This window comes from Phocoena phocoena, chromosome 15 (assembly GCF_963924675.1).
Source record: "Phocoena phocoena chromosome 15, mPhoPho1.1, whole genome shotgun sequence".
In the NCBI taxonomy this organism is placed as follows: Eukaryota; Metazoa; Chordata; class Mammalia; order Artiodactyla; family Phocoenidae; genus Phocoena; species Phocoena phocoena.
Genome location: NC_089233.1, coordinates 59,027,687 through 59,171,865, shown reverse-complemented (window position 1 = coordinate 59,171,865; position 144,179 = coordinate 59,027,687). Strand labels below are relative to the sequence as shown.

Genomic DNA, 144,179 nt, shown 5'->3' with positions numbered 1-144,179 from the left:
GAGTCTCAGCTCCCAGCCCCGCCCGCCCTGGAAGGTGAGCAGACAAGCATCTCGGGCTGGTGAGTGCCGGGCAGCAGCAATCCTCTCTGCGGGAATCTCTCCACTTTGCCCTCCGCACCCCTGTTGCTGTGCTCTCCTACGCGGCTCCGAAGCTTCCCCCTCTGCCACCTGCAGTCTCTGCCCGCGAAGGGGCTTCCTAGTGTGTGGAAACCTTTCCCCCTTCACAGCTCCCTCCCACTGGTGCAGGCCCCGTCCCTATTCTTTTGTCTCTGTTTATTCTTTTTTCTTTTACCCTAGCCAGGTATGTGGGGAGTTTCTTGCCTTTTGGGAGGTCTGAGGTCTTCTGCCAGCGTTCAGTAGGTGTTCTGTAGGAGTTGTTCCATGTGTAGATGTATTTCTGATGTATCTGTGGGGAGGAAGGTGATCTCTGCGTCTTACTCTTCCACCGTCTTCCTCCTCCCCCCTGTGATCTATCTGTCTTTTAGATTATAGCCATCCTACAATGGTAGGTGTGATGGTATCTCATTATGGTTTTGATTGGCATTTCCCTGATGTCTAAACCTGTACTGTGTCTTGAATCTGATATTTAAATGCCCTCTTTTGCCTCTCCTTGGAGCTACTCTGGCTGGATAAATGATGGGATTTCATACTTACTCCCCCCCACCCCCGCCGATCCCAGAAACCCACAGAACTGCACAATGTGCTGTATGGCCATTGTTATTCCAGCAGAAAGGGTGGGACTTTATTAGGCCCTCAGGAGGAAAAAAGCATCTAGAATGCATGTGGCTCATAAAAGAAAAAAAGTGGTTATTTAGGTATCTCAATCAACCATAAAATCTTTGTTACAGGTAATACAAAACTCAGAGCTAAATCAGGAAAGAAACTTTTTTCTAGTAGCTCTTATTAATTATTAACTCTTAGTGTCTCAACTGAAGAAAAATTTAATGTGTCCTATCTGCTGTGAAAATGCTACCTGTAGCCTGGAAAGTGCTCTATAAACACCTGCTAATTGACTAAGAGAGTCGTGAGGAGGAAGCACCAAGAGTGGATTTGAGATAAAGATTGCTGAACCGGGGGTCAGAGGGTTCACGGGACTCAGATGTCAGAGAATAATCCGTAAGGGAAAAGAAGAGAGAAGACAAATAGGGAGTTAATAAAAGATGAGGGAGAAATGGAAAAAAAGTCAATACTTTTGTCTGCATGGGGACCTCTAAAACCTGAGTTTAAGGAGACTTGGAGAAAGTCTTTGCTGTGGCAAGTGATATAATAACAGCCACCTTTTATTCCAGGTTTGCTATATGAAGGGCGCACAGCTAAACCTGTCACATGGATTATTATATTTGCTCCTGTTTTACAGGTGAGAAAAACGAGGCCTAACGAGATTATGGAACCTGTCCAAAGTCCTCTGGTGGCATTTGAAACCAAGCCCTTTTAGATCTTAACTCAGAACTCTGGTTGTTTCTGCAAGGTAATGGACCACAAAAGGAATAGTGTAGTCTGGGGGGAAATAGAATTTGGGTGAAACTAAGAAGAAAATAGAGATTTCTTAGTAAACTGCCAAAAGGAAAACCCAGATTAGGCAAGGCTATCCCCAGGTGACTATATCAAAGAATGAAGACTTAAGGATTCTCTAAAAAAAACAAAAGACTACATCTTACAAAGACTCAGATGGTTTTCACGGTTGTATAGGAAAATCAGGTACCTACCTCCACATACAGGTATGGAATTGTGTGAGCAGCACTCTGTACCCTTTGCAACCCCATAAACTCTCCCATCTGTAGTTGAATAGGTTGTTACTTTCAATACTGTTGATATTCTGTTTTCCTGGGAGGAGTGAGGGGTATGTCTGGAAAGAATGAAAAGAAAAAGTCTATACTGCCAATGTTAGAGCTCTAGGAAGAAAGGCAGTCCCCTGGATGATGGGGAATTGACAGTGAAGGGCTTGCCAGGCCTCATATTTTTTACCCCAGCTCATATCTTATAAGGTGTGGCAGCAACAAAAATTATGACTTGTAGCACAAAAAGGCCATCAACCCTCCCCAACCCAGCTCTCCACCCCCAGCTCCCCACCCCCATTTCTCAGAGAACCCTGGCTTAGTACTTGGGGACTTGGCAGTTTGCAGAGCAGAGCCAGTGTGAGGAACCAGTGTTTGGTCTGACAGCTCCTCCCTAAGACACACCTTTATGACTGAGACCCCTGGAGCCAGGGCCTGGCTGGGAGAACGTGCAAATTCCTGAACTTGGGGACAATGAAGATCAGAGGTCCGGGGTGCATCACCCTTCACTCATCACATGTTAATTGGGGCTACTTTGGATTCTGGCATGGCATGGAAGATTCACCCTGCACCTCCTTTTACAAGCTTCGTGACCATCAGCCTTTGTTTCCTCCTTTGGGAATTGTCTCAGGAGAATCCCAGACCATTCCAGTGTGGAGCAATCACAGAGTCACAGGCTGCTGGAGTGAATAGGCACCCAGAAAGCACGCGGTCGGCCCACATATGTTGCTAAGGCTCCTGGCGACAAGCAGCTGGGCCTGGGTGTTACCTGCCTGGTGCTCCGGATGCAGTCATGGGACAGGTGGGGCTGGAGGAGCACACCTGACCTGCACCCCACATTTTTCTGAGAAGCTCTAGGCTTATTTTAAATAAATATCTGATGTTCTATCTTCCTTTGGAACTGAGGCAGAGAGAGATGGGAGGATGGCCAGGAGCATAGGGAGGCCATGCAGGTTTAGATGCTGACTATACTTCCCAGCCCACATCCACCTGAGGGGAGACATGTCAGGGGTCCCCGCGACCACCCCTCGGTTTGGTAATTTGCTCGGAGGACTCACGCGACTCAGCATATAGTTGTACTTGTGGCTGAGGTTTGTTTCAGGGAAAGGATACAAAGTAGAATCAGCAAAGAGAAAAGCTGCATGGGGTGAAGGCCAGAGGAAACAAGGCCTAAGCTCTCAAGAGTCCTCTCCCACTGGAGTCACGCAGGATGTGCTTAATTCCTCAGCAGCACACAGTAACAACACATGTCAAATACTGTCAACAGGGGAAACTCATTAGAGAACTAGTCCCCAAGGTTGTTACCAGGGGCTGGTCACATAGACACCCTCTGCCTAACATTTACCAAAATTCCAGACTTCCAGGAGGAAAATGGTATTCAGCATAAACCATATTGTTTGCACAAACAGTCTAGGCACCTAGCTATGTGATCTTGGGCAGGTTGCTTAACCTCTCTGGGCTTCACTGACCTTATTTGTAGAATACAGGTACTAAAGGTACCTGATAAGATTGTTGTGAGGTTTAAGTGGGTTAATATATGTAAAGTGCTTACAATAGTATTTGGCAATGTGGCGAGCACTATATAAAGGTATTGTTATTAATGTTATTATTATTTTTATTATTCAAGGTCCAGTTTCCGTGATTCTCCCAGGTCTTTCTTCCTAGGTTTGCACATTATTCTGTACTTACTATCTCTTCCCTTTAGGCAGTGCTCTTACAGAGAAAGGGCTACCTTATTTCTCTTTATATCCCCTGTATTTAACACCAAATAGATAATCTGCTGATGTTGAGTAGATGTTCACTGAAGGATGAGACAATAATTGTAGTAATAATTCTGAATTCTTATATCTGTCCTCATTTCCTTGTCCTGTCCATTTGTTTATGCAGCAACCGATGATTTTTTTGTCCTGGGGGGCTTTTCACATGCTCAGTAGGATTTGTAAGTGAAAACTGCACTGTAGAAACCATTCACATTAAACCAGCGTTTCTCCAACCATGGTCATGCTCATAGGTATTCTCCAAAAACAGGTTGCATGGACAAATAAGTTTGAGAAATTCTGGGTTACACAGGATTTATTTGTTGTTGTTTTTTTTTATGTTTTTTTGACAGCGCCACATGGCTTGCAGGATCTTAGTTCCCCTACCAGGGATCAAACCCCGGGCCCCCTGCAGTAGGAGTGCAGATTCCTAACTGCTGAACCACCAGGGAAGTCCCTAGGTTACACAAGATTAACCAAATATCTTTCCTATAGGACTTCTCAGGCCTTTACTAGGGTAATTAATGCCCAGGGAGTTGGGTAGGATGCCAGGTAAAGTTAGCACATTTCTTAACTTTTTTTGACCAGAGGACCTTTTTCTCAGAACGTTATCAACGTCTAGTGGGACTGGTTCTATGGAGTGTAGTTGGTGGAAAACTGCACTAAGCCTCATTCTCTCCTAGAGCCGACTGGCCTAGGGCTTAGGTGTGCAGATTGGTGCCGTTTAATTGCCATCTGTGGTCCCAGGCCTGTAGAGTGTCTGTACCTCTCCTGAAACCTTTATCAAAGAATTACTCTGCAGCTCATTTATCCACTCAGTAAAGATTTATTGAGTTTCTGCTATGTGCACTGACTGTGGAGAAAACAGGATTCTTGCCAATCAAGGAACTGAGGACTCAGAACAGGGCCTGATGAGTTGGATGTAGAGAGAGCAGGGCCCTCTGCTGGCTGCCCTGGGAGCTTGAAGGGTGAAGCTTTTGATTTTCCATCCACACCTCTCAGTGTATAGGTGGGTATATGGGGAGATTGAAGTCAAGGAAGTGATAATTTTTAAAATTTAAAAATTTTCAAAAATTAAAAAAAGTTTTTAGTCCAAACATCTATTTGGAGGCAGACTGGAAGCAGTACTTCTCCACTGTATCACACTGACTCTGAGCCCAAGTGTCTGAATCAGAGAAACATATAGACAAGTCCAACCCGGGAAGAATTTATTCTGTGTTGCTGCCTGGTGGTCTTGAGCCTGTTCAGGACCATCATAGGTTGGATATCTTTCCCACTTCCATTTTCCCATCAGTGACCCCAGATCAGGTTTATTTTTGCATATGTCTGTCTTCTCATTGCTTCCCTCTTTGAGCATCCTTGATGAGGATGCCTGTGGCCTGACACGGACTGCAGTCAGAGAAGGGCACACTTTAGGAGCCAGAGGGCTCTGGCTGTGCTTTGCCAGCCAGGCAAGCACTGGTGGGAAGAAAGTGATGAGAGTAACGCCTTCAGATGGGAGAGAGTTTGTGGTACTGCGGTTCCTGAGGTTCCGTGTACACACTAAGCAAACAGGAATGTAATATGTGTGCTGCAAATTAGAAGGAAACACTCTTGCTCCAGCCTGCTCACCGAGGCACCTGGTGTTTGATGCCACGGAACTAACATCAGCTCCCCAAGGAAGTGCTGCTCCCTTCTCAGCAATCCCTCTCTGCTTTCTGAACGAAGTCCACAGGCTTCCAGGTTCTGTCCCCGGCACCAGACTGCATCTCTCAACTTCTCCTCTGATCTCCCTCTGTACTCGTTCCTGCTTCCTGAGAATGTGCCCCATACATTCCCCATCCTGGAGTGCTTGCTTTTACACCCTCCTTGCCCTCCACCTCTGCTTGTTTGAAATCCCATCACTTTTCCAAGGCCTGTGAAGCAGCCAGTTTGGATTCAGCTGCATATAAGAGAAGTTCTGCTGCAGGGGCTGAACCAATAGGGATCAATGTATCTCATGTAACAGGAAGCCCAGGAGCAGGCAGTCTAGGGCTGGTGTGGCAGCTTCATCCTGAATTCCTTCCAGAACCAGACTCTTTCTATCTTCCCTACTGTCCCTGCCTTAGTGACAGCTGCTGTATTCTAAGCATAACCGAAGTTCCTGGAAGAACGAGGCAGAAGTGGTAGAAGCTGTCCTAGAAGGAACCTGCTTATGTCTCATTGGCCAGAAAGGAGTCTCCTCGCCACCCCAACTGCAAGGGAGTCAGGGATGGTCTCTGGCTTTCTAGCCTCTAAGGGCCAGCTAGAAGGGAGCTGAATGGGTGGTGAATGATTTAACCTGTTTGAATTATTGCCTCTTCCCCGAAGCCTTTATCAAAGCATCTTATACTTCCTTCATTCTTATCTAACAAGGGTAAACCTTTTTAGAGCCCTTATATATTGCCGTGGGTTATGTCCTTGTCTTGCTTTTTCTTCTTCTTCTTTTTATTTTAATAGATCTTTATTGGAGTATAATTACTTCACAATACCGTGTTAGTTTCTGTTGCACAACAAAGCCAATCAGCCATATGCACACACATGCCCCATATCCCCTCCCTCTTGAGCCTCCCTCCCATCCTCCCTATCCCACCCTTGTAGGTCATTGCAAAGCACTGAGAAGATCTCCCTATGCTATTGCCTTTTCTTCTTGATCATAAGCCTCTTAAGGATGATGAATACATCCTTGTTCCCCTCACAGCTTCTTTTGGATCAATTTGTGATTTCTGCTCCTTTCTCATACGTCCTTCCTCCTCAAAGTTTTCTTCCAGCTGTAAGACCTCAAGGACTCTTCTGACTGGGATTGATTAGTGCCCTGGGACACTGCAAGGAGGTAAACCCCATCCAGGCCCAGAGAGAGTCAATGAAAGAGGGAACGGAGACATCCAGGACCTCTCACTGCACAGTGCAAGGGCCAGACTGAGCCCAGAGGGACAGGAAGGTGAGAGCAGAAGGTAAAGAGAGACTGAGCCAGAATGGCATGGATTAAAAGCGGGGGGTAAGACACTAGTTCTGTTGGCAGCAGGCAAGAGAAATCTGGGGAGGTCATGTTTCAGGAAGTGAGAACTCTCTGATCCCCAAATCTTGAAGCCCTTCTGAACCTCACCTTCTGATGACAAGAGGAGGGCTCTCACGAAGACCTCCTTTAGTTTTGGGGCAGGTAGAGGCCCATGTCTGGTATTATACATCAATTGGAACCAGTGCGTCTATCAATTTTATCAATTTATCCTCATGTGGGTTAGGGAAGCAAGACTTATGGGTTGAAGACCCAGGTTTGCCCTTGAGTTTTTCTGAACAAGTTAATTGCCCTCTCTGGGCTTTAGATTCCTAACTATAAAAGATAGGCCTGGCATATATCACTAATTTTTAGATCTCTACCACTGGAACAAAAACAGATTAAAAGCTTGAAAAGATTCCTCAAGCAGCAAGACATCTTCTTGGCAAGAGATACTTAATGATTTGTAGTATCTGGAGCATCTCTGAAGACTCCTGTGGCTGCAGGGAATACCAGTAGGTGATCTTGTAGCTCCGTCCCTGCTCGCTGACCTTGGCCTTTTCTGATTATGGTTACAGCTTTCTTTTCCCCTCATATTTTCTGTCTACTGCAGTTTTTGCATTTTTAAAGAGATAACTAAGGTACCATCATGACGTGATTTCAAGTTGGCATTGTCTCAACTCTGTACATTGCTTGTTTCTGGTCATTCCTCAATTTCTTCATTGGAGTTTTTAATTGCCCTTCCCCACCCTAATAGTTTCCTTTGTCCTTGCCCAGACACTCATTCATGAGATGCGAAGACAAAGTCAGCCATTCCACATTGAGTGAGTCACAGGTAGTCAGTGAGGCTGATGCTGGAAAGAAGCCTCACACCTGGATGAGATGCTTGATTCTACTTGGTGCCTCATCTCAGGGGTGGAAGGTGCTGACTTTAACATTTTATTCATGTGGTCTCTTAGGTGCAGACCTTTTGTGGTTGGTTTCACAAGTGACCTGCTAGACCAGTTTCACTAGGTTCTGCAAGCCAAAAAGGTGATCTTCTTCCTCCTGTTTCAACTTATTAACAGCAAAAAAAAAAAAAAAAAAATAACAATGATACTCAACTAGCATTGATAGGGAGCCTGTTATGTGCCAGGCCTAATCTCATGTCATCCTCCGACAGCCCTTCAGCTGACAACAGATCAATGATTTGTTGATTCAACACCTACTGCGTGCCAGGTTATTCTTGGATCTGGGTGGGACACAGAAATGACTAAAATAAGGATTACATGAGATTTTTATTTTGTTTTATTTTCATTATTTTCCCACAATGAATTTATCATGAGAAAAGATTATCCTCTCCCCCCATCCCAAAGAAAGACAAGAAAAAAAGTCAGAGCAGGCCCCATGAAGGAAATCACAGTCTAGTAGAAGAGACAGAACTGCACGGTGAACCAGCACATGTGGTAGGTCATGGTGAGTTTTATCAAAGTGGTACAAACAGCTGGGACAATTAATTGTGACTCTAGAAGCAGGAGGCCTTTACATGCTCTGTGAATTAGGAGCAATAATCATCCCTGTCCAGTCTGCCTCACAGAGTGGTTGCAAAAGCTCAACAAAATGGACACAAAGTCTCAAATCCTGTACCTCTGTACATCCTAAAAGGATTACTGCCCTGTCTGCTCATGTTTCCAGTGGAGTTGGGGGTGTTGGTCATTCTGTTCCCTCTGGCAGTTGTGCTCTGCAGGGGTCATCTGAGGACTGTCGTCTGGACAATCCTGTGAGCCCTTGAGTTCACATTGTGGGTGGCAGCCCCAGGGGCCACAAGTTCAGTCCTGCTGCTATATTGATTCTTGCCTCGTTTCCTGTCTTTGTCCCTTTTCCCATCTTCTTGTATTGAGCTTTCTTCATCCTTCCTACAAATCTCTTAATCCTTCTTGTCCTTTTTCCATAGTGTGTAGGTATCCCCAAGACCACTCCCAGGTTCTGTGATCTGTTAGGAGGACTCACAGCTGTGATTTATTACAGTGAAAGGACACAAGGTGAGATCAGTGAAGGGAAGAGGTACACGGGGCAGTCTAGAGGGCACCAGGCTCAGGCTTTCTGGAGTGTTAATATATTGATTCCCAGTAAATGTACCTTAATTCCTCCAGCAACAAATTGTGACAACACATGTGATATGTCATCTATCAGGGGCACTCACTTGAGCCTAGGGGCCCGGGGTTTTATCGGGGGTCAGTCACATAGGTAGCCTGTGCCTGGCAGGCACCCAAACTCCAGGCTTCCAGAAGGAAAGCAGATATTCAGCATGAATCACATGGTTTGTACAAATAGCTCAGCACAGCGAGCCATTCATCATCTCAGGACTGGAGAGAGCCCTCCTGAAACCCATGTTGCCCAGTGCTAGCCAAGGGCCGGTCTTTGTGAAGTGCAGTCTCAGGCCTGCTATACTCGCTCTTTTCTGCACTGTCCACCCCCTCCATTCTTGGCCAAGGCATCTTTGCAGCAAAATTATTCTCATTAGGAGCACATGCAGCAGGATGAGACCAGCCTGCAGCACTGACCTCAGTCACGCCCTTTAGAAGTTCGGGACTCTGCCAGTTAAACAAAGCCCAATAACCATAAAGGGCTGTTTTAGCAATCCAGGTGGCTTTCTTGTCAAGTTTTTACTGGTCCAAGGCATCAGATGAGGTTCAGCACAGCTCTGCACGGAATGTGAAAGCTGACCCGAAGGCTTCCAAGGACTGAGGTGTGCTAGAAAGCGCAACACACAAGAAGAGTACCCCAGAGGGTACACGTGGAACCCCTGGAAACCAAGAGCTGATGATCATTGGGGCACCCCATGCAGGACAGCGACTGGGCAGGCAGTACGGGTTCACAGGGCCCCCACTGTGGGTCCCCATCATGGGGCTCCCTCCAAAGGCCTCCAGTTCCATCCAGTTAGTTCAATTCAGTCCTCGGATTCGGAGGGACTGCCCAAGGCTGGCAGTTACGAACGGTGGGCTTGTCTGTGACAGAAGTTCATCCACCCGCAAGTGGACAGCATCTGCAGGCGTTCTCCATGTGAAGTGTGGGGAGCTGGGCTGCCCCTGCTGTCCCATGCTCAGAGCTGTCAGGTGTGATAAAGGCTCAGTGTGAGTTAAAAGCTTCCAGCCGCTTGGAAAGGTGCTCAGGGAGTTTTCCTTCAGGAAGAGGGGCAGCTTCCAGGGACAGTTTTGAAAAACAGGGCACTAGTGCTGCCCTGAGCCTCCCTAGGTGCTGGGATTTGGTTTTTCCTCTGTTGTTTCAAACTCAGTGTGTCCCATTTAGCAATCATAACCTTACATGTTAAAATCATCCCTTACTGTCAGCCAAACCCTTCACCAGAAGGGTTGTATGCAAGAGGATCAAAAGCATTCTTACAGGGACTTCCCTGGTGGCACAGTGGTTGAGAGTCCGCCTGCCAATGCAGAGGTCACGGATTTGTGCCCCGGTCCGGGAAGATCCCACATGCCACGGAGTGCCTGGGCCCGTGAGCCATGGCCGCTGAGCCTACGCGTCTGGAGCCTGTGCTCCACAACGGGAGAGGCCACAGCAGTGAGAGGCCCGCGTACTGAAAAAAAAAAAAAAAAAAAGCATTCTTACAGAAAAACATTTTTATACAACTGAACCAGAAAGATAATCCTGTTCAAGAATTGGTTGGGATGAAATTCAGCATCTTCAACGCCTTTCAGAATGGACTTACATAATTTCCCATCCTTTTCATCCTGATCTTTTATCTTGTGAGCATCGATTTCTAGAGCAGGCTGCGTTTGATTATCAAACTGCCTCCTAAGGTATGGGCCCAGGAGAGAGGGGAGGGGGAGGGCAAGGGAGCTGGGCCATTGATGCATCTGCTGAGCTGAACTGACCTGGGAGCAGCAGGGAGGCATCCCTGAGAGGGGCTTGAGAGCCCCATCTGTCAGGAGGGGACTGAGCGGTTACAGGCCCTGAGGTGTGCCCTCCCCACCTGGCAGCCGCCATCAGAATACCATCAGTCTCTGTATCAGAAGCACAGAGCCTATGAGGAGCTCCTTTACAGAGGGTCCCATCTTGAACCTAAGCCCTTTCCTGTGGACCCTTGTATGCGACCCAGACAGTGCAGCCAGAATCCATGACATTCTCATTGTTTAGGGCCCTTTATCTACATAGGTCCCAGAGTTCCCAGAGCTTGGGTCCAGCTTTTCGTTCAGCCCAGCTCCAGCTGAGGCTACAAAGACCCAGAGCAGAGAGTATCAGATTTCAAGTTAGGCTCAGGCCCTTAGAGTCAGTGAATTCAGGACTCCAAAAAGGCCAATAGCATTTCTTTGGCAGCAGAAAAGTCTGACACTGGTGGACCAAAGGGCTGGGTTCCAAGCCCAGTGATAAGCCAGTCTTTCCTAAGCACTTTATGTCTTATTCTTAGAGTCCAAGTTGATACACTCAGAATTTGCACAGCAGACAAGAAAATCATCAGCCTGTTAGGGTCAGCGTTTACATGATCTGATATGATCACAGGTGGGCATTAGCTACTAAAGACTGCTTTTTAAATCTCCAAAGTGTGTTTTCTACTGGTGAGTGCTTCTCTTTTCATATCAATTGCCTTTTCCCAGTGAAACCAAGGGCAGCCATCAATTAGATCCCTTAAATTATAACTTGCGTAGTAAATAATATCCTGTAACCTGCCTTCATTGATTAAGCTCACCTTAATTGTTCTCTCAAATCATCTCCTCCAAGCTTCATGAAACTTAGACAATATATCACAAGACTCCTTTAACCAACCCCTATAGATAACACCTCTGATGTGTGGGTCGCTATAGAATTGGTTGCTTAAGTTGTTTTCCAGGAACATGGAGCTAGTCTTGTCCAGTTCAAACCAGTAGAGACCAGTTACCTGGGCCTGTGTGAGTGTCCAGTGGATGACCTTTTGACATCAGAGGCCAAAAACTCCACCCTCAGATCATGCTAGCCACCATTTTCTGAACACACATCCGATGAAGGAGCACACAAGCCAGATACGCCTGCACAGCACACCGCTTACTTCACCTTTTCTTGCCTCCAGTCTTCTGTCCCCACACCTCAGACCACCCTGCTTCTTTATCCCATGAATATCCCAGCCCCTCGGATTTGAGACTTGTTCTCCCATGTTGTTGCTTGGCCGCCTGGTGAATAAACCCTTTCTCCACTGCAAACCTTGGCGTCTCAGCATTTGGCTTGCGCTGGGCATTGGGCAAACGGACCCAGTTTTGGCACGCCAGAGGCTCCAATAGGCAAAACTCATAGTGAAAATCATCAGTATGGAGACTTATTCTGCTTAATATCCAAAGAGTTTAAATTCTAATTTACTCATCAGTGGCAAAAAAGCAAGGAAGTTGTGTTTAATACTTTTTTTTTTGCAGTTCCCCTGCTTGGGATGATCCCTCTAGCATTTGTGAAATTACAAGGATAACACTTTTCTTCAATTTTTGCCATACATCCAAATGCCCTAGCCACAAAATAAAAGCCATTTAAAAACTTTGCCCTCCCCTTTTCTTTCATTTTTCAAATTTACTCAAATCCCATGCAGTAAATTCAGCATTTACACGGTTAACATTACAGCTGCCAGGAAATCTTGGCTGGAGTGCCAGGGGGATATGGGCCTGAAGAATTGGCTGCATTGCCTCCTCCTTTATTTTTTCTCTAGTTGGTCTAAAGCTTTACTCCTGGGAACCAATTTGCCCTCCCCCTTAGAGGAAAGAACATTACAAATGTCAACCTCTGTAGCCCACGCGAGCTCCTCTTTTGCAAGAGTTGGGCTCTGGAGGAGAGGACGAAAGCAAAGGCATCTCTCAGGCTGGATTTCCCCTCTCACTCTAGCCAGCAAGTAGCCAGGGCAGCTGCAAGCCTGTTCTTCTGGAGTTGAGTTCTCATTTTCAAAGTCTATGGGTAACTTTTCCCTCTCACAAGAGGCAGCAGCCGAACTGCTGTTTTATGCCAGCCCTATCTCCAGAGCCATCCTGACACCAAGTGTTCAGCATCTCCTGCCCCTTCATCCTTCATTTTCCCAAACAGTCCTTTCACTGTATTTCAGAGTCAGGGTCCTTCTGGGGAAGCCCACTTCTGACTCTGCATTGGGGTCCCCCAGAACACCCACAGGTTCATTGATTCCTTATCAGGACTCACAGGACTCAGCATATAGTTGTACTCACAGCTAAGGTTTATTACAGTGGAAGGACACAAAGCAAAATCAGCAAAGGGAAGAGGTGCATGGGGTGAAGCCCAGAGGAAACCAGGCCCAAGCTCCCAAGAGTCCTCTCCCAGTGGACACATTTAATTCTTCCAACAATGAATTGTGATAGCAGGTATGTAATCTTAACTACCAGGGAAGACTGCCTGACCTCAGGAGCCCAGGGCTTTTAGTAGAGGTAGGTCACATAGGCACCCTCTGCCTAGCATGTGCCAGAATTCCATACTCCCAGAAGGAAAGCAAAACCACATGGTTCCTACCAACAGTTTAGCACAGCAAGCCACTCTTTTCATTTAAGGAATGATAGAAACCTTCCCAAAATCTAGGTTCCCAGACTTATTGTCATACAATAATGTGAATAAAATAATTTTCACAGAGTAAACACATTTGTGTAACCACCACGTAAATCAAGAAAAAAAATTACCAGAATCCCCAAAGCCCCATTCATGTCCTCTTCTGGTCATTAATCCATCTCCCCAAGGGTAACCACTATTGTGACTTCTAACACCATAATTTGTTCTATCTGTCCTTGAACTTCATATGAATGGAATCATGTAGCATGTATGCTTTTGTGTCTCGCTTTTTTTCTTATCATGACACGTGAAATTCTCCCATGATGTTGTGCATAGGTTGCTCATTTTAATTGTTGTGTAGTATTCTTTTTGTGTAAATAAACAACAATTTGTTTATCCATTCTGATGTTGAGGGAAATCTGGGTTGTTTGTAGTCTTTGCTATGAACATTCTAGTGCATATCTTTGGTGAACATACCAATACAATTGTGTTGGATACACATCTGGGAGTGGAATTGCTGAGTCATGGGGTATGAATATGTTCATTTTACTCAATGCCCCCACACATTATTCCAAAGTAGTTCTGTTTTATACACCCATGAGCAAACCCATGAGAGATTTAGTTGTTACACATCCTTGTTAACATTTGCTATTATCTGTCCTTTTCATTTTAGCCATTCTGGTGGGTGAGGTTGGTATTATTACATTGTGGTTTTAATTTGTATTTCCTGATGACTAATGAAATTGAGCACTTTTGTTATGCTTATTTGCCACTTGGCTATCGTCTTTTTTTTTTTTTTTTTTTGCGGTATGCGGGCCTCTCACTGTTGTTGCCTCTCCCGTTGCAGACCACAGGCTCCGGACTTGCAGGCTCAGCAGCCATGGCTCACGGGCCTAGCCGCTCCACTGCATGTAGGATCTTCCCGGACCGGGGCACGAACCCGTGTCCCCTGCATCGGCAGGCGGACTCTCAACCACTGCGCCACCAGGGAAGCCCAGATATCGTCTTTTATGAAGGACTGTTTCAAGTCTTTTTCCCCCCTCTCTGTTGGGTTGTTTCCCTTCCAGTTTTTACCATTTTAAAAGCAGATCAAAAAGGCAGACAAGGGAAACAGGGATGGGGAAAAACTGATTAAAGGTCACTGCTGCATATCAGACACTGTGTAGACTTATGTCATTTACTCTGTGTGACAATCCTGCTAAATCAATATCATATCATTTTACAGATCCATTCACATTTCAAAAGAAATGAAGTGCCTACCATATTGCCCAGCACAATCCTTGGCGCTGGAGATACAATGAAGATCAAAATCAAGATGGTCCCTCCTATGGCACTTGCTGTGGGGGATAGTCAGGTAAAAGGCAGTTACAGTGCATCCTGTGGTTATACTAGAAGAAGCTCAGAGTTCTGTAGGAGCACTTAGATGGGTCCTAACTCAGACCTGGGGAAGGCAGGACTTCCTGAAGCAACTAAAAGGACCTGGGTGACCAGGCACAGGATATGGGGATGGAGGTGGTGGGTCGGGAAGATGAGAAACAAGGACGGAGTGGTAGGTAGACAGCAGACCCTGGGGAGCCTGGTAAGAATTTTGGACTTATCCTGAGATTGGTAGGAAGATTTTCATTGGTGGGATGACAGCACGAGATGTCCCAGTTCTGAAGAAGACTTAGCTATAAGTGAGGTCACCTATGACCATGATCAAGAGCAGCAGGAACAGCAGCCTGAATGGGAAAGTATTGGGGGAAAGAAAGAAATGGAAGAGTTAAAGAAATCAGTGTAGGAATCAGCAGGACTCGGTGATTGATGTGCTGTTAGAGAAATCCAGCATGGCTCTCAGGATTTGTCTTGGGCAGCACTTATGTTACACTGCCACCATCGACTCAGTTGCCCACAAGAGAGAACTGAAGTTCACAGAAGCAACTTGTCCAAAGTCAATCAGCTCATAAAGAGTACAGCTGGGACTCAAACCCATCCCTGTTTGACAACTTCCTAATGCTATTGATTTCAGAATTTTCCTATTCAAGATTGTCTGGAACAGGAGTGCACATGCACAGAGGAAAGGCCATGTGAGGATTCAGCAAGAAGGTGGCCCTCTGCAAGCCAAGGAGAGAGGCCTCAGACAGACGCAAACCACTCTCTGTGATCTAGGACTGTGAGAAAGAACCAAGATGGCAGAGTAGAAGGACGAGCTCCCACTCCCTCTTGCAAGAACACCAGAATCGCAACTAGCTGCTGGACAATATTCGACAGGAAGACACTGGAACTCACCAAAAAAGACATCGCACATCCAAAGACAAAGGAGAAGCCACAATGAGACGGTAGGAGGGGCTCAATCACAATAAAATCAATTCCCATAACTGCTGGGTGGGTGACTCACAAACTGGAGAACACTTGTACCACAGAAGTCTACACACTGGAGTGAAGGTTCTGAGCCCCACATCAGGTTCCCAACCTGGGTGTCCGGAAATGGGAGGAGGAATTCCTAGAGAATCAGACTTTGAAGGCTAGTGGGATTTGACTGCAGGACTTCAACAGGACTGGGGGAAACAGAGACTCCACTCTTAGAGGGCACACACAAAGTAGTGTGCACATCAGGACCCAGGGGAAGAAGCAGTGACCTCAGGGGAGACGGAACCAGACGTACCTGCTAGTGTTGGAGGGTCTCCCGCAGAGGCAGGGGGTGGCTGTGGCTCACTGTGGGAACAAGGACACTGGCAGCAGAAGTTCTGGGAAGTACTCCTTGGCGTGAGCCCTCCCAGAGTCCGCCATTGGCCCCATCAAAGAGCCCAGGTAGGCTCCAATGTTGGGTTGCCTCAGGCCAAACAACCAACAGGGAGGGAACCCAGCCCCACCCAACAGCATTAAAGTGGATTAAAGTTTTACTGAGCTCTACCCAGAAGAGCAACAGTCAGCTCTACCCACCACCATTCCCTCCCATCAGGAAACTTCCACAAGCCCCTTACATAGCCTCATCTACCAGAGGGCAGGCAGCAGAAGAAAGAACTACAGTCCTGAAGCCTGTGGAACAAAAACCACATACACAGAAACATAGACAAGATGAAAAGGCAGAGGGCTATGCACCAGATAAAGGAACAAGATAAAACCCCAGAAAAACATCTAAATGAAACGGAGATAGGCAATCTTCCAGAAAGAGAATTCAGAATAATGATAGTGAAGATGATCCACGTCCTTGGAAAAAGAATAGAAGCAAAGATCGATAAGATGCAAGAAATGTTGAACTAAGATATAGAAGAATTAAAGAACAAGCAAACAGAGATGAACAATACAATAACTGAAATGAAAAATACACTAGAAGGAATCAATAGCAGAATAACTGAGGCAGAAGAACGGATAAGTGACCTGCAAGACAGAATGGTGGAATTCACTGCTGTGGAACAGAATAAAGAAAAAAGAATGAAAAGAAATGAAGACAGCCTAAGAGACCTCTGGGACAACATTAAACACAACAACTTTAGCATTATAGGGGTCCCAGAAGGAGAAGAGAGAGAGAAAGGACCCAAGAAAATATTTGAAGAGATTATAGTCAAAAATTCCCTCACATGGGAAAGGAAATAGCCACCCAAGTCCAGGAAGCACAGAGAGTCCCATACAGGATAAACCCAAGAAGAAATACACCGAGAAACATAATAATCAAATTGGCAAAAATTAGAGACAAAGAAAAATTATTGAAAGCAGCAAGGGAAAAATGACAAATAACATACAAGGGAACTCCCATAAGGTTAACAGCTGATTTCTCAGCAGAAACTCTACAAGCCAGAAGGGAGTGGCATGATATGCTTAAAATGATGAAAGGGAAGAACCTACAACCAAAATTACTCTACCCGCCAAGGATCTCATTCAGATTCGATGGAGAAATCAAACGTTTTACAGGCAAGCAAAAGCTAAGAGAATTCAGCACCACCAAACCAACTCTACAACAAATGCTAAAGGAACTTCTCTAAGTGGGAAACACAAGAGGAGAAAAGGACCTACAAAAGCAAACCCAAAACTTAAGAAAATGGTCATAGGAACATACATATCGATAATTACCCTAAATGTGAATGGATTAAATGCTCCAACCAAAAGACACAGGCTTGCTGAATAGATACAAAAACAAGACGCATATATATGCTGTCTACAAGAGACCCACTTCAGACCTAGGGACACATATAGACTGAAAGTGAGAGAATGGAAAAAGATATTCCATGCAAATGGAAATCAAAAGAAAGCTGGAGTAGCAATACTCATATCAGATAAAATAGACTTTAAAATAAAGAATGAGACAAGGAAGAGACAAGGAAGGACACTACATAATGATCAAGGGATCAATCCAAGAAGAAGATACAACAATTATAAATATATATGCACCCAACATAGGAGCACCGCAGTACATAAGGCAACTGCTAACAGGTGTAAAAGAAGAAATCAACAGTAACACAGTAACAGTGGGAAACTTTAACACCCAACTTACACCAATGGACAGATCATCCAAAATGAAAATAAATAAGGAAACAGAAGCTTTAAATGACACAATAGACCAGATAGATTTAATTGATATTTACGGGACATTCCATCCAAAAACAGCAGATTACACTTTCTTCTCAAGTGTGCATGGAACATTCTCCAGGATAGATCACATCTTGGGTTACAAAGCCACAGAAAATTTAAGAAAATTGAAATCATATCAAGCATCTTTTCTGACCACAACGCTATGAGATTAGAAATGAATTACAGGGAAGAAAACGTAAAAAACACAAACACATGGAGGCTAAACAATACATTACTAAATAACCAATAAATCACTGAAGAAATCAAAAAGGAAATCAAAACATACCTAGAGACAAACTACAGTGAATACACGACGATCCAAAACCTATGGGATGCAGCAAAGACAGTTCTAAGATGGAAGTTTATAGCTATACAAGCCTACCTCAAGAAACAAGAAAAATCTCAAATAAACAATCTAAACTTACACCTAAAGGAACTAGAGAGAGAAGAACAAACAAAACCCAAAGTTAGCAGAAGGAAAGCAATCATAAAGATCAGAGCAGAAATAAATGACATAGAAACAAAGAAAACAATAGCACATATCAATAAAACTGAAAACTGGTTCTTTGAGAAGATAAACAAAATTGATAAACCATTAACCAGACTCATCAAGTAAAAGAGGGAGAGGACTCAAATCAATAAAATTAGAAATGAAAAAGGAAAGTGAGAGAGTGGCATGGACATATATACAATACTAAATGTGAAATAGATAGCTAGTGGGAAGCAGCTGCATAGCACAGGGGGATCAGCTCGGTGCTTTGTGACCACCTAGAGGGGAGGATAGAGCAGGTGGAGGGAGGGAGATACAAGAGGGAAGAGATATGGGGACATAGGTGTATGTATAACTGATTAACATTGTTATAAAGCAGAAACTAACACACCATTGTAAAGCAATTATACTCCAATAAAGATGTTAAAAAAAAAAAAAGGAGAAGTTACCACAGACACCACAGAAATACAAAGCATCCTAAGACTACTACAAGCAATAGAAATACAAAGCATCCTAAGACTACTACAAGCAATTCTATGCCAATAAAATGGACAACCTGGAAGAAATGGACAAATTCTTAGAAAGGTATAACCTTCCAAGACTGAACCAGGAAGAAATAAAAAATATGAACAGACCAATCACAAGTAATGAAATTGAAACTGTGATTTAAAATCTTCCAACAGGGGCTTCCTTGGTAGCACAATGTTGAGAGTCCGCCTGCCAATGCAGGGGACACAGGTTCATGTCCCGGTCCGGGAAGAGCCCACATGCCACGGAGTGCCTAGGCCCGTGAGCCATGGCCACTGAGCTTGTGCGTCCAGAGCCTGTGCTCCGCAATGGGAGAGGCCACAACAGTGAGAGACCCGTGTACTGCAAAAAAAAAAAAAAAAAATCTTCCAACAGGGCTTCCCTGGTGGCGCAGTGCTTGATAGTCTGCCTGCCGATGCAGGGGCCATGGGTTCGTGTCCTGGTCCGGGAAGATCCCACATGTCGTGGAGCACCTGGGCCTGTAAAACATGGCCGCTGAGGCTGCACATCCGGAGCCTGTGCTCCGCAATGGGAGAGGCCACAGTAGTGAGAGACCCGCATACCGCAAAAAAAAAAAAAAATCTTCCAACAAAAAAATGTCCAGGACTAGATGGCTTCATAGGTGAATTCTATCAAACATTTTGAGAAGAGCTAACACCCATCCTTCTCAAACTCTTCCAAAATATTGCAGAGGAAGGAACACTCCCAAACTCATTCTATGAGCCCACTATCACCCTGATACAAAAACCAGACAAAGATACTACAAAAAAGAAAATTACAGACCAATATCACTGATGAATATAGATGCAAAAATCCTCAACAAAATACTAGCAAAGAGAATCCAACAACACATTAAAAGGATCATACACCATTATCAAGTGGGATTTATCCCAGGCATGCAAGGATTCTTTTATATGTGTAAATCTATTACTGTGATAAACTATATTAAAAAATAGAATAATAAAAACCATATGATCATCTCAATAGATGCAGAAAAAGCTTTTGACAAAATTCAGCACCCATTTATGATAAAAACTCTCCAGAAAGTGGGCATAGAGGGAAACTACCTCAACATAATAAAGGCCATATATGACAAACCCACAGCAAACATCATTCTCAATGGTGAAAAACTGAAAGCATTTCCTCTAAGATCAGGAACAAGACAAGGATATCCACTCTCACCACTATTATTCAACACAGTCTTGGAAGTCCTAGCCATGGCAATCAGAGAAGAAAAAAGAAATACAAATTGGAAAAGAAGAAGTAAAACTGTCACCGTTTGCAGATGACTTGATACTATACATGGAGAATCCTAGAGATGCCACCAGGAAACTACTAGAGCTAATCAATGAATTTGGTAAAGTAGCAGGATACAAAATTAATGCACAGAAATCTCTTGCATTCCTGTACACTAATGATGAACTATCTGAAAGAGAAGCTAAGGAAACACTCCCATTTACCATTGCAACAAAAAGAATAAAATACCTAGGGAGGCAAAAGACCTTTATAGAGAAAACTATTAGACACTGATGAAAGAAGTTAAAGATGATACCAACAGATGGAGAGATATACCATGTTCTTGGATTGGAAGAATCAATATTGTGAAAATGACTATACTACCCAAAGCAATCTACAGATTCAATGCAATCCCTATCAAATTACCAATGCCGTTTTTTACAGAACTAGAACAATAAATCTTAAAATTTGTATGGAAACACAAAAGACCCTGAATAGCCAAAGCAACCTTGAGGGAAAAAAACGGAGCTAGAGGAATAAGACTCCCTGACTTCAGACTATACTACAAAGCTACAGTAATCAAGACAATATGGTACTGGCACAAAAACAGAAACATAGATCAATGGAACAAGATAGAAAGTCCAGAGATATACCCACGCACCTATGGTCAACTAATCTGCGACAAAGGAGGCAAGGATATGCAATGGAGAAAAGACAGTCTCTTCAATAAGTGGTGCTGGGAAAACTGGGCAGCTACATGTAAAAGAATAAAATTAGAACACTCCCTAACACTATACACAAAAATAAACTCAAAATGGATTAGAGACCTAAATGTAAGACTGGACACTATAAAACTCTCAGAGGAAAACATAGGAAGAACACTCTTTGACATAAATCACAGCAAGATCTTTTTTGATCCACTTCCTAGAGTAATGGAAATAAAATCAAAAATAAACAAATGGGACCTAATGAAACTTCAAAGCTTTTGCACAGCAAAGGAAACCATAAACAAGATGAATAGACAACCCTCAGAATGGGAGAAAATATTTGCAAACGAGTCAACGGACAAAGGATTAATCTCCAAAATATATAAACAGCTCATGCAGCTCAATATTAAAAAAACCAAACAACCCAATCCAAAAATGGGCAGAAGACCTAAATAGACTTTTCTCCAAAGAAGACATACAGATGGCCAAGAGGCACATGAAAAGCTGCTCAACATCACTAAGTATTAGTGAAATGCAAATCAAAACTACAATGAGGTATCGCCTCACACCAGCTAGAATGGGCATCATCAGAAAATCTACAAACAACAAATGCTGGAGAGGATGTGGTGAAAAGGGAAGCCTCTTGCACTGTTGGTGGAAATGTAAATTGATACAGCCACTATGGAGAACAGTATGGAGGTTCCTTAAAAAACTAAAAATAGGATTACCATGTGATCCAGCAATCCCACTACTGGGCATATACCCAGAGAAAACCATAATTTCAAAAGACACATGCACCCCAATGTTCACTGCAGCACTATTTACAATAGCCATGTCATGGAAGCAACCTAAATGCCCATCGACAGATGAATGGATAAAGAAGATGTGGTACATATATACAATGGAATATTACTCAGCCATAAAAAGGAACGAAATTGGGTCATTTGTAGAGACGTGGATGGATCTAGAGACTGTCATACAGAGTGAAGTAAGTCAGAAAGAGAAAAACAAATATCGTATATTAACACATATATGTGGAACCTAGAAAAAATGGTACAGATAAACTGGTTTGCAGGGCAGAAATTGAGACAGATGTAGAGAACAAACATGGACACTAAGAGGGGAAAGCGACGGGGGGGTGATGAATTGGGTGATTGGGATTGACATGTATACACTGATGTGTATAAAATTGATGACTAATAAGGACCTGCTGTATAAATAAATAGATAAAATAAAAATTTTTTTAAAAAAAACGTTGTCTGGACAACAGCCATGAACAGCTTTGGCCAAAGCACACAGTTCCTTTGAAAGAAATATTAAGAACCTCTCCCACCCAATCCCCTGGTGCAGAGAACTAGTCACTATCCCAAAATTCAGCCTGGGTCATGAAAGTATCAGTAACCTGGGTTGGGAGACCTGAGTTCAAGTTCTGGTCCTGCCACATCCCCTACCTTCTCTGGGCCAAAGTTTCCTAGTCTTAGAATTAATGGGCTGGGCTTGTTGACCTCTAACAGCCATCTCAGTATTGTCTTCTAAAATTCTACATGTCTGGGGAGCAGGCAGTGTGCTTAAACATGTAGGGTTATAGGCTAGAGGCATTCTGGAGACCATTTAGTTTGACTTTCTAAATGATATGTTATCCTCCTCTAATGGGGTCCCAGCTGTGACCCATGTAAGTTGGGGCATGCACAGACCCATGTCACATTGATCAAGCCAGAATTTGTGACTGGAGCTGCAGAGAGGAATCTTTGAACACTCTCTAGGAATCCATGTGTAATGAGGAATGAGAGCTGCTGTTCTAGAAGATGCTGGGAAATCACCAAGGTGTGTGTCACCCACAGGAAGCCAGTGGGAAGGTCGGGGACCTCCACAGAAAAGAAATCAGCCCTGTGAAGTGTCAGGCATTCAAGATCAGGGAGGGAAGTGAATGTATGGCTGAGAGTTAATCCTGACTCAGCTCTAAAATGTGTTTCTGGTGCCACAGAAAAAGAATACATAGGGAAAATGAAGCAAGGGTTCAAGCACTTGAAGACTTAAATATATGACATGACACTGTAAAACTCCTAGAAGAGAATATAGGTAAAACATTCTCTGACATAATTCATACCAATGTCTTCTTAGATGAGTCTCCCAAGGCAACAGAAATAAAAGCAAAACTAAACAAATGAAACCTAATAAAGCTTACAAGATTTTGTACAGCAAAGGAAACCATAAACAAAAGGAAAAGACAACATACGGACTGGGAGAAAATATTTGCAAATGATACAACCAACAAGGGCTTAATTTCCAAAATATACAAACCGCTCATACAACTCAACAACAAAAAACAAACAACCTAATCGAAAAATGAGAAGACCTAAATAGACATTTCTCTGAAGAAGAAAGCATTCAGATGGCCAACACACTCATGAAAAGATGCTCAACATCTCTAATTATTAGAGAAATGCAAATCAACACTAAAATGAGGTACCACCTTATACCGGTCAGAATGGCCATTATTAAAAAATCTACAAATAACAAATGCTGGAGAGGGTGAGGAGAAAAGGGAACCCTCCTACACTGTTGGTGGGAATGTAAATTGGTGCAGCCACAATGGAGAACAATATGGAGGTTCCTCAAAAAACTCAAAATAGAGTTGCCATATGATCCATCAATCCCACTCCTGGGCATATATCCAGACAAAACCATAATTCAAAAAGAGTCATGTACCAAAATGTTCATTGCAGCTCTATTTACAATAGCCAGGACATGGAAACAACTTAAGTGTCCATCAACAGATGAATGGATAAAGAAGATGTGGCACAGGGCTTCCCTGGTGACGCAGTGGTTGTGAGTCCGCCTGCCGATGCAGGGGACGTGGGTTCGTGCCCCGGTCCGGGAGGATCCCACATGCCGCGGAGCAGCTGGGCCCGTGAGCCATGGCCGCTGAGCCTGTGCATCCGGAGCCTGTGCTCTGCAGCGGGAGAGGCCACAACAGTGAAAGGCCCACGTACTGCAGAAAAAAAAGAGAAGATATGGCACATATATACAATGGAATATTACTCAGCCATATAAAGGAACGAAACAGTTATTTGTAGTGAGGTGGATGGACCTAGAGTCTGTCATACAGAATGAAGTAAGTCAGAAAGAGAAAAACAAATACCATATGCTAACACATGTATATGGAATCTAAAAAAAAAAAAAACAGATGGTCAGAGGAGCCTGGGGGCAAGATGGGAATAAAGATGCAGACCTACTAGAGAATGGACTTGAGGATACGGGGAGGGGGAAGGGTAGGCTGGGACAAAGTGAGAGAGTGGCATGGACATATATACACTACCAAATGTAAAATAGATAGCTAGTGGGAAGCAGCCGCATAGCACAGGGAGATCAGCTCAGTGCTTTTTCACCACCTAGAGGGGTGGGATAGGGAGGGTGGGAGGGAGACGCAAGAGGAGGGGATATGGGGACATACGTATATGTATAACTGGCTCACTTTGTTATAAAGCAGAAACTAACACACCATTGTAAAACAATTATACTCTTAATAAAGATGTTTTTAAAAAACCCAAAACCCCCCCAAAATCCCCAAATGACACATGCACCCCTATGTTCATAACAGCACTGTTCACAATAGCCAAGACATGGAAACAACCTAAATGTCCATCAATAGATGAATGGATAAAGATGTGGTACATATATACAATGGAATACTACTCAGCCATAAAAAAGAATGAAATAATGCCATTTGCAGCCACATGGATGCAACTAGAGATTATCATACTAAGTGAAGTCAGAAAGACAAATACCATATGATATCACTTATATGTGGAATCTAAAATGTGACACAAATGAACCTATCTACAAAACAGAAACAGACTCACAGACATAGAGAACAGACTTGTGGTTGCCAAGAGGGAGGGAGGGGGAGGGGTGCATTGGGAGTTTGGGGTTAGCAGATGCAAACTATTATATATGGGATGGATAAGCAACAAGGTCCTGCTGTATAGCACAGGGAACTATATTCAATATCCTGTGATAAACAATAATGGAAAAGAATATAAAAAGAATGTATATATGTATATAACTGAATCACTTTGCTGTACAGTAGAAATTAACACAACATTGTGAATCCACTATACTTCAATAAAGTAAATTTTTTTAAAAAAAGAATTCAAACCTTTCGCCCAGTTGCTCCTCTCCCTCAATCCCTTCAGAGCACCTTCCCAGCATTCTGCTCCCGCAGCATCAGCATGAGTATTGTTGCCTTCATCAGGCTCAGAGGGTGAAGGGACTTGCTACAATCCCACAAGAGAAGAAGACAGAAAATGCCTTGAGTTGTTCGGAGTAAAGCAAGATTATGTCTGGTCAAGAGATGGGGGGAGACTTTGTGAAAGCAGCACCTTAAATTTCATCAGTAAGAATCTGCCAATAAACATGTATGCATACCCACTCTGCCAGGCTCCATACCTCCCCTGAGATGCAAACAGGAAGGATGCAGACTTGGACCATTACCCTCCAGATCAGAGGAGGTGACAGACAAGAAACATTCAATAACAGTGTAGTGTGAGAGGCTCTGGAAGCCCAGAGGAGGGCTATTAAAGCTCAAGCCACGCATTCCAGGAAGGATTCCTGGAGGAGCTGGTGGTTGAGCTGACTTTTGAAGGGCAGGTTTGAATTAGCCAGGTAGAAAGGGGTGTGTGTGAGAGAGAGGGAGGTATTGATGCCATTACAGTGTTTTGTATGGTCCAAAGCTCTTATCCATCCATTATTTTATTCAGTGTTGATATGATACTGGTTGGGAAATTCACAGATGAGAGTTTTTTTGGACCTCCTGACCCCGAGGAACTAGAATGAGAGGCTACCCTCATCATTACAGTAGGAGAATCAGAGGCCCTTACTTGACAAATACTGATTATGGAAGGAATCTTCTCTGGTGCTGGGACTCTATCCATGATCCCCCTCAGTCTCTCTAGTAACATGTGACATGGGTGGAATTTTCTCTACTTTATCAAGGAAGAAACCAAGGCTTAGAGAGCTTTTTCCATTGACACTTGTGTACTTAATGACTAAGCAAGGGCTCAGCATCTTTAAACACTTTCTGGATTAAGTTGAAGACTACATTAACAAATAGTCCTCCTGAAGCAGTGTTTTCATTTACCGCATCTGTCTGCTGTACACAGGAGGAATTATGATGATGCCAATGATGTACCTCACCCACTCCCTGTTTAATCCTGGTTGTTCAGCTACCATAACCCAGCAATATTAATGACAATGAGATTGTTTTAATTTGGCTATGAATAATTAAAATCATGCCATTTTTGTGAGCTTCTCCCATGATTACTTAACTCGTGTCACAGCAGAGCTGATGATGTCTAGGGATTAAGCACAATGTCAGCTTGATCCTTCTAGTTGTACTTCAAACAATGATGCAGAGAGGTGGGTACAGAACTTTGCCAGAGCGCCCTAAGATTTCCAGGAAGTGCTAGTAGATTCCCAAACATACTGTAGCTCCCAGGTATAGGGGTCTATGTGTTCAGGATAATTTATTACCAGTGAATCACAGTAGAATGTGGAGATTGTGAAGGACATGTTGTAGTTCAGAATATTGTTTTGATAATCAGCTTTTTAAAAAATTAGATAGTTTTAAAAGTTCCCTTGTAACTAAAATAGAGGTTGCTCTTCTATGAGGAGAAAAACCATAGTCGCAAATTTTAGATGAATAGGAAAACTACCATTTAATTCTGGAGAGGGGAGGGAGACTTTATTTATTTATTTATTTATTAGAAATTAATGTGTAATTTACGTACAGTGCAATACACCTTTCTTAGTAAACATTTCCCCGAGCTTTGACAAGTGCCTATAGCCACATAACCACCACCACAATGCAGGTATAGAACAGTTCCGTCACCCCTCAGATTTTCTCCTGGCTCTTTATAGCCAAGCCCTCACACCACTCTTAGCCCCGACAACCACTGATCTGTTTTCTCTCCTTATAGTTTTTTTTTGTGTGTGTGTGGTTCTTTTTTTTTTTAAACATCTTTATTGGATTATAATTGCTTTACCATGTTGTGTTAGTTTCTTCTGTTCAACAAAGTGAATCAGCTATATGTATACATTTATCCCTTCCCTCTTGAGCCTCCCTCCCACCCTCACCTTCCCACCCCTCTAGGTCATCACAAAGCACGGAGCTGATCTCCATGTGCTATGTAGCAGCTCCCTATAGTTTTGCCTTTTCTGTTATTCATCATAATGGGATTACAGAGATGTAGCTTTTGAGGGACTTTTCACTGCATACTTTTTCATATCTCGTTAATTTTTTACCATGTGTGTATATTACCTATTCAAAAAATAGATACTATTTTTGGAAGGTAAAAATCATATTTCTAAATAATTCATGTTAAAGAGGAAAGCCAAGGAAAATTATAAAATACTTAGGGCTGAATATATGAAAGTATTAATGAAAGCATTAATTAAATGGGTTTTTATATTATCACACACAATGGAAGTAATCAAAACACATGGATGCAACAAAAGTGATACCTGGAGAAAAATTCATAACCTTAAGTGCGCTCATTAGAAAACAACAAAAAAAATTTTTTTAATATTTATTTTATTTATTTTGGCTGCATCGCATCTATGTGTGGCATATGGGACCTTCACTGTGGCATGCGGAATCTTTTCGTTGTGGTGCGGGGCTTCTCTCTAGCTGTGGTGCTCGGGCTCCAGAGCTCTAGAGCACGTGGTTTTAGTTGCTCCACAGCATGTGGGATCTTAGTTCCCCCACCAGGGATCGAACCTGCATCCCCTGCATTGGAAGGAAGATTTTTAACCACTGGACCACCAGGGAAGTCCCCCCAAAATTTTTTTAAAGAACCTAAACCTATTTTAAGAGCCAGAGGGAAAAAAAAGGTAAACCCAAAGAAACTAGAATATAAATAAGATAATTATTGAGTAATTAATGAGTAAAGACAAAAAAAATGGCAATAATAAAAACACATATGATTTGTATATTGATGCACAAACCAACTGAGGGTGGTGGAATGAACATTGGACTTAACACCTTTGAGCCTCAGTTTCCTCACTTCTCTGATGGAGATAGTAATACCAGCCTCTGCCCAGCAGTTGGTAGGACTTCCGTCAGTAAGGATTCATTTGGCCGTGATAGCACTTCCTTTTCCATGTGCATCGACATAAAAGACCATTGCAGTGATGATTGTCGCGTGCCATTAGGGAAGTTTCTCATCAAGATATTACATCTGTGTTCCCTTACCTGAATTTCTTTCTTCTCTCCTACCTCTTAAATCTTTCCTTTCCTCCTCTGTTATTGACCTATGCTAGCGAGGCACTCAGAAGAGGGACACTGGGGCCTCTGAACCCTCGGTCAGGCCAGTGGGAGCTCACACCCTGGATTCTGGACCCCCTGAGATACAAGCTAAAGCCCTGTATTCGGAGGCCAGGGTTTCCAACCACATCTACCTCCTTCTAGCTGTGTGGTCATAAGCTAACCTCTTAATCGCTTTGAGTTTTGTGTCTGTATCTATCAAACGGGATCATAGTAATGCCCATACTATAGAACTGTTATGAGAATCAAATGAGATGATACATGTGAAAGTATTCTATAAATTGCAAACTGCTATAAAAATGTCAGTTATTATGGCAATTATTGTTATTAAACTTGTTCACCAAGAGTATACCCCCAAAATACTTCCTCCATTCAAATATGACTTCTGTGCCTGTGACAGTTGGATTGGAATGGTAGTTCTTCAGAAGCCAGATTAGATGTCTGGCTTCCTGGGTTGGCTGGCCAGCCACCCAGCAATACTTCAGTGGATTTCCCAGCTTTTCAGGTATGTGGTTAAAGAGACTGCAATGGAAACTTTAGGGAAAGGGTTAAGGTAGAGAAAAGAAGGAGGAATTTTGTTGCTGTTGTCGTGAAGAAAGTTAATTACTCTCACCTTTATTTCCTAGGTTCTCAGATAGCCTGAACAAAGGAGCTTTTACTGAAAGGTTAACAACTCATATATAATTCTTTTTTGTTAATTTTTAAAGCTTTTTTCTTTTTTTACACAACATAGTGATTTGATATTTTTATACATTACAAAATAATCGCCATGATAAATCTAGTAGTTACCATCTCTCACCATGCAAGGTTACTATGATATTATTGACTAGATTCCCTGTGCTGTATGTTACATCCCTGTGGCATATTTATTTTATAGCTGGAAGGTTGTATCTCATAAGTTCTCTCACCTATTTTATTCATCTCCCCCAACCCTCCAATATATAATTCTTTTTCTAAAGCTTCTATAGACTAGATTGCAGTGCTGTTCAATAGAATTGTAATGCAAGCCACAAAGGAAAGCCATACATGGAATTTAAAGTTTTCCAGTAGCCATATTAAAAAAGAAACAAATGTGATTGATTTTAATAATATTTTATTTAACCCAGTGTATCCACACTATTATTGGTTGAACATTATTGGTTGAACAATATAAAAAAATTAGTAGTGAGATATTTTACAGTCTTCTTTCACACTAGTCCTTCAAAATTTGAGATTCATGTATAGCCCATCTATTTGGACCTGCCACATTTCAAGTGCTCAGTAATCACACGTGACTTGTGGCTGTCATATTGGACAGTGAAGACTAGAGCTTAGTTAGGCTTGAGGAAAGTAGCCTCACTTCTGAAGGGTAGAAAATATGGTAGGAATCTAAAAAGTTTCTTGTAGAGCACAGTCAGCAGAGAAAAACGCATAACAGATTTGGGTTCAATCAGTAATTCATTTATCGAGTATTTATTTATCTAGCACTTACTTTGTACCAAGCACTGTGGTCTTGGCTCTGCAGCCGATTCACTCAATGACTGTGGGCAAGTCATTTCTCTTCTCAGGGCCTTAGACTCCCTGTTCCACCTTTGAGAAAATTAAGATACCCATATAGGAAGGAGAGAAATGTTTGTACCAGCTGGAGGAAAATGCATCTGGAACTCATTACCTTACTTGAGCTAATGGTGGAGTTTTGAAAGGCCATCAGTACCAGTCACTTTCATTGCTTGTTTGATGAACCTCTCACAATCCCTTTATTATTAATGTCAAAACTTAATCGACCCCATAGGAATTTACGGGAGGACTTAATCATATAACTCTTATCCATGGAAATGGTGATTTGTCATGTTGATGGTGTCACCCAGGACCCTGAATTCTTCACCAGTGTCTTATGGACCACACTTTTAAGGAGGTTCTAAGGAAGAACTAATAAAAACAAATCATAAACTCCTTTGTGACACGAAGTGCTTTAGAAATGCTAAGTAGAACGTGTCTGGGGGATGTTGCAAGTAGAACGTCTGTCTCAGAACCGTCATCAAGGCTTGGAAATAAAATCACATTCATTAGCTTGTAGGTGGCTATGACTTAGAATGACTGTAGCTTAAATAGAAAAAGGAAATAGAGCTACACTTTGTGGTAACAGGGTGGCATCAGCCAAACAGCTGGACTAGCAGGTGAAATCAGCTTTCAAATTCCGTGTTGGGAGAATGATCCTTGCACGTATTTAGAAGAAGAGAGAATGACTCAGAAAATACAAGTGTTGGAAAATTATTGAGGTAATGATCAGAAAATTAGGTTTTATCACTTGTGGTTGCAGCCCAAACCAGGATTGGTAGTCAGGAAGCATGGAGACAAGCAGGCATCACAAGGGCTACCACAAGTTCAGGTGGTAAGCATGGAAAAATAATACCTGACACATTGGTACCTGGCCTTTTAACTTTACAAAGTGCTTTCACAACATTGTCTCATTGGAGCATCACAACAGCTCTTCCTGGTAAGTTGAGGAGGCAGAGGTCCATGGTGAATGGCAAAGATGTCTCTAAGTGATGGGTTTTTGTTGTGTTTTTATGATTGCTACATCTTCCTAAGCTTCCCCAGAACAGAAAAGTGGCCTTGAATTCTTATACAACTTGGGGCATGTGAGGAGCTTCTTAGAAGACTGTGTGTCTAGAGAGATCCCAGCAGTTAAGCAGACTTTCAGCTAACTGAAGAGAACTGAAGCATAGAAGGCTGTCATCCTCTATTCTCTCATAAATGTGTTGACTTTTCACTTTGGATGGGATGGAAGGAAGGACAATAGCTGTTCTCATCTACTCTATTTCCAGTGGTGTCAGCCACAAAAGATGTAGGATCATTGCTAAGAAACACTTCCCTAGAACTGAACATAATGGACTTCATTAGAAAGGAAAAAATATTCTAGATCCCATCTTATATATAACAACCCCTTCTCTTTCCAACGTACTTTATAATTTATAAAACTTTTTCAGACATATCTCAACTCATACATGTAGCAATTCCACAAGTAGAGAAAGTTATTACTTCTTGCATACAGTGCTCTGTTGAGTTAATGAATAAATGAATCTCCAACTTACAGATGAGAAAGTTGAGGTCCAAAGAGTGGGGGACCCAAGACTGAATCCTTCTGAATTTTCTGAGTTCAAGTATGATCATGTTCCTCTGTGAGTTCTCCCTTGATATCTGGTTTCAGAACCTGCACTATGGCAAATCACTGGGGGAAACCGTCAGACTTTCCATGTTGTAAGGATGTGGGGCTATCTCAGGCCTCTCCAGTCATTCCTAACCATTATTCACTCTCTCTGGAAGAGCAGTAAAAACGTCAAATTGGCATTCTGCTTCCCAAACAGCCCAAGGTAGAGTGAAGATGGCAGTGAACAGAAGCCAAATTTCTAATCATTTCATCAGAAACCAAAACAGAGGAATCAATCCATGAGCCATCAATCACAAGTGTAAAATGATGCGAGCTTGACAAAGAAAGTGGGGAAAATACACACACACACACACACACACACACACATTTAACCCCACCCCCCCAGCCCAAGCAGCACCTGGCACCGAAATCCCAGTTTACGGGACAGACGTCTCAACAAGGAAGACTGTGCTTATTTATTCTCCAGGAATTTCAAAAGTGAAGAGAGAAATCTTAAAAGAAGTTGAGAGCTCCATGTGTTTATTAGTAGGCCTTAAACGAGGAATGATGGTCGGTGGTGAGGGAAAGGATGTGATTTCTATAAATCCAGAGGTTTTTGGAGAAATTATTTCTTTCAGGAAGGATTCAGGCACTACTGGACAACCTCTGCCCCAAAGGGCAAGCATCTTCTTCTCAGGAATTTTCTAGAATTCAAGTCTACACACTGAAAAGGCCCTTAAATTGACCATCTAGTGTAACCCCCTTGACCCCAGCTGGTCTGCCAACTGTCTCCAAAACATTTCTGTCGCGGTCATTGAGCCTCCACTTGTCCTGCAGTGGTGGACAAATCCAGCATCCTTTGAAGTACTATTTCTCTTGATCTGAGTTCTGGAAAGTGTGGCCCTTATGTTGAGCTAAACCTGCCACTCAGGTGCCTCTACGTTAGAGCTCATTCCACACAAAGCGAATCCCTCTTCAACGTGACAGCCCATCAGCTACTGAATACCTTAATCGTGATGCTTCTGTCTCATGCAGCTAAACATCTCTACACCAAGTAACTCCAGTCAGAGGGTAGTCCCTGAAAACATTCCAAGAAGAATTGGGTTTACAGACCCATTATCATCATGGCCATCCTCCTGGCCAAATTTCAGAATTGAGCTGGGCTCCAGAGATAGTCTGAACTGCAGAGGGCACTTCCTCTCGGACGGTTACCCAACACCTACCTTTGACCTCAGAAAAATGCCCACTGAGAGGGGAGGGAGTGCAGGATGGAAGGGTGGTCTCTGAGCTCAGGGAGCTTTAGAGCTTTAGAACTGGTAGGGTCCACGTCCTAGGACTGTTCTGGGTAATCATGGCAACAGGCAACATTGTGTCAATACCTCAGCGCTCTAGCCATCAAGGCCTGGCCCTGGCCTGTGCCTGTGGCTGTGGGCCCAGCACAGGGCAAGGGGCTGAGCTCTTGAGAGGGTCCCTCAGGGCAAGCTGGCTCTCCCTCCTGCAGCTCAGGCTGCAGCCCCATCAGGCCCATTCTTGCCCAGGCAAAGTAGTTGTAATTTAATTTATACTCTGCCAGGAGCACGGCCTGCCCATCCTGGACCTTGAGTCTCTCGAACATGGGTTCTATAACCTCAAGAGAGAAAACATGCCCAGTAAATGGCCAGGGATTAAATGGGTGAGGCCATAGAGCAGGGGAAGTGAGAGGTAGTAGGATGTCAGCTATGCTTTGCCCTTTGACTTGAAGCTCCCTTCCATTGAACATCCACAGAGAAACATCACAAACTCAACCTCCTCCTTCTTGGATATGAGGAAACGGGCTCAGAGAGAGGGGAGGTGACCCCCCCCATCCCCACCCACCCAACAAGAAGGGCACACAGAGCCAGAGAGGGAGAGTCTGAGAAAGGCCCAGTACCTGCCCCCTGGAGTCTGGAGCAGCTAGTCCTGTCTTTCTAAGGACCTACCTTGAAGGCTCCATAGCAGGAGGCACTGGATACAGTGCCCCCTTTTCTCCACCCAGTCCCCACAGATGGTGTGCAGGCTCACAAGCACTGCGTTTTGATTTCCCACCACGATAGCTTCAGTCTCACACTGCACATGAACTGTGGGCGGGGGCCCAGTGCTGGATCCCAGAGATGCGAGACCTCAGCCCCCTGGCCTCACTTTCTGCATGTAGCCTGGCCTGGATTAGTTAGTCACCAAGCTCTCTTTTCCAGCTCTAACTTTCTGTGATGGTTCTGTGGTCAGGCCAGGAATGTTTAGCTTACATTGCAGAGGGATTTCAACCACTGTTAGCAGAGTTAATAAGGAATCTCTATCTCTGCTTCTTTTACTGCCATGAGAGAAGGAAGGGTTTTACGGATGTGACTGGAGGTTCTAAGGCAGCCCCGCTGTTCCCGGTGGGTGTGGGCCAGGAGCAGAGGCTCCAGCTTCCCGTGGGTGGTAGTGGCACCTCCCAGGAGCCCAGTCCCCTGAGCTGTTCAGCCTCCCAGGAAGGCTTCTCCAGGCCCCTGAGACTGGTTCAAGGGCAGTCCACGTGCTGCCACAGAGTAGCCAACACCACCACCACACTGCCGTGTGGCTGCCTCTCCACAGTGTCATGTTGACCCCAGCACCTGGCACCTGCTGGGTATTTGCCTCATTCCTAATGACTGATGAAACGGGCAGAGCCTCTCCATGGAGACAGGAAGGCAGGACAAGAGTGAGGTTGTGGGAGTACTGGGAATTACCCTGCTTCAGCCTGTTGTATTACCTGGGCAAGTCTCCTGCTTCCCTTTTTACAGTTAAAGGAGTCTGATTAGGTGAATATTTTCCAAAATGCTCCAAAAACACAGGTTTCTTTGTATTTTGCATGAAAATAAACAGTAATTTGGATGATGAGGCACACTACAGCTCCCTCTCAGAGGCTCATGTACACGTTAGAATATTAAAGGCTCTGAGATGTCCCAGAGTAAAGACATCAATTTGATTTTATTTAAACCAACTTTCTCCAAAATCTTCTGACCTCCTTCTCCTCCCTGAGGAACTGCTGTTGTGAGGCGCACAGCCTGGGAGATCCTGAACTAGATGATCTCCAAGGCCTCTTGTAATATATCCCATCCAGAGATGAGGTAGCCTGATGTAGGGAAAAGACCAGGGATTTTGGAGTCAGACAGACCTGGGTTTGAATCTCGGCCCTGTCTTTTCATAGCTGTGTGGCCTTAACCAAGTTACTTAACTTTCCAGACTTGGATTTCCTCATCTGTAAGATGAGCATGATAGCACCTACTTGTTAAGGTTGTAGGTTACTGAGAGAATTCAGTAAGATAACAGATATGGAGTATCTAGTACAGTGTGTTTCACATATAGGAGGCCCATAATAAATATCAGTTCCTTTGCCCCATTACTCCTGACACTCTTCTTCAATCTCTCAACCCCACATCCTTCAAACCCAGAGCCAGCCACTGACAGGGCTGAGAATGTAGCAGGAGGTACGCCGAGTCTAAGTCCCCACATGACTCTGGCCATGTTCTCTCAGTTTCATAGAAGGACACACCCCAGCAGAGCCAAGGCGAAGGGACCCAGGGGGAGGTAGCAGAGAATCCTGACCTTCTTCACCAAGCACGTGTGTCCTCTCTGCCTTAGGCAACCAGATGCTGTTGGTGAAAAGAGAAGATTGAAGAATGCTGTCAAACTGTTCCAGAAGAAATGCCTACTGTCATAAATCCACTACCTAAAATACCACGCCCTGCTCAAGTCCCAACTTGAGGGCAAAGCCTTGGCCTGTCTGCCTGGGCAAGAAGCTGAAACAAAAGCAGTGCTGAGTGATGGCAACAAAGTGGGCAGGATTCAGGATGGCTCCTAGGAGCCTTGACACCAGGACAGCCACAGCAGAATCTGCCCTTGGAGCAGAGCCACCGCTTGACAAACAAGTCAAGCACCGGGTTTGTGCCAGACACAGGGCTTGATCGTGGCGGAGGAAGCCAGGAGTTTGCAGGGGAGGCAAGAATGGCCATGGGGCTTGGCTCTTCATAGGAACTGAACAGGATGGCTGGACCAAATGCGCTGACTCTGCAGAGGATCCTGTTTTTGTAGAGCTCCTTTCTTCCTCCCTTCCCACTGCAGGGCAGTGTTAGGAGAAATAGTGTAGGCCTTAGAAACAGAAGTGGCCTCAAGTCTTACTCTGCCTTTGCTAGTTTCGTGACCTTGAACAAGTTGCTTAACCCCTCTGAACCTTAATTTCCTCATGTGTAGGATGAGGACCATTAACCTTACCGCTGAGAGTAGTGGCAAAGACTGAATGAGCTAATCTAGATGTACCCTGAAGTGCGGCATGAGTAACTATGACATGGGGACAAATATTTTTTTAATTCTAATAGTTATATGTTTATTTAAATACGCATTAGAAAAATAACTAACATACCAAACCATTCTATAGATATTGATTGGTAGACTGCTAAAGTAGGTATATAAGTTAAAGAAAACAAGAGAGTTGATTTAAAGAAAACGAGAGAGAGGCATGGACATATATACACTACCAAACATAAAATAGATAGCTAGTGGGAAGCAGCCGCATAGCACAGGGAGATCAGCTCGGTGCTTTGTGACCACCTGGAGGGGTGGGATAGAGAGGGTGGGAGGGAGGGAGATGCAAGAGGGAGGAAATATGGGAACATATGTATATGTATAACTGATTCACTTTGTTATAAAGCAGAAACGAACACACCATTGTAAAGCAACTATACTCTAATAAAGATGTAAAAAAAAAAAAGAAAACTACTAAGTAGATAATGGTACAGCTGGTGTGTAGACATGGTAAAACCCATGAACGTGCTATATGAGTGACTGAGGAGTGGGAAGCTGTACAGAACCCAACACAGTGGCTGGCACATGGCAGGCTTTGGAGGTCTTTTCTCCTTCTTTCTCTTCTACTCCCAAGAGATGAAGGAGAGTAGGGAAAGTAGGAGGAAAGAGGGAGGAAGCAAACCTACTTACTTATGTACCTACTTGACTTGTAAGTCTATTTCAGCCCCACCCTTCTTGTTCCCATGTTTCCCTTTATGTAGGAATTACCTCCTTACCTCTGTTTCCTCCCAGATGCAGCTCTTAGCTGTTCCACTAGAACATGATTTTTGCCTTAAGTCTTCTGATATGATCAGGTATTGGAAGCTCTAACCACCTATACTAAATCCTCACAGTTCAGTACGTCCTCCGGCGCTTTGCAGGAGATAAACGTTTTAATGGATGTGAGAGAGAAAGACAGAGAGAGCATGAGAGAAGATGGGAGGAGAGGGAGCAGAATTCAGGAGGGGTTGGCTGTGGGGCTGCAGAGTCAGATCATGGCTCTTGAGTCTTTGGGACTCTCCGGAGTTGTCTTCCTGTTTCCTAAATGTTTTTGGTTTTGTTTTTTCTCTTGAGGAAGTGGAAATTCAGAGAGGGGAAGTGATTTGCTCAAGAAAGCAGCAACTTAAACCTGGATATCTCAATTCTTGGTCCTATTTCTTGCTTTCTGTCATAATGGGGGCTCTGGGCTTTACAATCCTAGGAGAACAAAAGCAGTTCTTAAAAATAAGCTCTGCTGTTCAAAACAAAACAAAAGCCAAAACACTGGGACGAAATATCTCTAAAACCCATACTCTCTCAGGTCAAGGCCCGGCTTTTACATAGCACAGATGAATGGGCGCTGGAGAAAGAATCCCTGCCTGGATGAAGCTTTCACCACATGGAGCTGGAGGGAGGGGCACATGATCCAAATATCACAGGCTCTCGCTCTTCCTACTGAGATTTAGTAGGTTTTCTTAAGTAAATGCATTTGCTGTACGGCTTTAGAATAATTTCCAGACTTTATATGATTTTTTAATGATTTTCACCAGTTAGATGTTTGTGTTGCTTGGGGGGAGTCCATTAAGTTCCCCACGCCACCAGTCACACAGTCTCTTCTCTCATGGTGACTGTTTTCTCCCCTATTTCAAGCATTTTTGGTATGTATATGTATAAAGTACATATACATAAAATATATATGTATATATACATATATATACACATGTATATATGTATATATACATGTATATATACATTACATAAAATATATAATAAATATATATATATATATTTTAAGACAATGCACATCTATCAGAATGACCCAGATCTAGAAAACTGACAACACCAAAGGCTGGAGAGACTGTGGAGCAATGGCAACTCTTATTCTTTGCTGATGGGAATGCAAGATGTCACAGCCACTTTGGAAGACAGTTTTGCAATTTCTTACAAAACTAAACATGCTCTTACACTGAGGAACTGAAAATTTATGTCCACACAAAAACCTGCACACAGTTGTTTATATCAGCTTTCTTCATAATTGCATCTTGGAACCAACCAAATGTCCTTCAGTAGGTAAATGGATAAATAAACCGTACATGAAGAAAATGGGATATCATTGGCATTAAAAAGAAATGAGCTATTAAGTCATGAAAAGACATGGAGGAAATTTAAATGCATATCACTAATTTAATTTAATTACTAATCTAATTACTAATGCAACCTGAAAAGGCTAAACACTGTATGATTCCAACTACATGACACTCTGAAAATGACAAAACTATGGAGACAATAAAAAGATCAGTGGTTACCAGGGACTGGGGAGGGATGGGATGAATAGGCAGAGCACAGCGGATTTTTAGGGCAGTGAAGCTATTCCGTGTGATACTATAATGATGGCTACATGTCATTATACATTTGTCCAAACCCACAGAGTATATAACACCAGGAGTGAACCCCCATGTAAACTATGGACTTTCACTAATTGTGATGTGTCAATGTAAGTTCATCAGTTGTAACAATTGTACCCTCTGCTGGGGGATATTAATAGTGGGGGAGGCTATACATGTGTGGCGGCTGAGGGTATATGAAAAATCTCTGTACCTTTCCCTCAATTTTGCTGTGAACCCAAAACTTCTCTAAAAAGACAAAGTCTTAATTTTAAAAAGACAACACATATATGACAGACACTACTAATTACAAAGCTCGTATCCTTTCTCTCCATTTTTACTAACGGAACCCCAGTTTTACATGAGGTGGCAATATGTCCCAGCCTCCCTTGCAGTCAGAAATGACAGAGCCACACAAGTTCTGAGCAATGAAATGTAAGCAGAAGTAAGCTGAGGAGGGTTACCAGACAGCTCTTTTAAGTGGTCATAATCAGCAGGAAATGCCCTTTGCCCTTTCACCTTCTTGCCTGAAACACAGGGGTCGTGCCTAGAGGTATAGCAGCCGTCTGTGAGCTTGCCGCCTGATGCAGGCCAGAATCTCAGGAAGGGGAACAGAGAGCTGGAAGGAGCCTGCGTCCTTAATAACATGGTACCAGCTCTGGACAGCCTGCCCCAGACTTCTTATTTAGTAAGAATAATAAAATCCCTTGTTTGCTTAAGTCACCATTTCTCAGGTCTCTTTTACATGCAGTCAGTTGGCATTCCTAACTTAATATGTATCTGGTAAACGAATTCAATGAGGATACAGTGAAAAGTCAGTCTCTGTTTCTTTAGCCACCAGACTCTAGGTCTCTTCCTTAGAGAAAAACCACCATTAGCACCTTCTTTTAAATCTTTTCAGTTATTGTCTAAGCACACACAAGTACATGCAGGCATCATTGTGTGTGTGTCTATTTTTTTCAGTGTTCTTTTGATAATAATTTAAATCTAGAATCCTAAACCTTAAGACTTGGGGGTGTGAAACATACAAAGGTCATTTTGTTGAGATTCTCAGAGAAGGTCAGAGAATGGGCCACACTTGTTGACCATCACTGTGTCCAAAGAGGTGTTTTGGATGAGAGTGTGTAGAACATGTGATGGTGTAGGGGCTGAAGAGAAGGTCTGACCTACTGACTGACACCAAACCCCGCATTTCCAAGGTCTCCAAGTAAATTAGTGAAGAGCCAGGACTAGCACTAAGTTTCCAGTTATCTAATTAACTGCTCAAATGTCACCCAAATATAATCATTAAGGACAGAGACTCTGAGCCGGAGGAAGTCCTCCTGGCTGTTTTGCTGCGGGGCAAAGCTGAAGAGAGGCCAAGTGTGTGGGGCCTGTTGGAAGCAGATAGTGGCTAGTAAATTCTTTAATTGGTCCTGTGTCTCGATTGACTTGAAATTCCATTTCCTCTCATGTTCCCTGTGCACAAGTCCTGTGAATATTGCCACCTCTCTGAGAGTCAGCCTACTTGGACTTTCCAGGACTTCATGCTCCAGAGCGGTGAACAGAGCCGTTTCCGGAACTTCTAGTGTCCTGACTCTCTTCCAGCAGATAGGGTTCTAGCATTGTTTGCCAGTCACTCTTCCGGTTTAAAGTCAGTAACTTCCTTGCTGTGAAGGGCCATGTTATGCCAGCACAAGCTTGAGCCCTCTGTAGTTTATAGCTTTCTTTATAGATGCATGAAACTAAGAGCTAAATCTGATGCGTGGGAAATCCCCACTTGTCCTTGAGAATTGAAGAACCTTTAGTATCAGATACATTCGGTGAAGACGAAAATTGCCAATCAAACCCAGCCAAGAACCAATAATTCAAACTGTAAAATAATTCACTCATAAGTCACCTAGCGCCAAATCCATGTTTCTTTCCCTCATCCAGTATATAACAAGATCAAAACAGGATGGAAAGTGCACCCTTTGCACTCATTCAGAGAGGGCTGTTTGAAAAGGTGTGGACAAACTTGATAACTAAGCATGACGGTTGGCTGGGAAAGGCGGGCAGCTTACAGAGAAGAGTTGATCATGTGTGATCAAGCCTCTTCTCTGCCTTTTCCCTGCTAAGAATGCCCTTTCCTCCCATTTTTGTTTGTTCATATCTACCTTTTAAGGAGTGGCTCAAATGTCTTCCATGAATCTCTCCTTGAGTCCTCTTCACTGTGATTGTTCCCTTCTCATAGCAGGTAAGCCTGCAGAACGCTGCTGCAGTGTTGTCAGGTTTTCTCTTCTCATCTCCTTTGTTAAGACTGTTAGACTTAACTCTTTAGAGGCAGGGATTCTATTTTATTAATACTTTTTTTAGAAAAATAAAAAATTTCCTGTTACATAATTTTACTTTCCTGTTAATAATTTATGCATATTCATTCTAGACAGCAGACATACAGCAAAGCAAAATCAGGGAATACAAATCATTTGCATTTTGTGGTACAACATTCTAAGCTTTTAAAATTCCTACATTTAATAACAAAACAGCAGACTCAGAGATATAGAGAGTAAACTAGTGGATACCAGTGGGGAGAGAGAAGGGGGAGGGGCAATATAGAGACGGGATTAAGAGTACAAATTATTAGGTATGAAATAAACTAAAAGAATATACTGTACAACACAGGGAATATAGCCAATATTTTATAATAACTATAAATGGAGTATAACCTGTAAAACTTGTGAATCACTATATTGTACACCTGTAACTTATATAATATTGTAAATCAGCTACACTTGAATTTTAAAAATTCCTACCTGGGCTTCCCTGGTGGCACAGTGGTTGAGAGTCCGCCTGCCAATGCAGGGGACACGGGTTCATGCCCCGGTCTGGGAAGATCCCACATGCCACGGAGCCGCTAGACCCGTGAGCCATGGCCGCTGAGCCTGTGCGTCCGGAGCCTGTGCTCTGCAACAGGAGAGGCCACAACAGTGAGAGGCCTGCGTACCACAAAAAAAAAAAAAAAGAAAAAAGAAAAAATTCCTACATTTAAAATTCTTACCTTTATAGGTGTATCAAAATTGGATTACCCTATAAAGTTTTTAAATCTTTTTTATGTTACTCTATATCATTAACATCAGTGAATATGACGTTATTTTTTTAATGGAAATGTGTTGTTTTTCTGATTTTTTAAAAATGAGAATATGTTGTTTTTCTGATTATAATAATATGTGATACGATTTATAAAAATTGAAAGAATACAGAATTGCATACGATATCAAGATTATCTTCTTTTTTAACATCTTTACTGGAGTATAATTGCTTTACATTGTTGTGTTAGTTGCTGCTGTATAACAAAGTGAATCAGCTATACGTATACATATGTCCCCATATCCCCTCCTCTTGCGTCTCCCTCCCACCCTCCCTATCCCACCCCTCTAGGTGGTCACAAAGCACCGAGCTCATCTCCCTGTGCTATGCGGCTGCTTCCCACTAGCTATCTACTTTACACTTGATACTATATATATGTCAACGCCACTCTCACTTTGTCCCAGCTTACCCTTACCCCTCCCCATGTCCTCAAGTTCATTCTCTACGTCTCCGTCTTTATTCCTGTCCTGACCCTAGGTTCATCAGAACCATTTTTTTTTTATTCCATATATGTGTGTTAGCATATGGTACTTGTTTTTCTCTTTCTGACTTCACTCTGTATGACAGACTCTAGGTCCATCCACCTCACTACAAATAACTCAATTTCATTTCTTTTTATGGCTGAGTAATATTCCATTGTATGTATGTGCCACACAAGATTGTCTTTTAATCACACCACATAGACCACTATTTACACTCTCATATGTAGCCTTCTATATATTTGACATACTAGATTTTCTTCTGAGAGCAAGTGTATGTATATGTATCACACTCATATATAAATACTTATTTAAATATGTTCATTCATACATACTTTTTTTTGGGTACGCAGGTCTCTCACATTGCCTCCGCTGTTGTGGAGCACAGGTTCTGGACATGCAGGCCCAGCGGCCATGGCTCATGGGCCCAGCCGCTCCGCGGCATGTGGGATCCCCCTGGACCGGGGCACGAACCTGTGTCCCCTGCATCGGTAGGCAGACTCTCAACCACTGCGCCACCAGGGAAGCCCCTACATACTTTTTTTTTAAACATGAACATCTTTCAGTGTCAAATTCTTATGTATCTACCTCATCCCTTTTAATACCTGCATAATGTAAGGATCTGCCACAATTTAATAAATTTCCTATTAGTGAACATTTACATTTTTTCCAAAGTATTTCCTTTTATTAACAAATTTATGGATCATTTTGTTATATGTACTGGTATATGTATACTTTTAAAGGTTTTGGTACAAATCGCCCTTCATGAAATGTGTTTATTTTTGACTTTTCCAAAATGTCTAAAGAGAGTCTTGCACATGGTAGACATAATAAATGTGAGGTGGATGAATGCATGGAATATAGAAAAATATTTGCCCCTCCCTTTAATCTTTCTTCTTGTCTTTTGAGACCTCTGTGGAAGATCTGTTGATTCTTCAGGCACCATGGGAAGGGCCCAGGTTAGAGGCAGTGCCTGTGTAAACTAACCACCTCAATTCTCTTAGCACTTTGGAGGCTGGGGAGATGGGCCCTGAGAGGGGATGTCTGGCTCTGAGCCCGCCTGTGGGTGAGCAGCAGGGCTGGGGCCAGACAGAGCCGCCTGAAGCTATGGACTCCCAGCCCAGCCCATGCCTTCCCCACTTCACTCCCCTGGACAGCCCTTCACCTCTTCCCAAACCTTTAGATTCTGCATAAATCACATTTATAGTCAAGTAACTTACGTTATGTCAGGTGGTAAAAATAAAGTGAAACGCTGTACATACAAGTTACTTTAAGCATCCAGCACGTGAGTGAGCTTAAACATCTTTTTTTCCATTTACTGTTGTTATTGTTTTTTTTAACATCTTTACTGGAGTATAATTGCTTTACATTGTTGTGTTAGTTGCTGCTGTATAACAAAGTGAATCAGCTATACGTATACATATGTCCCCATATCCCCTCCCTCTTGAGCCTCCCTCCGACCCTCCCTATCCCACCCCTCTAGGTGGTCACAAAGCACCGAGCTCATCTCCCTGTGCTATGCAGCTGCTTCCCACTAGCTATCTATTTTACATTTGATACTGTATATATGTCAATGCCACTCTCTCACTTTGTCCCAGCTTACCCTTCCCCGTCCCCATGTCCTCAAGTCCATTCTTTATGTCTGCATCTTTATTCCTGTCCTGCCTCTAGGTTCTTCAGAACCTTTTTTTTAGATTCCATATATGTGTGTTAGCATACGGCATTTGTTTTTCTCTTTCTGACTTACTTCACTCTGTAGGACAGACTCTAGGTCCATCCACCTCACTACAAATAACTCAATTTCGTTTCTTTTTATGGATGAGTAATACTCCATTGTATATATGTGCCACATCTTCTTTGTCCATTCATCTGTCGATGGACACTTAGGTTGCTTCCATCTCCTGGCTATTGTAAATAGTGCTGCAGTGAACACTGTGGTACATGACTCTTTCTGAATTACGGTTATTTTCAGGGTATATGCCCAGTAGTGGGATTGCTGAGTCATATGGTAATTCTATTTTTAGTTTTTTAAGGAACCTCCATACTGTTCTCCATAGTGGCTGTATCAATTTACATTCCCACCAACAGTGCAAGAGGGTTCCCTTTTCTCCACACCCTCTCCAGCATTTATTGTTTCTATATTTTTTGATGATGGCCATTCTGACTGGTGTGAGGTGATACCTCACTGTAGTTTTGAGTTGCATTTCTCTAATGATTAGTGATGTTGAGCATCCTTTCATGTGTTTGTTGGCAATCTGTATGTCTTCTTTGGAGAAATGTCTATTTAGGTCTTCTGCCCATTTTTGGATTGGGTTGTTTGGATTTTTAATATTAAGTTGCATGAGCTGCTTGTAAATTTTGGAGATTACTCCTTTGTCAGTTGCTTCATTTGCAAATATTTTCTCCCATTCTGAGGGTTGTCTTTTTGTCTTGTTTATGGTTTCCTTTGCTGTGCAAAAGCTTTTAAGTTTCACTAGGTCCCATTTGTTTATTTTTGTTTTTATTGCCTTTTCTCTAGGAGGTAGGTCCAAAAGGATCTTGCTGTGATTTATGTCATAGAGTGTTCTGCCTATGTTTTCCTCTAAGAGTATTATAGTGTCTGGCCTTACATTTAGGTCTTTAAGCCATTTTGAGTTTATTTTTATGTATGGTGTTAGGGAGTATTCTAATTTCATACTTTTACATGTAGCTGTCCAGTTTTTCCAGCACCACTTATTGAAGAAGCTGTCTTTTCTCCATTGTATATTCTTGCCTCCTTTATCAAAGATAAGGTGACCATATGTGCGTGGGCTTATCTCTGGGCTCTCTATGCTGTTCCATTGATCTCTATTTCCTTTTTTGTGACAGTACCATACTGTCTTGATTACTGTAGCTTTGTAGTATACTCTGAAGTCAGGGAGTCTAGTTCCTACAGCTCTGTTTTTCTTTCCCAAGATTGCTTTGGCTATTCGGGGTCTTTTGTGTTTCCATACAAACTGTGAAACTTTTTCTTCTATTCTGTGAAAAATGCCAGTGGTAATTTGATAGGGATTGCATTGAATCTGTAGATTGCTTTGGGTAGTAGAGTCATTTTCACAATGTTGACTCTTCCAATTCAGGAACATGGTATATCTCTCCCTCTGTTGGCATCATCTTTAATTTCTTTCATCAGTGTCTTATAGTTTTCTGCATACAGGTCTTTTGTCTCCTTAGGTAGGTTTATTCCTAGGTATTATATTCTTTTTGTTGCAGTGGTAAATGGGAGTGTTTCCTTAATTCCTCCTTCAGAGTTTTCATCATTAATGTATAGGAATGCAAGAGATATCTGTGCATTAATTTTGTATCCTGCTACTTTACCAAATTCATTGATTAGCTCTAATAGTTTTCTGGTAGCATCTTTAGGATTCTTTATGTATAGTGTCATGTCATCTGCAAACAGTGACAGGTTTACTTCTTCTTTTCCAATTTGGATTCCTTTTATTTCTTTTTTGTCTCTTATTGGTGTGGCTAAAACTTCCAAAACTATGTTGAATAATAGTGGTGAAAGTGGGCAACCTTGTCTTGCTCATGATCTTAGTGGAAATGGTTTCAGTTTTTCAACATTGAGAACAATGTTGGCTGTGGGTTTGTCATATATAGCCTTTATTATGTTGAGGTAAGTTCCCTCTATGGCTACTTTCTGGAGAGTTTTTATCATAAATGGGTTTTGGATTTTGTCAAAAGCTTTTTCTGCATCTACTGAGATTATCGTATGGTTTTTATCCTTCAGTTTGTTAATGTGGTGTATCACATTGATTGATTTGCGTATACTGAAGGATCCTTGCATTTCTGGGATAAACCCCACTTGATCATGGTGTATGATCCTTTTAATGTGCTGCTGGATTCTGTTTGCTCGTATTTTGCTGAGGATTTTTGCATCTATATTCATCAGTGATATTGGCCTGTAGCTTTCTTTTTTTATGACATCTCTGTCTTGTTTTGGTATCAGGGTGATGGTGACCTTGTAGAATGAGTTTGGGAGTGTTCCTCCCTCTGCTATATTTTGGAAGAGTTTGAGAAGGATAGGTGTTAGCTCTTCCCTAAGTGTTGGATAGAATTCGTCTGTGAACCCATCTGATCCTGCGCTTTTGTTTGTTGGAAGATTTTTAATCACAGTTTCAATTTCAGTGCTTGTGATTGGTCTGTTTATATTTTCTATTTCTTCCTGGTTCAGTCTCAGAAGGTCGTGCCTTTCTAAGAATTTGTCCATATTAGCACTTGACATGAGGTGGAGAAGAAGGAGGATGAAATTAGGAGTCAAAGGTTTAGATTTGAGTCTGGCTTCTGCTAAGACACAGAATCTATCTGGGCCTCCATTCTCTTCCTTATAACATGGCAGTTGTACTAAAATCTGCTCCTAGGAGCCTGGTAAGGATCAGGGGAGATGGTGAATATAAAAGCAAATGTTGTGATAATTGTACAAATATTTAACAATGTTAATAATATTTGCTGCTATTGATAAGATTGAAAAATATTTCCTTAATCTTGCATACCCGACTCTTGAGGCCTTTCTAAGATGGGTTTCTTAACTGAAAAAAAGGAAGGGACCAAAATGGCAGCAGATAGAGCAGAGTGTGGCAAGCAGGGAAGCCCGCATCCTAGTTCCAGGTGTTGGGGCTCACTGTTCTCTTTGGTGGAAGGAAGAAGTGGGACAAATGACCTTCAATGCTCTTCCAGTTCTGAGCCCAGGCCAGTTTATCCTGTGACCTTAGGCAAATCATTTCTCCAAAGGCCTCAGTTCTCCCATATGTAAAAGGCAGGTTTGGGCTGAATAACCTCTCTGGGCCACTTCCTTTATGAGGACTTATGCAACTCCCCGGGGACCTGCCCTCTCTCCTTCTTGTTTCCTGGTGAGCAACCCCAGGGACCTACCCTCTGTGCTTCTTGTTTCCTGGCAGGCAAACCCCGGGACCTGCCCTCTGTGCTCTTGTTTCCTGGCAGGCAAACCCCGGGACCTGCCCTCTGTGCTCTTGTTCCCTGGCATGCTCTTGGTGCCTGTGCTCTTGTGCACACCGCCAGCCTTCTGGCGGTGGCTTCTTCTCTTCCTTGTTTGGTTTTCCAGCCACACACTCACAGGTGGCTGAGTGACAGCTTGACAGAGTGAACCAACCCTTCCGTCAAGAGGCGTCACAGATGCACTGAGCGGGACTGCGTTCTGATGTCCCTTCCTCATGCCCCAGGATCGCGTCCTCAGCCTGTTTCGGGGCAGAGCTGGCCTCCCCCACCCTCTCCCACTGTCTTCGCGCTGGTGCTTCCCATAAACTCACGTGCAGTCTTTTCCTGAGAAGGCTACCTTCTCTCCTCTGCCTGGAATGGCTCTCTCTGGTCTTTTCCTGCCTCCCCCTCAATAAATAACTCTTTTTAATCTCCGCAATCGGTGGCCATCTCTTGTTCTGCAGCTCTTTCCAGCTCTTACGAGTTTCTGTTTTTAAAACAAGTTCAGCTTCTCCCTAAGCTGCTTCCTCTGTTCCTGAAGGCTTGGAGTCTCCAGTCCTGACCAGTTCCCACCCCTCAGACAGACATTGCGTGAAATGAGCACTGACATGAACTGTGAGGAAATTTTACAAGTCTACTCTCCCTCCAAGGTTTTGCTTTATTGGCTTGTTTGGGTGGGAGTGGAAAATTTGGACATAAACACATTAAAGTCGAGGCTTTGATATTAGTTCCGAAGGGGCCCTTCCTTCTGTCCAGCCCTGAGTTAATATCATTGTCACCAGTATCAGTAACAACAATCTCCTGAAGGCAAGACCCAGAGACACCCTGGTGTCACTGAAATGGAGGATTCATCAGAGACAGGGTAACATAGATAGGCCTCTGCTGTCCAGCAGACCTGGGTTCAGATCCTGCTTTGCTACTTGTTAGCTGTGTACCCTTTTCAAGTTCCTTAGCTTCTCTAACTAAGCCTCTGGTTTCTTATTTATAAAATGGAATTGTAATATCTCCCTGGGAGGATTGTTGCGAGGTTTAAAAGTCAACTGATGTGAAACTCTTGGCACAAGGCCTGGTGTCAGGAAACGGTGGCCAGCCATGCAGACTCACACACTCCCCTCCTGAAGAAACGTCACTAACAGAGTCAGATCGTGTATCGTTAGGTGCCTGATGTACGACACTGGACAAGTTCCAGAGGCTCACACGGAGAGAAGTCAATGCACCTTGTCATTTACAAAGAGCTTTTACGTGTATCATCACACGATTCTTCAGAACGCTCTGGAGGGTGAGCAGTGCTGGCATCATCATACCCATTTTTCAGAGGAGAAACCTTAGGCTCAGAGATGTTGAGTGATCTGCCCAAGGTCCATGTGATTATAAAGATATGTGCTCATGAAGTGTGTCTGGGGCTTAAACCTAGGTTTGCTTGTTTCATCACAAACCCTCTTTCCACAACATACTAGAATGACCAGGAGGAGAGGAGACACTTGCTTTGGGCCTTGGAAGTGATGAGACCTTGATACAGTAGGAATAGGGAAGGTGTTCCAGGCAGGAGCATTTTATAAACAGGTATAGAGGCAGGGACAATCATGTGGGGTTCCAGAAAAAATGATTAGACATGCTTTGCTGAATAGGAGAGTTCGTGTAAGAGTGGTAGAAAAAAACAGAACTAAGCTGGACATTCGCTGAAGTGAATGCCAGACTAAGGAACTTGAGCTGTGATAGGCAATGGGGAGCCACTGGGAGCCATCAAAGCTTTCAGAAGAGGGGTGTACATGATCTCATCAAGATGAGAGGCCTCTAAATCATGACTCACCAAGAATGGTTGGAGAGACGGATGTTTAACCTAGAGAAGAATAGACTTATTGGGAGAGATGGGGGTGTTTGCCAGACTTGGGGGAGAACACGATGGTTGTTGGGTGAAGAGGGGGATGGGGGACTCAGGTGGGATCAGTGAGGGGTGGGGAGAAGCAGCGAGGATCAATGGGCAGAAGCTCTAAGGAGACAGATTCTCAGTTCAAAGGAGAGGAACTTTCTGGTCCTTTCAATGCACTTTAAACCCCAGTTACTGAGAGCCCACAGTATGCTCTGGGCACAGTGATGCACTGGGGATGGCACAGTGATGGATCTGGAAAAAAGCTCCTGCCTTCACAGAACTCCTGTGAAATGGGGGAAGATATGCCTTAAACAGAATCATCCCAGAAATGGATGTTATAGCCAGAGCTGTCTGGTTCGTGTATGGGCTGCTTTGAGACTGTGAGTTCCCTGTCACCGGAGTTTTCAAGAGAAATGTGTCAGGAAAGGGGATTCTTACACTGGGAAAAAGGCTGAGTAGATGACTTCTCATAAGGTTTTGTACCTTTACACGTGTAGTGAAATCTTCAGCAACTCTAAATCCCTTAATTAGAGGGAGAAAAAAAGGCAAATGATCAAATAGCGTCTCCTTTTTTTTTAAAGCCCATATTTGCATGTTCCATCCTAATGGAGTCTGAGGTGCAGAAAGGGTGGCCAAGCAGGACTTTCATCATGCGTGTGGCTGGATGACTCCACCTGTGAATTGAAAATCATTAGCTGAAATTGTGACACAGCGTGCAAATTACAGCATTACCCCCGCCTGCAGGCTGGGGCTGTGGCTGCATCTGTGGCCGTGGTACAATCCTCCAGCAGCTAATGTGAAGTCAGCTCAGGGCAAGGAGGCAAAGCCCCACTGCTGGGCAGTTAGCAGGCTGCAGGGAGCCGGGCCAGAGCGGCAGGCAGGGTGGAGGGATGCCGGCACCACCCTTCTACAGGGGAGTGTCATATCTACGATTTCAGAGTTCTGAACCTCACAACAGCGCTGGGAGGTGTGTGCGTAGGCTGACGAGGAAACTGAGGCTCAGAGAAGGAAAAGGATTCTGCCAAAGTCACACAGTGGGCAAGCCCCAGAGCCCGGTGTTTAGTTGGGTTCCTCTGAATCCAACTTGGGCATCTTTCTACCACACCACCCTGGGGTCAAGACTGATCAGCTACAGATCTTTCCAAGGGGAAACCAAGGGGCCGGTGGCCAGGCACCACTGTCCACACTGTGGGTCCCATCGCGAAATCTATGACACTCGTTACTGCGGGGTGCTGTACGGGCAATGAGAATACCAATAGCATCAATGCTAACGTGTTATGCTGAGTGGTGCCAGACGTGATGGCGAGCACTTATATTCATGCTCTCCTTCGATCCTCGTGGGGCTTGTATCTCAGCTTTACTGATGAGGGAACGGAGGCCCCAAGAGTTGAGGTGATGGCACGGCCGAGTTTGGACCCAGGTCTGCATGACTTCAGGATTCTTCAAGGGCAGCACTGCCTCCCTGTCCCCTTGTCAGTTTTTCCTGCCAGGTCACTGAAAGGGATGCCCAGGGTCCAATTCTTGGCTGCCAGGCCAACAACAACAGTAGTAATAATAAGCATTTCTTCATCCCTCGCTTGAGGGCTTGTGCCGCCCTTCACATCCGCTCATCCCCTTGGAATCACGCAGCTCTCAGGGTTTCTGGCAGGACTGACTCAGCATAGTGAGGGCCTTGCCCAGAGTCCCAGCCAGTGCCACGGCAGGGGCCTGGATGCATGCCACACACCCAGCTGCTGATGGGGCCAGCTCTCCCTGCCATTACCTCTCTACACTCTGCTCTCTTCTGAGTCATCTGCCGGGACCAACAGTGGCCACAGTCCACGGGGCCATGGGTGCAGAGCAGCCAGAGGCCTGGGAAAGGCTGAGGTCCCACGTCACTTAGGCGGCCAACCTCCAGGTTAAGCAGATGGGCTCTGGAGTCGCTCACATATGGGTGTGAATCTCCTGGTCACACAGACTTGTGTTAACCCATTTCTCCCTCCCGTAAGATAGCAAAAGTAATGGTACCCATGCCATAAGACTGATCTGAAGACAAGAAAAGGTAATACATGTGAAGCGTTTAGACAGTGCCTGCCCAGGGTGGGCTCTACATTGATGGTAATTATTTCCACCTTTACACTGATTGTTTGATCCACTCATTCAAAAATATGTGTGCTCCTGCCGTGTGACAAGCTTATGCTCTGTTCTGAGAAGATGTGGATAACACACAGCCTGGACCTTCAGAGAGTGAGTGATGGGGACAGACCTAACCAGATTTCCCCAGTGCAGGGAGATGCATTTGGTAAGAGAGGCCCTAAAATATACCAAGTGCTGTGGGAGCCCAGAGCAAGAGACACAATGCGGGTGCTTCTTTTCCCATTCGCCTGTCTATTCAGTCTCACTTTTCTCAAGATCCAGCATTCCCACCTTCTCCCTGATGACCTAACCATGTCATGGTGCTTCCCTCCCACTCCAAGTCTGGGGGAAGCCTTGAGAAGTCTCCACTCTGCCATGAACCCTTGGAGCATTATTGTTTTTTAACAGTCCCTTGTCTATCACAGGAAACCTTGGAACTTGTAAACAGCCACAATAGGATCTTTTGAAAAATATATCCCCTTAAAACAACAAACAAGCAAATAAAATACGTAGAATGAGAGTCTCCCTCTCCTTTATTTAACCAGTATAGAAGCTAGGCTCAGAGATGGTCCGTGACTTACCCTCCAGTGTTACAGAGAGTACATGGCAGAGCCAGAATGAAAGCCTGCCACAGCTACAGGTTCAGGGGCTGTCCCCACTGCCTCATTAAAAAGAACAGTCCCCCCCCGCCCCTCCCCACATCTGAATCAAACTGACATTCGATTCCAGGTGACAACTGGATTTAATCCATTATGGTGTACATCCATGCACTTTCCACTCACATCACCTATTTGATTATTCCCCCACTTATCGAGTTGAGAAGGGTGGGCATGCCTCCACTCTAGTCAGACGAGGCTTCCAAGGTTTCAAGGTTTAGTGATAGCCCAGGACCCAGCCAGCATCGGAACTGAGTGCTTCTAACCCCAAATCAAATGCACTTTCTGGCACACTGCAACCTGAACAGTGAACCGTGATGAGCATCTCACGCCCCTCATGCAAGTGGAGACCATCAGCATGTGCAGATGGTGAGAAAGGACTAGGCAATTTTCTGCTCTGGATTCTGGGGAGACATTTCTTTGACCTCCCCAAGGGACTTCCCAGCATCAGCTCTGGACAAACTACTTCAAGAAAAACATGACATCGGGCTTCCCTGGTGACGCAGTGGTTGAGAGTCCGCCTGCTGATGCAGGGGACACGGGTTCGTGCCCCAGTCCGGGAGGATCCCACATGCCACGGAGCGGCTGGGTCCATGAGCCATGGCCGCTGAGCCTGCACATCTGGAGCCTGTGCTCCGCAACGGGAGAGGCCACAACAATGAGAGGCCCGCGTACCGTAAAAAAAAAAAAAAAGAAAAGCATGACATAATTTCCTAAACCCTACGATCCAGGAAGTTGTTCATCTTGAAAAAAAAATCATAAACTCAAACTCTGCATGTTTTTTCTTATCTCCCCTCTTCTCCCCAAGCTGGTTTTGCACAAACAGCATGACCTTCCACTGGGTGACAAGTATGTGATTAGTGAAACGCTTACAGGTACTACAGGAAGGACCTGTAATGAGGTGGGTGCCTCACCCACCTTATTAGAACTCTCACTGGGGTGTGTAGGAGAAGCTTCTATAAATGGCAAGGTGATCCCAGCAGCCAGTCTCCCCACACCATCTGTGCCATTCCCAGACGAACCCAGAGAGGAAGCAGAGGAAGGGGAAACATGTCTGGTGAGTACATGGAATCTTCTCTGCCAGCCCTCGCTGGACGCCCATGCTTCTGGGCCGACTGAGAGGCACGAGTGTCCAGCTCGGGACAGCTGCCTTGGGAACTCTGAAGGCTAGACCTTGATATTTTAGGGTTCTCTTTCTCAGTGGCTGCCTATTCCCTCTAGCATGGTCCCGGAGATAGAGCGTGTTTGGGATGGAGTCCTGAATAATGAACAGGATCTTCAGCGCAGCTGGAGGTCACGTCCCCTTAGACAGACAGACAAGCTTTGCCTTTTCAAGCCAGCTGGTACCTGCTTTCTGTGTTTCTCAGTGCGGTTTTACCAGCTGTCAGTCACTCTGGCAAAGAAAAGTGCGTCTCAGGGCTACAAGGGAGGGAGGGAGTGACAGCATGTGAGTTGATTTAAAAGAAACCATCGGCAGCGCCGGAATTCTCCTAAGTAAACTACACATCCGGAAGCACCAGCAAGCTCTTTAAAAGTGACTTGGTGAGCTGGAACTGCCAGGAGCAGAAGGGAGCAGGTGTGCCGAGGACAGTTCCTACCGCCGGCCCCTGGGAAGGGGGTGAAAAATCACTGCTGGGGAGCTCAGGTTCTCTGGCTCTGCGGTCACTTTGAGGACCGGGCTCGGCTTTGACGGCGCCCCTGCTAAGCAGCAGGCTAATTATTGCCTGTCAGGGGTGCTCTGCCCAGTGGTTTGGCAGCTACATCAAATCCAAACAAGGCAAGAGTCAAACCGGTAAAATACTGTGAATGCTGGTTAGGTCTGCAGGAAGGTTTGCCCAAGAAACCGCTGAGCACGATGCAAACGGGCAATGCTGGTTCCTTCAGAAGTCACAAAGACCAGGACAGGGTGAGAGCAAAAAGGACCATTCGCTTATCCCCAGCTTCCTCCCGTGAGCATGCAGCAGTGCTGGGTTGCTAAGAAGGGGAGCTTTGGATCCTGTAGACTTTAGCAAGAGGGGATGCCAGCTGTCAGCCAGGCCATCTCCCTCCCTCTGGAGGAGATGGTGGCCCAGGAAGGTACAGACACTTACCGGGGTCCCACAGAAAGCTGATAGCAGGGCCCAGACTCGGTTCTAGTAGCGCCCTTTCCACTGTGTCCTACTATCAGAGCCGAGCTTATCCATGAGTGCGGGTGACATCTGCGACACAGGAAAGCAGTACTGAACCTGGTTCCTCATCTGAGCCTGAGCTTCTGCTGCCGCTGAGCCTCAGGCTCTCGATTCAAGACAAAGGGCTTAAAATGGATAGACTTCCAGGCTCCTTCCAGTACTGACAGCTCTCTCACCATGAAAGGGCACCCGGGACAGAGAGCAATGGGCCCCAGCAGAGGCTCACCCTCTGGGGGCGTGTGCACCCGCAGCAGCCTGCCCGCCGGGAGACCTGCATGACATCCTGAGGGGCCCAGCGTGTCAGCACCTGTGACTCGTGGAATTGAGCTCTTAAGGCTCAACTTCTGGATCCACCAGATGTTCTAAGGTCACAGTGAAATGTGGACGATGGTCAGTTCAGAGAAAATCAAATTTTTAAAAAGATAGACAGGGAAACACCTTCACTCCTTTGAAGCTCTCACACCTGAGTTCCTGGCCCGTCCTGGTCAGTCAGCCAAGCAGGTTTCAGAAAATGGTTCCTGAATGAACGCGTTCGCTTACTGGACACCCAGGGAAAGAGCCACGAGGTGCAGTGGAGCACAGAGATCATGAGCTGCAGTCTCTGCCCTCATGGAGCTTGAAGTGGATTGTCATTAGGCTGTGTTACAAATCCAAGCAAGAGCCAGGGGGCCCAGAGGAGGAGGGGATTAATCTTGGCCATGGTTTGGGATAGGAAAGACCCTGGGACCCAGGTGGCACTTGGTATGGACGATGAGTTGGACTCAGTCAGAAGTAGTTTTGTGGGGGCTTCCCTGGTGGTGCAGTGCTTAAGAATCCGCCTGCCAATGCAGGGGACACGGCTTCAAGCCCTGGTCTGGGAAGATCCCACATGCCGCGGAGCAACTAAGCCTGTGTGACAAAACTACTGAGCCTGTGCTCTAGAGCCCACGAGCCACAACTACTGGGCCCACGTGACACAACTACTGAAGCCCGCGTACTTAGAGCCTGTGCTCCGCAACAAGAGAAGCCACCTCAATGAGAAGCCCACACACCGCAACGAAGAGTAGCCCGCGCTCGCCACAATGAGAGAAAGCCCGCGCGCAGCAATGAAGACCCAACGCAGCCAAAAAAACAAATCAATTAATTATTTTTTAAAAAGTAGTTTTGTGGAATGAGGAGTGTTCTGGGGAGAGGGAACAGGAAAAGAAACGTGGGTGGTTGGGCACGTGTGACCCAGGGGACTATCGGGGTCGCAGCGTGCTGGTCTGAGAGGGCTGCGTCTAGCTCCCAAGTTAAGGTTCGTGTTGGAATCCGGGGTGTGCGGTTACTCCGCCTCCCAGAGTGGGGGATGATGTGGTGGAGGAAGGCCTGGCAGCCTTCTGCACAGAGTGGTCGGGCACCATCTGCCTGCCAGGCACCGAGGCCAGAGCCCCACGCCAGACAGGAATGCAGGCTGTGGACACAGACGCTGGGTCCGGTGTGGAGGGGAAGCATTGTTCCCCATCCTTGAAGCCACTCGGAGGCCCTGGGTCAGAGGCAGGATCCCCAAGGTTCAAACCTGGATGCAGACCTCTGCCTGCAGGAGGCCAGAACCTCTGTGTTGGGGACTGACGCCCTGTCCCGCTGGGATGGTGCGCTTTCCCGCCAGCCACTTTGCTGGGCAGAGCGCTGGGTTCAGGACTTACCCTCTCTGGCCTCAAGCCCCAGTCTGCAGAGGACCCGTGCCGTTCTGGGCTGTGGGTCTACACAGAAACCCTTTCCTGGGAGCTGGGATGCCAGAGGCTCTTTCCCCATTTCCAAGCCTCTGCGCTGTGTCCGTGCTGCTCTGTTCACCTCATAACTTCTCGGCTTAGCCTCCATCCTGCTGGGCTGCGCTCCACAGATGGAGCAACGGTTCCTTCCCCAGGGCCCACATGTTGGCCTGGGGTGTGAGCTGAAGTGAGGAAATGCTTTCCCCTATTGCTGAAGTAAGGAACGGGGCCTCAGGTCTCTGGTAGGGGCTGAGGGGGATTCCGAAGGAGTCTGCACTCGTCTCTCTCAGCCTGTTTTCCTCCTTTGTAAACAGGAGATGGTGACTGCCCCATCTGCCTCCCTCCCAGAGCAGCTGTGTGGCTCAGGGGAAAGAATTCACTGAAAGGAGCTTTGATTAGTGTAAACGCTATGTAGGCCTAAGGCAGTGATTCTCAGTCCTGGCTCTGGCTCCGAATTAGAATCACCAGGAGAGTTTAAGGAAAAAAATCAACGCTGTCCCTAACGCAGAGATCGAGATCCTGATTTCATGGGTCAGTGGTGGAGCTTAGGCTAATATGAATTCTCCAAATGATCCTTGTACTCAGTGAGGGTCTAGGAGATCCTAAACTCTCTCTGGAAGTGAAGGGGGCCCAGAATCCTTCTTCCTTCCTCTCCTCTCATGCTGACCATATAATATCGAGGCGGGGAGGAAGCTGTGGGTGGCCCTTTCTCTCTGACAGCTTCCTGGAACTGTGCCCAGGTCATGCCACCACCACGACCTCAGCTGGCTGCAGGGTGGCAGCGTGGAAATTGCGTGTGGTCAGGCCGCACCAGCTCCCAGTCTGGGCTCAGGCCAGGCTCTGCCTGAGCAAGTGATATTTGGCAAGTGACATCACCTGACTGGACTTTCAAATCACTCAGCTGTGAAATGAGAATGACAACATAGAAGGGTTTGTAACTATGAAAGGACACATGCTCACACATGCTTAGCGGTGTCTGCACATCTGAGGCCCTCAATGGCAGCCCATGAGAAAGCTCAAACCCTCCTCTATCCTGTGTTGCTGGTGCCATTATGTGTGGGATCCTAAGGCATTTGTATCCCCCTGCCAGAGGGCCAGGCCCTAGTGATGGGCACACGTGGGATCCCAACAAAAACCGTACAAGGGAGGAGGTTTGGTTTCACTGTCCCCTTCTACAGAGATGCTGAGACCTTGCTCAAGGCTGCTCAGACCATCCGTTCAGGGCTCAGTCATCCCGAGATCCTCAGCAGCCCCTCATTCAGCCACCCAGGGAACCCCCATTTCCCCACGACCTGGGTGCCAAGAAATTGTACCACCCATGCTGCACAGGAATTGAAAATGTCTGAATGTGAGGGAAAGATGAAGGGAAGCAGCACAGGCTAGAGAGAGAGAAAGAAGAGAGTGGCAAGGGCTGGAGCGAGTGGGGGTCCTGCCAGGAGCTGGAAACATCCCGGTGCCTGGAGCTGAGGGGGGCATTGGGAATGACTCACAGCCCACCAGTGACCAAGATCTAAGACCTGGTTTCTGAGCCAAGCTCTGCCTCTAAACTACCCTGTGACCTCAGCAGATGGCTTCCCCTTCCAATGCCTCAGCTTTCTTACCTGTAATATGGGAATATTGGATCACATCACTGTTTTTCAAGCTGCCAGTTGCCACCCATTAACAAGTTGTGAAATCAGTTTAGTGGATTGTGATCAGCAAATTAAAAAAGAAAAACAGAAACTATCAGTGCATTGTACACAGTAAGGGTTAGTATTTTTTTGTGAAACTTTACGTCAATCATAGACCCATGTATGTGAGCAGTGTACAAAATGTATTTCTGTATTAATGAAGTCTCTAACAAAAAGCTTGAAGACACTTGGCTAGATGACTTTTAATATATCTCTCAGCCCTAATTAACTCTAGAAATCTGTAAGATTAAAAAAAATCTTAGTCTAGAGAAGAGACCTAGGGAATAGGGTCTGGGCAGGTGGGGAAGATGCAGCCCCTAGAGTATCATTATGTGATGGGCACCTGCCAGCAGCTCTCTGTGGTCCTCCCGGAAACAGCAAGTGAAAACCCCAGTCCCACACCTGCAACCAAGTCATCCTCCCCACCTGCTGCAGGTGACTCGATTACAGAGCCCAGCTGATAAGGATGGAGACGGTTGCCTAGTGAGCCCGCTTTCACAATCTGGAATCTGTTCTGTGCTTCTCATGTTACCCCTGCCAAAGGTGGACCACAGAAGAAGGGGAGGTTACATTATCAAGTATATGTAATTAGGTTTAGCTGTGAATGACAGTGAACCCCAAATAACAATGGCTTAGAGAAATAAACAAGACAGAAGTTTACTTCTTCCTTACACAATAGGCCTGGATGTAGGCCGTTCTGGTGGAGAGGACAGCTGCACAATCCCCCGGGGCCTGGGCTCTGTGCAGTTCCCCACTCTGATGTCCTGAGGGCATGCGTGGTCTAGAGTTGAGTCTACATCACACCCACACCCCGGGCAGCAGGTGGAAGAAGATGGAAGTGAGCAGGCTAAGGGCACTTGCCAACTTTTGAAAAAGAGGTTTCCTCAGAAGGATTGAAAACAGGTATTCAAACAAATACTTGCAAATGAATGTTCATAGCAGCACTATTTACAAGAGCCCAAAGGTAGAAACAACCCAAATATCCCTCAACTGATGAATGGATGAACAAAATACAGTATATAAACATAGTGGAATATTATTCAGCCATAAAGAAGGAATGAGCTACTGATAAATGCTACCACATGGATGAACCTTGAAAACCTTATGCTAAGTGAAAAACCAGACTCAAAGACTACATACATGTGTGACTCGATTGATATGAAATGACCAAAACAGGCAAATCCAGGGGAACAGAAAGTAGATTAATGGTTGCCAGGGGCTGCAGTTAGCGGGGAATGGGGCGTGACTGCAGATGAGTGGGGGATATATTTGCGGTTGATGAAAAAGTTCTGAAACTAGATAGTGGTGATGGTTGTACAACATTGTGAATGTACTAAATGCCACCAAATTGTATGCTTTAAATGGTTAAAACAGTGAATTTCACCTCAATTTAAGAAAAAGAGGTATCCTAGAAGTTAATACACATCACTATACCTACAAGTCATTGCCCAGAACTCATTCACATGACCCCAGCTGCAGGGGAGCCTGGCCATTAACATGGAGGATTTTATTACCAAGAAAGAAGGAGCAAGTGAATACTGGGATAGACTTTTTTTTTTTTTTTTGCGGTACGCGGGCCTCTCACTGTTGTGGCCTCTCCCGTTGCGGAGCACAGGCTCCGTACGCGCAGGCTCAGCGGCCATGGCTCACGGGCGCAGCTGCTCCGCGGCACGTGGGATCTTCCTGGACCTGGACACAAACCCATGTCCCCTGCATCAGCAGGCGGACTCTCAACCACTGCGTCACCAGGGAAGCCCTGAGATAGACATTTGTCCGTTGCTACCACATTAGTGTTGCTGGTGGCACTGATATTCTCAGGATAAAAAAATTGGGGAAATTGCCCCCAGCCTGACGGTAGAGTTAAGCAGTGACTCAAGGAGGCGGTGTGGGATTGTGAGACGGGCCCTGGATGAGAGTTCAGAAACATCCCACTGTGGGCAAACCACCTCCTGGGCCTCCACGTCCTCACAGCCATAATAAGGGTGTGGGGAGATGCTCGGTCTCCAAGGCTTCTCCCTCTGATGTTTTTGAGAGTCTGTGTTGATGAGTCAATTGTAAGGGCGAAGCCACTCTCCTTTCATCCCTGCCCTTCATCCAGGCAGGTGTAAAAAACAGCTCTGAGGCTCACAAACATCCATGAAGTTGTAAACTCAAGAAGAAACGTGGATGGTTGCGCACCTCCCCTACCCCCTGCCCTATCCTTTCTAGAACACTCTGGCTGTGATTAGTGCTATGCCAAGGGGTGGTGGGTGGGAGAACAAAGGCCCTGGATAATCCACAGACAGGATCATCAGATCCTTGATGTGGGGCTGGCAGAAACAATCCTAGGGCTCACACGTGGGGCGGTGACCGAGGGAGGCAGGAACCACCTGGGGGCTTTGGGTGCACTCAGCATGCCGTCCCCCTTGGGATTCAGGGATGCTCCTCTTCTACTAACCTCCCATGAAGAATGCCCTTTGGAACACATTTCCCCTTCCAGGTGCTCACTCTCTCCTCCGTGTCAGGATGCAAATGCCAGAAGGGAGGCCAATGCACAGTGAGGGCTTCTCACCATCTGGGTCCCCCTCCCAGGTGGAGAACAGGGGACCATGGCAACAGGGAGGGTCAGTAAGACCTGGGTTCAGAATCCTGTCTCTGCCAATCATTAGGTATATGACCTCGAATAAGGTATCAGTTTCTTTCTTTTTTTTTTTTAGTTGAAGTATACTTGATCTACGATGTTCTGTTAGTTTCAGGCATACAGCAAAGTGATTCGGTTATACATATATATATATTCTTTTCCATTATAGGTTATTACAAGATATTGAATATAGTTCCCTGTGCTATACCGTAGGACCTTGTTGTTTATCTATTTTATATATAGTAGTGTGTATCTGCTAATCCCCCCCTCAGTTTGCAATTTCTGTAAGATTTCATCGATGACAGGTGTAAGGTGCTCTGTGTACTGTTCTGGGGTTTTTTTTTTAGCAATACAAAAGGTAAATATTTATTCAGAACAAAACTTTAAACAATCGATTTTACATTCTAAGCCACGAGGAAATCACAAAACATAAAGGAAAGACAAAAACTAAAAGAAAAGCAGTGTACTGTCTTTTCTACTTGAACTTGATAACACTTAGTAGACCCAATGCCCTCTAGCTTGGCCTATTTCCCAAGTACTTTTCAGAGTTAACAGCTCCCTTGGAATTCCGTCTTTCTCCTGAGAGTCCGGAGGTTGCAGATGAGCTCCAGTCGGCTGCTTCTCTGGGGACGCTAGCTATTGAGGCTAAGATGCAAACGCAAACCTTTGCTCAGGAGCACCTCTATTTCTCACTGATGGCAATGAACGGGGAAGGGGAAGGCCACAAAGGAGCAGGGCCACTTTAATCCAGATATGGTACCCCAGGGGGCAATGAGTACACCCTGGATTATGTTCCTTTGTCCCTTCCGTATCTCCCAAGTATTCTGAAGCTCCTGCCAAATCTTCTCCTTCCTTCCCCAGATGATTTCTTAGCATTCCCCTGGGCTCATTATTCTGGAAAGAGCAGACTTTCTGGGCCCTCAAGTGTTGAGGAAAATGTTGTGAGGTGTGAGAGGTAGTGGAATGAGCACCGGGCTTGGGGTCAGGGAACTCTACTGTAGGCTAGCTCTGGCAACAGACAGCTATGTGATTTTTGACCCAGTCATTTAACCTCTCTGGTCCTGTTTCATCTGTTGGAAAACCAGTGGATTGGTCTAGACCAATTTTTAGGTCCTTTCCAGCAGGAAAATTCCAGATTCGATTCCATGATTCTGTGAAGAATGGCTTCTGAGCCACTGAAAGTGCTGTCACAAAGTCCATGCATTTTAATGCCATAAGGGAGGCCCTTGGCCACCATTCAGATCCTATTGACTCAGGTTACATACACTTCTAACAACACTGGTTTCACAAATTCTCAGACCACGGAGATTAGAAGCAGCAAATTAAAAGGGGACGGGATGAGCTTCAAAAGATAGACACCCTGACAGAAGCCAGGGTCAACAATGTTCTCAATTCAACAAACATTGATCTTCAAAAATGATAAAAAATGGTTAAAAAAAAAAGGTTTGGCACTTAAGAGGGGTAAGCTGGCTGTGTGTTCACCCTGGCAGGCAGGCGGGTGTTCAGTGCCTGGCCACGCCGGTTAGCTGAGCTGCCACGGAATTGTGAACCGCTTTGGGACACGGGGCAAAAGCGTGTCCTCGTTTGCCACAAAGGTTACACACGATGCCCTTCCGGCAGTAAGGGCTCAGGTGCCCCTCCTCCCCGCACCCGAAGGGGTGCTCTGTGTACTGTTAAGAGCAGTTGACACATAGGAGACTGATGACAAATGTGTCATGCTCTTCCTCACCCTCCAGCTCAGAGAAGCTCTGCATGTCCCACGAGCACCCCATGAAGGAGCAAGACTCCTTCATGCCGGGGCTTATGCTGGGAAAGGCAGAGATGACCATCTCAGTCACCCCAGGGCTTCACCTAGTCCGCACAAAGTGCCCTTCGTCTCCTTTCGGTGTTTCTGCAGCCAAGGCACCCTGGAGCTCAGTCTTCTTCATCATTTTCCCTGCAGACAAGCCACTGCGTTCTGGCATGAAAGGGAGACATCGCTACTATTTTTCTGATAGTTAGAATTGTTTTATTTTTCAGGACTTAAGCAAGCCTTTGTAAACTGGCTGTGTGTACTTTTGCATGTTGATTCATCTTTTTGTCATATAGCAAACAGTGCATAACCCTTGGCACAGCAAAGAAGGAGGTGGGCCTGTTGGAGGGAAGGCAGAAGCTGGCTATAGATGGGAGTCGCTGCCACCCCTCTTTCCTCACCCCTGTGCTTGACTGAGGGCTGTCTGGGGACATAATTGCTGCTCTCAAAGAGTCCATGGTCAAGAATAATAAGCTTCTCCTGGGGAGAAGGCACATATCCTTTAGGGTTTGGGAGCGGGGAAGAATCTCCAGGGAGGCTTGTGTGACCTCAGACCACACATTTCTAAGAGCTCTTCTTTTTTTCTAAAACGAGACAGTGAGTGAAGCTCTACCGAATCCCACGCACAGAAGGCAGTGAGCACAGCTCGTAAGAGGCAGGGGTTTAAAAGGTGGGGACGTTGCCCTAAAGAGTCCTAGCTTTTAGCAAACCAGCTCTCTGCAAGTCATGTAGAGCTTGATGTTTGCCAGAGGGTGCCTGAGATCTGAGCTGTTGGCATCTTCTGTCCCACCTTCTCTCCTTTTGCCTTGCCCTTCATTCAATAGATATTTTTGATTGCATGAATGTTTTAGTTTCCCTGAGTAAAAAAACCTTAATTTATTTTTTCTATAACCATTTGTTCAATGAATGAATGAACAAGTGGGCATTTGAATGAATGAATCTTTAGTACTCCAAGTGGAGGTGAGATCACCTCCTGAGCCCTGCTTCAGCAGCAGCCTTTGGCTCATCACCCGAGTTTGCGTCCCACTAAAGAGAGTGTCTCTTACGAGCCTCTGCCCATCTCCGGAGTTGCTTGGATGGGAGCCCCCAGCCCCAGGCCCGCCCTGGAGCTACGCCCTCCCTGCCTCCCCTTTCTCCTCTGTGCAAAGCCTCTGCTCTAGCCAAATGAAACACCTGCTCTCCTGGGCCTTGGGCCTCTCTGCCTGTTGTCTGGAACGCACCTGACAAAATTCTCTCTTCCTTCAAGGCCCAGCATTTTCAATGAATTTTTTCTGATCCCTATAACTGAAAGTGATTCTTACCTACATCTCCTAGACACCTTTTTGGGGGGAGATTGGATTTACCTCATTCCACCATTCATTCTGACATGTTGTCTTATGCACTCCTGAAGCTCTTTGAGGATTCAAACTACTTTTCATACATTTTCACACCCCCAACATTGTGCTTTACATAGTGTTCTATAAATAATATGTATTCTCTATATGTTTATTGAACAAACACCCCATATACACCTTTCCTTATAGACTAAATTTAGAGCTCTAGTCATGAGGGTCATTGCACGACATTAGTTTTATGTTTGTTTGCTCATTTATTCCCTCGGTTGTTTGTCTAACTGTCCTAATACAGTCAAGCAATGTGCTAGGCATCAGAATATAAAGTTCCAGAAGGCACATTCTGATGAACACAGACAGACACCTATAAACAAGAGCTGTGCCTGGTGCTGGGATGGGCTACTCCACTCCCATCATAGCCATGGCCACATCATAAAGACAGAGACCACTTTCATTTGCAGAAGAATGGGTGGTGAACGTCTCAAATGTAACTCAAAGGAATTAAATATCTCAAAAGGTTTAAATTGGCTAAACTCCTTATATCTCCTGGAATCTTTCTTCTCTGAAACCCTTCTCAGCTTAGCTCCCTCACCTCCACAATCACCTGAGAAGTTTGGGGGTGGATTTTGAAGTGTTAGTCCTCAGGGTCTTATCCAGGGATCTCACGGCCATAGACCACTCTTGCCAGTGAGCATTTGAAAGACCTTCCAGGCCAGTGATTGCCCAATCTCCAGCCTCAAAATGCTTGTCAGGGTTACACAGTCCTCCTCAGCATCAGATGCTCAGGCCAACACCGAGGTGTTGCACATATAAAGTACAGATGACACAGCTAAATGTTTGCTGGGTGTTGGAGTGATAGAAGACACCTGGTATCTGGGAAGACACAAAGGAAAAAGCAAGGAAGCCAAACCAGGGTGGTGGATTCGAGAGAAGTAGCCTCCTCCCAGTTCTACGTGAGCCCCCATCCACAAAGGAAGGAGGATAAAGTGGACAGAATTGGTTACTCATTTCTCCTGGCCAGTTGGGTGAAGCTACTTCTTTGAGAGCTGAGTGACAGTTGGCCAGGTGGAGGGGGAAGTGGGACTAGTGTGTGCAGAGCTTCAGCAGCCTGAAAAGGCAGATGGGAATAGGTTGTAAAGTGCTTGCTATGCTTGCATTTTCATGTGATTCTTCCTAGAATATTCTTCCCCAGCGAGCCCTGTCCAAAAGCAGTCTCTTTGGTAACTTACACTTTTCCCCCCACACCACCATCCCTTGCCTCTGAGGATCTCAAGTCTTCTTTTCTGTCTCACGGCTTTAGGACTCCAGAGTGTCGACTGGCAGATGAGCCTCAATGAGCAGGAACATCACACAGACAAGTTCTCCAGCCAGGAGCTTATCGTGCGGAGAGGCCAACTCTTCTACATGTCATTGACCGTACACCGATGTCTCGACTGTAACAGAAGTGCAACATTCACAGTTTCCACAGGTACCTGCTCCCTGCTCTCCCAGCCAACACACATCTGAGTAGACCTTGGGGCTGTGCATCCAAGGGATGGTGGTGGTGGTGGTCCCGGGCTTTAGCCCAGCTCTACCATTGACTTAGTGTGACCTTGAGCAAGTTTCTGCCTGTCTCTGAGTCTGAGGGTCACAGTCTTCACATCAAGAGGGATTTGGCCCACGTGGTCTCTCCAGCTGCTTCCAGCGCCATAACACAATGCTTCATTGTATGATGTCTCCCAAAGGGCCCCGGCAGTTATATTGGAATCTGGTTTCTCCCCACAGTCTGGCCAACACTACTTGGTTTCCATTGTCCTATGCCTTCTTTTACAGGGCCTTACCCCTCAGAGTCGGCCAAGACAAAGGCTGTGTTTCCACTCTCCAACAGGATAAGTGGCACTGGCTGGGGTGCACAACTTCTGCGCAACGACAACAATGTTCTGAGCATCTCCATCCTCAGTCCTGCCAATGCACCCATAGGAAGATACACGCTGAGCATTGAGATCTCCTCTGAGGGCAATGACTCCACTACGAAACTTGGAACATTCATACTGCTCTTTAACCCCTGGTTGCAAGGTAGGCACCTAGCCACCCACACTCCCAGCCATCAGCTAAGTGATGCCCGTGGAAAGGAGATGGGAGGGATGATTTTCATGGGCTCAGGTTTGATTAGGGAAAGTTTCTGGAATATGGAAACAGCACAGAAGCTAGAAGTCAGAAACCAGGGGTTTGAGTCCAGCTCTGCCACTTAACCAGCTTTGTGTGTCTGGCAGTCACTCTACCCTTCTAAGCATCAAATTCCTCACCATTAAGTGGACATCCTGCTATTTCTGGAGCTATTGCAGGGATCTCATGGGCTTTTGAAAACTGTATAGTATGGTGTAATGACCACAGCACAATTCTGCAGTGTGGAGATAGCTTGTGCCTGAAGAAGCAAGTGTTTCATTCCCAAGGGTCTCATTTTCAGATTCTCAGGTCATCCCAGCTTCTTTTTCAAGTTCATAGTTCCCATAATATGAGGTGGAAGCATTATAGCCCAAGGCTTCACTCCTCAGTGGAGGTTGGGTGAAGGGTTGCAGGTGGGGCTTGCTCCAGCCCCCAGGAGGATACTCAGGACTGAGAGGACGACTGGTCTCTATAGTCCTCTCTATAACCCCTAATATCTGCTTTTTGTGTCAAACAGCCGATAGTGTCTTTATGAGTAACCATGATGAGAGAGAGGAGTATGTTCAGGAAGATGCTGGCGTCATCTTCATGGGAAGAACAAATTACATAATCACGATTGGCTGGAACTATGGACAGGTAAAAAGATCATAAAGCCTGGTGGTAATGTCCCTATTATACCCAAGAAGCTCAGCCGCTGGCCCCACAGATAGGTGGAAGTTCCCAAATCTGTCCATTCGCCTGCCTTCTCTTCATTCATCCATTCAGAAGGCATTTACTGATGACCTACTATGTGCCAGGCCCCAAGCTGCACACTACGGATACAGGAGATGGATAAGACAGATTTCCTGTCTTTGAGGAGGTCACAATCTAGTGGGCAAAACAGACACATAACTAAATTGATGCAATGAAGTGTTATTGGTACCATGATGCACAAATGAGGATAAGGCCCAGTAGAGACACTTGGGACAATAATGTAGTTTCTGTTCTTCATTCTAGGTAAGAATGTGAGGAATCTTCCTTGGTGTGTGCATTCGACCTTTCAAAGGTCCTTCATTAGTATGACATCTGAGTCCACAGAGTTCCCAGGTTTGCTCAGCCTAAAAAACATCCAGGGATTCCCTCCACCTTTTCTTTTCTCCAGTAGACAAATGAAGACATTACAATGAAGTGCCTTGGGTGGGGTACCTTGCATGTCCAGCAGGGGGTGGACGGGTGCATTCTCTGCCATGTCCAGACCCCATTCTGTAGTCAACCAGAACACATCTGCCGTATATTTTATATGTTGAGTTTTATATGTTGGGTTCTGTGTTAAATTTCATTCAAAAAGAAAGTGGGATGGGGTGGGTAAGGGCATAAAGTGCACCCGGGGATGGAAGGGAAGATATTTTTGAAGGGCGAGATCTGGGTAAGCCTCTCTTAGAAAAGAACTTTTGATCAGAAACCTGAAGGAGGCAAAGGGGCCAGATAGATCTCTCGGGGAAGAGCACTGGAGGTAGAAGGAACTGCACATGCAAAGACCCTAAGGCAAGAAAGAGCTTGGCCTTCTCCATTTGAGAAGCAATGACAAAAATAAGTCTTATTTTGTGAAAATGGCTTCAAATTCCAATTTAATGAGACATTTTATCTTTTTAATCAGTTCCCCCAAAGTCTGAGTAATATGCTCAAGATCAATGTCAGATCTAGATGGAAACTTTGAGATGAGCTCAGTCTGATCCCCTGTTATAAAGATGGACAAATTGAGGCCCAGACAGGCCAAGTGATTGCTCTCAAGTTCGTAACAGTGAGGGAGTGCCATTAACTTTAGGGGCCTCAGTTCAAGGCCTCGTGTATAGCGAGAGCTCTGGATGAGTTTGCAGGGTTAAAGCCCAAGTTGGGTGGTTGTTCCTCAGATTCTCTCAGCTCTGGAGGCTGTGGAGTAGAAGGATCTGGGCAGAGCCCATGGTTCTTACCAGTGTAGCCCCCGTGCCTTCAATAAGCTGATACTATTTGTCATTTCTTTCATCATAACATATGGTCCCATTTTGAACAGTTTGAAGAAGGCATTCTGAACATTTGCCTCTCTCTGCTGGATAATAGTCTGAATTTTCACCGTGACCCTGCTACTGATGTGGCCCGCAGAGACGATCCCCAGTATATTGGCCGGGTGCTGAGTGCAATGGTGAGTGATGAGAAAACCATAATAACTAGTTATTCCTGTATATCAAACCCAGCTATGGGTTAGGCACAACCACTTATAGCGTTGGTTGACATCTCACAAAATATAGTTGTGGCTGTTACCATCCCCATTTCGCACGCGTGGAGCCTCTACCTTAAAGAACATTCCTGAGACACACGGTGAGTGAGTGGCAAAGGCAGAACTGGACCCAGGCTGCCTGGCTCTAAAGCCCTTTCCACTGTATTGCGAGGCTTTCCTCCAGTGACGAAGGATTTGGTCTTTGGGTGTCTGCCAAGAACAGAAGGAGGCAAAGCTGAGAATTTGCTCCATCCCTGGGGCTCCTGGGAAAGGGGGTAAGCTCCTGAGTGAGCCTGAAGCGTTAACCTCCTTTGCTCTGACTCATCTCATCCTCAGCACAGAGGGCTCGAGTGCCAGTGGGGAGGGCAGAGGCCAACACAGTCATTGTCTAGATGGGGAAACTGATGCCAGGGGGCTGAAGTGACTCACTCACAGCCTCAGCCTGTGAGTCTGGCCAGAGCAAGGCCTCCAACTGCCCGCCCAGGGCCTCCTTCACTTGTCCAGTCCCTCCACGTGAGAAACCTGTCCCCACTTCCCCACACACATGTGCACGTGCACTCAGAGGCACACATAAGCTGGATGCTGGAGGAATGCACTGCTCTGTAGTCAGTGTGCAGAGCACCTCCATCAGAAAGCATCCAAACAAGGGATAGCCTGCTCAAAAGTTACAAAGGAAAAACCTAAAAGTCGGAGAGTTCTTGAACTTTAACCCTCTGAAACTAAATGATTACTCAGGAGGGTCTTTACCTTTTTTTTTTTTTTTTTTGATTAATGGACTAGGCATTTCAAGTCTCTTTTGAGTTGGGAGAATATCCAAGCTAACAAGCTAGTTACATGGTTAGAAATTTGAATGACCTTCTGACTGCATGATAGATATCGGGGGTCATCAGACAGCACTTCTTAACCCAAACTTCACAGGACAGCTGTGGGGAGGCCCAGGCAATGTGGAGGTGCTGAGGAAATGGTGGGGACCAAGGCAGCCGGGAAGAGTGCACAGGAGAGGGAGTGGGGCCTGGGCCCAACCTGGAAAATCAAGTGGCCCAGGAGGGGGTGGATTAAAGCCAACGCCAAGGTCAAGGGAAGCTGGATTCAGGCACTTTAGGAAGTTGAGCCTCCTCAGCTCGGGAGAGGGGAGGGGAGGCAGCTGGCTCCAGTAGCTGCTAACTCACCCCTGCCCTCCAGACAAACCACTTGATCTCAGAGCTGGGTGCCTCAGCGGTACCTCCCCACTCTCTCTCCAGCCCTCCTGGTTGGGCTGGGCCACGAGCGAATTATGGCCTGTGTGGGGCTTTGAAACCTCGGCTTTCAGTCAGAGATGACCCTGCTGATTACCACTTTGGAGGCTGATGCACCTGTGACTCAGGAGATGGGGATGGGCCATGCAATCTTCCATCTTGAAGGAGCCCCATCTGGCCCCATCCTGCTATTCCAGCCCAGAACATCCTGGAGGGGCTGTGGAGCTCACCCACCACACGGAGGGACCGCGGAGGGCTGGGTCAGCCTGTCCTGGGCAAGGATCCTTCCATTTCCAGACTATTCGTCCTCATAGGCCTTGCCCTTGTGGCTCCCACAGAGAGAGGGAGCCGTTCTCACTGTAAGGTTGGGATAAATGCTAGTCAAAGTTTCATAAACTCTGAAAACTTGGCTGCTGGAAGACAGCTGAGGGAGTACTTGTTTCTAGAGTTCCCTGTGTTGGAAGGTGAAGAATGGAGGCCCAGAGAGGTGAATCGACTCCCGCGCAAGCAGTCACCCAGCTGACAAGCAGCCAGGCTGGGCTTACAACTCGGGTTTCTTCTTCTTCTTTTTTTTTTAATTTTTTATTGGAGTAGGGTTGCTTTACAATGTTATGTTAGTTTCTGCTGTACAGCAAAGTGAATCAGTTATGCGTATACATCTATCCTCTCTTTTTTAGATTTCCTTCCCATTTAGGTCACCACAGAGCATTGAGTAGATCTCCCTGTGCTATACAGTAGGTTCTCATTAGTTATCTATTATTTTGCTTTATTTAAAAATTTTTTTTAAATTGGGGTATAGTTGTTTTACAGTGTTGTGTTAGTTTCTACTGTACAGCAAAGTGGAGTTCCCTGTGCTATACAGCAGGTTCTTATTAGTTATCTGTTTTATACATAGTAGTGTATATATGTGAATCCCAATCTCCCAATTCATCCCACCACCCCCTTTCCCCCTTGGTAACCATATATTCGTTCTGTACATCTGTGTGTCTAGTTCTGCTTTGCAAATACGTTCATCTGTACCATTTTTCTAGATTGCATATATAAGCGATAATATACGATATTTGTTTTTCTCTCAGGTTTCTCCTTTTATCATTCTCTTTTAACTTTTTATCATGGAAAAGTTCAGACTTTCACTAAAGTAGAGGAAAAAGTAAAATGAACTCTTACGTACCCATCACCGGCTTCAGCCATTACCCACTCAAGGCCATTCTTGTTTCATCTCTGTCCCTTCCTCCACAGATTGTTTGATAAATCCCAGACATTATATCATTTCATCCCTAAATATTTCAATATGAGCCTATAAAAGACTAGGACTAAGAAACTCAGATCTTTTGATCGCTAGCCCAGTGCTCTTTTCATACTGCATCGTGGTTGTGTTACTTATACAAGAATCATGCCTTAAGTTGAGGGAATGAATAAATGAATGAATGAATGAAAAGCAACAGTCCATCTTTATTCTTTCCAAGAAGAAGTTAGTTGCTAAAGTTCTCAGGTGATCTTTTTAGAAGACCAGGACACCAAAAGAGAGCTTCAAACCACGGACTCTCAAGTCAGGCAACAGCAGCTGCCCATGAGTTCTGGCCAGAAATTGCCTGCAGGCTGATTTTCTGCCCGTCCCTCACCACTGACAAGCCCCGGAGCCTCAGTTTTCCCTGTGAGCTGGGAATGATATGTGAATTAGGGGCAAACATGGCCTGTTAAGGAAAGCACTGTTAAATTCATATACCGCTTGATACCCCTAGGGGGATCATTATCACAATTATCATCCAAATCACCCAGAAAGACAGAAAATCCACTTGAAGGAGGCTCCCTTCCGTGTCTCCTTATCTTGTCCCCTGAACTCTGCATGTCATTCTCTGTGCTGAATTCTTTGGGGTTTTTTTCCTGCCCAGATCAATGCCAATGATGACTATGGTGTGGTTTCTGGGAACTGGAGTGGTAACTACGTAGGTGGCCAGGACCCAAGGAACTGGAATGGCAGCGTGGAGATCCTCAAGCAGTGGCAAATTTCTGGCTTCAGGCCAGTCCGATACGGCCAGTGCTGGGTCTTTGCTGGGACCCTCAACACAGGTACTCTGGGTGTGATGTGCCTTTCCTGGGTGGGCAGCAGTGGGGTACCCCAAGATACCATCTCCACTGCACCCCAAGTCCTCAGACTGCCCTTGAATTGCAGTGCTGCGGTCTTTGGGGATTCCCTCCCGAGTTATCACCAACTTCAACTCAGCTCATGACACAGACAAAAACCTCAGCGTGGATGTGTACTATGACCCCAGAGGATGGCCCATGGACAAAGGCAGTGACAGCGTATGGTGAGTGTCTGACCCTTTCTGAGCACCACATCTGAGCAGCTTCTCCCTAGCTCTCCCCAGCTCCTGGGACCCAGCTGCAAACAGGAGTTAGGAGGCAAGTACCATGTCAACATATGGTTTAGAGTGGAAATGCTATCACTTCTTGACCTTTTGGCTAAGATCAAGTGTAAAATGAAAATGCTGAATCTAGCAAGAATCTAGCAAGACCTGAAACAGCTCTTCTCAGAGTTCTGCAAATTCTGATGGCCTACTTTATCTGGCCGCCAGATGAAGGCTGTTATACCAGTGAAAGATATGATTCCTGGGCTCTTCCCTGAATTTGTAGCGCCCACTAGACCCTATGCTACTTTAGAAGATAAACACTGAAACTATTGATTTTCTAGTAATAAATATAGACTTATGTCACTTCGGGCAACCCATATGACTTTTGGGTTTTCTTAGAGACAAGCGACACATTTTCTCTTATGCATATATACTTGCTGTGTATCGTGGTTGATAGAATAACATGTTAGCTTATTCTGGATTCCAACTGAACAAAAAGAAGCTTTATATGTAACTGGGCATATATATTTCTAACCATAAATATGCTATGTGCACACGAATCTATCCACACACATATGTATGTAATATATAATAAATGCCAACTGGAAGTAAGTTATCTAAAACTTATAGACATATATTCATAACTTTGTATAGCTGCATATATACATAAAATAGATATTGTTACAGCTATTTAAGATTAAACCATATGCCAAGTTATTACCAGATGGCAACTGAAAATAACTATGTCTATATCTGTATATACACATAGATATCTATGTGTCTATGTATATAAAGTACTACATGCATATGTCAATAATCCATTGTTTGAATTCATTTTAAAGGCTATACACACACATAATCCCTCACATACATATACTTGTCTAGATAACCTGTTAACAGATGCCATCTTATTTCCAGATGTTCAACTTTGAAATGGTCTATAAAAAAATTCTTTATTACTTATTATTCCCAGAATAAGTAGATCCAACTTTACTGAAATGTACTCAGGGTAACGAATAAAGTCAAAGCAATATTAACATTAACAGAAAAAGCTTTTAAAACAAATAAACAACACCCCACACCAATAATGGCACTGGGTAGTGTAAGCAGACCCTCCCCTCTGAAGGGAGGGAGGAGTATGAATTCACTCAAGGTCACATGGATTCTAGGGTTTAATGGGGCAGAGAAAGCTTATTTCAGAGGTTCTTTCTTAACCTGCCCGTACACAACGTTTCTCTCTAGTGGCACGGCTACTTACAGAGAGGTTTTTTTTCCAGCTTCTCATAAATGAAGGTCTTTTCTTCTCCCTGTTTTTTTCTTTTGTTACTGTGTCCAAAATCCCATTGTAACCTGTTCTGATCCTTGGGGCAATGACAGTCCTGACTTTGGCTTCCTTCACAAAAGGAGATGCTTGGTTCAACAAACGACTGATTTGGGGAAGGGGAGGCCCCCTTTGGCGTAACCCTTCTGTAATCACCCTGCACACTAGCAACTGCAGAGAGACCAGGATGCTTAAGGCTCAGTCCCTCCACTGAGAGCATATCTGGTGCTGCTAGGAGATAAGGAGTGGGGAGGCCATTAGTAGAAGCTATTTAGCAATGTGGGATGGTGTGGGGTATGCCAGGTGCGTGATTCAGACAGTAAGCACTGTGGGAACTCAGGGAGGGAGCCATCAAGGAAGACTTCCTAGGAACAGGAAGGTGGGGCCTTTAAGCTGAATTTGTAATTAGTCCTGAGATCTCTTGGCTCCTGGTTCATGCTACCACTCCACATTAGCTTCATAATTCATTCCAAATATAATCACCTTGGGGCAAGTCTGGGCCTGTGGAGACATTCCAGGGTGTCTCCACTGTCATTTCTGTTGGCCTCATTGCAGGGTATGGGGCCCTAAAGCTGTGATTTTTCCTGGGAGTCTCATCCCCCCTCATCAGAACCGTCCTCAGAAAGCAGTGAGAGCTGTGAGACCCTCCCCACCCTCCTCCCTACCAGTTGTGGGTGGGGAACCTGCACTGGGTGGTGTGCAGACAGGGAATCCTGAGCCCTAGTTCCAGCCCCACTACCATCTGGCTCCAGAACTTGTGAAAGCCACTTCATGTTTCTGGTCCCCAGTTTCCCCAGCAGTGAAATATAAAGGTTGGCCTGAAACTAGATGTTCACTTAAGTCTTTTTAATTATTTTATTCTCTGCAGCTTCAGTTTGCCCCACTTTTTATGTAAGAGCTACCCCTCCCAAGGGAGCTATTGCATCCCTTCAACATGGTTCCCACCAGGGGGTAGTGGGGGAGCTATCCCACGAGTCATTGTCTGCACAGAGTGGGATTACTAACCTATTATTAAAAGGACAGTTTGGGTTTGAACAGAAATCCTTCCAACTGAATCTTTGTATGTTGTAAATGTTAAAAATTTTTAGAACCTTGTCCAGATTTGCTTAAAGTAATAGAATGTAAGGATCAAGTGAGGTTACGCATCTGAAAGTGCTTAATAATAATAACAACAGCAACTAATAATTTGCTGAGCAATTGTTGTGTTCCAGGTAATGTTCTGAGTGCTTGCATGTACTCTTCAGAAGCAATGAAGTAGGCACTATTATGAACACCGTATTTTACAGTTGAGGAACCGGACACACAGAGTCATTCACCCAAGGGCAGGTAACTAGAAAATGGTGGAGCTGGGATTTGAACCCAGGCGGCTTTGTAAACTATGAAGCACCAGAGAGATGCCAAAGAATGTTATCACTATTCCTGACTGATGTTTGAGAATTCAGACCGCTTACTTTGAGATTTTCCAGAAAAGGAGTGGCTGGACACCAACCAGGTGGAAAAGCTGGGTTCTTAGGTTCACACTTAGGCAGCAAATGCAACTTTTCTATGATACTAGATGCTGTCTCAGCAGCTCAGTGGGGAGAAACAATTTGCACAAAGTCAAACTGAAATAGCATCCAAGTTGGAGGTGGACCTAGGTGTCTGTCAACATGACTCTCCCCAGTCAAAGAACATTAGAGCTGGAAGGATCTTAGAGAGAGACCTACTCATTTCATAAATGAGAAAACAGAGGCCCAGGGGGAAGCACCAGTAAACAGCTGGAGACATTCGGACGCTCTAAGTAAATGCCTAACTTTACGTAAATTCCTTAACTTTTCTGTACCTTATTTGCCCATCTGTAAAATGAAGGGCTAGGTCGGGGACCTCAAAAATTTCTTCTAGATCTTTCTTTGAATCACATTACAGGATCCAGTGGGGTCCATTTTCTTCTAAACCATTCTGCTCATGACAGTGGTTGGGCTTAAAAGGCACAAGGCTCTGGAGTTTTCACTTCTTCGGAGTCAGGACACTCTGGGGGAAGCTTCTTTAATATGGTTCCCTTCTACACCACTATAAAGGAGGTTTCTGAGACCTGCAACCAAATGATTTGGAACAGTTCGGCCAAGGTTATCTTTATCTTGGCATTTCTGGCTCATTTTCTTATTTCATTCAACTTGATTCCCCAGTTTCTCGAGTCACAGACTTGACTCTATTTGTAGCCTTTTATAGAGCTCCGAGGTGGAAGGCAGATGGAGATTTCCCGGCCCTGTGGTCAGGGAGGTGGAGTCGGTCAGTTCTGGAGAAGAGCTGTCAGAACCCATACCCCCCACTCGAGCCCTGGCTCCTAATGCATCTCTCCATGGTCACAAGCCTCCACTAATACTTAGCTAGTCCCCAACGTACCTGGAGTGGCTTGCTCAGACCCACAGCAAGGAAACCAAGGCTGCAAGGGTGTCCAGGTTCCACAACAATTCAATTCAGTGAGCATGACGTAAGTACTGCATGCCAGACCCTGCACTGGGCACAGGGCACCAAGAGGAGTGAGATACAGGAATCTCGCTAGAGGAGTTCCTAGCTGCATGAGAAGCTGGGTGATTACTGAGCAGAAGTCAAATAACTGAATCATGCAAGATGCAGAGATAGCACAGAGGTAAGGTTGGCACCCTCTGAGTATGTTAGGAAAAGATTTTCTGAAGGAGGTGGTATCTGAACTGCATTTGGAAGGACAAATAGGCAGAATGGGTAGGGATTTGGGTCACTTTCTAGAGAGGGTCTCCTGACCCCGTGAATTCAAAGGTAAGCATAACTCAGTTGCTGTCTCTAGGGGCGGTGGTTTATAAACTTCAAAGGTCGCATTAGAACTGATATGAGTGGAGGGAGCTGGGAAGGCAGGGAATCTGCATCTTTTTAAATAAATGCCTCAGTCTCTCCTTTTCCTAAACTCCTACTCCTGAAACACTCAAGACAGGAGCAGAGCCCAAGGTTGGGAGGTGGGAAAGAATGTGGCACACAACCAGAAACAAACCCGATGGTGCATTTGAAAGGCACATACATCCCAAGTAGCTGTGAGCAAAGTGCTGGCTTTCAAATGATGGAGGGACCAGGATGAACTTGTTATCTGCTTTGTCTTAAATTCCTGCCTTGCAAATAAGTATTCAAACATAGCTACTTACCAATCTATCTTAACCAACCCGCCCTTCTCTGGGGCTCTCTGCCAGGAATGAGATGAATGTGAAACGTGGTGTTCTCCCTGTTTCCTCATCCTCTCTTTCTCTTTTCACCCTTCTAGGGTCATCTTCCCACACTCCTACCTTCCTGGGTGAATTCTAACTGATCTTAAGGACCCATTCAAAAAGGCATTTTGTGGGGCTGCCTGGAGATAATTTTTGTGATGACTTTTTTTTCACAATTATAGGAAATCTCAGAAATATGTAAAGTAGTTTTCTATCCAATCTTTTCTTTATTAGTTGTTGTTTTTATAGAATTGGGATCATACATTTTACAAAGGCACGGGTAAATACGGAGCATATGATAGACACATCCTACTTTTCTCCACACCTGGAAACCAACCACTTCATAGTTTTAAATCGTGTGCTTTTGACTAAACATGATATTATGAACATTTTCACAATGTCATTAAATAATCTTCAAAAAATAAGATTTTAAAAGTATCATATTCCATTGAATGGTTAAACCATTATCTCTTTTCCTGCTATAAACTATCTCCTATTCCCTATGTTACCTATCCCCATTTTTTCCTACTGTAAATAACACAGTAACGAGCATTGTTATATGTAAATCTTGAGCATGTCTGTGATTAGTCCCATAAGAAAGATTCCTAGTAATGGTATATCCTGGGTTAAAGGGAAAGGACATTTTAAAATCATCTAGTGCTGTAGCCTTCCAGAAATTTTGTAATGACCTATGTTTCTTTTTTTTTTTTGAATTTTATTTTATTTAACTTTTTATACAGCAGGTTCTTATTAGTTATCTATTTTATACATGTTAGTGTATATATGTCAATCCCAATCTCCCAGTTCATCCCCCCCACCCCACCCCCTGCTAAAGACACACTAAACATTCTTTGTTTTTCACATACACACACTGTATTTTATTTTTATAAGAGATAAATAAACTGACACTAAGCATTGTAAATGGATGACCATAACAAAAGCAACAATGATTGCAATTACCAAACACGAAACACACTCATACTATGTCATACTATTGACATTCAGTCCAGTAATCCTCCACTGTAACAGCTCCTTTACTTTGCAGTGAAAATTGATTTGTATATTTTTTGCCTCTGAGTCCTTGTGGGATTTTTTTTTTATTCAAACAGAAAGTCACAAAAATTATAATCATCCTCATCAGTTCACTCAGTCCCACGTAATTAATTTTTTTTCATCTTGATCTTTTGTTAGCACTTTTATGAATTCCTCAGTTTTCCATTAGGGTTCTGAAAATGCTTATTCATTCAGTTCAGCAGTATAGTCAGTTACCAGAAACCTGTACTTGTCAAAGTCTTTTCCATGAATTCCTTGAAGATGAAACCCTTTTATAGGAACATTTTTGCAAAAACATCAGAGTACACCCAGAACTGTCTGCAAATGACAAAAGACTTAAAAATAACCACAGTTAAACATTTGATGAAAGTTAATAATAATGCAATTGACAAGGAAATTTAGTTATTTCTGAGATATACATTTTAAAGCAATAACTAGAATTATGACTTATAACATTATACCAGAACATATAAGATTTATAGAAATTTCATGTAATGTCTGAAACATTTATGTTAACACATTTCCATACAAATAACCCAAAGAAAGTTTAGTATTAGTTCGTTTCTTTTTCTTTCTTTCTTTGTTTTTTTATACTTCACGTTCTTATTAGTCATCAATTTTATACACATCAGTGTATACATGTCAATCCTAATCGCCCAATTCAGCACACCACCATCCCCGCCCCACTGCGATTTTCCCCCCTTGGTGTCCATACGTTTGTTCTCTACATCTATGTCTCAACTTCTGCCCTGCAAACCAGTTCATCTGTACCATTTTTCTAGATTCAACATACATGCATTAATATATGATATTTGTTTTTCTCTTTCTGACTTACTTCATTCTGTATGACAGTCTCTAGATCCATCCACGCCTCAACAAATGACTCAATTTCGTTCCTTTATATGGCTGAGAAATATTCCATTGTATATACGTACCACACCTTCTTTATCTATTCATCTGTCGATGGGCATTTAGTTTGCTTCCATGGCCTGGCTATTGTAAATAGTGCTGCAATGAACATTGGTGTGCATGTGTCTTTTGGAATTATGGTTTTCTCTGGGTATATGCCCAGTAGTGGGATTGCTGGATCACATGGTAATCCTATTTTTAGTTTTTTAAGGAACCTTCATACTGTTCTCCAAAGTGGCTGTATCAATTTATATTCCCACCAACAGTGCAAGAGGCTTCCCTTTTCTCCACACCCTCTCCAGCATTTGTTGTTTGTAGATTTTCTGATGATGCCCGTTCTAACTGGTGTGAGGTGATACCTCATTGTAGTTTTGATTTGCATTTCTCTAATAATTAGTGATGGTGAGCAGCTTTTCATGTGCTTCTTGACCATCTGTATGTCTTCTTTGGAGAAATGTCTATTTAGGTCTTCTGCCCATTTTTGGATTGGGTTGTTTGTGTCTTTAATATTGAGCTGCCTGAGCTGTTTATATATTTTGGAGATTAATCCTTTGTCCGTTGATTCGTTTGCAAATATATTCTCCCATTCTGAGGGTTGTCTTTTCGTCATGTTTATGGTTTCCTTTGCTGTACAAAAGCTTTGAAGTTTCATTAGGTCCCATTTGTTTATTTTTGTTTTTATTTCCATTACCCTAGGAGGTGGATCAAAAAAGATCTTGCTGTGATTTATGTCAAAGAGTGTTCTTCCTATGTTTTCCTCTAAGAGTTTTATAGCGTCCGGTCTTACATTTAGGTCTCGAATCCATTTTGAGTTTATTTTTGTGTATGGTGTTAGGGAGGGTTCTAATTTCAGTCTTTTACATGTAGCTGCCCAGTTTTCCCAGCACCACTTATTGAAGAGACTGTCTTTTCTCCATTTTATATCTTTGCCTCATTTGTCATAGATTAGTTGACCATAGGTGCATGGGTTTATCTGTGGGCTTTCTATCTTGTTCCATTGATCTGTGTTTCTGTTTTTGTGCCAGTACTATATTGTCTTGATTACTGTAGCTTTTTAGTATAGTCTGAAGTGAGGGAGTCTGATTCCTCCAGCTCCGTTTTTTTCCCTCAAGACTGCTTTGACTATTTGGGGTCTTTTGTGTCTCCATATAAATTTTAAGATGATTTGTCCTAGTTCCGTAAAAAATGCCATTGGTAATTTGATAGGGATTGCATTAAATCTGTAGATTACTTTGGGTAGTATAGTCATTCTCACAGTATTGATTCTTCCAATCCAAGAACATGGTATATCTCTCCAGCTGTTGGCATCATCTTTAATTTCTTTCATCAGGGTCTTATAGTTTTCTACATACAGGTCTTTTGTCTCCCTAGGAAGGTTTACTCCTAGGTATTTTATTCTTTTATTTGCAATGGTAAATGGGAGTGTTTCCTTAATTTCTCTTTCAGATATTTCATCATTAGTGTATAGGAATGCAAGAGATTTCTGTGCATTAATTTTGTATCCTTCAACTTTACCAAATTCATTGATTAGCTCTAGTAGTTTTCTGGTGGCATTTTTAGGATTCTCTATGTATAGTATCATGTCATCTGCAAACAGGGACAGTTTTACTTCTTCTTTTCCAAATTGTATTCCTTTTATTTCTTTTTCTTCTCTGATTGCCGTGGCTAGGATTTCCAAAACTATGTTGAATAATAGTGGTGAGAGTGGACATCCTTGTCTTGTTCCTGATCTTAGAAGAAATGCTTTCAGTTTTTCACCATTGAGAATCATGTTTGCTGTGGGTTTGTCATATATGGCCTTTATTATGTTGAGGTAGGTTCCCTCTATGCCCACTTTCTGGAGAGTTTTTATCATAAATGGGTGTTGAATTTTGTCAAAAGCTTTTTCTGCATCTATTGAGATGATCATATGGTTTTTCCTCTTCAACTTATTAATATGGTGTATCATATTGATTGATTTGCATATATTGAAGAATCCTTGCATCCCTGAGATAAATACCACTTGATCGTGGTGTATGATCCTTTTAATGGGCTGTTGGATTCTGTTTGCTAGTATTTTGTTGAGGATTTTTGCATCTATATTCATCACTGATATTGGTCTGTAATTTTCTTTTTTTGTAGTATCTTTGTGTGCTTTTGGTACCAGGTGAAGGTGGCCTCATAGAATGGGTTTGGGAGTGTTCCTTCCCCTGCAATTTTTTGGAAGACTTTGAGAAGGATGCGTGTTAGCTCTTCTCTAAATGTTTGATAGAATTCACCTGTGAAGCCACCTGGTCCTGGACTTTTGTTTGTTGGAAGATTTTTAATCACAGTTTCAATTTCATTACTTTTGATTGGTCTGTTCATATTTTCTGTTTTTTCCTGGTTCAGTCTTGGAAAGTTATACCTTTCTAAGAATTTGTCCATTTCTTTCAGGTTGTCAATTTTATTGGCATAGAGTTGTTTGTAGTAGTCTCTTAGGATGTGTTGTATTTCTGCTGTGTGTTGTAACTTCTCCTTTTTCATTTCTAATTTTATTGATTTCAGTCCTCTCCCTCTTTTTCTTGATGAGTCTGGCTAATGGATTATCAGTTTTGTTTATCTTCTCAAAGAGCCAGCTTTTAGTTTTAAAGATCTTTGCTATTGTTTTCTTTGTGTCTATTTCATTTATTTCTGCTCTGATCTTTATGATTTCTTTCCTTCTGCTAATTTTGGGTTTTGTTTGTTCTTCTTTCTCTTGTTCCTTTAGGTGTAAGATTAGATTGTTTGAGATTTTTCTTGTTTCTTGAGGTAGGCTTGTATAGCTATAAACTTCCCTCTTAGAACTGCTTTTGCTGCATTCCATAGGTTTTGGATCGTCGTGTTCTCCTTGTTATTCTTCTCTAGGTATTTTTTTATTTCCTCTTTTATTTCTTCTGTGATATCTTGGTTATTTAGTAATGTATTGTTTAACCTCCATGTGTGTTTGTGTTTTTTACATTTTCTTCCCTGTAATTCATTTCTGATCTCATAGCGTTGTGGTCATAAATATGCTTGATATGATTTTAATTTTCTTAAATTTACTGAGACTTGATTTGTGACCCATGATGTGATCTATCCTGGAGAATATTTTGTGCGGACTTGAGAAGAAAGTGTAACCTGCTGTTTTTGGATGGAATGTCCCATAAATATCAATTAAATCTATCTGGTCTCTTGTGTCATTTAAAGATTCTGTTTCCTTATTTATTTTCATGTTGGTTGATCTGTCCATTGGTGTAAGTGAGGTGTTAAAGTCCCCCACTATTATTGTGTCACTGTCGATTTTCTCTTTTATAACTGTTAGTAGTTGCCTTATGTATTGAGGTGCTCCTATGTTGGGTGCATATACATTTATAATTGTTATATCTTCTTCTTGAATTGATCCCTTGATCATTATGTAGTGTCCTTCCTTGTCTCTTGTAACATTCTTTATTTTAAAATCTGTTTTATCTGATATGAGTATAGCTACTCCAGCTTTCTTTTGATTTCCATTTGCATGGAATATCTTTTTCCATCCCCTCACTTTCAGTCTATATGTGTCCCTAGGTCTGAAGTGGGTCTCTTGTAGACAGCATATATATGGGTCTTGTTTTTGTATCCATTCAGTAAGCCTGTGTCTTTTGGTTGGAGCATTTAATCCATTCACATTTAAGGTAATTATCGATATGTATGTTCCTATGACCATGTTGTTAATGTTTTGGGTTTGTTTTTGTAGGTCTTTTTCTTCTCTTGTGTTTCCCACTTAGAGAAGTTCCTTTAGCATTTGTTGTAGAGTTGGTTTGGTGGTGCTGAATTCTCTTAGCTTTTGCTTGTCCGTAAAGCTTTTGATTTCTCCATCGAATCTGAATGAGATCCTTGCCCAGTGGAGTAATCTTGGTTGTAGGTTCTTCCCTTTCATCACTTTAAGTATATCATGCCACTCCCTTCTGGCTTGTAGAGTTCCTGCTGAGAAATCAGTTGTTAACCTTATGGGAGTTCCCTTGTATGTTTTATGTCATTTTTCCCTTGTTGCTTTCAATAATTTTTCTTTGTCTTTAATTTTTGCCAATTTGATTACTATGTGTCTCAGTGTGTTTCTCCTTGGGTTTATACTGTATGGGACTCGCTGAGCATCCTTGACTTGGGTGGCTATTTCCTTTCCCATGTTAGTGAAGTTTTCCATTATAATCTCTTCAAATATTTTCTCTGGTCCTTTCTCTCTCTCTTCTCCTTCTGGGACCCCTATAATGCGAATGTTGTTGCTTTTAATATTGGCCCAGAGGTCTCTTAGGCTGTCTTCATTTCTTTTCATTCTTTTTTCTTTATTCTGTTCCACAGCAGTGAATTCCACCATTCTGTCTTCCAGGTCACCTATCCGTTCTTCTGCCTCAGTTATTCTGCTATTGATTCCTTCTAGTGTAATTTTCATTTCAGTTATTGTATTGTTCCTCTCTCTCTGTTTGTTGTTTAATTCTTCTAGATCTTTGTTGAGCATTTCTTGCATCTTCTCGATCTTTGCTTCCATTCTTTTTCCAAGGTCCTGGATCATCTTCACTATCATTATTCTGAATTCTTTTTCTTGAAGGTTGCCTATCTCCCCTTCATTTAGCTGTTTTTCTGGGGTTTTATCTTGTTCCTTCATCTGGTATATAGCCCTCTGCTTTTTCATCTTGTCTATCTCTCTGTGAATGTGGTTTTTGTTCCACAGGCTGCAGGACTGTGGTTCTTCTTGCTTCTGCTATCTGCCCTCTGGTGGATGAGGCTATCTAAGAGGCTTGATGGGAGGGACTGGTGGTGGGTAGAGCTGACTGTTTCTCTGGTGGGCAGAGCTCAGTAAAACTTTAATCCACTTGACTGTTGATGGGTGGGGCTGGGTTCCCTCCCTGTTGGTTGTTTGGTCTGAGGCCACCCAACACTGGAGCTTACCTGGGCTCTTTGATGGGGCTAATGACAGACTCTGAGAGGGCTCACGCCAAGGAGTACTTCCCAGAACTTCTGCTGCCAGTGTCCTGCGTTGTGGTTTCACTTGTCCCCATGGTGAAACAGAGCCACCCCCTGCCTCTGCAGGGGACCCTCCAACACTAGCAGGTAGGTCTGGCTCAGTCTCCCCTGGGGTCACTGCTCCTTCCCCTGGGTCCCGATATGCACACTACTTTGTGTGTGCCCTCCAAGAGTGGAGTCTCTGTTTCCCCCAGTCCTGTTGAAGTCCTGCAATCAATTCCCACTCGTCTTCAAAGTCTGATGCTCTAGGAATTCCTCCTCCCGTTGCCGGACCCCCAGGTTGGGAAGCCTGACGTGGGGCTCAGAACCTTCACTTCAGTGGGTGGACTTCTGTGCTATAAGTGTTCACCAGTCTGTGAGTCACCCACCCACCAGTTATGGGATTTGATTTTACTGTGATTGTGCCCCTCCTACCATTTCATTGTGGCTCTCCTTTGTCTTTGGATGTGGGGTGTCTTTTTTGGTGAGTTCCAGTGTCTTCCTGTCAATGATTGTCCAGCAGCTAGTTGTGATTCTGGTGTTCTGGCAAGAGGGAGTTTGACCTGTGTTTCTTTACAGTACTGAGAGTATGTGCTCTTCCTACTCATATCATTGGTTGGTATTATTTATCATTGTCTGGTTTTTTACCTCTTATGGCCTTATTCCTTCTGTCTTGTTTTGGAGCTGACTTTGTAACTCTCCCCTTGTTCTCTGAAGGATGTAGCAGGGTCACAGTGCACCTGATCAGTACTTAGGGAGCACTTCTAATCCTTCTGACAACTGTATAGTGTAGAACTCCCAATCTGGTCCCCATAGGAAGCCTTGCAGGTTTCATTTTACAACATGCAAAACAAAAACAATATTTTCCTGATTATAAGACACTAAAAAAATAATTAGTGAGAGTAATAGTAATATAGCTACCCAAAGAAAACCACTAACAACATTTTGAGATAGAGCCTTCCAGACATTTCATTCTGTTTTTGTGCATTGAGTGTTAATTACCCAAATGAGACCAAGTTAAATAGTCTATTTCATAATTTTTATTATCTTTCTTGTCAATAAATTAAAATTTAGAGGGACAGTATAGTTTAGTAGTTAAAAGCATGGACCCTGCAGCCCTCTGCCTGGGTTAAAATCCCACTCTATCTATTTACTCACTTTGAGACCTTGAAAAAGTCACTTAACTTCTTCTCTGTGCCTCAGTTTCTAGAACTGTCAAAAGGAGATAATAATTATTCCTATCTTATATGAGCATTGTGAAGATTAAATGAGCTACTATATAAGACAGAAAACTTAATAATATTCTGTGTTGACACAACTGTATTAGCTATTAGTGTTTATATAATATACATATTTTTAAATATCTATTTATTTTGTAAATATAGAATTACAGAAGTAATAAGTAATTTTCATTATAGATTATGAAAACACTACAGAAATAAATAACGTGCAACTTAGTTCATATGCACCAAAATCTGTCCATGTGCACAATATATACACCAAACCATTATTTAAACTGTGGTTATCTAAGATAATAGAATTATGGGTGACTAACTTTCACTGCTTTTTTTAATGTATAATTTTCTAAATCGGAATAGTTTCATCATATTAATATATTTTTTATAAGCTTATACATATACACACTATTTTGTAATTTTTTTTCTTACTTGGTCATATAATTTAGGCATCTTCCATGTCAGTGCTAGATTAATTTTCCTCATTCTTTTGGACAACTGCACGATATTCTCCTGCGTGGCTGTGCCACAATTTATCTGACCAATTCCTTATTGATAAATTTTTCCTCCGTTATTTTTGCTATTACAAACAATGCTTCAGTGAACATCTTTCCATGTACATCTATGTGCACTAATGTGAGGGTTTTTATAGGAGAAATTCCTAGAAGTGGAACTACTGGCTCAGTGAGTATATAGTTTTTAAAGGTATTTCAAACTCATTGCCAAATTGCCCTTCACAAATGTCATACCAATTTAAACTCCCACCAGCAGTGTATAACACTGCTTGTTTTCCCACACAATGATGAGTATCATACAACAATGTGTATCATCATATGCTTTCATCTTTGTCAGTCTAATAAGTGTAATGGTATTTCTTTGTCATTTTAATTTTCTTTTAATGGTGGTGAAGTTAAAACTATTTTCATATGTTCAGTGATCATTTGTGTTGCTTATGAAAATTGCCTGTTCATTGTCGATTATTGACATGTTTGACCTCCTTTTTTTTTTGTCTTTTTCTTTAACCTCTTTATTGGGGTATAACTGCTTTACAATGGTGTCTTAGTTTCTGCTTTACAACAAAGTGAATCAACTATACATGGACATATATCCCCATATCTCCTCCCTCTTGCATCTCCCTCCCACCCTCCCTATCCCACCCCTCTAGGTGATCTTTTGTGTCTTATTGATTTGTAAGTACTTTATAATATTCATTATAGTAAATCTCTGTCTAGTATACATGTTGCATATATTTTCCCTGCTTAATGGATTTTTTTTCAACCTTTTTTCTCTCTTCTACAAATTGGATAATTTCTACTGATCTGTCTTCAAGTTTGCTGACTCTTCCCTCTGTTTTCTCTATTCTGCTAGTAAGCCATCCATTGAATTATTTAATTTCAGATATTGGTCTTTTTCCCAGTTAAAATTTTCCATTTGGTTCATTTTTTCATATTTTCTATTTTGCTGCTAAGAGGCCCCCTCTTTTCATTTGTTATGATCATATTTTCTGTTATTACACTGAGAATAGTTATCATAACAGCTTTAAAGTCTTTATCCAATAATTCCAACACCTGGATTATCTAAGGGTTAGTCCCTGTTGATTGTCTTTTACCTTGAGGACAAGCTATATTTTTCTGGTTCTTTGTATGTTGAGTAAATTTGGATTGTATCCTGGACATTGGATTCTTCTTGATTCTACATTTTGTCTTAGCAGTCTACCTGAGGTAGACTCAAACTGCAAATTCTATCTCACCTATGGTGGGCAGCAACCCAAGTTTCAGTTCATTTTTTAAATTTTTAGCTGGACTACTTGTAGTTTGCCTCATATATGCCTAGCTAAGGTCACCCAGAAGCTTAGGCAGAGTTTATATACAAATCTGGGTCACCCTTTCTGATTCTTTCCTTTCTAAGACTTCCCCTTCACTCTCTAGCAACCCTGGTTAACCCAGGCTCGGTTTCTTATCTCCCCAGGTCAGAAAGATGTAGGCTGTCTGTTGGAGTTTTTAGGGCCCTACACTTTACCTCAACTGCAACCTGTCCTTAGGGGCAAGGACACCAAAGTACAACTTGCCCCATGCTGGCCCCTTCCTAAAAGTTTTGGCACCCTCCCAAAATCCTCCTGCTTTGTTTACTCTCAGCTGTCTTTTGTATTTTTTCCCCAGTTTATTGTTTTCTACAGAAAGGACTGTCTATTATGAGCTTACTCTCATGCTGGAAACAGAACTATAGTTTGTTTCTTTGTTTATTTAGTATATGCGAGTTTAATATTTTTACCTAGTCACATTTATCATTCAGAAGTTGGTTCTCTGCTTAAAACTATCTTCTCCAACTCATGAGTATAACAAAATTTTTTTTCAAGTTGGATAGAACTTGAACTTATGTCAGACTTACTTACTTTTTCTTCTAAGTTGGACTCAAAACTGCCAAACCAATGTTTATGTAGTTGCTGTGGGATTGGAGAAGGGGAGGGTAGAAGGCAGAATCAAGAATGCATAAAGCTTTGGCTAACTGGTTATACCTGCTGAGGGACGGGACAAATGACTGAGACATATAGATTGGGAGACAAGGGGCTGCCATTGATGAAGAACATTTTAAGACTGGTATATGTCATTCTTCAATCCGGACCTCAGCCCAAGGGCTTTGTGGCTCTTAGCCAGACCTGGCACTCTTGCTGCAGCCCCATTCATTTTCATCCCACACGAAATACAGTAGTGTACCCCAACAGGTTGCATAGGAGAAAGCTGTGTGGGTTTGCTTGCTGGATTCTGGCTCTAACCTAGACCTGTTCTGCTCCTCAGAAAGGCAGTAGAACATGGTGGTCAAGGACCTAGGTTTTGGAGTTAGGCATACCTGGGTCCAAACTTTGACTCTGCCATTGTTAGCTGCTTAACTTCTCTGAGCCTCAGTTTCCTCTCTTAAGAAATGTGCATAAAAATAGTACCCATTTAACAGTGCTGTGAGAATTTAAGTGCGATAATGCTTGCCAAGGTCTAGCACAATATCTGGCACAGAGTGAACTCGCTTGATGAGTATCAGGGTGCTGCACTGTCAGATCAGAGGTGTGGTGTTTTGCCACTCCTCTGTTGTGTGGCCTTGGCCAAACTCTGTGGTCTGTGGTTCTGTCTGCAGGAATTTCCACGTCTGGAATGAAGGCTGGTTTGCACGGACTGACCTAAGCCCATCATACAGTGGATGGCAGGTTCTGGACGCCACCCCCCAGGAAAGGAGCCATGGTAACCAACCCTCTGACGGCCCCCTTCTCTGGGTTTGGCTCTAAGTCATGACCTCTCAATTCTTTATAGTGGTGGACAGCGGCACAGCAAGGTCACCCAAATCCTCTCTACCTCCAGAGGGAAAGGAGGGATTAAAACAAAAATATTTTGAAAGTAGATTTCCCTCCTAACTTTCTTGGTTCAGGCTGCTATTAAAATGACTGCCATACCTGCACTTACATGGCTGCTGCAGAGGCCCTGGCACATGCCCTGCAGCAAGGGAAAGGAGCCGTCCCCTGCCAACCATGATTCTCCTGCACCACCTCTGGTAGCCCATCCCTCCCAGCACAGAAAGCTTCCAGTTCCCCATTGCCTTGGGACTTAACCCAAATTCCCTGGCTCAGTTCCAGACCTCCATGATCACGGCCCCCATCACCTCTCTCACCTTCACATGTGTCCCCTGCCAGACCGAGCTCTCCTTCACGCAGGCTGGCCCGGCCCCATCCTTGTGCTCCCACCTCTGGCCACTCTCCCATCAGAGCTTGGGTCTCAGGCTCTCCAGGAACCTTTCCCCTTCCCTCTCCTGACCTCCAGAGCATTCTTGTCCATTACCCTCATTTTCGGTTGATTCTTTCAAACTTAAAAAAAAATCATAAAGGTCATATAGGCACATGGTTTAAAAAAAATTCAAATCATTCTAGAAGGACTTACAATGAAAATGAAGTCTTACTCCCTTCCCCAACTGCAGCGTCTCTACCAGAAGCAAGGAACGTTAGATTTGGGGAACTTGGGTGTGAGGAGGGTAACCTTCCAGATATTTTCTAGGCCACTATTCAACCTTTTCACTGCAACCCATTAGCAGCTATAAAATCAAGTTAATGGGTTGTGACCATCATTTTAAGAAATGAAATAGAATATCATGGAAAGGGGTGGGGAAAAGGAAAAGAAAAGAAAATATCAGGGTGCATTGGACATTAAGAATAAGAATTGTCCTGTGGAATTTTTGTTTCAGGGTCATATACGTGCCATGATGAATGATTTGCAGAGTAGAAAAGAGGCAGCCCTGAGCACAAGACAGCAAGACTTTCCCCTTTAGTAAACAGACTGAGGGCAGTGGGTCAGCACAAATTATGCACCCACAGAATATAGGATTGGGCCGTCTTCTGTGGAGGTGGAGTCTCACCAGAGCACTATTGCAGAAGATAACAATAGCCCAGGAGTGTCTTGCTGAGTGCCCCAAGAAGGGGGCAGACTGTTGGGGTTGAAGGAGTTTGGCGGGGTAGAGGCAGGGGAGTTGGGTGGTCATGGGTGGCCCCCAGAGGAGCAGGCCATGGGGTGTACTGTTGCAGATGGGCCTGGGTTTGGCATGTATCCAACCTCTGCACCCTGGCCCCCAGGGGTGTTCCAGTGCGGCCCTGCTTCAGTCGTCGCTCTCCGAGAGGGTAATGTGGACTGGGACTACGACATGCCCTTCATCTTTGCTGAGGTTAATGCCGACCGCACCACATGGATCTACGATGCCTGGACCGGCAGCCTGAAGAAGAGTTCCTCAAACACTCACACCATCGGCAAAGATATCAGTACCAAGGCGGTGGGCAGCAACTCTCGCATGGATGTCACCGAAAAGTACAAGTACCCAGAAGGTAGGAGGGGGTGTGGATGGGCTGTGCCACCCAGGGCTTAGTGGTGGGAAGACAGCTCTGAGGTGGAGAAGGAAGAATTGCTCATACTCCTTCCGCATTGTCAGCCAATTCTGCCTGAATGGTAGGACTGCTCCCCAGCATCTAATGCCCAGCTCCCCAGACTGTTTCCCGTGGGAACAGAACCGTCATGAAAAGACGCTGTACCACTGGGAATTTGCCATAGGACTCAGGCAGCTGCCACCCCTTATAACCGTGCAACCTCAAGCAGGATGCTTAGCCTCTCTGATCCCTCGTTTTCTCACCTGTAAAATGAGAAGAGCAAGGCCTATCTTCCGTGGGATTTAAATGAGCTAGTGTACAGAAAGTGCCGAGGGCAGTGCCCGGCACATAGTGAGGACTTAATAAATAGTGATGATTTTTGTCAACTTGAACATCTGCAACCTCATTGGAATGACCTCCCAGAGGGACTTCTGAAGTGCACTGCTTACACGGTTGTGTGATTCTGTGGGGTTCCTTACCTGACTGTCACACCTTCATTCTGCTTCTTGGGGGCTCTGGCTGTCCCAGCCAAACCTCCTGAGAAATGGGAAGGGGCCACGGCCAGGTTGTGGGATCCCTGCAGGACCCCTGGTGATGACCTAGCCCCTGTGTGACAGCAGGGCTGATCACACCGCCTGCTGTTGACCAGTCCTCCTTACCTAATGATTCCAGCTTGTGTCTGATGGCCCCAGGGAGGAAAAGCTCATAAAATGGGCTGCTAAGCATTGGCGCAACAGCAACACCAAGGGAGAAAACAGTAGCAGGAAGCTTGGTCTTGGGTAAGCCTGGCAGGTGACCTATGTAGCTATGTAGGCTCTGAGCCTCATTGTGCATAACACACCTGCTTCGAGGTTCTGGGCACAGAGGCTCAGCTCCCTGCACAGCCATCAGACCTGGGTGTGGACTTACAGCTCAGCTAGAGAATGGGAATGCACCAAAAGGAACCCAGCCCACCAGGAGCCATCAGCCTGGGTAACTGGGCTGCCTGTCTCCTTTTCAGTAAGGTGTGCGGGAAGAACTACTAGACGCAGGTCTAGATTTCTGGGGACTGGCCTTCTTTCTGCCCCTAATTCCCAGATTACCAGTCCCTTGGACTAGTCGCTCCTCCTCTTAGGGCCTTAACTCTAATGGTTGGCCTCTGGGGTCTCTGCCAGTTGTTACATGTAACTTATGGGAAAGACCTCACTAAATTGTAAAGTGCTTCTAATAAGTCATCTGATGCCTTAAAATTTCACAGGTTGGTTGGGGAAGTTAGGGGGCGGAGGCAAAAGTATGATCATTCTTTGTGTATCTTTGTCTGTGTTTCTGGAAGGACAATACCTTCTCCTTGATAGTGGGTCTATCTTCAGGTCAGGCAGGGAGCCTTATGTGCACTGTGTGGTCTACCCTGGCTCAGAGGCTTGGAGTTGGCCCTTAGCACCCCAAGAGCCGTGATTTTTAGGCCATGATCTTGGCCATTCTCCAGGGACTGTTTATAGCATCACATTCAGCAGCACCCATGACCCAAGTCAGAATCAGAAACCCAACCTGTGGTTCAGACTTTGTGTTTATGAAACCTGAACTCTCTCGACAATTTAAACTAGTCATAACCTGGAACCACAACAACTGTGGGAAGTTCTCGTCAACTGACATGGACAAAAGTTCCACTCTTCAATTCTCAAAGCATCTTTAGAAACAAAGCAGAATAACATGGTAAACTGGTTGGAAATTTTTTTCAATGAAGTTAATTCTAAATCATAACCATTTTTTCACTTATGAACTTATTGTAATCTTTTATAGCTCAGTTTTTGTTATTTTTAAATTATCTGTTTTTTCTTTGTCTCACAAAGGACCATTTATCAAAAGAAAGAAAGAAGGAAGAGAGGAAGAGAGGAAGGAAGGAAGGGAGAGATCTAGCCTAATTAGCCTAAGCAAAATATCAAGTCATAAAGTAATTTTATGCACCTTTCCCTACATCTCCATGGAAATTTAGAGCTGATTGGAACAGGTGGGATGTGAGCCTCGTATTAAGGAGGATGAAATGAAGACCTGCAGAAGTCAGCCGCTTGCTTGAATCAGAATCGTTGGGCAAGCAGCAGAACCAGTGTTAGTTCCAGGCCACCCTTCCAAGCAGGACGCTGTCCTTTGTCCAGGTTGCCACCGCATCCCTGAGGTGCTTCTCTCTTTTCCCACCACACAGGTTCCAGCCAGGAAAGGCAAGTGTTTGAAAAGGCTTTGAGGAAACTTCAACCCTCCATGTCATTTCGCGCAACATCTACAAGAACCTTTAGTGAGGAACGGGAGCCCAGCATCTCCGGGAAGTTCAAGATCACTGACATACTGACAGTGGGCAAAGAAGTCAACATGGCCCTGATGCTCAAAAACCTAACGGGTGATCCGAAGACAGTGATGGTGAACATGACAGCCTGGACCATCATCTACAATGGCACACTTGTACACGAGGTGTGGAAGGAGTCCGTCAGCCTATCCCTGAGTCCCAATGAAGGTAACTCATCCTGTAGGTTGCTGGAGTACCATGCACCCAAGGTAGCTGGTATTCTCTTGGGATTGGAGAGTTCCTGTCGGAACCGAGTCAATTGATTAAGGAAGGAACAGCACGTGGCCTCTGTGGTCAAGCCTGGGGTTTTGAAGTTTTGGAGGCTGCTATTATGGTATAGTGCAATTCAGTGTGGTGCTAACCAAAATCCTTTTATGCCCTGGGGGAAGAAGGCGGGAGGCTTTGGCAGTTAAGAGACACACTGCAAATACCCCTTACAGGTACATACCACATTGCCCAGTGGGCAGAGTATTTCCTTATATATTCGTATGTACTATCACATTTGACCTTCTAAAAGGACAGATTTCAGTATTCCCTTTTACAGAGGTAGAAACTGAGGCTTGGAGAGATTGTGACTCGCTTAAGAGATTGTGTCATAGCTAGCAGGTGGCAATGCCAAGTCTTGGTCCTAGATTTCCTAATGCTAAATCCAGTGCCACCACCCATTTTCTAGGTTTTATTGCTGCCACCCCTCTCCCATACCAGCTGCCACCCTACCCCACCCCTCCCCACCACACAATGAATCACTATCTGAGTTTGACCCTAGAAGGGTTGCAATATACCACAAGGTCTTGAACCCTCTCCAATGTTCCCCCACAGCTGCTAATGCGTAGGTGGAATTTCTTGATTCCCAGCGACAGTGATAGGTTTTCTCGGAGGTCTGAGCCTCTGGGAGGAACCATGACTTTGTACTCCTGGGTAGCATAGACAGGAGGGGACCAAAGTAGAGGAGAGAGAGTCTGGGGCTGTGGAAGGATTAGAATGCAGGTGTGCCCACAGTGGCAAAATCCTTCAAGCTGTTATGAAAAGTCTGGACTTATACAAAGCAGATTGACACGGGTGGGGTGGCTATTTGCTTCACATAAGGAACTAATAAAAACTGATTAATTACACAGCCCATCTTGAAAGAATTCTGTCTGCAGAGAAACTGCAATACCTCTGTATTACACCTGTCAGAAGGCAGCATCCCTAGCAACCTCTCTTCTGGCAGAATTTAGCAGAAATCTTCCCCATACCAAGAGCAACTGCCTGGCTCTTATTTACCTTCAAAGCTCAAGGGAAGAGCTATTTCTGTAGAGCAAAAATAATTTACATGAGGTAAATGGTTTCTAAAAATCCATACTTCTGCCAGAGGCAGCAGAGTGAAATGGGAAGGAGAGGAAGGAAGCAAGTGAAGTGGTTCTGGAGGCCTGACATCATCACCTACTTTCTGGGTTAAGTCCCCCTCTTTTGCTGAGCCTCAGCGTTCACTGTCCAAGAGGGCAGAACCAGCTGATGCAAGGGCCTGCGTCTCCACATTTGGGGCAGGCTAGGTAAGTCCCTCCAGTGCTAAAAGCAGAGACAGCTCCTTCCTCACAGACTTTCCTCAAGGGGTGTATGACGCTGTGGATGCAGGGGCCCCCCCAGACCACCCAACATGACTGCCTAAGGGAGGGGGGAGTGCCCTGCACCCATTGGAAGGGGAGGACCCTCGCTGCCTGCCCTGTGAGTCAGAGAGGGGCCTTGAAGCTTAGGGAGGAGCCAGATAAAGGGAGGAAAGCTGGGGAAGGCCTTTCCATCTGAGGGGACCTTGTGAGTCAAAGCTTGGAGGTGATAAGGTACCTATTTTGTCAAAAGGACAATGAGAAGCATGGGAGGGAATGTTCTTTTGAGGGGGAGAATCATGAAGGGCCATACTGAGGGGTCTGAACTTTACTCCTGAGGCAGCGAGGGGCCATGGAAGATTTTTGAAGTGACATGGAAGAAGAGTGACATGATTTGGGGGTGGGGGGGAAGTGCTTCTAAAGCCTATCTTCTGGTATGTGTGAGTGTCTTGGAAGCAGCGGAGACTAGAAGTGGGGAGGTGGTCCAGATGCTGTTGCCATAGAATCCCAGGCTACTGGATGACCAGGGAGGACCCAAGCACTTATTTAGCCCTGGCTTCCCTTGCTAGTTATTATTGTGTTGTCATCATTACTGTTTTCGTCATTGGGCAATGAGTTAGTACTCGTATTCTTCCCCTGCCCCTTAGAAGGAAACTTGCCCTCCGATATTTTCCAGGACAGGGAGGAGTCTTCAGCCCCTATGAGCCCATCCAGCCAGAGTCCTGGGCTACCCCTGGCCCCTGCTCTGCAACCTGCACAGAGCAGACAGATGCTTCCCACGGGGCCTGGCAGGGAGGGCTCAGGCAAGCCTGGGCTGCAGATGATCCCAGCCAGCTCACATCGACCTGGCTTGGCATCGGCTTTTAAGGTTTCGACCCCACTCCCTCTCACTCTGCTCCCTGGTTTCTCCTTCCAGAAATACAGCATCCTGTAAAGATCGCCTATGCACTGTACGAGAAGCACCTGAAGGCAGACAACATGATCCGGGCCACAGCCGTGTGCGAGATCAGTGACGAGACCGAGGTGGTGGTGGAGAGGGACGTCATCCTGGACAACCCCACCCTGACCCTGGAGGTAAAGGGGTGCTGAAGGGGTGCCTCTCCAGCCAGCCCAGCCCTCCCAGACTACAGAGAAGGCCCTCCCCTGCTGACGGGCCCAGCTCAGCTCCAGCCTCTGCCAAATGGATCAGTCAAGAGTTCCAATCAGAGTAGCGCCCTTGGGACCTCCCTAGCGGTCCAGTGGTTAGGACTCAGAGCTTTTACTGCAGGGGGCACGGGTTCAATCCCTGGTCAGGGAACTAAGATCCTGCAAGCTGTGGGACGGGGCAAAAAAAAAAAAAGTAGCCTCCTTGCTCCCTGTCTGACAATATCCACAGGCACGTTGCCCTGTGGCTTCTTTGGTTGCAGCTCTAGACCCGCTGGGGATGCCATTTGAGGATGGCCAGAGGGGCTCTTCAGCTCACTTGCTCTGGACATCTGCTGTGTCCTGGGCTGTGCCAGGCTTAGGAATCACAGGGGGCCACAAGGAGTGGGTCCTGACTGCAAGAAACCCACAGCCCAGCCCCTGGACACATTTGTAGAGCAAATCAGCAATGGTCATAACTCATGTGCATCTCCCAACTCTAGACCCCAGAGTTACAGAATTGTGGACTCTTGGAGACCTAGTCTCAAGCTCCCATGTCCTGCCATTTCACATATCAGTAAACTGAGGCCCAGAGAGGAGAAGGGAATTTCCAATTACTGCCAGAGCCAGGGCTAGACCTCAGGCCCTTTCCAGGGCATCCATCACACCCACAGCCAGCAACAGCATCTTCCCAGTGGTTGAGAATGAGGATGCCTCATTTTTTGGCTGCAGGCTCTGCTCCCAGGCTCCCTCTCAGGAGCCCAGGCATCTGGGGGCTTGCAGGTTGGCGTGAGGCACTTGAGGCCATTCTGTTCCTTCCTCAGCACTGGGGCTGGAAGTATTTGGCTGACTCCAAACCTGTCCCTGACCACGCCAACCCCAGCCCAGTGTGGAGGCTGCCAGAATATGGCACCGTTTATGTACCCTTGTGTCCCAATGGCATAAAATTATGCTTCACTCTTCAAATCATGTCATACACTTAAATGAGTTCCATGGGAGAAATTATGGTATAGATCATGGTCTCTAAAATGTTTCAGTTATGCACAAATTATTAGCAGGCATTGCAGGGTCTAGCAAGAAGAGCAAATGGCTCTGGAACCAGAAAGGCCTCGGTTATTGAATCAACCTGAACTGCAGATTTGTTACTGTAAAATGATTGCAGTGAGAATTGGTGGCAAGAAAAAAAAAAAAAAAAAAAAACGAATGAACAAAAAGCAGCGGCCTCTAACAGAGAAAAGAAATCCACCGGTCACCCAGTTTTGGTTTCTGTTTCCCAAAACGCTTTCTTCTGCATCCATGATCTCATTTGGTCCCTTGTAGCCCAGGGAGGGAGGAGGGGAGGGACCAGCCCTCTTTATCAGGGTGAGAGTCAAGGCCCAGGGAGATGACGTATCTGCCCAGGCTTGGCAGCTTTTCAGCAGGAGCATAAGGTTTCATCTTTGGGAGCAAATAGTCCAGGGTGCTCCTCTGACCAGAAACCTAGGTTTCTCCAGCCCCTGATCAAGGACCCTGTACAGACCACATGTGGCACGTCCTCGGAAGTGGTGGCTGCCCTTCCTGAGATGAACTAAGAAAGGGCCCGTGAACCTGGCTGGGAATTCAAGCCCTCTCAGCTGCTGCGATGTGCTGCTTCTCTCCTCCACGCCTGGGTGTCCTGTATGTATCCTGGGGATGACAGCAATTTCCTAGGAACCCCCTGCATGGATGTCACTGGAACTTAGGAGGAATAAACCTCCTAAGGATCGTTATCCTCCCTACCTTTGTCCTCAGCAACATCCTCCCCATCACCAAGCCTCCGGCGCAGCCCCGTCGGCTCTCATCAAGGGCAGATGAAATGAACAGCCCAGCACTGACTCTGTCAACCCCTCTCCCCACAGGTGCTGGACCAGGCCCACGTGCAAAAGCCTGTGACTGTGCAGATTCTCTTCTCCAACCCGCTGGATGAGCTGGTGAAGGACTGCAAGCTGATAGCGGAGGGGAGCGGCCTGATGCTGGGCACCCTCGAGATCGAGTGAGTCCCAGGCTGAGGGTCCAGAGTGTGGGATGGTGGGAGCGGGGGCAGAGGGGCTCTCCCCAGAGCCCGGGACAGGGCAGACAGAACTCCTCTAGCCTCTGAACCTGGGAATCTGCACATAGGGATACACGTTTGCATTTGGTTTGGGGGTTCACCAAACTTGAACTCAAGGGAAGTCCACGTCACCAGAGCTTGGAGCTGGTCCTCATATTTGGGAGATCATGGGATCCACCCACTGCCCCTTCCCCTGCTGAGGGGTCCCAGAGCTGAAGGGGTTTGATGACCCAGGGTGGCAGCTAGAGGGAGTTGAAGCAGCAGTGACCTTGACCAGAGCAGAACTTGAGGCCTCACGCTGACTCCTGCCTTTCCCCATCAGCATGCCAAACCTGCGCCCCAGGGAGCAGTCCCAAGTGGATTTTGAGATCCTGCCCACCCGGAGTGGCACCAAGCAGCTCCTCATCAACTTCTCCTGCAACAAGTTCTCCGCGATCAAGGGCATGCTGCCCATCAAAGTGGTCGAGTGAAGGGCCCAGGTGGCTCCATAAAAACTTGGGAACACGGAGCAGGCAGGGATCACCTGTGGAGTGAGCCCCCTGCCCACACACACTGTCCAGCCTGGGAAACTCACTCCATCCCCCAAGGTGGCCTGGACTCGGACCTCCAGGCTCCAGCACACACCCCTCCCTTGCTCCCAAGATGGACTGGTTTCACCCTGGCCCGCAGCTTGATCACTTTTGCACCTTCCCCAAGCTTCTCCTCAACACTGCCCACTCTGTGAGCTCCATGACCCTGCTCAGCCCTTATACCCTCAATGCTGTGGGCATGGAGTGGCACCTGACCCAGCGGCTCTCCAAATGGATACAGGGGGAGAAGATGGTCTGGACTGTTTGCTGATCCCCAGCCTGCAGTTGGCACATTCCTGCTCCTCTCTTAGGCCACTATGGAGGTGGGGGGATGATGGTTAGCCATGTGTTGTAACACTCACAACCGCACCCTCAAAATAAATATTAAAAAGAGCGCGATCACACAGCACTGACTTTACAGGACTGCTTCTTCAACTCAGGTGGTGGAGAAGGAGCGAGGGGGGCTGGGGCCATGTCCTTCTGGAGAACAGATGGCCTTGGGGAGGCCGTGCTCCCTATGTTCCAGTGTCCAAGAAGAGTGGGCTTGTTCTGTGTGGCTCCAAGTGCAAAACTGGGGAGACGTTTCAAATCAGTTTAGGAAACCTCTCTAAGATGATGTCCAAAAAGAGATTGGCTGCCTTGGAGCAGGCAGGGAGCGCCTTGGAGGGAGCGCCTTGTCCAGGCAGGCTTCGGGCACTCTCTGTGTAGCCAGGCAAACTCTTCCAGGGTCTCTACAGGCGTCAGAGTGAGAAGGGACCTCAAAATCTTCACTGGAACCCTTTCACAGAGCAGGTGTGGGTGGTGGCCCAACCTCTGCTCACACTGCACTCCCCCCAACTTGTGCCACACTCCTCCTCTTGCAGCCAGAGCCCTGCTAACTCCACCAGAACCTTCTCTGCCTTCACACATGCTCTCAGCCTTCCTCAGTCTTTGCCCCTTGAAATAACCCCAAGCAGATCCCAGAGCTTTCCATCACTGGTGCTGACTAACCCCATTTTGGCAATTATGCCTCCCTGTTTGGATATAAGGGACCAGTCCAACCTACACAGAAGCTTCAGCCTCACATCCAGTTCAAAGCTTCTGCCCTATGCTCAGCTCAGGCCTGACCTGGGCTTGCAGAAGGAGGCACTGTGCATACCCCCTCTTCCTTCCTCCTTCCCTTCTTGTTGCCTGATCCATCAGAGTTGGAGAAGGGAGAGAGGAAATTAGGAGAAAAATGACAAAGTTCTATTTCACTGGTGTTGATGCAGCCTGGCCACAGGAGCCCGCCACGTGGCTGGCATGTAAGTGCAGGCTTTCTGCATTGCATGTCTCCAGTGTGGTCAACATGCCCCTCAGACTCAGCCTCTGGAGGTTCTCCCCTACCGCTAACTGCTCTGGAAGTAGTGGTCCTATTGTGATGGTTTGAGCCCAGTTCCCTTTCATGGGCTCCACTGCCCTGCTGCAGCCACCTCCTCTCCCGCTTCTGCATCTCAAGCTGGTCCAGCATCAGCTTCCCACCTCCAAGTGCCCCAGGTGGGCAGTCAGCACCAGAACGTGTGTCCATACTTGCTCCTGGTGTCAAGGAGCTCTCACCAGGGTCCAGTTCTGGTGTCTGAACACAGCTGGGCCTCCCAGTCTCTGCAGGACACCAGGCTCCCAGCTGCGGAGGGGGAAGCTCGTCTCTCCTCTTGGAGCCTTGCCACTCTTTCAAATGCCCCTCGATTTGGCCTGGAGATAGACACCAGTCCCCAGTGAGCGAGGGCAGGGTGAAATAGTCAGACTTCTGCCCTGGTTTCTATTAGAAAAAAGGAAATCCAGAGGTTTCCATTTCCTCCCATCCACATGAGGCCTGCCCCAGACTTTAAATCCCTCAAGCATCAGCCCTGTCAGCAAGCGTCTCCTGAGTGCCTGCTTTCTGCCAGGCTCTGTCCAGAGAGATTAAAAACCAACAAGAGCATGATCCCTGCCTTTGGGTTTCCATCCTCAAGGGAGTCTCCTAAGGTGTGTCAAAAATCCATGGGGAGTTTGTAACCAACCCCAAGTACATGTGTCTTAGAGCTATGTCTATACACCCCTCCCCCCCACTTGGGTTCTGAAGGATTTTAGCAATAAAACAAAGAAATAGCAGGCAGAAGCCACAGCGCCATATTTATTTCTGGTAGAAGAGAAGTTAGAGGTTGTAGCAAAGTGTGAGATGCAGTTGGCCTGCTGGCTGAACCCCAGAATTAGGTGACCTTACTCTATTGGTTAGGATATATGCTCCGCAGCCATAGCAGGGAAACCCAAACTGCCAGGGTCCTAAACAGAATGGGCATTAATTTCTCTCATATAAGAGCCAAGGGAAGCATCTCAGGGACACAGGCTTCCTTGTCCTACAATGCTGTCATCCTCCACACATAGCTTCCACCTATCGATTCCAGGTGGTTCTTCCAGCTCAAGGCAAAAGCCCACAGGCCATCCAGCAGGAAGAAAGAAAAGGGGAATAGATGGGCACCCTCCTTCCCAATCTGAAAGTCAAAAGTTGAAATCATGCATTTCACTTCTGCAAACATCCCATTGGCCAATGACTCTAAAAGTGGGTTGTTTGAAATGAATAACACTGATATATCTCTAGCCAAACCGATTGGGAAAAAATAAAAAATACACAAATTACAAATATCAGGAATGAATGCACCTGCAGCTATTTAAAGGGAGTAAAGGAGTATTATGAACAATGTTATGCCAATAAATCAGACAACTTAGATCAAATGAATTCCTTGAAAGACACAGACTATCAAAATTCATTCAAGAAAAGTAGATATTCCCCATATCTGTTAAAGAAATTGAATTTGGAGTGAAAACCAGCAGAAACTGTCCAGGAGCCTAACAAGCCACAGAGCGGCTGGTTGTTTTGTCACTATGTTTTCCTGTGGTTTGTTATACAGCAAAGGAACCATTTTTCTCCATTTCCATGCATACATCCTTGCCCTTTCCAGTGAAATGTCCCCTCTTCTGAGAAACCTTCTCCGCATCCCTCCTCCCCTTTCTGCACCCATACACAGTTGGCCCCTCCTTCATCTAAAATTCCCTTCACTGTGCACATGTCTTTTTAGACCACTTTGGCTTAAAGTCATCTGGGCCTTTGTACATCCCTCTTCCCATCTTAGACTATGTACTTGTCATGGGCAAGAACCAGGTTTCCCTTAGCCCTCCACACTTAGCAGTGTCTGGTGTAGATTAAGTACCCATAGATATTCATTAAAGACCAAAGAGGTGAATGAGATTGTAGTTGAACAAACAAATGAATGAATGAAGTGACTAATTGGAAGTACTAAAAAATTATAATATCTAACATTCGTTGAGAGTGTAAAATCTGTAAGTCACTGTTCTAAGGATTTTTAAAAATTTATTGAGTGCCTACTATGTGCCAGATATTGTGCTCAATGTTTCATGTCCATTATCTTACTGAATCCTATATAGCATTCTTGAGTGGCAATCATTGTTATTCTTATTTTTGTCCTTTTAACTTTCTTTATAAATGGACTTTATTTTTTAGAGTAGTTTTAGATTCACGGCAAAATTGAACAGAAGGCACAGATATTTCTCATATATCCCCTGCCGCCACATACGCATAGCCTCCCCCATTATCAATATCCCTACTAGAATAGTATACTTGTTACAATTGATGAGCCTATATTGACACATCATTATCACCCAAAGTTCATAGTTTTACATTAGGGTTCACTCTTGGTGTTGTACATTCTATGGGTTTGGATAACTTTATAATAACATGTATCCACCATTATAGTACCCTCCTTCTCCTCTAACACCTGGCAACCACTGATCCTCTTCCTGTCTCCATAGTTTTGCCTTTTCCAGAATACCACATAGTTGAAATCATACAGTAAGTAGTTTTGTCAGCCAGACTTCTTTCACTTAGTAATATGCATTTAAGTTTCCTCTAAGTCTTTTCATGACTTGATAGTTTATTTCTGGATAATATTCCTTTGTCTAGATGTGCCACAGTTTGTTTATCCATTCATCCACTGAAGGACACCTTGGATGCTTCCAAATTATGGCAATTATCAGTAGAGTTTCTATAAACATCCATGGGCAGAGTTTTGTGTGGACATAAGTTTTCAACTCCTTTGAGCAAATATCAAGGAGCCCAACTGCTGGATCATGCAATAACAGTATACTTCGTTTTATAAGAGACTGCCAAATTCTCTTCCAAAGTAGCATTATGCATTTCCGCCAGCAATGAACAAGAGTTCCTATTGCTCCACACCCACATCAGCATTTGGTATTGGTAGTGTTCTGGATTTTGGCCTTTCTGATAGATATGTAATGGTATCTCATTGTTTTAATTTGCATTTCCCTGATGACATATGAAGTCCAGTATCTTTTCATACGCATATTTGTCATCTATATATCTTCTCTAGTGAGGTGTCTGCTAAATGTATTTAGCCTTTATTTTAATCAGGTTATTTGTTTTCTTATTGTTGAGCTTCAAGAGTTCTTTGTATATTTTGGATAACAGTCCTTTATTAGATATGTCATTTGCAAATATTTTCTACTAGTTTGTGGCTGTCTTCTCATTCTCTTGACAGTGTCTTTTGTAGGTGAGAAATTATTAATTTTGATCAAGTCCAGCTTATTAATTCTTTCATGAATCATGCCTTTGGTGTTGTATTTAAAAAGTCATTGCCAGGGACTTCCCTGGCGGTCCGTGCTTCCACTGCAGCACTGCAGGGGGCCTGGGTTCAATTCCTGGTGGGGAAACTAAGATCCTGCATCTTGCTCAGTGCAGCCAAAAAAAAATTTTTTTAAGTAAAAATAAATAAAGTCATTGCCAAACCCAGGGTCATCTAGATTTTCCCTTATGTTATCTTCTAGGAGTTTTAGAGTTTTGCATCTTACATTTAGGTCTGTGATTCATTTTGAGTTAATTTTTGTGAATGGTATAAAGTCTGTGTCTAGATTCATTTTTTTTGCATGTAGATGTCCAGTTGTTTCAGAATCCTTTGTTGAAAAGATTATCTTTTCTCCATTGTATTGTCTTTGCTCCTTCATCAAAGATCAGTTGACTATATTTATGTGGCTCTATTTCTGGGCTCTCTATTCCATTCCACTGATCTATTTGTCTATTCTTTCACCAATACCGCATTGTGTTGATAACTGTAGCTTTATAGCAAATCTTGAAGTTGAGTAGTGTCAGTCCTTTGATGTTGCTCTTCTCCTTCAATGCTGTGCTGGCTATTCTGGGTCTTTTGCCTCTCCATATAAACTTTAGAATCATTTTGCTGATATCCACAAAATAACTCAATGAGATTTTAATTGGGATTGCTTTGAATCTACAGATCGAGTTAGGAAGAACTGACATCTTGTCAATATTAAGTCTTCTTATCCATAAACATGGAATATCTGTCCTATATTTAGTACTTTGATTTCTTCATTAGAGTTTTGTAGTTTTCCTTGTATAGATCTTGTATGTATTTTCTTAGCATTTTATCTATTTTATTTTGGAGGGTGTTAAATTAAATAATATTATGGTTTTTTAAATTTCAAATTCCACTTTTCATTGTTGGTATATAGGAAAATGATTGATTTTTTTTATATTAGCCTTAAATCCTGCAATCTTGCTATAATAGCTTCTTAGTCCCAGGAGTTTGCTGCTGTTGTGGCTGATTCTTTCAGATTTTCTGCATAAATAATAATGTCATTTATGAACAAAGATAGCTTTATTTCTTCCTTCACAATCTGTACACCTTTCATTTCCTTTTCTTATTGCATTAGATAGAACATCCAATATTGAAAAAAAGTGGTGAGAGGAAACATCCTTGCCTTGTTCCTGCTCTTAGTGAGAAACCTTCTAGTATGATGCTAGCTATTTTGTAGATGTTCTTTATCAAATTGAAAAGATCCCCCCTATTCCTGGTTTACTGAAGGTTTGAAATGAGTGTTGCATTTTGGCAAATGTCTTTTCTGCATCTATTGATGTGACATGTGATTTTCTTCTTTAGCCTATTGATGTAATGGGTTACAGTAATTGATTACTTTTTTTTTTTTTTTTGAGTTGCACAGATTTTTTTTTAACATCTTTTTTAGAGTACAATTGCTCCATAAGGTGTGACAGTTTCTGCTCTACAACAAAGTGATTCAACCATACACACACATAAATACCCACATCTCTCCACTCTGCATCTCTCCCCCCACCCCCCACCCCCCCATCCCATCCCTCTAGGTGGTCACAAAGCAACGAGCTAATCTCCCTGTGCTATGCGGCTGCTTCCCACTAGCTATCTATTTTACATTTGGTAGTATTTATAAGTCCATGCCACTCTCTCACTTCGTCCCAGTTACACTTACCCTTCCCTTTGTCCTTGAGGGCATTCTCTACGTCTGTGTCTTTATTCCTGTCCTGCCCCTAGGTTCTTCAGAAATTTTGTTGTTGTTGTTGTTTTCAGATTCCATATATATGTGTTAGTATACGCTATTTGTTTTTCTCTTTCTGACTTACTTCACTCTGTATGACAGACTCTAGGTCCATCCATCTCACTACAAATAACTCAATTTCATTTCTTTTTATGGCTGAGTAATATTCCATTGTATATATGTGCCACATCTTCTTTATCCATTCATCTGTCAATGGACACTTAAGTTGCTTCCATGTCCTGGCTATTGTAAATAGAGCTGCAATGAACATTGTGGTACATGACTCTTTTTGAATTATGGTTTTCTCAGGGTATACGCTCAGTAGTGGGATTGCTGGGTCATATAGTAGTTCTATTTTTAGTTTTTTAAGGAACCTCCATACTGTTCTCCATAGTGGGTCTGTCAATTTACATTTCCACCAACAGTGCAAGAGGCTTCCCTTTTCTCCACACCCTCTCCAGCATTTATTGTATTGTAGATTTTTTGATGATGGCCATTCTTACTAGTGTGAGGTGATACCTCATTGTAGTTTTGATTTGCATTTCTCTAATGATTAGTGATGTTGAGCATTCATTCATGTGTTTGCTGGCAATCTGTATATCTTCTTTGGAGAAATGTCTATTTAGGTCTTCTGCCCATTTCTGGATTGGATTATTTGTTTTTTTGATACTGAGTTGCATGAACTGCTTGTAAATATTGGAGGTTAATCCTTTGTCAGTTACTTCATTTGCAAGTATTTTCTCCCACTGTGAGGGTTGTCTTTTGTCTTGTTTATGGTTTCCTTAGGTGTGCAAAAGCTTTTAAGTTTCATTATGTCCCTTTTGCTTATTTTTTTAATTTCCTTTTCTCTAGGAGGTGGTTCAAAAAGGATCTTGCTGTGATTTATGTCATAGAGTGTCCTGCCTGTTTTCCTCTAAGAGTTTTATAGTGTCTGGCCTTACCTTTAGGTTTTTAATCCATTTTGAGTTTATTTCTGTGTATGGTGTTAGGGAGTGTTCTAATTTCATTCTTTTACATGTAGCTGTCCAGTTTTCCCAGCACCACTTATTAAAGAGGCTGTCTTTTCTCCATTGTATATTCTTGCCTCCTTTATCAAAAATAAGGTGACCATATGTGCATGGGTTTAACTCTGGCCATTCTATCCTGTTCCATTGATCTATAATTCAGTTTTAGTGCCAGTACCATACTGTCTTAATTATTATAGCTTTGTAGTATAGTCTGAGGTCTGGGAACCTGATCCCTCCAGCTCCTTTTTTCTTTCTCAAGATTGCTTTGGCTATTTGGGGTCTTTTGTGTTTCCATACAAATTGTAAAATTTTTTGTTCTAGTTCTGTGAAAAATGCCAGTGGTAGTTTTATAGGGATTGCATTGAATCTGTAGATTGCTTTGGGTAGTAGAGTCATTTTCACAATGTTGATTCTTCCAATCCAAGAACATGGTATATCTCTCCATCTGTTGGTATCATCTTTAATTTCTTTCAGCAGTGTCTTATAGTTTTTGGCCTATAGGTCTTTTGTCTCCCTCAGTAGGTTTATTCCTAGGTATTTTATTCTTTTTGTTGCAATGGTAAATGGGAGTGTTTCCTTAATTTCTCTTTCAGAGTTTTCATCATTAGTGTATAGGAATGCAAGAGATTTCTGTGCATTAATTTTGTATCCTGCTACTTTACCAAATTCATTGATTAGCTCTAGTAGCTTTCTGGTGGCATCTTTAGGATTCTCTATGTATAGTGTCATGTCATCTGCAAACAGTGACCGTTTTACTTCTTTTCCGATTTGCATTCCTTTTATTTCTTTTTCATCTCTGATTGCTGTGACTAAAACTTCCAAAACAATGTTGAATAACAGATGTGAGAGTGGACAACCTTGTCTTGTTCCTGATCTTAGTGGAAAAGGTTTCAGTTTTCCACCTTTGAGAATGATGTTGGCTGTAGGTTTGTCATATATGGCCTTTATCATGTTGAGGTAAGTTCCCTCTATGCCTACTTTCTGGAGGATTTTTATCATAGATGGGTGTTGAATTTTGTCAAAAGCTTTTTCTGCCTCTATTGAGAAGATCATATGGTTTTTCTTCTTCAATCTGTTAATATGGTTTGTCACATTGATTGATTTGCATATATTGAAGAATCCTTGCATTCTTGGGATAAACCCCACTTGATCATGGTGTATGATCCTTTCAGTGTACTGTTGGATTCCGTTTGCAATATTTTGTTGAGGATTTTTGCATCTATGTTCATCAGTGATATTGGCCTGTAGTTTTCTTTCTTTGTGCCATCTTTGTCTGCTTTTGGTATCAGGGTGATGGTGGTCTCGTTGAATGAGTTTGGGAGTGTTCCTCCCTCTGCTATATTTTGGAAGAGTTTGAGAAGGATAGGTGTTAGCTCTTCTCTAAATGTTTGATAGAATTCACCTGTGAAGCCATCTGGTCCTGGACTTTTGTTTGTTGGAAGATTTTTAATCACAGTTTCAATTTCATTACTTTTGATTGGTCTGTTTATATTTTCTATTTCTTCCTGGTTCAATCTTGGAATGTTGTGCTTTTCTAAGAATTTCTTAGAAATTTCCATTTCTTTCAGGTTGCCCATTTTATTGGCATACAGTTGCTTGTAGCAATCTCTCATCTTCCTTTGTATTTCTGCAGTGTCAGTTGTTACTTCTCCTTTTTCATTTCTAGTTCTATTGATTTGAGTCTTCTCACTTTTTTTCTTGATGAGTCTGGCTAATGGTTTATCAATTTTTTTTATCTTCTCAAAGAATCAGCTTTTAGTTTTATTTATCTTTGCTATTGTTTCCTTATTTCTTTTTCATTTATTTCTGATCTATCTTTATGATTTCTTTCCTCCTGCTTACTTTGGGGTTTTGTTGTTTGTTTGCTCTTCTTTCTGTAATTGCTTTAGGTGTAAGTTTAGGTTGTTTACTTGAGATGTTTCTTGTTTCTTGAGGTAGGATTGTATTGCTATAAACTTCCCCCTTAGAACTGCTTTTGCTGCATCCCATAGGTTTTGGGTTGTTTTGTTTTCATTGTCATTTGTTTCTAGGTACTTTTTGATTTCCTCTTTGATTTCTTCAGTGATCTCTTGGTTATTAAGCAGTGTATTGTTTAGCCTCCATGTGTTTGTGGTTTTTAAAGATGTTTTCCTGTAATTGATATCTAGTCTCATAGCATTGTGGTTGGAAAAGATACTTGATACAATTTCAATTTTCTTAAATTTACCAAGACTTGATTTGTGACCCAAGATATGATCTATCCTGGAGAATGTTCCATGAGCACTTGAGAAGAAAGTGTATTTTGTTGTTTTTGGATGGAATGTCCTATCAATATCAATTAAGTCCATCTTGTTTAGTGTATCATTTAAAGCTTGTGTTTCCTTATTTAGTTTCATTTTGGATGATCCGTCCATTGGTGAAAGTGGGGTGTTAAAGTCCCCTACTATGAATGTGTTACTGTCAATTTCCCCTTTTATGGCTGTTAGTATTTGCCTTATGTATTGAGGTGCTCCTATGTTGGGTGCATATATATTTATAATTGTTTTTTCTTCTCCTTGGAATGATCCCTTGATCATTATGTAGTGTCTATTTAAAGTCTATTTTGTCTGATATGAGAATTGCTACTCCAGCTTTCTTTTGATTTCCCTTTGCATAGAATATCTTCTTCCATCCCCTTACTTTCAGTCTGTATGTGTCCCTAGGTCTGAAGTGGGTGGCTTGTAGACAGCATATATACGTGTTTTGTTATTGTATCCATTCAGCCAGTCTATGTCTTTTGGCTGGAGCATTTAATCTAGTTACATTTAAGGTAATTATCAATACGTGTGTTCCTATTGCCATTTTCTTAATAGTTTTGGGTTTGTTTTTTTAGGTCTTTTCCTTCTCTTGTGTTTCCTGCCTAGAGAAGTTCCTTTAGCATTTGTTGTAAAGCTGGTTTGGTGGTGCTGAATTCTCTTAGCTTTTGCTTGTCTGTTAAGGTTTTAATTTCTCCGTCAAGGATCTCTGAATGAGATCCTTGCTGGGTAGAGTAATCTTGGTTGTAGGTTTTTCCCTTTCATCACTTTAAATATGTCCTGTCACTCTCTTCTGGCTTGCAGAGTTTCTGCTAAAAGATCAGCTGTTAACCTTATGGGGATTCCCTCGTATGTTATTTGTTGTTTTTCCCTTGCTGCTTTTAATATTTTTTCTTTGTGTTTAATTTTTGATAGTTTAATTGATATGTGTCTTGGCATGCTTCTCCTTGGATTTATCCTGTATGGGACTCTCTGCATTTCCTGGACTTGATTGACTATTTCCTTTCCCATATTAGGGAAGTTTTCAACTATAATCTCTTCAAATATTTTCTCAGTCCCTTTCTTTTTGTCTTCTTCTTCCAGGACCCCTGTAATTTGAATGTTGGTGCATTTTATGTTGTCCCAGAGGTCTTTGAGACTTTCTTCCCTTCTTTCATTCTTTTGTCTTTATTCTTCTCTGTGATAATTATTTCCACTATTTCATCTTCCAGGTCACTTATCCGTTCTTCTGCCTCAGTTATTCTGCTATTGATTCCTTCCAGAGAATTTTTAATTTCATTTATTGTGTTGCTCATCATTGTTTGTTTGCTGTTTAGTTCTTCTAGGTTCTTGTTAAACATTTCTTGTATTTTCTCCATTCTGTTTACAAGATTCTGGATCATCTTTCCTATCATTATTCTGTATTATTTTTCCAGTGGACTGCCTATTTTCTCTTCATTTGTTTGGTCTGGTGGGTTTTTACCTTGCTCATTCATCTGCTGTGTGTTTCCCTGTCTTCTCATTTTGCTTCACTTACTGTGTTTGGGGTCTCCTTTTCACAGGATGCAGGTTCATAGTTCCCGTTGTTTCTGGTGTCTGCCCCCAGTGGCTAAAGTTGGTTCAGTGTTTATGTAGGCTTCCTGGTGGAGGGTACTAGTACCTGTGTTCTGGTGGATGAGGCTGGATCTTGTCTTTCTGGTGGGATAGGACCGTGTCCAGTGGTGTGTTTTTGGGTGTTTGTGACCTTATTATGATTTTAGGCAGCCTTTCTGCTAATAGGTGGGGTTGTGTTCCTGTCTTGCTTGTTGTTTGGCATAGGGAGTACAGCACTGTAGCTTGCTGGTCGTTGAGTGGAGCTGTGTCTTAACGTTGAGATGAAGATATCTGGGAGAGCCTTTCACCGTTTGATGTTACATGGAGCTGGGAGGTCTCTGGTGGACCAGTGTCCTGAGCTCAGCTCTCCCACTTCAGAGGCACAGGCCTGGCACCTGGCTGAAGCACCAAGACCCTGTCAGGCCACACAGCTCAGAAGAAAAGGGAGAAAAGAAAGAAAGAAAGAAAGAAAGAAAGAAAAAAAGAAAGGGAGGAAGGAAGGAAGGAAAGAAGGAAGGAAGGAAGAAAGAAAGAAAGAAAGAGAGGGGGCTTTCTTGGTGGTGCAGTGGTTAAGAGTCTGCCTGCCAATACGGGGGACACAGGTTCATGCCCCGGTCCGGGAAGATCCCACGTGCCGTGGAGCGGCTAGGCCCACGAGCCACAGCTGCTGAGCCTGCGCGTCCGGAGACTGTGCTCCACAGCGGGAGAGGCCACAGCAGTGAGAGGCCCACATACTGCAAAAAAAAAAAAAAGAGAGAGAGAGAAAGTTATTAAAGTGAAAAATAATTATTAAAAATAAAAAACATTAAAAAGTAATTTTTAAAAAAGTAAAATACAAAAAGAAGAGAGCAACCAAACCATAAAACAAATCCACCAATGATAACAAGTGCTAAAAACTATACCCAAAAAATGGACAGATAAAACCCTAGGACAAATGGTAAAAGCAAAGCTATATAGACAAAATCACACAAAGAAGCATACACGTACACACTCACAAAAGGAGAAAAAGGAAAAAAATATATTTTTTTTTAAAAAAGGAAGAGAGCAACCAAATCAATAAACAAATCTAGCAATGATAATAAACTAAATACTAAACTAAGATAAACATAAAGCCAGGAACAAATTAGATGCAGAAAGCAAACCCCAAGTCTGTAGTTGCTCCCAAAGTCCACCACCTGAATTTTAGGATGATTCGTTGTCTATTCAGGTATTCCACAGATGCAGGGTACATCAAGTTGATTGTGGAGATTTAATCCATTGCTCCTGAGGCTGCTGGGAGAAATTTCTCTTTCTCGTCTTTGTTCGCACAGCTCCTGGGGTTCAGCTTTGGATTTGGCCCCGCCTCTGTGTGTAGGTCACCTGAGGACGTCTGTTCTTCACTCAGACAGGATGGGGTTAAAGGAGCTGATTCAGGGGCTCTGGCTCACTCAGGCCGGGGGGAGGGAGGAGTACGTATGCAGGGCGAGCCTGCGGTGGCAGAGGCCAACGTGACATTGCAACAGCCTGAGGTGCGCTGTGTGTTCTCCCGGGGAAGTTGTCCCTGGATCACACTGGCGGGCTGCACAGGCTCCCGGGAGGGGAGGTGTGGGTAGTGACCTGTGCTTGCACACAGGCTTCTTGGTGGCTGCAGCTGCAGCCTTAGTGTTTCATGCCTGTCTCTGGAGTCTGCACTGATAGCTGTGGCTCGCACGGTTCTCTGGAGCTCGTTTAGGCGGTGCTCTGAATCCCCTCTCCTCGTGCACCCCAAAACAGTGGTTTCTTGCCTCTTAGGCAGTTCCAGACTTTTTCCCAGACTCCCTCCCGGCTAGTTGTGGCGTACTAGCCCCATTCAGTCTGTGTTCACACAGCCAACCCCAGTCCACTCCCTGGGATCTGACCTCTGAAGCCTGAGCCTCAGCTCCCAGCCCACACCCGCCCCGGCAGGTGAGCAGACAAGCCTCTCAGGCTGGTGAGTGCTGGTTGACACCGATCCTCTGTGTAGGAATCTCTCTGCTTTGCTCTCTGCACCCCTTTTGCTGCACTCTTCTCCATGGCTCTGAAGCTTCCCTCCCGCCCAGCCCCCATCTCCGCCAGTAAAGGGGCTTCCTAGTGTGTGGAAAGTTTTCCTCCTTCACAGCTCCCTCCCACTGGTTCACGTCCCATTCCTATTCTTTTGTCTCTGTTTATTCTGTTTTCTTTTGCCCTACCCAGGTACATGGGGAATTTCTTGCCTTTGGGGAAGTCTGAGGTCTTCTACCAGCATTCAGTTGGTGTTCTGTAGGAGTTGTTCCACATGTAGATTTATTTCTGATGTATTTGTGGGGAGGAAGGTGATCTCCATGTCTTACTCCTCAACCGTCTTGAAGGTCTCCTCCAGTAATTGATTTTTGAATGCAGAACCAGCCTTGCAAATCTGGGATAAATCCCACTTGATTCTGGTACATAAGTCTTTTTACACAATGTTTTACACAGTATTTTGTTGAGGATTTTTGCATTATGTTCATGAGAGATAGTGGTCTGTCATATCCTTTTCCTATAATGTCTTTGTCTGGTTTTGGTATTTGGCCTTATTGAATGGGTTAGGAAGTATTCTCTCTGCTTCCAGTCTCCAAAAGAGATCGTAGAGAATTGGTGTAATTTCTTCCTTAAACTTTTGGTAAAATTCACCATTGAACCCATCTGGGCTGGTTCTTCTTGTTTTGTACTGATTCAATTTCTTTGATAGAAATTAAATACATATAGGTCTTTTCAGATTCTTCTGTGATTTTTGTCAGATTGTGTCTTCAAGGAATTTGTCCATTTCATCTAGGTTACAAAATTTGTGGGCATAGAATTATTCATACCATTTCTCTATTATCCTTTTAATGCTCATGGATCTGCAGTGATGTCCCCTCTTTCATTTTTGATATTAATAATTTGTGTCTTCTCTATATTTTCTTATTTAGCTTGCCTAGAGGCTTATTGATTTTATTGATCTTTTCAAAGAATTAGTTTTTGGTTTCGTTGATTTTCTCTTTTGATTTCTTGTTTTTCATTGATTCTGCTTTATTTTTAAGTTTTATTTTCCTTATTTTGCTTACTTTGGATTTAATTTGCTTTTCTTTTGCTAGTTTCCTAAAGTGGAAACTGATTATTGATTTTAGATCTTCTTTTCTAATATATGCATTCAGTGCTATAAACTTCCACCTAAGCACTGGTTTGGTGCATCCTAAACATTTTAAGTTATATTTTCATTTAGCTCAAAATATTTTAAAATTTCCCTTGAAATTTCTTCTTTGACCCCTGTGTTATTTAGAATTGTGTTGTTTAATCTCCATTTATCTCGGGATTTTCCAGCTATCCTTTTGCTGTTAATTTCTAGTTTAATTCTAGTGTGGTCTAAGCGCACACATTGCACAATTTCTATTCCTTTAATTTGTTAGGGTGTGTTTTGTGGCCTAGAATGTGGTCAATCTTGGTGAATATTCCATGTGAGCTTGAGAAAATGTGTATTCTGTTTTGGGGTGTATTAGTTTATAGATGTCTATTATATCCAGTTGACTGATGGCATTGTTGAATTCAACTATGTCCTTACTGATTTTCTGCTTGCTGGATCTACACATTTGTGATAATGATATGTTGAAATCTCCAACTGTAATAGTGGATTTATCTATTTCTCCTTACAGTTCTATCAATTTTTATCCTACATATTTTGATGCTTTGTTGTCAGGCACACACGTTAAGGATTGTTATGTTTCCTTGGAGAACTGACCCCTTTATCATTATGTAACACCCTCCTTATCTCTGATAACTTTCCTTGTTCTGAAATCTGTTGTCAGAAAATAATATAGGCTACTCCCACGTTTTTTTGATTAGTGTTAACATGGTGCAACTCTCTCCATTCATTTACTTTTAATCTATATATGCCTTTATACTTAAAGTGGATTTCTTCTAGACAAAATATATTTAGGTCTTGTTTTTTGATCCACTCTTTCAATCTCTGTCTTTTAATTGGTGTATTTAGATCATTGACATTCAAAGTAACTGGATATAGTTGGGTTAATACCTACATTTATTACTGTTTTCTATTTGTTGCTTTGTTCCTAGTTTTGTCTCTCACTATTTTTCTGCCTTTGTGCTTTTAATTGATCATTTTATATTATTCCATTTTTTCTCCTTGCTTAGCATATCTTCTGCTCTTTTTTTTAGTGCAAGTACCTTATAATAATAATCCAAATTCTTTTCTCCTGTCCCTTATATCACTGCTTTCCTTCATTTTACTTCTTATTATGTAAGCATACATATATACACCATATATATGAAATATATAAATACACAATCAAATATATTACTATTTGAACAAACTATTATTATTTGAACAAAATAATATCTTTTAGATCAATTATTATTTTGAACAAACTATTATCTTTTAGATCAATTAACAATAAGAAAAACAAAGAAAACATGAGGGGAATTTTCTCCGATCTTCACCAAGAAAACCTGGTAAGGTTTCTGGAGGGAAAACCCACAGAGATGTTGGGAACCCTCTATGACTGGGTCCCCTTGGAGTTTTTAACTCTCAGACTTGTCCACAATGAGCCTCCATCAATCACCAATTTCTTTAGAGTAATCCTGTAAAAACTGACCTTGTTTAAGATGAGTTATTTTAAAAATCTTAATAAAGTATAAAACAGAACAAAAAAGTCACTTCAGTTCAGGTTTTCCTACCCCAACACTGGTTCCCACAGAGGTTGCTGCTCAAGGGTTTCTCTGTATTCACAAATCTCTCCAGTTTGGGGGACAGCAGTTTGCCTTGGGACCTCACTTCTCTTATGGATCTAAGAAGAGTTGTTGATTTTTCAGTTTGTTCAGATTTTTACTTGTTGTTAGTACAGAGTGGCGACTTCCAAGCTTCTTACATGTCAGACTGGGAAGCCAGAAGTCTGTTCTAAGCATTTTATAGGTACTTGTTTATTTAAGCTTTCCAACAAAACTTTGAGGAAAGGACTAACATTATCTTCACCTTACAGACAAGGGAACTGAGACTTCAAGACTTAATTGGGTCACAGGAGAGTTAGTAAGTGGCAGTGGTGGTACCTGGGTAGACTGGCTATAGTGCCTAACCTCTATGTTATGTTGTACTACCTACACAAATTCTGAAAAGGTATCCAGTGATAAATGCCATCACAGGTTTACAAAGAAACAAGGACGTAAATGATGCAGAAAGTCAAGGAAGTGTGTCTCTGCCATGGCACCCAGCCCTGGAGAGGCATTCTTGGATGCCTCCTCCCAGACTACTTTCCTGCAACTACTTGGTTATTGGCTCTCTCCTTTCCACACTAAGTACCATCAATAAGAGAGCTATGAGTCCCTCTTCCCAGAAACAGCCTCCTTACCCGTCCTACCTTTGGCTCTAGGCCACTCCTCCCAACCTTGATCACACCTGCCTTAGAAGCCAGCCTCAAACAGCTGAATTCAACCAGCATCTCCTGGAGCCTGCCGCATAGTCGGGGGTCTTCCTGCCATGTGTCATTTCCCCTCCCTGCAACCTTCAAAGGCAGACATTATTTACTTCCCTTGTACCAGTGGGGAAGCAGAGGTTTAGAGCAAGTTCTCTCCATTCTTTGCTCTCATACTAACCTTCACATACCTTTATGATCATCTTTATTGCAATCATTTGTTTATCTGTCAATAGTTGCCAATATACAAGGTAGAAACATAGGCAAATGTGCATAAAATGAGTTATTGATATCACCTTATTAATGGCCAACCCGTAGTAAATTAGCTTTCTCTTTTGTAAAATAAAAATGTTTAACATATACAGATACATTTATTAAAATATTTTATACAAATATAGTTACAGTATAAAAATCCCTTAAATACATGAGCAAAATAGAGACTGAAAAACAGACAGTTCTCTTTCCCACCCCTCTTCTACTCTTTTTTCCAGAGAACACACAAGTTGTCAATTTGGAGTGTGCCCTTTCCAACTTCTGGACCTTTGAGGGAGGAGAGAGGGGGGTCTCCTACTGTTCCATGGTGAGAATTACAGGCTTTTGTAAAATCATCTGTTGGTCAGTGCTTCAGACTGAAGGTCCAGCCTTCTGTTTAAACTTGATATCCCTGTGGAGACTGGAGGCATAACTCTACAGGAAGATTTTGGTGTTTTTGTATATGACATTGACAATCCAACTCACCTGATGTGAGCGACCTCCTAGGGTCACCAAGCCATTAAATTCCAAGATTTCTTGAATCACAGATGATTCATGAACCCCTACCGTGACCAGGTTCTAGGGATTCAGCACAGATGATCTTTGTTTTCTAGAAGTTTTCTGGCATGGGGAAACAGATGTATAGAAGTGGATGTGGGAAGATAGATAATAAAATGAGTAATCAAATAAATACAAAATATATCTTCAAATAATTATTGTACACTGATGAATAAAAGTCAGGATGGGGATATGTGTTGAGGAGGGACTGGGCAGGGCAGCCCTCTGACAGGTGATATTTACTAGAAACAGAAAATGAACTATGAAGGAAAACCATGTGAAGATCTAAAGGAGTGAGTTCCAGGAACAACAGAGCAAAGCCCTGAGGTGGGAGTATCCCTGGTGTGTAATCAGAACATAAGGAAGCAATGTTCTTGTAGAGAAGTGAGGGTGAGAGTAATCGGAATGAAAGCAGAGTGGTGGGGTGGGGGGCACAGATCCCATCGGGCCTTGGAGACCACTGTAAGGACTTTGGCTTCTATCCTGGATAAGATGGGGCGTCCAGGAGGGTTTTGAGCAGAGAAGTGACAGGATCTCACTTGTGTTTTAAAAGAAGCCCTCTGGCTGATGCAGGGAGTCCAGTGAGGAGGCTACTGTAACCATCCAGGTAAGAGGTGATGGTAGCTCAAACCAGCGTGGGTAGCAAAGGCTGGATGAAGAAGTGGTGGAGAAGGCAGAACCCACTAGACATCCCAAGAGATTAGATGTGGAATGTGAAGAAAGGAGGCTTGTAACTGACACCAACATCTACTAGCGTGAGCAATACAGTGATTCCAGGGCCCACGGAGCACTGCACTTTTGCTCTTCCTCCACTAGGTGAGCCCTGGGGGACTGCAAAATGGAAGCTCTTTACCTCTCCCTCCAGACTTACTCTGGCCCCCCATTGGCCACCTCTCTGTGTCTAACCCTCTAACCCCTGTGCTGGGACCCTGGCCTAGGCCCACGAAACATCTTCTTTGGTCAATGTCCCAGGTGTTCAGAGCTCCACACCAGTCTTGGAAGGAGGAGCAGGTTTCAGAGGGAAAAGAAGACTTGAGGTCCAGCTGGGAGGCTAGGGCAATCAAGGAGAACGTCTCAGATGAGTTGACCTTGAAAGATGTTAGGACATTCTTATATTCAGGCAGGGGACATTGGATCCGGGTGAGGGGGGTGCATGAGAAGGGAAGATCTGTTGCTAAACATGAGGAATGTGAGGCTGGATAGGTAAGTGGATGAGGACTGGGAAAAGCCTGACCCTGACTGGCCAGAGTTCATTTCAATTTGGTGGGGCAGAGTGAGGGAGGGGCTGTACGGCAGATTATATTTTCCAAACATGGCCACAATCCTATTTCCAAATGCTCTTCCAGACTCAATCAAAAGGTAAAGTCTAATCTCCCCACTTCTCAAAGGTTTCCCTTTGAAACTGCCTTGATGAACAATGCAGCCGAAGTGATGCTATGGGACTTCTGATAAATCATAAAAGACAACATGGCTTCTTCCTGGCTCGCTCTCGTTCTTGCTCTCTCTCTCTCTCTCAGCACTCACATTTGGAACCCAGCCTCTATGTTGTGAGGAAGCCCACAGCACATGGAGAGGTTTCATGTAAGTATGCCAGCTGAAAATCCAGCTAAGGTTCCCACCACCAGCCAGAATCAACTGCCAACCGTGTGAGTAAACGAAACTTCAGTAGCTTCAGCCCCAGGTATTGAGTTACACTCAGCCCTCAAGTCTTCAAGCCAAGGCTCTGAACTTCATGGAACACAGGCAAGCCATCCCCACCATGCCATGTCTGAAATCCTCACTCATGAGAACAATAAATAAATGTTTTACACCACGAAGTTTAGGGGTAGTTTGTTATGCATCAGTTAATTGACACAAGCTTCAGTGCACGTCAGCCTCTTGAATAATTTCCCAGTGTCATTAATGTGTCCCTATTATTTGCAGGGTTATCAGTGTCTAAGTAGGCATTATGCACAGACATTAAAGCATTTAATCTAAATATTATCTTATTATTGTTCCCCTTTGTGCTTGGCTGGTGCCTGTTTGTTGAGGAGGCAGGAACACTCCCCATCCAGGACAGGAGCAACCCTTGTGGTTCTGTTTAAGAATAGGGTTCTCTCTTCATGATGCTGTCTTGTAAAAATGATGTGCCTGCTCGTCATGGATGAAGAGAACTGGGAGACTCAAAGTAACTCTGGAGTAAGGAATGTGACCTAAGGTAAAGGGCTTATCTGCTCATCTGATGCCTCCCAGGTCAGCCCTGTCCCAAAACAAGCCTCTTTAACCATCCATGCATCCATCAGTCATCTATGCATCTACTCAATCACAGCCATCTTAAATATTTACTCTGTGTCAGGCACTGCACACATGAGAATAGAGTGGTCCATGAACTCATGATTTTTTTTTTCATTTATTTTATTATTTATTTACTTTTGGCTGTGTTGGTCTTTGTTGCTGTGCACGGGCTTTCTCTAGTTGCGGTGAACGGGGGCTACTCTTCATTACGGTGCACGGGCTTCTCATCGTGATGGCTTCACTTGTTACAGAGCACGGACTCTAGGCACAGGCTTCAGTACTTGTGGCACACGGGCTCAATAGTTGTGGCTCACAGGCTCTAGAGTGCAGGCTCAGTAGTTGTGGCACATGGGTTTAGTTGCTCCGTGGCATGTGGGATCCTCCTGGACCAGGGCTCGAACCCGTGTCCCCTGCATTGGCAGGTGGATTCTTAACCACTGTGCCACCAGGGAAGGCCCCAACTCATGAAGTTTACATCCTAATGGAGAATCAGACAGAAGCAGGTAAACCAGCAAATAAAATACTGACAGTTTGTTATAAGTGTAATGAAGGAAAAACACAGGTGTTGTCCTGGGGAATAACAGGCTACCTCCCCTGTGGCTGGAGGAGGTCTCTCTGAGGAGTTGTTTTGGCTGAGACCTGAAAAAACCAAGCACGATAGACCTGTCTGCAAGCAAAGGAAACTGACTCTGGCCGGATCAAGAAGAGGAGAAAATATTGAAAGGACACAAGATACTCACACTAAGGAGAGAAGATGGAGAACAAGGTTTAGAAAATGAGCAGGAGCAAAGGATGGCCACACGATTGGCATCACAGTCAAAACTGAACCACAGGAAAAGGGTTCAAGATGGTGACATAAGAAGATCCTGTGGTCACCTCCTCCCATGGACACACCAAATTTACAACTACATATAGAACAGTTCTCTCAAAAAAGACCAGAAGACTGGCAGAACAGCTCTTCCACAACAAAAGACAAAGGACAGGGGGAAGGCACATCAAGATGGGTAAGAGAGGTGACCAATGAGCAGGAGGGAGCTCCTCCCTCAGGAGCAAGGGGTTCAGCCCCACATTTGACACTCCAGCCTGTGAAACCTGAACCAGAAAGGTGAACCCTTGGAATGACTGGCTTTGAAATCCAGCAGAGCTTATTCTGAGAGAGCTGAAGGGCTGTATAAAACAGAAACTCCACTATTGCAGGGCCTACACACTGGCTCCAAGTTCCAACTTAGAAGCCATAGTTTGAGAAGCACTTGAGGAGGGAGATTTGCTGACTAGTCTTAGGATGTATATGGAGAGTAAGGGTCTTTTGGAGACCTCTCCAGGGATAGAGATGCTGGCAGGGGCCATTTTTCTTACTCTCCTTCTGCCTCATTAGCCTGGGGCTAGCAGGCATCATTTTTGGCACTCTCAATCTCACTCACTAGCACAGCTCACACAGCCTGCTGATCACCCACAACAGCCCTCACCTCACCAGACCCAGAGTGTGACCTCACCTCAGTCCAGCACTCATCCAGCACAGTCCCTGCACTGCCAGATCCAGCAGATGGGCTTGCCCCATCCTAGCTCTCATCCACAGCTGTCCCGCCCCACTAGATATAGAAGGTGCATGCACCCCACACAGGGGATGACACTTGAACACCTGGTGCTGGTGGCCAGGAGGGCTTGTGTTTCTGGGCCCCATGGGACTGAAACAAGCAGAGAGACAGATCTTGACAGGCTAGCACCTCCAGAGTACTGCACAGACAACAGAACAAAACACACCTCCAGTCTTCCAGTGACCACTCCTTCAAGAACCGGGAGAGAGAGCTGATTTGCCTAATACATAGAAATAAACGCAAAGAGTCAGGCAAAATGAGGAGACAGAGGAATATATTCCAAAGAAAAGAGCAAGACAAAACCTCAGAAAGAAAGACAGTAATGAAACAGAGATAAGCAACCTACCTGATACAGAGTTCAAAGTAATGATAATAAAGATGCTCACCAGACTCAGGAGAAGAATAGCTGAACACAGTGGGATCTTCAACAAAGAGTGAGAAAATATAAGAAAGTTCCAAACAAGCTACAGAGCTGAAGAATTCAATAACCAAACTGAAAAATACACTAGATAAATGAACTAAAAAATACAACAGCAGACTGGATGAAGCAGAAGAATGAATCAGTGAGATGAAAAACAATGGAAATCACCCAGATAGAGCAGCAAAAAAAAAAAAAAAAAAAAAGAATTTAAAAAAATGAAGATTTCTTAAGGGACCTCTGGGACAACACCAAGCAGAATAACATTTACATTAAAGGGTCCCAGAAAAAGAAGAGAGAGAGAAGGGACCAGAAAATGTATTTGAAGAAATAATGGCTGAAAACTTACCTAATCTGGGGAAGGAAAGAGAGTTCCAAATAAAATGAACCCAAAGAGATCCACACCAATACGTGTTATAGTAAAGTGGTAAAAGTTAAAGAGAGGATTTTAAAAGCAGCAAGAGAAAAACAACTTCTTACATATAAGAGAAACCCCATAAGGCTAGCAGCAGATTTTTCAACAGAAAATTTGCAAGCCAGAAGAGGGTGGCAAAACACATTTAAAGTGCTGAAAAGAAAAAACTTTCAACCAAGAATTCTGTACCCACAAGTTTATCATTCAGAATTAAAGGAGAGCTCAAGAGTTTTCCAGGTAAGAAAAGTTGAAGTTCATCACCAGTAAATCAACCTTACAAGAAATGTTAAAGGGACTTCTCTGAGCTTAAAAGCAATGGCACTCATTAATAACAAGAAAACATATGAAAGTAAAAATCTCACTGGAAAAGGTAAGTATATAGTAAAGGTAGTGAATCAATTAGTTATAAAGCAAGTGTGAAGGTTGAAAGATGAAAATAGTAAAAATTAACTAAAATTACAATAATTAGTTCAGGGACGCACAAAATAAAAAGATGTAAAATGAGACATCAAAGATACAAAAAATAGGAGAGGGAGTAAAAATGTGTTTTGGAATGTGTTCAAATTGAAGTTGCTATCAACTTAAAACAAACTATTATATACATATAGGGTTTTATATATGAATCTCACAACAACTACAAAGTGAACACTCATAGTAAATACACAAAAGAAAAAGGGAAAAGAATCCAAACTTAACACTAAAGAAAGTCATCAAACCACAAAGGAAGAGAACAAGAACAAGAAAGGAACAGAGAAGAACTATGAAAAAGACACAGAAAACAATTAACAAAATGGCAATAAGTCCATACCTATCAATAATTATTTCAAATGTAAATGGACTAAACTCTTCAATCAAAAGACATAGAGTGGGTGAGTGGATTAAAAAACAAGACACAATTATGTTTCCCACAAGAGACTAACTTCAGAAGTAAGGACACACACAGACTATAAGTGAAGGTATGGAGAAAGAAATTACATGCAAACAGAAATGAAAGGAAAACTGGTGTAGCTATACTCATATCAGACAAAATAGACTTTAAAACAAAGGCTGTAATAAAATACAAAATGGGCATCACATAATGATAAAGGATCAATCCAGCAAGAAAATATAACGTTTATAAATATACATGCACCCAACATAGGAGCAACAAATATATAAAGCAAATATTAACCAGACCTAAAGGGAGAAATTGACAGCAATAAAATAATAGTAAGAGACTTTAACACTTCACTTACAACAACAGGTTGATCAGGCAGAAAATAAATAAGGAAACACAGAGATTGGTTCAAGATGACAGAGTAGAAGGACGTGCTCTCACTCCCTCTTGCAAGAACACCAGAATCACAACTAACTGCTGGACAATCATCGACAGGAAGACAGTGGAACTCACCAAAACAGATACCCCAGACCTAAAGACAAAGGAGAAACCACAATGAGTTGGTAGGAGGGGTGCAATCACAATAAAATCAAATCCCATAACTGCTGGGTGGGTGACTCACAAACTGCAGAACACTTGTACCACAGAAGTCCACCCACTGGAGTGAACGTTCTGAGCCTCACATAAGGCTTTTCAACCTAGGGGTCCAGCAACGGGAGGAGGAATTCCTAGAGAATCAGACTTTGAAGGCTAGTGGGATTTGATTGTAGGACTTTGACAGGACTGGACGAGACAGAGACTCCACTCTTGGAGGGTACACACAAAGTAGTGTGCGCATCAGGACCCAGGGGGAAGAAGCAGTGACCCCATAGGAGACTGAACCAGGCCTACCTGCTAGTGTTGGAGGGTCTCCTACAGAGGCGGGGGGTGGCTATGGCTCACCGCGGGGACAAGGAAACTGACAGCAGAAGTTCTGGGAAGTACTCCTTGGCATGAGCCCACCCAGAGTCTGCCATTAGCCCCACCAAAGAGCCAAGTAGGCACCAGTATTGGGTCGCCTCAGGCCAAATAACCAATAGAGAGGGAACCCAGCTCTACCCATTAGCAGACAAGCGGATTAAAGTTTTACTGAGCTCTGCCCACCAGAGCAACTCCGAGCTCTACCACCACCAGGCATGCCCATCAGGAAACTTCCAGAAGCCTCTTACATAGCTTCATCCACCAGAGGGCAGACATCAGAAGCAAGAAAAACTACAATCCTGCAGCCTGTGAAACAAAAACCACATTCACAGAAAGATAAACAAGATGAAAAGGCAGAGGGCTATATATCAGATGACGGAACAAGATAAAACCCCAGAAAAACAACTAAATGAAACGGAGATGGCCAACCTTCCAGAAAAAGAATTCAGAATAATGATAGTGAAGATGAACCAGGACCTCAGAAAAAGAATGAAGGCAAAGATCGAGAAGATGCAAGAGGTGCCTTAAAAAATCTAGAAGGGGCTTCCCTGGTAGGGCAGTGGTTGAGAGTCCACCTACCGATGCAGGAAGTCCAGGAAGATCCCACATGCCACAGAGTGGCTAGGCCCATGAGCCATGGCCGCTGAGCCTGCGCGCCCAGACGGGAGAGGTCACAATACTGAGAGACCTGCATACCACAAAAAAAAAAAAGTCCTAGAAGAATTAAATAACAAACAAACAGAGAGGAACAATACAATACCTGAAATGAAAAATACACGAGAAGGAATCAATAGCAGAATAACTGAGACAGAAGAACGGATAAGTGACCTGGAAGACAGAATGGTGGAGTACACTGCCGGGGAAAAGAATAAAGAAAAAAGAATGAAAAGAAATGAAGACAGCCTAAGAGAACTCTGGGACAACATTAAACACAACAACATTCCCATTATAGAGGTCCCAGAAGGAGAAGAGAAAGAGAAACGACCCGAAAAAATATTTGAAGAGATTATAGTCGAAAACGTCCCTAACATGGGAAAAGAAATAGCCACTCAAGACCAGGAATCACAGAGAGACCCAGGCAGGGTAAACGAAAAGAGAAACACGCCGAGACACATAGTAATCAAATTGACAAAAATTAAAGACAAAGAAAACTTAATGAAAGCAGCAAGGGAAAAACGACAAACAACATACAAGGGAATTCCCATAAGGTTAACAGCTGATTTCTCAGCAGAAACTCTACAAACCAGAAGGGAGTGGCACGATATACTTAAAGTGAGGAAATGAAGAACCCACAACCAAGATTACTCTACCCGACAAAGATCTCATTCAGATTCGACAGAGAAATCAAAAGCTTTACAGACATGCAAAAGCTAAGAGAAGTCAGCACCACCAAACCAGCTCTACAACAAATGCTAAAGGAACTTCTCTAAGTGGGAAACACAAGAGAAGAAAAGGACCTACAAAAACAAACACAAAACAATTAAGAAAATGGTCATAGGAACATACATATCGATAATTACCATAAATGTGAATAGATTAAATGTCCAACCAAAAGACACAGGCTCGCTGAATGGATACAAAAACAAGACCCATATATATGCTGTCTACAAGAGACCCACGTCAGACTTACGGACACATATAGACTGAAAATGAGGGGTTAGTAAAAGATATTCCATGTAAATGAAACTCAAAAGAAAGCTGGAGTACCTATACACATATCAGATAAAATAGAGTTTAAAACAAAAAATGACAAAAGACAAAAGGAAGAACACTATGTAATGATCAAGGGATCAACCCAGGAAGAAGATAAAACAATTATAAATATATATGCACCCAACATAGGAGCACTTCAGTACATAAGGCAACTGTTAACAGCTATAAAAGGGGAAACTGACAGTAACACAATAATCGTGGGGAACTTTAACACCTCACTTACACCAATGGACAGATCATCCAAAATGAAAATAAATAAGGAAACACAAGCTTTAAATGACACAATAGACCAGATAGATTTAATTGATATTCATAGGAAATTCCATCCAAAAACAGCAGATTACACTTTCTTCCCAAGTGCACATGGAAAATTCTCCAGGATAGATCACATTTTCGGTCACAAATCAAGCCTCAGTAAATTTAAGAAAATTGAAATCATATCAAGCATCTTTTCTGACCACAACGCTATGAGATTAGAAATCAATTACAGGGATAAAAAACACAAACACATGGAGGCTAAACAATATGTTACTAAATAGCAAAGAGATCACTGAAGAAATGAAAGAGGAAATCAAAAAATACTTAGAGAAGAATGACAATGAAAACACGATGATCGAAAACCTATGGGATGCAGCAAAAGCAGTTCTAAGAGGGAAGTTTATAGGAATACAAGCCTACCTCAAGAAACAAGAAAAATCTAAATATCAATCTAACCTTACAGCTACAGGAACTAGAGAAAAAAGAACAAACAAAACCCAAAGTTACTAGAAGGATAGAAATCATAAAGATCAGAGCAGAAATAAATGACATAGATACATAGAAAACAATAACAAAGATCAATAAAACTAAAAGCTGATTCTTTCCGAAGATAAAAAAAATTGATAAACCATTAGCCAGACTCATCAAGCAAAAGAGGCAGAGGACTGAAATAAATAAAATTAGAAGTGAAAAAGGAGAAGTTACAACAGACACTGCAGAAATAAAAAGCATCCTAAGAGACTAATACAAGCAACTCTATGCCAATAAAATGGACAACCTGGAAGAAATGGATAAATTCTTAGAAATGTATAACCTTCCAGGACTGAATCAGGAACAAATAGAAATATGAACATACAAATCACAAATGATGAAATTGAAACTGTGATTAAAAATCTTCCAACAAGCAAAGTCCAGAACTAGATGGCTTCACAGGTGAATTCTATCAAACATTTAGAGATGATCTAACACCCATCTTTCTCAAACTCTTCCAAAATATTGCAGAGGAAGGAACACTCCCAAACTCATTCTATGAGGCTACCATCACCCTGATACCCAAACCAGACGAAGAAACTACAAAAAAAGAAAATTACAGGGGGGACTTCCCTGGTGGTGCAGTGGTTGAGAGTCCGCCTGCCGATGCAGGGGACATGGGTTCATGCCCCTGTCTGGGAAGATCCCACATGCTGCGGAGCGGCTGGGCCCATGAGCCATGGACGCTGAGCCTGCGCTTCCAGAGCCTGTGCTCCACAACGGGAGAGGACACAACAGTGAGAGGCCCCCATATCACAAAAAAAAAAAAAAAAGAAAATTGCAGACCAATATCACTGATGAATATAGATGGAAAAATCTGCGACAACATACTAGCAAACAGAATCCAACAGTACATTAAAGGATCATACACCATGATCAAGTGGGATTTATCCCAGGGATGCAAGGATTTTCAATATATTCAAATCAATCAGTGTGATACACAATATTAACAAATTGAAGAATAAAAATCCATATGATCACTTCAATAGAGGCAGAAAAAGCTTTTGACAAAATTCAACACCAATTTATGATTAAAAAAATCTCCAGAAAGTGGGCACAAAGGGAACCTACCTCAACATAATAAAGGCCATACATGACAAACCCACAACAAACACCATTCTCAATGGTGAAAAACTGAAAGCATTTCCTCTAAGATCAGGAACAAGAAAAGGATGTCCACTCTTTCCACTATTATTGAACATAGTTTTGGAAGTCCTAGCCATGTCAAACAGAGAAGAAAAAGAAATAAAAGGAATACAAATTGGAAAAGAAGTAAAACTGTCATGGTTTGCAGATGACATGATAGTATACAGAGAATCCTAAAGCTGCCACCAGAAAACTACTAGAGCTAATCAATGAATTTGGTAAAGTAGCAGGATACAAAATTAATGCACAGAAATCTCTTGCAATCCTATAGTTAATGACAAAAAATCTGAAAGAGAAATTAAGGAAACACTCCCATTTACCATTGCAACAAAAAGAATAAAATACCTAGGAATAAACTTACCTAGGGAGACAAAAGACCTGTATGCAGAAAACTATAAGACACTGATGAAAGAAAGTAAAGATGATACAAACAGATGAAGAGATATACCATGTTCTTGGATTGGAAGAACCAATATTGTGGAAATGACTATACCACCCAAAGCAATCTACAGATTCAATGCAATCCTTATCAAATTACCAATGGCATTTTTCACAAAATTAGAACAAAAAATTTAAAAATTTGTATGGAGACACAAAAGACCCCGATTAGCCAAAGCAGTCTTGAGAAAGAAAAACGGAGCTGAAGGAATCAGGCTCCCTGACTTCAGACTATACTACAAAGCTACAGTAATCATGACAATATGATACTGGCACACACAAAAAAATATAGATCAATGGAATAGGATAGAAAGCCCAGAGATAAACACACGGACATATTGTCACCTAATCTATGACAAAGGAGGCAAGAATATACAATGGAGAAAAGACAGTCTTTTCAATAAGTGGTGCTGGGAAAACTGGACAGCTACGTGTAAAAGAATGAAATTAGAACATTCCCTAACACCATACATAAAAATAAACTGAAAATGGATTAAAGACCTAAATGTAAGGCCAGACACTATAAAACTCAGAGGAAAGCATAGGAAGAACACTCCATGACATAAATCACAGCAAGATCCTTTTTGACCCACATCCTAGAGGAATGGGAATAAAAACAAAAATAAACAAAAGGGACCTAATGAAACTTAAAAGCTTTTGCACAGCAAAGGAAAAAGGATTAATCTCCTAAATATACAAGCAGCTCATGCAGTTCAATGTCAAAAAAAACAAACAACCCAATTAAAAAATGGGTAGAAAACCTAAATAGACATTTCACCAAAGAAGACATACAGATGACCAAGAGGCACATGAAAAGATGCTCAACATCACTAACTATTTGAGAAATGCAATTCAAAACTACAATGAAGTATCACATCACACTGGTCAGAATGGCCATCACCAAAATATCTACAAACAATAAATGCTGGAGAGAGTGTGGAGAAAAGGGAACCCTCTTGCACTGCTGGTGGAAATATAAATTGATACAACCACTATGGAGAACAGTATGGAAGTTCCTTAAAAAACTAAAAATAGGGGCTTCCTTGGTGGCGCAGTGGTTGGGAGTCCGCCTGCCAATGCAGGGGATGCAGGTTCGTGCCCCGGTCCTGGAGGATCCCGTGTGCCATGGAGTGGCTGGGCCCCTGAGCCGTGGCCATTGGGCCTGTGTGTCCAGAGCCTGTGCTCTGCGACAGGAGTGGCTGCAGCAGTGAGAGGCCTGCATACCACAAAGAAACCTAAAAATCGAACTACCATATGACCCAGCAATCCCACTACTGGGCATATACCCTGAGAAAACCATAATTCAAAACAAGACATGTACCACAATGTTCATTGCAGCACTGTTTACAATAGCCAAGATATGGAAGTCGCCTAAATGTCCATCTACAGATGAATGGATAAAGAAGATGTGGCACATATATACAATGGAATATTACTCAGCCATAAAAAGGAATGAAATTGGGTCATTTGTAGAGATGTGGATGGACCTAGAGTCTGTCATACGGAGTGAAGTAAGTCAGCAAGAGAAAAACAAGGACTGTATGCTAACGTATATATATGGAATCTAAAAAAAAGAAAAAGAAAGAAAAAAATGGTACTGATGAACCTAATGGCAGGGTAAGAATAAAGACGTAGACATAGAGAATGGACTTGAAGACATAGATGGAGAGGGGAAGCTGGGGCAAAGTGAGAGTATCATCGACATACATACACTACCAAATGTAAAATATATAGCTAGTGGGAAGCAACAGTATAGCACAGGGAGATCAGCTCAGTGCTTTGTGATGACATAGAGGGGTGGAGTAGGGAGGGTGGGAGGGAGGCTCAGGAGGGAGAGGATATGGAGATATATGTATGCATATGGCTGGTTCACTTTCTTGTACAACAGAAACTAACACAGCACTGTGAAGCAATTATACCCCAATAAAGATGTATTTAAAAAAAAAAAAGAACTACCATATGACTTAGCAGTCCAACTACTGGGCATATACCCTGAGAAAACCATAATTCAACAAGACACTTGTACCCCAATGTTCATTGCAGCACTTTTTACAATAGCCAGGACATGAAAACAACCTAAATATCTATTGACAGATGAATGGATAAAGAAGATGTGGCACATATATACAATGGAATATTACTCAGCCATAAAAAGAAACGAAATTGAGCTATTTGTAATGAGATGGATAGACCTAGAGTCTGTCATACAGAGTGAAGTAAGTCAGAAAGAGAGAGACAAATACTGTATGCTAACACATATATATGGAATTTAAGGAAAAAAAATTGTCATGAAGAACCTAGGGGTAAGACAGGAATAAAGACACAGACCTACTAGAGAATGGACTTGAGGATATGGGGAGGGGGAAGGGTGAGCTGTGACAAAGCGAGAGAGAGGCATGGACATATATACATTACCAAACGTAAGGTAGAGAGCTAGTGGGAAGCAACCGCATAGCACAGGGAGATCAGCTCGGTGCTTTGTGATCACCTGGAGGGGTGGGATAGGGAGGGTGGGAGGGAGGGAGATGCAAGAGGGAAGAGATATCGAACATGCGTATATATATAACTGATTCATTCTGTTGTAAAGCAGAAGCTAACACACCATTGTAAAGCAATTATACTCCAATAAAGATGTTAAAAAAAAAAGAAGATGTGGTACATATATACAATGGAATATTACTCAGCCATAAAAACAAACGAAATTGGGTCATTTGTAGAGATGTGAGTGTACATAGAATCTGTCATACAGAGTGAAGTAAGTCAGAAAGAAAAAAACAAATATTGTATATTAACACATATATGTGGAATTTATATGCATTAAAAATTGTACAGATGAACCTCTTTTCAGGTCAAGAATAGAGACACAGATGTAGAAAATAGATGTGTGCACACAGGGGGCAAAGGGGAGGTGGTGGGACAAATTGAGAGATTGGGATTGACATATACATACTACCATGCGTAAAATTGATAGCTAGTGGGAACCTGCTGTATAGCACAAGGAGCTCAGCTCAGTGCTCTGTGATGACCTAGATGGGTGGGATGGGGAGGGGGTGTGATGGAGGTCCAAGAGGGAGGAGATATATTTATACATATAGCTGATTCATTTCGTTGTACAGCAGAAATTAACACAACAATGTAAAGCAACTATACCCAAATAAATAAATAAAAATTTGTAATGGGAAAAATCCCAGAAACGTAGAGATTAAATAACATGCTACTAAACAACCAATGGGGCACTGAAGAAGTCAAAGAAGAAATAAAGAAATACATAGAGACAAAGGAAAACAAATATGACATACCAAAATGTATGGGGTAGAGCAAAAGCAGTTCTAAGAGAGAAGTTCATAGCAATACAGGCCTACCTCAAAAACTAAGAAGAATCTCAAATAAATAATCTAACTTTACACCTAAAGGAGTTAGAAAAAAGAAGAACAAATGAAGCTCAACTTTAGAGAGAAGTTGGAGAAGGAAGAAAATAATAAAGACAAGAGCAGAAGTAAATGAAATAGATAATAAACAAAAAAAAACCCAAAAAGATCAATGAAACTAAGAGCTGGTTCTTTCAAAAGATAAGCAAAATCAACAAATATTTACCTAGAGTAACCAAGAAAAAATAGAGAGCTTAAATAAACAAAATAAATGAAAGAGGAGACCTTAGAAATATTTCAGTACAGCACAGAAATACAAACGGTTATAAAAGACTACCACAATTTTATGCTAACAAGTTGGACACCCTAAAAGAATGGATAAATTCATAGAAACATTTAATCTTCCAAGACTGAGTCATGAGGAAATAGAAAATCTGAATAGAGCAATTACTATCATGGACATTGAATCAGTAATCAAAAATCTCCCAAAAAACAAAAGTCCAGGACAAGATGGTTTCACTGGTGAATTCTACCAAACATACAAAACAAGATTTAATACCTATCCTTCTCAAATTTGTCCAAAAGATTGAAGTGCAGGGAACACTTCCACACTCATTTTATGAAGCCAGCATTATCCTGATACTAAAACCAGACAAGGACATCACACACACACACACACACACACACACACACACACACACACAAATTACAGGTCAGTATCCTTATTGAAGATAGATGCAAGAGTCCTCAACAAAATATTAGCAAACCAAATTCAACAATACATTAAAAGCATCATACACCATAATCAAGTGGTATTTATTGCAGGGATACAAGGCTGGTTCAACAGCCACAAATCAATCAACATGATATACCACATTAACAAAATAAAGGATGAAAATCTTATGATGATCTCAACAGATGCAGAAAAAGCACTTAACAAAATTCAACATCCATTTATAATAAAAACTTTCAACAAAGTGGGTGTAGAGGAAGCATACTTCAATGTAATAAAGGCTATATATGAGAAACCTACAGCTAACATTTACTTAATGGTGAAAAGATGAAACGTTTTCCTCCAAGATCAGTAACAAGACAGGAATGCCTACTCTCACCACTTTTATTCAGCATTGTATTGGAAGTCCTAACCACAGTGATTAGGCAAGAAAAATAAATAAAATGCAACCAAATTGGAGAGGAAGGAGTAAAATGTTTGCTATTTGCAGGTGGTATGATACTTTATATAGAAAACCCTAAAGATTCCATCAAAAAACTATTAGAAGTAATAAATGAATTCAGTAAAGTTATAGGATAGAAAATCAATCTATAGAAATCAGTGCTGTTTCTATACACTAATAATGAACTACCAGAAAAAGAAATTAAGGAAATCATCCCATTTACAACTGCATCAAAAAATAAGTAAGTAAAATACCTAGGAATAAATTTAACCAAGGAGCTTAAAGACCTGTATATTGAAAACTATAAGACACTGATGAAGGAAATTGAAGACACAAGTAAATGGAAATATATTCCATGCTCATAAATGGGAAGAACTAATATTGTTAAAATATCCATACTACCGAAAGCAATCTACTCTCAAATTCAATTCAATGCAATCTATATCAAAATTTCAAAGGCATTTTTCACTCAACTAGAACAAATAATTCTAAACTTTGTATGGAACCACAAAAGACCCTGAATAGCCAAAGCGATCTTGAGAAGGAAGGACAAAGCTGGAGATATCATGCGCCCTGATTTCAAACCATACTACAAAGCTATAGTAATCAAAGCAGTATGGCATTGGCATAATAACAGATGCAACATATCAATGGAACAGCATTGACAGCCCAGAAATAAAACCACAAATATACAGACAACTAATTTACAACAAAGGAGAAAAAAATATACAGTGGAGAAAGGACAGTCTCTTCAAAAAATGGTGTTGGAAAAACTGGACAGCCACATGCAAAAGAATAAAACTAGACCATTATCTTACACCATACACAAAAATTAACTCAAAATAGATTAAAGACTTGAACGTAAGACCTAAAACCATGAAATTCCTAGGAGAAAAAATAGGTGGTAACTTCCTTGACAACAATCTTAACTATGTTTTTGTGGATCTGACTCCAAAGGCAAGGAAAATAAAGCCAAAAATAAACAAATGGGACTTCATCAAGCTAAAAAGCTTTTGCACAGTGAAGAAAACAATCATCAAATGAAAACGCTAACTACTGGATGAGAGAAGATATTTACACATCTGACAAGGGGTTAATATCCAAAAATTGTAAAGAATTCATACAACTTAACAACAACAACAAAACCCCACCAGATTAAAAAATGGACAGGGGATCTGAGTAGACATTTCTCCAAAGAAGACATACAGGTAGCCAACTGACACATGAAAATCACTAATTATTAGGGAAATGCAAATCACAGCCACAATAAGATACCACCTCATACTTAGAATGACTATCACCAAAAAGACAAGAAGTAACAAGTGTTGGAAAGGATGTGGAGAAAAGGGGATCTTTTTACACAGTTGGTAAGAATGTAAATTGATTCAGCCACTATGGAAAATAGTATGAAAGTTCTTCAAAAATTAAAGAATAGAACTACCATACAATTCAGCCATTCCACTTCTGTGTATTTATCCAAAGAATATGAAAACATTAATTTGAAAATATATATGTGCCCTGATTTTGTAGCAGCATTATTTGCAATAGCCAAGATATGGAAACAACCCTAAGTGTCCACTGGAGGATGAATGGGTAAAGATATCATATATATACACAGTGGAATACTAATCAGCCATAAAAAAAGAATGAAATATAGCCACTTGCAATATCTTGGATGGACCTTGAGGGAATTATGTTAGTCAGAATGTGAAAGACGAAAATCAAGTGATTTCACTCACATGTAAAATCTAAAACACAAAACAAAAATGAACAAATAAAATGAAAAAAAACTCATAGACACAGAGAACAGGTTGGGGAATGGGCAAAATGGGTGAAGGGGGTCAAGTATATGGTGATGGATGGTTATAATGCTGTACACCTGAAACATATAATGTTATACACCAATTTTACCTAAATAAAAAAATTGCATCATAAACCCATCGAGTGAGGACATCATCACTTGACCTAAGAATAACATGGCACTAGAATCCATTCTGGCCAACATAATTATCACCGTTGTCCCCCAGAATGGAATCCCTATTGTCCCTGCTTCTTCTTGCCACCAGCTCCCAATTAAAAATTCCAGGTGATAATTTGTGCTTGGCTATGCCTAAGTCATGTGACTATGCTCTTGCTGAAACGAAGTCTGGCAAGTTTAGACAAGAGGACTGGATCTGTAGCAGCCATCTGTAACAATGAAGAAACAAGCATGAAGAAGATAGCCAAAGATAGCATAACAGAAAGTGAAAGAACTAGGTCCTTGATGGCATTGCTGAGATGCTATACCAGTCTTAAGACTGTTTAATTCTGGATATTTTATTAAATAAACAATAAAGTTCTTTAGAATTTCAGCCACTATTGTCAGAGATTTTATTGCTTGCAGTAAAAAAATTTTAACCATTATAGAGGGAAAGAAATACATACTCAAGTAATTTTTATCTAAGGTGGCTGGTAGGTGTGCTCTAATGAGGGGGCAGAGAGTAAAGTTTTTCAAACTTCTGTGTAAATCAGAATCAACTGGAGTGATTGCTAAAATGCAGATTTTCACAGCTCATCCTCCAAAATTACTGGCTCAGAATCGTGAGGCATATGCATTATTATGGCATCCAGATGCATCTGATGCAGGCAGTCCACTGAACATAGATGATGAATTCTGCCAACAGAGGCACCCTGATTTAGAAAAGCACCAGGACAGGCAAACCTAAGTCTATTTTCTTATTCCTCCTCTCTGAGTCCCAGGTTCTCATCTGCAAAACTAAATGTGATAGTGAATGTCAAGTAGCTAACAGTATCTGGACACAGAAAACAATACAAATAATATTATTTATAGTATCAGACTGCCTGGGGATCCTGGCTCAACTGACTGTATGACTTTGGGAAAATTATTTAAACTCTCTGTGCCTCAGTTTCTTCATTTATACAATGCAGATTATAATGGGACCCACCTTATATAGTTGTGATGATCAGTAAGTTAAATATGTTGAGCACTTAGAATAGCAGGTGGCAGAGAGTTAAGTTTCAGTAAAGGTCAGCTTTAATTATTATTGCCAGGGTCAGGCATTCATCTTAGTCAAAGAGGTTCCCCACCACTACTCCTACCCCACAGCACCAGGGTTTGGGAGTACCAGAAAGGACACAATCTTTCTGCCTGGAGGTCACTTGGGAGGACCTTTGAAGGAGGTGAGATTTGATTTCTCCTTTGGTCAGAAGTGGTCTAATCAGGGCTGAGTCTGTGACACCAGAGACCTACACTGAGGCTCAACTCAGAGCTCTGAGGGTTTGCCCAGAGTAGAGCAGAGACTTCCTTCTCTGGAGAATCACAGGGATAGACACTGAGCAGCACCCTGTATATTAAGGAAAGATCTAAGGATGCAGACAGCTGAGGCAAACCCACTGCAATCTTAAAGATAACCAACAGAGGGAGACCTAGACCAGAACCAGCTTCTAGCATTTAGCAACTAGCAAATGCCAGACTCAAGAAATTAGATGACTTCAATGTGCAGTCAAGATTGAGAACTAGAACCCTAAAGAGGGGGGACCTTGCTGTAACTGTATGTATTAATCCAGCATGGGAGGGGGACGGGGAGTGGGGTAGAACAGATGTATATCAGACACTCCAAATTCTCTTGGCCTCACTTGTCCCAGTCACTACTGTAGGAACTGATTCTGGTGTCTGACAACTTTCCCTTGTACCTCCAGTTTAGACTCTCTTCCCTGCCCATGACTTTCCTTCTGATGCTAAGGACCCAGCTCAGTATCCACTGAACTGTACCCTTAAAAACAGTTTAAATGGTAACTTGTATGTATATTTTACCACAATTATTAAAAATAAATAATTTTTTAAAAACATCATAAAACAATAATTATAAAATGATGTCAATATGTTTATAATGTATAAAGATGTAATTTATATAATAATTACACAAGGATTAGGGAGGAAATGGAGCTATATTGGAGTAAATTTTCTATATGAAATTCACATTAAGTTAAAGTTAATTCAAATTAGATTTTTTAAGTTAACATGCTAATTGTAACCCCAAGGAAATCACTAAGAAAATAACTTCAAAATTATAGTGAAATAAACAAGAAGGAAATTTAAATGGTATACTAGAAAATATCTATTTAACAGAAAAGAAGTCAGTAATAGAGGAACAAAGACATAAGACAGAAAACAAACAGCAAAATTGCAGATATAAATCCTAACTTAATGGTAATTACAGCAAATGTCAATGGGTTAAACCCTCCAATTAAAAGGCAGAAGTTGGCAGAATGGAATTCTTTTTTTTAATGACCAAACTATATGCTGTCTATTCGAAGACACAAACATGTTGAAAGTAAAAGGATGGAAAAATATATACCATGCAAGCAGTAACCAAAAGAAGAAGAGTGGCTATACTAATATTAGACAGAATATACTTTAAGGCAAAAATTCTTATTAGAGACAAAATAATCCATGTTCCTGGTACAAGATCTTTGTAAACCAAGCCAGGAAATATATATACTTACCTTCATTCCAGAAGGTTCTCCTGAACACTAATGTTTAAGAACAATTGGTGAATGTAATAGGCCCATGGAGGATTTAAATTGGCCTATACTTTGTTTTTAAAGTGTTTGAATCTATTGCTGACATTTTAAAACCATGAGACTGACATAACATTCAAACTTGCTGCTTCTCTAAAAGCCTGGCCACACTGGGTCTGCTTTTCTACTTAATAAATGTTGGCTCCAGGGACTTCCCTGGCAGTCCAGTGGTTAAGACTTTGCCTTCCAATGCAGTGGGTGCAGGTTCAATCCCTGGTCAGGGAGCTAAGATCCTACATGCCTCCTGGCCAAAAAAAGAGAAAAAAACATATACAATAGAAGCAATATTGTAAAAAATTCAATTAAGACTTTAAAAAATGGTCCACATCAAAAAAAATCTTGAAAAAAAAATGTTAGCTCCAGCTGATACCAGCTTCCTTTTTCAGTAAGTCTGTTGTCCAATTCCCCATAGTTCCAACCTAGAAGAAACTTGGAGCTTGGCCAGGCCAACATTCCCCTCCACCCTTACCATCCACTCTCTTTTCATGGATGGGGAAACAGACATAGCAAGGCAGGAGCCTGGCCAAGAGTCACACAGGGAAGCTCATGCAGGAGCAGTTCTGCTGCTGCTAGCCACTATCCCCTCCATAGCACTAACATAGCACATAGCACTACCATAAAAAAGCAGAAATGCTGCTTTTGAACTCTTACCCTCCAGGGTGAGCTGATGTGGGCTCATCCTTCACCTGTTGCCTGGGTCAACCAGTTCTTTCTCCCCCATCAAAACCATTTTAGAAGACTCCAGCTGTCACAGTACCACTGAGAGTTGAATGGATGACAGCAAATCAGGGAGGGTACGGTCAGGGGCACTTGCATCTTAACAGACATCCAGGGTGAGCCAAATGAGTGATTCAGATTCTAAACCAGGAATTTCAGACACTTGACAGAGAATTGAGGAGGGCACACCTAGTGAATCTTCCCACTAGTGTTGAAATTGAAATCAAACTATAAAGAGAAGTGTCTTTTAAGTGATTTCAGCTGCAAAACCCTTTCTTGAAACAAAATAACTAATGGAACATAAGTGTATATAAAGTAATCAGAGAATTTCCATGATTTGGTGGGAGTGGGAGCCAGGAGCTGAGTTCACTCCACTCCCCCCTTGTAGTAGACACTCATGATGGACCAAACCTTCCTCTCAGCACAGCTGGGGTAGAGTCCCGTGCACAATTGCCAGGGTCTCACAACAAGTGTGTTCCATGGGCAAGTCTCTGCTCTGCTTTTAGATAAGCTTCAGAAGGCTGCTCAGCCCTGTGCAGGCACATTCCAGAAGTGTGAGGAGTTGACACCTCTGGAGGTGACCCACTACCAGCGGAGACTGGACTTGGCTCTATAATCTTTTTGGAGGGACAGGCCTAAGATGTGTTCCATACAGTTCTTCAGAGGATGACCAGCAGGATTAAGCCCCAGTTGTTCATTGTAATTGTCTTAACTGTTCAGGCTGCTATAACAAAAAAACATAGACTGGATGGCTTATAAACAACAGAAATTCATTTCTCATGGGTCTGGAGGCTGAAGTCTGAGATCATGATGAGGTTCTGGTAAGGACCCTCTCTGGCTGCAGACTAATACTGTCTTCTCATTGTATCCTCACATGGCATAAAGAGTGAGGGAACTCTCTAGAGTCTTATAAAAAAGGGCACTAATCCCATTCATGACAGCAGAGCCTGCCCAAAGGCCCAGAGACCCCACCTCCTAATATCTTCACTGGGATTTCAACATATGAATTTGGGGTGGGACAAAAACATTCATAACAGTAATCCATTTATTAACACACTCTTTACTGACATTCCTTTGTTTCTGTCACTTTTAATGCTCCTTCATTTCTAGCTCCTTGGATCACCTCCCAAGTCAACTGTAGGCACACAAGCCTTTCCCTTAGGTTCTGCTTTCATGGGAATTCAAACTAAGACATCCCTCACCACTGCCCCCAACATGTCTCCCCAGACACTTGCCAGGGCTCCTCCATGTGGGTGATAACCACTGTCCTAAGCACCTCTAGACCCTGGGCTTCTCGACTACTGTGGCTAATGCCGAAAGCTCAGCCTCTGTACACTGGTGCTGAATTGAATCTTGGAGACAAAGTTTTGGGTGAAGTAAAAAAGAATAGCTTTATTGCTTTGCCAGGCAAAGTGGGTCACAGCGGGCTCCTGCCCCAAAGAACTATGTATCCCAACCTGGGAGGATTTGATGAGGAGTTTTATAGCAATAGTTCAAGGGTGGGGTTGCTGACAAGATTAGGGTGTGTGAAGGGTCTGTATTCCTTTAATCTCATCTCAGGTAGTCTTCTAATCTTGATGAGCTTCTCTGGTCCCTTAATCTTGCCTCAGGTGGTTTCTTGGCTGCTCCTCCCTTGATTATCAACTGTTTGAATCTTCCCTTTGGAACTCAGGGAAGATCATGGAAGCTGGAGTCTTGCCTACAAACAATAAATGGAGGACAGAAAGGCTTCCATGGCCAGGAGCCCCCTTCACATCCAAGAAACCATCTCGACTCAGAAAAAAGTAGCCCAAAGGAAAAGATCAATGCTATTGACTTCATACACATGTACAATTCTTTAAATAAAGTTAGGAGCACGATTCAAAGGCCATGGTGACTAGAAGTGGGAATTGAGAAATAGAAGAAGTAGAGGAGAGAAAGCCTCAGCTTCTGGCTGGAGTTAGAGGATGGGAAGGGATGCCATAGGAGCAGACTGGGGGGAGATAAAAAGACTGGTCTTGGACATGTGCTTTTGGTGCCTGAGAGATAACCTGGTGGAGCTTCCAGGAGACTTTGGTTACCAGTTTCTGGAATTCAGGAGATAGAGATTTGAAAGACAGCAAACTAGAGATGATATTAAAAGTCATGAGCATGGATGAGATCCCTCAAGGTAAATGTCTAGAACAGAAAAGAAGCCTAAAATCTCTGTATTAAAACTTAACCATGGTTTCTGAAAGGTAGATTTTTAGTGGTAGTGAAATAAAGGAACTTCAATTTTATACACTTTTTACAGCTTTATTATTGCAAGTATTATTTGTATTTATTTCTTAGATTTTGTATTTGTATTTATTTGTACTTTAACATTATAAATAATTTAGCTTATCATTACAAATAGTAGTGTAAGATTTTTAAAATGTACATCATGGTGATTTGATAAACATGTACATTGTAAAAGGATCCACCCGGCAATCTGGTTAACACATCCATCACCTCACAAGTTTATCCTCTTTCTCTCTCTCTCTCTCTCTCTCTCTTTTTTTTTTTTTTTTTTTTCTGGTGAGAACATTTAAGTTCTACTTTCTTAGCAAATTTCAATTATATTGATACAATTCAGTGTTATCAACTATAGCCACCATGTTTTATGTTAGATCCTCAGACCTTATTCATCTTGTAGCTGAAACTTTGTACCTTTTACCGGCCTCTTCCTATTACCCCCAGCCCCAGCCCCTGGCAACCACTTTTCTACTTTCTGTTTCTATGAGCATGACTTTTGCTGTTGCTGTTGCTGTTGTAGTTGTTGAAGACTTCCCTTTATTCTTTGGAGTACTGAATACTTACTTTGTTCAGGTACTGTTCATACATTTAAACTCATTTAGTCTTCCTTGGGTCAACAAGGTCGGATCAAATCGGGGGGAAAAACCGCCTTCTTAGAGAGCAGGTGTTATCATCTTCACAGAGTATCAGTGGCTTTATAAGACTGTCTCACTTTAAGAATGCTGTGTCCAGTTCCTGGTGTCACAATTTTTGGTTTTTTTAACATCTTTATTGGAGTATAATTGCTTTGCGATGCTGTGTTAATTTCTGCTACGTAACAAAGTGAATCAGCTATATGTATAAATATATCCCCATATCTCCTCCCTCTGTGCCTCCCTCCCACCCTCCCTATCCCACCCATCTAGGTGGTCAAAAAGCACCGAGCTGCTCTCCCTGTGCTGTGTAGCTGCTTCCCACTAGCTATCTATTTTACATTTTGTAGTGTACATATGTCAATGCCACTCTCTCACTTCATCCCAGCTTACCCTTCCCCTCACCGCGTCCTCAAGTCCATTCTCTACGTCTGCATCTTTATTCCCGTCCTGCCCCTAGGTTCTTCAGAACGTTTTTTTTTAGATTCCATATATATGTGTTAGCATACGGTATTTGTTTTTGACTTTCTGACTTACCTCAGAGTATGACAGAGTATGACAGACTCTAGGTCCATCCACCTCACTACAAATAACCAAATTGCATTTCTTTTTATGGCTGAGTAATATTCTGTTGTATATATGTGCCACATCTTCTTTATCCATTCGTCTGTCGATGGGTATTTAGGTTGCTTCCGTATCCTGGCTACTGTAAATAGTGCTGCAATGAACATTGTGGTACATGACTCTTTGAATTATGGTTTTCTCAGGGTGTATGCCCAGTAGTGGGATTGCTCGGTCATATGGTAGTTCTATTTTTAGATTTTTAAGGAACCTCCATACTGTTCTCCATAGTGGCTGTATCAATTTACATTCCCACCAACAGTGCAAGAGGCTCCCCTTTTCTCCACGCCCTCTCCACATTTATTGTTTGTAGATTTTTTGATGATGACCACTCTGACTGGTGTGAGGTGGTACCTCATTGTAGTTTTGATTTGCATTTCTCTAATAGTTAGTGATGTTGAGCATCTTTTCATGTGCCTCTTGACTATCTGTATGTCTTCTTTGGTGAAATGTTGATTTAGGTCTTCTGCCCACTTTTTAATTGGGTTGTTTTTTTTTTTTGACATTGAGCTGCATGAGCTGCCTGTATATTTTGGAGATTAATCCTGTGTCCATTGCTTCATTTACAAATATTTTCTCCCATTCTGAGGGTTGTCTTTTCATGTCGTTTATGGTTTCCTTTGCTATGCAAAAGCTTTTAAGTTTCATTATGTCCCTTTTGTTTATTTTTGTTTTTATTTCCATTTCTCTGGGAGGTGGGTCCAAAAGGATCTTGCTGTGATTTATGTCATAGAGTGTTCTGCCTATGTTTTCCTCTAAGAGCTTTATAGTGTCTGGCCTTACATTTAGGTCTTTAATCCATTTTGAGTTTATTTTTGTGTATGGTGTTAGGGAGTGTATTAATTTCATTCTTTTACATGTACCTGTCCAGTTTTCCCAGCACCACTTATTGAAGAGGCTGTCTTTTCTCCATTGTATGTTCCTAACTCCTTTGCCATAAATTAGGTGTCCATACATGGGTGTGTTTATCTCTGGGCTTTCTATCCTGTACCATTGATCTATATTTCTGTTTTTGTGCCAGTACCATACTGTCTTGAATACTGTAGATTTGTAGTATAGACTGAAGTCAGGGAGCCTGATTCCTCCAGCTCCTTTTTTCTTTCTCAATATTGTTTTGGCTATTCAGGGTCTTTTGTGCTTCCATACAAATTGTAAAATTTTTTGTTCTGGTTCTGTGAAAAATGTCATTGGTAGTTTGATAGGGATTGCATTGAATCCATAGATTGCTTTGGATAGGACAGTCATTTTCACAATATTGATTATTCCAATCCAAGAACATGGTATATCTCTCCATGTGTTTGTATCGTCTTTGATTTCTTTCATCAGAGTCTTACAGTTTTCTGCATACAGGTCTTTTGTCTCCTTAGGTAGGTTTATTCCTAGGTATTTTATTCTTTCTGTTGCAATGGTAAATGGGAGTATTTCCTTAATTTCTCTTTCAGATTTTTCATTGTTAGTGCATAGGAATACAAGAGATTTCTGTGTATTAATTTTGTATCCTGCTACTTTACCAAATTCATTGATTAGCTCTAGTAGTTTTCTGATAGCATATTTAATATTCTCTATGTAGGGGCTTCCCTGGTGGTGCGGTGGTTGAGAATCTGCCTGCTAATGCTGGGGACATGGGTTCGAGCCCTGGTCTGGGAAGATCCCAAATGCCACGGAGCAACTAGGCCCGTGAGCCACAACTACTGAGCCTGCGCGTCTGGAGCCTGTGCTCCTCAACAAGAGAGGCCGCAATAGTGAGAGGCCCGTGCACCGCGATGAAGACTGGCCCCCGCTTGCCACAACTAGAGAAAGCCCTCACACAGAAACGAAGACCGACACAGCCAAAAATAAATAAATAAATAAATTTATTTTTTAAAAATAAAGATTCTCTATGTATAGTATCATGTCATCTGCAAACAGTGACAGTTTTACTTCTTTTCCAATTTGGATTTCTTTTATTTCTTTTTCTTATCTGATTGCCATGGCTAAAACTTCCAAAACCATGTTGAATAGTAATGGTGAGAGTGGACATCCTTGCCTTGTTCCTGATCTTAGAGGAAATGCTTTCAGTTTTTCACCATTGAGAATGACGTTGGCTATGGATTTGTCATATATGGCCTTTATTATGTTCATTTAGGTTCATTCTATGCCCACTTTCTGGAGAGTTTTTATCATAAATTGGTGTTGACAGTGTTCATTGCAGCTCTATTTACAATAGCCAGGACATGGAAGCAACCTATGTGCCCATCGACAGGTGAATGGATAAGGAAGATGTGGCACATATATACAATGGAATATTACTCAGCCATAAAAAGAAATGAAATTGAGTTAATTGTAGTGAGGTGGATGGACCTAGAGTCTGTCATACAGAGTGAAGTAAGTCAGAAAGAGAAAAACAAATACCATATGCTAACACATATATATGGAATCTAAAAAGAAAAGAAAAGGTTCTGAAGAACTTAGGGGTAGGACAGGAATAAAGACACAGCTGTAGAGTGTTGACTTGAGGACATGGCTGGGGGGAGGGTAAGCTGAGATGAAGTGAGAGAGTGGCATGGACATATATACACTACCAAATGTAAAATAGATAACTAGTGGGAAGCAGCCACATAGCACAGGGAGATCAACTTGGTGTTTTGTGACCACCTAGAGGGATGGGATACGGAGGGTAGGAGGGAGAGGCAAGAGGGAGGAGATATGGGGATGTATGTATATGTATAGCTGATTCACTTTGTTATAAAGCAGAAATTAACACACCATTATAAAGCAGTTATAATCCAATAAAGAAGTTAAAAAATAATAATGAAATAAAATAAATTGGTGTTGAATTTTGTCAAAAGCTTTTTCTGCATCTTTTGAGATTATCATATGGTTTTTGTCCTTCAATTTATTAATATGGTGTATCACATTGATTGATTTGCATATATTAAAGAATAGTTGCATTCCTGGGATAAACCCTACTTGATCATGGTGTATGATCCTTTTAATGTGCTGTTGGATTCTGTTTGCTTGTATTTTGTTGAGGATTTTTGCATCTATGTTCACCAGTGATTCTTTTTTTGTGACATTTTTGTCTGCTTTTGGTATCAGGGTGATGGTGGCCTCGTAGAATGAGTTTCAGAGTGTTCTTTCCTCTGCTGGAAGAGTTTGAGAAGGATAGGTGTTAGCTTTTCTCTAAATGTTTAATAGAATTCATCTGTGAAGCCATCTGGTCCTGGGCTTCTGTTTGCTGGAAGATTTTTAATCACAGTTTCAATATCAGTGCTTGTGATTGGTCTGTTCATATTTTCTATTTCTTCCTGGTTCAGTATTGGAAGGTTGTGCTTTTCTAAAAATCTGTCCGTTTCTTCCAGGTTGTCCATTTTATTGGCATAGTTGTTTGTAGTAGTCTCTCATGATCCTTTGTATTTCTGCAGTGTCAGTTGTTACTTCTTTTTCATTTCTAATTCTGTTGATTTGAGTCTTCTCCCTTTTTTTCTTGATGAGTCTGGCTAATCGTTTATCAACTTTATCTTCTCAAAGAACCAGCTTTTAGTCTTTTTGATCTTTGCTACTGTTTTCTTCCTTTCTTTTTCATTTATTTCTTATCTGATCTTTATGATTTCTTTCCTTCTGCTAATTTTTTGGGGGGAGTTGGTGTTGTTCTTCTTCTTCTTTCTCTAATTGTTTCAGGTGTAAGGTTAGGTTGTTTATTTAAGATTTTTCTTATTTCTTGAGGTAGGATTGTATTGCTATAAACTTTCCTCTTAGAACTGCTGTTGCTGCAACACATATGTTTTGGGTCATCAAGTTTTTATTGTCATTTGTTTCTAGGTATTTTCTGATTTCCCCTTTGATTCCTTCAGTGCTAACTCTTGATTACTTAGTAGCATATTGTTTACCCTCTATGTGTTTGTATTTTTTACAGTTTTTTTCCTGTAATTGATATCCAGTCTCATAGTGTTGTGGTAGGAATAGATACTTGATACAATTTCAATTTTCTTAAATTTACTGAGGCTTGATTGGTGACCTAAGATATGATCTATCCTGGAGAATGTTCCATGTACACTTCAGAAGAAAGTGTATTCTGTTGTTTTTGGATGGAATGTCCCCTAAATATCAATTAAGTCCAAATTGCCTAATGTGTCCTTTAAAGCTTGTGTTTCCTTATTTATTTTCATTTTGGATGATCTGTCCATTGGTGAAAGTGGGGTGTTAAAGTCCGCTACGATTATTGTGTTACTGTTGATTTCACCTTTTATGGCTGTTAGCATTTGCCTTATGTATTGAGGTGCTCCTATGTTGGGTGCATAAATATTTACAATTGTTATGTCTTCTTCTTGGATTGATCCCTTCATCATTATGTAGTGTCCTTCTTTGTCTCTTGTAACAGTCTTTACTTTAAAGTCTATTTTGTGTGATATGAGAATTTCTACTCCAGCTTTCTTTTGATATCCGTTTGTATGGAATATCGTTTTCCATCCCCTCACTTTGTTTGTATGTGTCCCTAGCTCTGAAGTGGGTCTCTTGTAGACAGCACATATATATGGGTCTTGTTTTTGTAACCATTCAGCCTGCCTGTGTCTTTTGGTTGGAGCATTTAATCCATTTACATTTAAGGTAATTAATGATATGTATGCTCCTATTACCATTTTTTAATAGTTTTGAGTTTGTTTTGGTAGGTCTTTTACTCCTTTTGTGTTTCCCGCCTAGAGAAGTTCCTTTAGCATTTGTTGTAAAGCTGGTTTAGTGGTGCTGAATTCTCTTAACTCTTGCTTGTCTGTAAAGGTTTTTATTTCTCCATAAAATCTGAATGAGATCCTGGCTGGGTACAATAATCTTGGTTGGAGGTTCTTCCCTTTCATCACTTTAAATATGTCCTGTCACTCCATTCTGGCCTGCAGAGTTTCTGCTGAAAGATCAGCTGTTAACCATATGGGGATTCCCTCGTATGTTATTTGGTGCTTTTCCCTTGCTGCTTTTAATATTTTTTCTTGGTATTTAATTTTTGATAGTTTGATTAATATGTGTCTTGGAGTGTTTCTTTCTGGATTTATCCTGTATGGAACTCTTTGTGCTTTCTGGCCTTGACTATTTCCTTTCCCAAGTTAGGGAAGTTTTTGACTATAATCTCTTCAAATATTTTCTCAGACGGTTTCTTTTTCTCTTCTTTTCCTGGGACCCTTATAATTCAAATGTCGGTGTGTTTACTGTTGTCGCAGAGGTCTCTGAGACTCTCCTCAATTCTTTTAATTCTTTTTTCCTTTAGTCTGCTCTGTGGCAGTTGTATCCACTATTCTATCTTTTTTTTCTAAATTTAATTTTTATTTTATACTGGGGTATAGTTGATTTACAATTATGTAAATGTGTGAGTTTCAGGTGTACAGCAAAGTGAATCAGTTATATATACACATATATTCATTTTTTTCATGATTTTTATTTTTATTTTTTATCTTAAAATCAGAAAGATGATTTTAATCTTATTTCTCAATAAAATAATAACATACATTTGTAAAGCAAACAATTTTAAGAATATTTCTCTAAAGGCTTTCTGGAATTCCTAAAAGAAATTCATCTATTTTACAAAGAAAATTCCAAGGAATTAAGGAAAACAACATAAAGTTATCGAGTAGCCCACTCTCCCTGCAACACACAGTAATCATTCTGGTACAAACCACATTTTTTTTTTAATAGAGCAGGTTCTCATTAGTCATCAATTTTATACACATCAGTGTATACATGTCAATCCCAATCTTCCAACTCATCACACCACCACCTCCACTCCCCCCACTGTGGCTTTCCCCCTTGGTGTCCACACGTTTGTTCTCTACATCTGTGTCTCACTTTCTGCCCTGCAACCGGTTCATCTATACCATTTTTCTAGGTTCCATATATAAGCGTTAATATATGATATTTGTTTTTCTCTTTCTGACTTACTTCACTCTGTATGACAGTCTTTAGATCCATCCACGTCTCAACAAAAGACCAAATTTCGTTCATTTTATGGCTGAGTAATATTCCATTGTAAATATTTACCACATCTTCTTTATCCATTCGTCTGTTGATGGGCATTTAGGTTGCTTCCATGACCTGGCTATTGTAAATAGTGCTGCAATGAACGTTGGGGTGCATGTGTCTCTTTGAATTGCGGTTTTCTTGGGTATATGCCCAGTACTGGGATTGCTGGATCATATGGTAATTCTATATTTAGTCTTTTAAGGAACCTCCATACTGCTCTCCATAGTGGCTACATCAGTTTACATTCCCACCAACAGTGCAAGAGGGTTCCCTTTTCTCCACACCCTCTTCAGCATTTATTGTTTGTAGATTTTCTGATTCAGCCCATTCTAACTGGTGTGAGGTGATAACCTCATTGTAGTTTTGATTTGCATTTCTGTAATAATTAGTGATGTTGAGCAGCTTTTCATGTGCTTTTGGCCATCTGTATGTCTTCTTTGGAGAAAAGTCTATTTAGGTCTTCTGCCCATTTTTGGATTGGGGTGTTTGTTTTTTTAATATCAAGCTGCATGAGCTCTTTTTATATTTTGGAGATTAATCCTTTGTCCGTTGATTCATTTGCAAATATTTTCTCCCATTCTGAGGGTTGTCTTTTCATCTTGTTTATGGTTTCCTTTGCTGTTCAAAAGCTTTGAAGTTTCATTAGGTCCCATTTGTTTATTTTTATTTCCATTACCCTAGGAGATGGATCAAAAAAGATCTTGCTGTGATTTATATCAAAGAGTGTTCTTCCTATGTTTTCCTCTAAGATTTTTATAGTGTCCGGTCTTACATTTAGGTCTCTAATCCATTTTGAGTTTATTTTTGAGTATGGTGTTAGGGAGTGTTCTAATTTCATTCTTTTACATGTAGTTGTCCAGTTTTCCCAGCACCACTTATTGAAGAGACTGTCTTTTCTCCATTGTATATCCTTGTCTCCTTTGTCATAGATTAGTTGATCATAGGTGCATGAGTTTACCTCTCGGCTTTCTATCTTGTTCCACTGATCGATGTTTCTGTTTTTGTGCCAGTACCATATTGTCTTGATTACTGTAGCTTTGTACCATAGTCTGAAGTCAGAGAGTCTGATTCCTCCAGCTCTGTTTTTTTTCCCTCAAGATTGCTTTGGCTATGTGGGGTCTTTTTTGTCTCTATACAAATTTTAAGGTTTTTTGTTCTAGTTCTGTAAAATGCCACTGGTAATTTGATAGGGATTGCATTGAATCTGTAGATTGGTTTGGGTAGTATAGTCCTTTTCACAATATTGATTCTTCCAATTCAAGAACATGGTATATCTCTCCATCTGTTGGTATCATCTTTAATTTCTTTCATCAGTGTCTTACAGTTTTCTTCATACAGGTCTTTTTTCTCCCTAGGAAGGTTTATGACTAGGTATTCTATTCTTTTTGTTGCAATG

At 42.8% G+C, this 144,179-nt stretch overlaps 1 protein-coding gene across 1 annotated transcript; it reads left to right on the top strand.

Annotated features, from left to right (window-relative positions):
- The first annotated feature begins 51,838 nt into the window (after nucleotides 1-51,838).
- TGM3 (transglutaminase 3) lies at nucleotides 51,839-95,757 on the top strand. The gene is made up of 13 exons (XM_065891994.1): nucleotides 51,839-51,897; nucleotides 63,452-63,619; nucleotides 63,964-64,206; nucleotides 64,814-64,932; nucleotides 66,326-66,454; nucleotides 69,657-69,834; nucleotides 69,938-70,073; nucleotides 85,928-86,031; nucleotides 87,408-87,653; nucleotides 89,872-90,177; nucleotides 92,509-92,666; nucleotides 94,592-94,725; nucleotides 95,105-95,757. Exons 1-13 carry the CDS (start codon nucleotides 51,891-51,893, stop codon nucleotides 95,250-95,252), a joined length of 2,076 nt encoding a protein of 691 aa, XP_065748066.1. The 5' UTR covers nucleotides 51,839-51,890; the 3' UTR covers nucleotides 95,253-95,757.
- The last annotated feature ends 48,422 nt before the right edge of the window (nucleotides 95,758-144,179 follow it).

What these genes read in the sequence shown, in the direction of transcription:
- TGM3 (XM_065891994.1), top strand. An exon ending in CCCCCAGGAAAGGAGCCATG is followed by an intron (nt 86,032 to 87,407) that starts GTAACCAACCCT and finishes CCTGGCCCCCAG; the next exon opens with GGGTGTTCCAGTGCGGCCCT. An exon ending in CTGGGCACCCTCGAGATCGA is followed by an intron (nt 94,726 to 95,104) that starts GTGAGTCCCAGG and finishes TTTCCCCATCAG; the next exon opens with CATGCCAAACCTGCGCCCCA.